Source organism: Canis aureus, chromosome X, assembly GCF_053574225.1.
Source record: "Canis aureus isolate CA01 chromosome X, VMU_Caureus_v.1.0, whole genome shotgun sequence".
In the NCBI taxonomy this organism is placed as follows: domain Eukaryota; kingdom Metazoa; phylum Chordata; class Mammalia; order Carnivora; family Canidae; genus Canis; species Canis aureus.
This window is the reverse complement of record NC_135649.1, coordinates 90,728,122-90,872,300: the sequence shown is the minus strand read 5'-3', so window position 1 is coordinate 90,872,300 and position 144,179 is coordinate 90,728,122. Positions and strand designations below refer to the sequence as shown.

General features: G+C 45.3%; 1 protein-coding gene and 1 non-coding gene across 7 annotated transcripts; both read left to right on the top strand.

Moving 5' to 3' along the window:
- Positions 1 to 5,396: 5,396 nt before the first annotated feature.
- TRNAE-CUC (transfer RNA glutamic acid (anticodon CUC)) lies at positions 5,397 to 5,469 on the top strand. The gene has a single exon. It is a non-coding gene; the product is annotated as a tRNA-Glu (tRNA).
- An 18,753-nt stretch (positions 5,470 to 24,222) lies between these two features.
- On the top strand, positions 24,223 to 136,089 carry LOC144307760 (uncharacterized). 6 transcript variants are annotated; one of them, XM_077887738.1, is made up of 5 exons: positions 24,233 to 24,357; positions 46,442 to 46,620; positions 115,388 to 115,593; positions 134,375 to 134,497; positions 135,716 to 136,089. In XM_077887738.1, exons 1-5 carry the CDS (start codon positions 24,334 to 24,336, stop codon positions 135,766 to 135,768), a joined length of 585 nt encoding a protein of 194 aa, XP_077743864.1. In that variant the 5' UTR covers positions 24,233 to 24,333; the 3' UTR covers positions 135,769 to 136,089. The 6 variants fall into 6 exon arrangements, 2 of the variants coding, with proteins under 2 accessions (XP_077743864.1, XP_077743865.1); XR_013374480.1 differs by lacking the exons at positions 115,388 to 115,593; positions 134,375 to 134,497; positions 135,716 to 136,089 and adding exons at positions 78,181 to 78,276; positions 96,967 to 98,040 and having other exon boundaries at positions 24,223 to 24,357; positions 46,473 to 46,620; XM_077887739.1 differs by lacking the exons at positions 134,375 to 134,497; positions 135,716 to 136,089 and adding an exon at positions 115,923 to 116,126.
- Positions 136,090 to 144,179: the final 8,090 nt, after the last annotated feature.

Sequence of the window (144,179 nt, the reverse complement as noted above, 5' to 3'; positions counted from 1 at the left end):
ATTTTTTATTGGTGTTCAATTTACTAACATACAGAATAACCCCCAGTGCCCGTCACCCATTCACTCCCACCCCCCGCCCTCCTCCCCTTCCACCACCCCTAGTTCGTTTCCCAGAGTTAGCAGTCTTTACGTTCTGTCTCCCTTTCTGATATTTCCCACACTTTTCTTCCCCCTTCCCTTATATTCCCTTTCACTCTGTGTTAATAGCAGAACAATCATACTATGCCAGACGGACTTTGATGCCTGATTGTGGTTCGACCTCCAAGTGTTCCTATGGCTCTACTTATACCCACGTCTCCATAGCTGGACAGATGTGTGGAAGGTTTGAGCCAGATGTGGGATAAATCTCTGAAACTTCCTGCATCTCCATTTCCTTATGTGCAAGCAAAAGAGGGACTCACACCTCAGGAAGTGGTTGGGGTAGGGTAAAGGGAAAAAAAATTTAATAAGTGATTAGGCACTTCAAAATGGTGGGTTTTACTATCTAGATCTCTATCTTGACCAGGAACTAAGATGGCCACTTTTATTCTGGCCACTTTTGCCATTTTATTTTATTGTATTTAAAGATTTTATTTATTTATTCATGAGAGACACGGAGAGAGAGGCAGAGAGAGAAGCAGGCTCCCCATAGGGAGCCCAATGTGGGACTCGAACCCAGGACCCCAGATTCACGACCTGAGCCAAAGGCAGACGCTCAACCACTGAGCCACTGAGCACCTCAAAGGAGGTGCCCCTCCTTTGCCATTTTAGAATATGACCTATCATGGGGGAGATGGTGTGGCATGGCAATTAAGAGCATGGACTTTGGAGTCAGCAAGGCCCTGGATTTAAATCTCAGCTTGACTGTTTGCCAGCTTCCTTGGATAGAAGCTGCTTTTACTTTGCAGATTTCCAGGGAGGATTTGATGAAATAACATACAGTTAAGTACCAAGCACAGTGCTTGGTGGGCCACAAGCCTACGTGATGATGAAAGTTGTTATTTGATCCCTTTTCCTCACCTACGTTCCACTGGAATGTAAGCTCCATGAAGGCAGGAATTTTGATTTCACCCATGGATGTGTCCAAGCACCTGGAATAGGTGGCTAGCATCTGGGGTGGAGAGGTGGTGGTGCTTATGAAATAGTTGTTGAATGAATGAATGAAACTGTGTGCTTTACTGTCTGCCACACACACTGTGGAAGACCCTATGGGGACAGCAAACTGTGGGCCGAAGGACACCTGTGCAATTTTTTAATATCCCAATAGTCCTGTTGCCTCAGGCAGGCAAATGATCCATTCGGGCTCCCCAGCTGTGGTGGGCTGAGGATGGCCACAAGTTTTTGACACGCTTCCCATAGAGAGATGGTGTCTGTGTCCCCTGCCCTTGAATCCAGGCAGGCTCCATAACTGCTTCGACTAATAGAATACAGCAGAAGTGAAGTTGGACCAGTTTTCAGGACCAGCCTACATGAATAGGTAGTCTCCATTTTGTGTCTCTTGAAATCTAGCTACCGTGTAAGAAGTGGGACCATCCTGTGACCACCATGCTGTGAGAAGCTAAATCCACATGGAAAGGCCTTGAAGAAGAAGATAAATGATATACCATGTGGAGGTAATAGATAACTGGAATGCCAGCCATGGAGAAAGTTCCTAGCTGTGGTGAAAGAAACTCTAAAGTGTTATGAGCCCTGGAAACTCTAAAGTTTCCATGAAACTTGGAATCATAGGAGCCACTTACCAGTTTTTGTGTTCCCCACCCCTGTGTTCCCAGAAATAAAACTGAGGACCTGCCCACTTTGAGCAGAGAAGAGAAAGAGGCAATTTGCCATGCCGATGAGTGCAAAAATCCCTCTTTGGGGTGACATTATGAAAAAAGTGAGCACACAAGCTTCCCATAAGTAAGCGTGGTAGTCAGCCACCAAGATTAACCAATGATTCTCATCTACTGGTATTTACATCCTTGTGTCGTCTTTTCCCAGGCAAAGAGGGCTGACCCAAGTGATTACTAAGATAATGTGGGAATGACGAAGTATATGATTTCTGAGCCTAGGTCATGACGTTGCAGTTGCCATGTTGATTCCATTGGACTGCTTGCACAGAGGAAGTGAGCTGTCATGTTGTGAGGATGCTCAAGCAGTCCATAGAGAGGTCTATGTGGGCAGGAGCCAAGGTTTCCTACCACCAACCAGATGCCAGTGTGGAAGTAAGCTGTGGAAGTGAGCTACCTTGGCAGCGGATCGATCCTCCATCCTTATTCAAGCCTTCATATGAATGCAGCCTGGCTGCTGACATCTCAACTGCAACTTCATAAAAGGCCATGCATGACCTGGAATAACTTAGTCAAGCTACTTCCACATTTCTAACCCACAGAAGCTGTTGGATGATAAATGTTAATTGAAAATTTTGGGGTAATGTGATGGCAATAAATAAGGTAGCCACCACCCCCATCCACACTGTATTTGTTTTTGTTTCTTTGCTATTCTGTTGCTATGTTCACTCAGGTGTAGCTTGTATTTGGAACTCAAAGCTTTACAAAGTTCTTTCCCAGCTCTGTGGTGTCTCAGGAAACTAGATCCTGCTTTACTGATACTCTGTACTTCTTTCTTTTTTTTAAGATTTTTATTTATTTTTTTGATAAACAGAGAGAGAGGCAGAAACACAGGCAGACACATGCAGGGAGTCTGACGTGGGACTCGATTCCGGGTCTCCAGGATCAGGCCCTGGGCTGAAGGCGGCGCTAAACCACTGAGCCACTCAGGCTGCGATACTCTGTACTTCTGTTAATGGTAAGTAGACCCCACCTTGTCATGTGCCTTACAAAAGCCAGGCTCTTTGAGGTGGTGGCACTTACAAACCAGTCCAAAGTTGTCTAATGGACCCATGTGTTCAGAACCATTATTACTACTACTCCTATTTTGGTCGTAGGCGACTCTTATTTAAAAACAAATCCAAACACTATTTGTATGGGGAAATCCCTGCTGAAGCCCAACTAGGCCATACCATCAGGGCTTGTACCCTCCAAGCACGTGCATGCGCAGACCTACAAAGAAAAGGGATGATGGAAGAGTGAGCAAATTAGAGGCTCTTCTCTTTAGTGACCAGTGGAAAAAACTCTTAATATTGTGACTTGGGCTCTGCTTCTCCCGCTTTCTTCCTGAATAGTAAGTTGGCAGTCACACCAGGAACTTCTCACCTACGCTTTCTTAGAAGTTACTTTTCTAGATGAGTGCTTCTCCAAGGGTTCAGAATTAATTAATCAGAGCAGGGGGTAGTTGTCTACACTGTAGGGAGGAGGCTTTTCATGTGGCCTTCCTGACTCCTCACCCATGCATCTGGATGTGCTTTCAGAGGCTGACGATTGCCTCTGTATGAAGTGATTAGGGAGTGGTGAAGAGGACCCCTGAAAAGTCCTGCCCCCGCTTTAGCAGAGGGAGACAAGAAAGAATAGACTTTGATAAGGCAGAGAATAATTTCATTGAGTCTCAAGACCTTTTGTCAACTGGGGCCAGAAAACCCAGGAATGGGTTTCTGAGCTAGGAGTGTGTTGTTATCTCTCTGGGAGAATTTTAAGAGGAGAATCAGTGATGGTCTCATGCAAATGGCTTATATTTTCTCGTCCTGTAAGTAGAACATTGAGTCATATGACCTCAAAAACAATTTGTCCAACTCTAAAACTCCATGAAGAGTGTACATGGTGTGGTTTGTTCTCCACAGAACATACTGCTTTCTCATTTGGATGAGCACCCAGGAACCTTACTAGCTGCCATCTTCATTTTTATTTTTGTCTTGTGCCAATGTTGTCATGGTCGCGCAAGTTGACTCTGCTGTTATTTTTTTTAATTTATTTATTCATCTAAGACAGAGAGATACTGAGTGAGAGAACATGAGCAGGGAAAGGGGCAGAGGGAGAGGGAGAAGCAGATTCCCCACTGAGCAGGGAGCCCGAGACCCCAGAATCATGATCTGAGCTGAAGGCAGACCCTTAACCATCTGAGCGACCCAGGCACCCCTTGACTCTGTTGTTCTACATCTTTTTTCTCTTTGTACAATTTCATAAAGCAGGTTTATCCTCAGTTTGAATACCTCATGAATATATAGGGGGGAAAGTAGTTGATTATGTTTGCATCAAAATAAGTTCAATAAAGCTGAGTGGGAACAGCAGTAGAGGTTCTAAGTTACACCAATTCATGGACTAGGAACAGGATGAGAAGGGAGATAATTTATAACCAACCAGCAGCTGGGGGGATAGTGAATTGATAAGGCCACAGTCACAGACCTCTAACTGATGGCTCTACCATCTGTATAGAATCTGTAGTAACTAAGAATGCATTGTTTGGACATGGGTCTCAGTGTGACTCTGTGATCAAGTCACAGAAAAAGCGATGGCCAGAAAAAGATCAAATTAATCCCCATAGTTTATGTTGCACAGTCTCCGACCAGTTGAGAATGTTTTCTCGGCCATGGCTTAATGAACCTTAGTTTAATGATTCCACTGGAGAAGCTTCTACAACAACATGATAACAACAGGACCACAAACCTTTACCTAACAATTGTCCTTTGCGGGCATGTTCTGGTCAAGTTTTGCAAGCAAGCAAGGAAACAACAACCATAAAAATGATCTGTATGCATGTGTATGAACTTGGCTTCTGCCTTGTGTCCACATTTCTCTAGCTCAGGTTGTGTTCAGGGTACACGTGCAAAGGCCCTGTATTTCCAGGAGGCTCCCATGTGGTGCGTCTGCAGTGATTCAGACTGGGGATTGTGGTCTGCTTGATTTGGCCCCGTTGGTCAGGTCACCATGTGGATCTCTGACACATGATGATCACAGAGGTTTGAGCATCTTCACAAGTATCTGCAGGTGTGTGACACCTGCTAGTTTGAAGAAATGGAGCAGAGGCAGTTGATTGCCTCTTGCAATCTGTGCAGCAAGGCAGGGTTATATAGAAAATCCACCTCGATCCATCCATCTGATGCAGAGCTCATAGAGGTAGAGAAATGAAAACAAAGAAACCTGCATTAGTGTGGGACCCCAACAAAATGTGTATGGGGGTGCTCCTATGACCAGACTCCAGAGCAAGTGAGGGTCTTCACTATTGTGTCAACCTATGTTTATCTGTGGGACATGGATTCCTCTCACAATTGTGTTTTTTCTTAAGAACATTCCTTAAAAAAAAAAAAAAAAAAGAACATTCCTGCTTTTCTCCTTTAAAAAGGAACTTATTTATCGTAGTAGAAAAGTAGGAGATATATCTAAATTATAAAGTAGAAAACAACAGTTCCTCATAGAACATCTCTTTGGAAACAACTTCTGTTAATATTTGGTACATTTCATGGAAACTTTTTCCCAACGTGGGCATGTGCGTGTGTGTGTGTGTTTGTGTGTATCGCAAAATTAAGATTAAATATGTATAGAGGTGCCTGGCTGGTTCAGTTGGTAGAGCACAAGACTCTCAATCTCAGGGTTGTGAGTTCAAGCCCCACGTTGGGCACGGAGCCTACTTTAAAAAAAAGATTAAATATGTACAATTTTCTATCCCGTCTTCACTCAACATTAAATTTTTACCGTCTCATTAAAATTTAATTTGAATGCATAAAGTTCTCTAGTAAAGAGACACTGTATAAGTGCTATGGAGTCAAACAGATCCCAATTCTGGTCCTGATTCCTTCAGCATCTGGGTCTGTCAATGGGCAAATGACCTCAGTTTCACCATTTGTAAAATGGGGATAATATCAGCTACTTCATGTGGCTTCTGAAAGGATTAAATAGGGTAATATCCACAAATCCCTGACATAGTCTGCAGATAATAAGTGTGAAATATCCGTCAGCTAGTCTGATTCATCGCTCTGCTGTTGGAAATGGAGTCAGTGCTCAATGTTTTTGCTCTTTATCGTGTTGCCATGTTTGCCTCCATCCCAAATGATTTCCTTCGGTTAAATTTCTAGCCGTGGAATAAAGGGCAGAAACATTTTAAAGGCTTGATTTGAATGCGCTTCTAGATCAGTTGTATCTAATTGCACCCACACTGATGTTGCCTAACACTGGTCATTTGGCTCCACCCTTGAGAGCATTATATACTATCTTTTGTAACTGTGCTAATGTAATAGGCAAATAATGATACTTCATTTAAATATGAATTTTGTTGGTTGCCTAGTGGCATTTAATATTTTTCATACATTTATCTTCCTTTGTGAATTTTCTGCCCATCAATCGATACCTATTATCATGTGCCACTTTTGTGCCAGACACTGCCAGATGTGTCACAGGGACACATTTGTGTCCAAACAGACATGATCCAAGCTCTGATAACACAGCATTTGCTGAAGGTGCTCCTCTCGGCAGGCACTGGACTACATGCTTACCTTGATGATAATGTGAAGCACTCTGCATTTTCCTGGTTAATAATTAGTCTCCTCTGGCTAATCCAAAGTCTGTTCGGCCACTTCCTTATTTCGGCCACGTTCTTCAGAATTGAAGATGCTATGTTTATCTATTCTGGATAAGTACACTGCTGTGGTATGAATGTAAATTTCATACACACACATGAAACAGACGTGGGTGGATGGACTCACTACAGAAGGCATCGAGAAGAGACGTGTGGTGATGGGTTAATAATATTTGGCTGGCCGGAAGAAGCTGAAGAATATGTGAACGATATAAACCACACTAAACAATTTTAGAACGTGTAAAGCTGGTACACTTGATCAATTTAAGGTGGCGTGCTTTGAATCTTCAGGTTGAAGAGCCTGTCCTGCATTTGGCAACTCAAGTAGAGGCACTCTGTGGGAGCCACCCACTGACCTGCACAGCCACTGTCCAGTTGTATCCTAGATTAGAAGATCAGCTTCGGTTGACAGCTGTACGGTGGCAGCTGTCTTGCCTTTGGAGGTGCACTAGAACAGTCCAATGGTAGGTACAGGTGAGAAAGTTTCTCCTTACTTTCAGTGGTAGGGTAGGAGTCCCCAGCATCGTATGACACTTTCAGAGAGTTGTCGTTCCCAGGGATGTTTATATCCCCCTCTGGTGTACTGTCACCTTCTAATTTAGCAGGATATTATTTATTGCCCTCTGCCTATGGTCATTCTGCCAACTTGTATTTTCATCACAATCCACAGCATTCAAAGAATTCTCACATATATTATCACAATGATTCTGAGAGGTGTCAAAAGCTGGCTCCCCAAATATCACCAACACATGATAAGACAAAGCTGACCTTTTCGCTTTGGCACTCTCTCAGAGGGATGAGGGTAAGGTCAGAGTTCATTGAGAATTGGAAGTTTGGCTTAAGGCACATCTTTCACTGCGGGAGGCTCAGTGAGGAGTGGGTGAGCCTCACCATATACATCTCGGACTGGTGAAAATAGCAAGATGAGGATTTTGAGGTGAGGGATTCAAAGACTATGAGGGTGCAAATCGTCTGTCGATGCTTTCCATTGAAGAGTCCATGGTTCCGCTGGCAAGGTCCTATAATAAACAATCAAACTATTTACTTGGGCAGGGCAGTCCTGGAGAGACAAAGTAATACTGATGAAGACAGTGGAATAGTAAAGTCATGTTAGCATAGCCAGGAAGGTGTGGTTTGGGTTCTCAGTGTCCAGGCTGAATGTGGGGTAGACTATTTTGACTCTTAGAGGAAAAATACTCACATATCCATTTTAGAGGTGAGGAAACATGAGGCTCAGGAAGACCAAGTGGCTTCCCAGGGTCATGCATCTAATTAGCTGTGGAGCGAGAACTAGCCCTGTGCTTTTTTCCATCTTGTCCATTAAGCACTGTCCCTCAAGCTGTTCGTCTTGCCCTTTGTCTCAAGTCTCTCTGGGCATTGATCAGTTGCTATAGCAAAAGGAAGTTTCAAATTGATTTTAGGGTTTAAGTCACGCAGTCTTACTTGAACAAATGATAAAATGCTTTGCTGAGAACGGGTGCGTCCAATGAGTCTAAATGCACTCCGCTCTCCGTGTTTCAAAGATAATTCATGGATAAAGAATAGGGAATTGTGTCCTTACTAGAAATTTGATGTGACATATTAATCATTAACATGGCACTGGTGGCTGTAGCAATCGTATGCAGGAGGCAGAAATCTTGGATTATTTCTTCATAGGGTGTCTTTAAGTGGGAGCAAAGGAAGGAGAGAAAGAGGGAAGCATTCAGAGTGGGTCCCATTCTCTCTCTTACTATGTACATTGAGTCCCTTCAGTTAATTTCACCTCCCTGGCTCCTCTGTCCTCCCAACCCTCACCCACCTCACCCTCACCTCCTATGTGGTTCAGCTGCTTCTGTGTATATATTCCACGAAGGAAAAATGTCCCCAAAGGAAAATGACTAGGGAGAGAGATACGATACAGTGCTAAGGGAAAGCTCAGTAGCAGGAATTCAAGTCTTGGTGGGGTAAATGAGACACAGATTGTCTTTTTGTATATCCACTAAAATGGAAGATTCATATGTGCAGCGGTAAAATCACTTACAGATTGGATCACCAGGGCTAAAAGCATTCAATGGGCACTTGAAAACATTTGTTGAAAGAACGAATGTACCAACAAGTGGCCACTTATGACCATTTTGCTTCTGAGCAAAAATCACGATGCAATTCAAGATGACATGGTTTTTTTTGAACTCTGGTTCTGGACACGACAGTGAGGATTTATCCTAATGTCAGTGGTGTGTGAGTCAGATCACAGGTAGGCAGACAGTGTTAGGGTTTGGTCGTATGTTTGCCTGCTGCTGCTGCCAGGTCCTTATCCAGGTGTGGAGATGGGATGAGAGAGACAGATGCTCAGAAGAGAGGAATGGTTGATGAGCCCTAGACTGAATACTTTAGCTAAGGCTGGGGGGACATGCGTAAAGAGGTGGGGTGACATCGGGGAAGCAGAGCTAGTTGGATTGGAAACCAAATGGATTTTTGATAGGTTAGCTGGTTCTAAGGTTTTCTGTGAATCATGCTCTAATGTTATTCTCCATGAAATAACTTAGAAGAAATCCCTGAAATCCCAGAGAAGACTCAAGCACCAGGGGTCTTCCAACAGCAGATCATATCTGGAGAGGGGACTTTGGCTCTTGGGAAAGTGTGTGATTAACTAACTATGGTAGAACATTTTGAATTATTTTCTGTAATTTTTACAACTCAAACTGGGTTGGCTGGTAGACAAATTTCTCACTAGAGGGAAGAAAGATCCTAACCCTTCAAGCCATAGGAAGCTCAGTGGTAAGCACAGGACAGCCAAAGCTTCTTGTTTTAAAAACTCATCTGAAGATGCTTATAGAAATACTGTAGATCTCATAAAAAATGATTAGCCCCTCAAGTGATCTAACATATTTTAAAATTTCACAAATAGGATGTTATCTATTTTAATATATGTCCTTTGATACCCTTACCTGTATATATATGTTGTACTAAAGACCATTGCTCTTACTGTCTGCTACACAAAACAATTTTCCAGTTGATCGTAAATTCTATTTATCTGTTCAATTAATTATTTATTAATTTAAGGGCACATCACTCAGAGCGTTAGTAAGTGAAAGTATCTGTTGAGTCTAGTTAATTTGAATAGTTATGGGGCACCAAATTAAATATGAAATGCAAATATACGCAAAATACAAATACATGAACAAACTGATAAAATTGCTAATTGCTCTGCCTTTTTATAGAAGCTTCTGTGTGGCAAGCACATGGAAGAAAAGATTGCTCCTAGCTATACCATTTCTTTGTCTCCGGCTTGATGCAAGCAAATTAGGGATATAATCTGTCACATATACACAGGAAAAGTTGAATTTGGGGATGATGAGCGTTTTTTTTTTTTTAACCAGTCTCTCTTGTATTGTGTTTATGTATAATTAAAAAACAAACTCTATTCATTTCCTTTGTAAAAACAGAGTCTCAAAATTGGCAGGATAATGGAAGGGACAGTAGAATAGCATGAATTAAAACCACTATTTGGTGGTCATGATGTCTTCTGGGGCAAAGTAGACAAGGCAATGCCAAATGAGTCTTTGGTTAGGGTGTTTCAACATAACTTGAACACAAACAAAATTAGATCAACTTAGAATGAGGTTTTTGGTTGTGGGTTCCAGACCCTTAACCGTGACATTTTCTGTTTTTCCCTTTTATCAGATGTTTGAATGTTAGATGATGACATGGATTAGGAAACAAAAAGCAAGAAGAGTAAAATTAACAGAGACAAATGTAAATTTCTCATTAAGCGTTCATACTTTACTTCCATGGGTATAAAATGGAGGAGGTCTCAGAAGTTCTTATGAAAAGGGCCAAACAGATTTAATTGGCTTCAAGTTTAATACGAGCCAGTAGGTCCAGGAAGCTGTCCAAAAGCTCTGGTTCCTTTGGCTGTGTAAGTTAATGAAGGAGCAAGATCCTGTTTGCCCTCCTCCCTTCAATCTACATCTGGGGAGGAGGAGTATTGTTTGGATTCATCAGATTCTGGGACATGATTATGCCATATTTCCAGGGGGCACTGTCACTATGTGTTAACAGCTTAGCACTAGGGTGTGGCCTTCTTGCTCCTCTCTGCTAGGGTCAAGGGGTCAGGGCTACCCCTTCTGGGAGACTCTCTTCCTTTCTCCTTGTTCTCTGCCATCCATATGGCAAAAGTGATAAGCTGACGCAGTGCCTACTGCCTTGGAGCCTAGCCAACCAACTAGCTCATTTTTCCTTTTTCTTTACATAGCACTGGGGCATGGCAGGATCCAAAACTTGGGTGCAGGTGAAACATTAGGAGGCCTCACTCACAACCTGCTTTGGGCTAAAGGTGTTTAGGCTAAGTAACTTAGGATTAGTTTGCATGCCACAAGGGCACATATTCCATATAGCCCATGTGCCACATGGCCCAGTCTAAACATGGACCAGAATATCTTTTGGGGCACCTGGGTTCTAAGTCCAGAAAGTGCTAAGGATTTAATTTTTTCCTCTCTCTCTCTCTCTCTCTGTATGTGTGTGTGTGTCTTTCATGAATCTTTCAAGGGAGGATGGCAGTGTCTAGAGTGGGATATACACATTTTTTTCCTTCTCTGATTATAATATCTTTCAAGAACACAACACCCTAACCCCTCCACTGTCTCTAGCAGCTGGATTAAGAGGACAGTGGAGGGGTTAATATGTCTCTACACCCCAGATAGATGTTTCTGACTCTACACTGGTATATCCCTATCGAGTGTCCTATAGGCATCTCAAAAATGTATTTTCAAAATCTGACTTACCTTTTTGCAACCTCTTCTCCTGGTTCCCTGCCACTACCACTAATTTGCAAATGTACTTCTGTGGCTATTGGATCATTTCTTGGTTCATTGAAGATATCACCACTTACCTTGTTGCCTGACTCCTTGACCCTCACCAAATTTAAAAACAAAAAAAGGCTTTTGAACATGTGTACCCGTGCCTTCATCTACTTTACCTTCACTATCTGTCACTTGGATTATTTTAAGTCATGACCTACGTTTTCATTCCTGTTACAATGCTCGGCACATAGTTCATGAGTGTGGAAAATAAAGGTTTTCTGTTCATCTTCAAACATTTAATGGAACATGATATTTGAGAGACAATACACTTATTTTGGTTTGCTCCAGACGTGAGGGAGGTAAACTTTTGTTAATATAAGATAGAACTTAAAAACAGAATGACTCCAGCTATGGACTAAACTATTTCATAACACTTTGAGCTCTTCATTATGGAAACTCTTCAGGGAGAAGCAGGGTAGGTAGACATCAATGTGGTGTGCTGTGGAAAGGGTTTAATTTTAGAGGTTTGTGTAAAATCCAAAGTGTGAATAGTATTTGTTCTGATTTATAGAATTAGAGATAAGTGTAATTTTCTTCTTACTACTTTTCTGTATTTTAAAGATTTTCCAAAATAGAGAGGTATTACTTTTATAATCAGAAAAAAATATCTATCATGAGTAAGTACAAAAACTTATTTTTTTATTTTTAGTTTTTTTTTTATTGGAGTTCAATTTGCCAACATATAGCATATCACCCAGAGCACAAAAACTTTCAAAAAGAATGTTTGATCTTTTTCAAATATGAGGATAACCTTTTGTTATGGGTATCAAAGAGATGTTGTTGTGGTATATATGTCACTTATTAGTGTGTTCTTGGTTTGGCTGCCTGTAGCAGAAAATAAAATAATCTAGAAGTCTGGTTCTCTCTTTCTTTAAAAAAGATTTATTTTATTTATTTATTTTAAAGAGAGAGTGAGAGCATGAGTGGGGGTGGGTGGGAAGGGCAGAGGGAGAGAGAATCCCAAGTAGACTCCCTGCTGAACATGGAGCCTGACGCTGGGCTCAATCCCATAACCCTGAGATCATGACCTGAGCTGAAATCAAGAGTAAGACATTTAACTAAATGAGCCACTCAGATGCCCTTGGTTCTCTTTTTTAAATTAAGTTTTTAACTTTAATTCCAGTATAGTTAATACACAGTGTTATATCAATTTCAAGTGTACAATAGAGTGATTCAATAATTCGTTACTTGTTCACACTTATTACTGCTCATAATGATAAGTGTACTCTTTCATCCCCATTACCTAGTTCTCTTTTATGTAAAAGTAGTTACAATGTAGGCAGCCAGATGTGCTATGGTGGTTTCATGGTGTTGGGTACCAGCACCTCTTCCTCTTGTTCAGCTGTGTGTGGCTTCAATTCCCAAGGTCACCTCATGGTCCAAAGTGGCTGCTGAATATCAGCATTACATGTGTGTTCTGAATAGTAGGAAAGAGGAAGGAGAAGTAAATGGGCCTGCCTCCCTCATTTTAAAGATCTTTCAAGAAATACCGTACAACACTTATGTGTAAATTTCATTAGTGAGAACTTAGCCATAAGGCCATACCTAGCTGCAAAGAATTCTGGGCAAGAAAATCGGGCTTTGTTTTTTAATGAAGAAGAAGAGAATGGATATCAGGAAGCTAATAGCTCTCTCTGTTACACCAAATGACTAAGGGCAATCGTTTTCTAAAATGTCACTGGCTACAGCTTCTTTACTGATCATTTCAAGAACGTTCTGTTGGCCTCCATTTGTTTAGATCAGTCAACAATCATTTACTAAAAACTTTATTTGCCTCATTCTTTTTTCATTTGTAAAATGGATCTGTACCTTCCCCATGGGATTGTAGTAAGTAGTGATTAAGATGATATGTGTAAAGCACTCGGAATAGCATCTTGGAGCAGATCTATCTATATTTTATTTTTAAAAATTTTTATAAGATTTTATTTATTTATTTATTTATTTATTTATTTATTTATTTGAGAGAGAGAGATAGAGATAGAGCACAAGCAGGGTGAAGGGCAGATGGAGAAACAAACTCCCTGCTGAGCAGAGAGCCTGATGTGAGGCCCGATTCCAGGACTCCAGGATCATGACCTGAGCTGAAGGCCAGATGCTTAACTGACTGAGCCATGCAGGTGCCCCCTATTTGCATTTTAAATGTCTATACTACCCAAAGAAATCTACAGATTTTTAAAAAAGATTTTATTTATTTACTTGGAGAGAGAGAGAGAAGGGGCAGAGGCAGAGGGAGAGAGAGATTCTCAAGCAGACTCCGGCTGAGCATAGAGTCATGTGCAGGGCTCCATCGCACGACCCTGAGATCATGACTTGAGCCCAAATCAAGAGTCAGTCACTTAACCAACTGAGCCACCCAGGTGCCTCATATCTTTCTAATTTTTCAAAGTTCTATGGGAGAGGCCGCAGGCTCCCCCATTTCCTTTTATGTCCAATTGCGAAACTATTGAATTGAAGTTTCATTATTTTGAATTAAAGGCAAAAACTCATAAGTTAAAGTAAGATTTTTTTTCTTAATTTAAGAATATGCTACCTACTAAAAAATTGCATCAGTTGAGTGAACAACAACATAGGTATGGGTAAGAATGGAAAACCTATTAGAACAGATATTGCCTGCTTTTTTTTTTTTTTTTTTGAGAAGGGAAGTCTTTCCTAGCATTGCATTCTATTTTATGCAGTACATTTGCTAAGAGAATTCAAAAGAAGAGACCGGGCCCATTGTCCTTCATTCCTACAGTATTGAAGGCCCAATTTCATCTTTTGAGGCTCTTAAGGAGCATACTACATAAAAAGGAATGGACTGCTTGCTATTCAACCATAGCTGGAATAGCAATACCAATCATTATACTGTTATCTATTTGAAAAATGTGGATTTTACTTGGAGATGGTATTTATTGAAGCTTGCAAGAAATCCATTTTCTGTCTACCTGGCAAGAGCAATTTGAAATGGAAAATTCAAGCTCAGAGATCAGTTGAAATTTGACCTTCTCTATATAGCCTGGATTTTGGTATGATGATGTATGCAGGGGTGGGGGTGAGGGGTGTCCATTGGCTCCGAATCCTGTGCTGGGTTCGTCTCCTGCTGTACAATAGGGCAATCTAAGAGAAACCTTCTCCAGCTGTATTAAAATGGGGGAGGGCGTGGGATGCTGGGCTGATGCACTTAAAATGCACTTTGAAGCCTCATGGAAATTTTGCAAAAGACTTTCTGTAGCAATAATTCTATTGATGGAGTCAATGAGAGTTTTGTCTGTGGAAGAACTGCAGGATAGGACCCCAAGTCACATGCTTTCAAAATTATTCTCCCTTTGTTGGATATCACAAAGGATATTTTCCCATGAAAACAAGATCTTTTGTTTCTTATGAATTCATTCTAATTTTGAAGCCGGCTGACAGGGTTACTGCATGCTCTTCTCGAACTGGCAGGTGGCCCGAGGGAGCTGGTGAAATGGGCTCCATCCTCTATTAAGGCTTTTCCTGGTCGTAATGTCATTCACTTCTCATCTAAAACCATAGTCCTTGATGTTCACATCCAAAGAAGATAACAGTGAGGTCATGGATAGTGATTTGTTCCTCTTTGGATTTTAAAGGCAGCGGGCAAGATACCTCTGCCTTCCTGGTTTCCCTACCTTTTTTGTAAATGCGTATGCCTGGCAAAAACAAAACACAACATAGCACAGCACAACAATGCACAGAAAACACAGACAGGTAGTGAAAGTTTGGACAAGTCAGAGCATCCATTTTTAAAGGCACTTATTAAACTGCATGTGTGAAGGTCCGTGCAGAAAATAAAGCAGCTACGGTTCCTCGTCCTGAGGACTCACGCTTGATCCAGACTGTGTGCAGTGGGAAAACATTTAACAACGGTTTGGCAAACATTTATGTAAACGATCTGTAGATCAGTGCTAACTACTGAGGATTCAAGACAGGGAGGGCCTAGGCTGGGCCCTCGAGAAAGCCCTGCAGAAAATGCTGTGTAATATGTGGCAGGACTACAGCGGAGAGATGAATTTGAAAGTGCTACAGGAACTCAGATGAAAGGGAATTCAGCATATGCACGCAGGAGACTGCAGTCAAAAGTTCACAACAGAGTAAGCTGATAGAGGAGAGATATATTTTGAAATTTCCTATGTAACCTTATTGTGGACAGCCATGGCTGGGCCTTTGCACTGAATTCTTTAGTAAGCTCGATGCTATGGGGAGAAATGGTGGGAGGAGGCAGTGCTGTGTTACAAGATGGGGGTGCAGCGGCTGGACACGTCTAAAGAGTACTGGTAAGTCCACGGACTGTGCCTACGCACATGCGCACACATGGCTTTGCCACCACCAAGCTTCTGGAGATCTCTGCGGAGCAAGGGAAGTGGAATGAAGGAGGCTCAGCCATTCATTTTGTATCTTTGATCTCGATGACATGGATTGTACGTTTTGTGTGCTGGCTCCTTACCGGGCACAAGTTATTCTTTCCATCAATCTTGAAATGTGCGCTGGCCTTTGACACCCAAAACAGCTTATCTAGGGTGGCTTTTAGGGAATGGAGTAGGACAAGATATGAACGGATGGTAAAGATGTCTTAGGAATGTCCTACATGGACAATACATGGTGTCACTTTGGGAACGAGAAAAGAGGACTTTGCAGCGGGTGGGATGTGAGTTGTTGGGTTGGTTGTTTGAAGGAGAGATTGTGTCCCTTTCTGGTGGAGGTGAGGAAGGAACCCCTGGTTAACAGGAATGAGTGGGGGAAGGGGAAGAAAGTGTTCTTGACCCAAGCAGGGAGGTCAGGTAGAGTGCAGTTAAAGGTGGCAGGAGCATTTGCACTGTCCTGGAGCCTGGTCTGACTGCAGGTTTTGCAAAGACAAGGGTGCAGTATTGAGAAAGGAGGCAAAGGGGTGCCGAGCTGAGCCCAGATGCAGTGGTGTGATGATCATCATCTTGAACCAGAAATGGGGACACATGGTCTGATGGGAGACCGTATCCAAAGAGGCACAGAAAAGAAGCCAGCAGGGGTGCCAGGTGGCACAGTCAGTTAAGCTACCGACTCGTGATTTCAGCTCAGGGTGGTGGGATCCAGCCCCATGATGGGCTCCGCGCTCAGTCTGGAGCCTGTGTGGGATTCTCTCTCTCCCTCCCCCTCTGCTCCCCGACACTTGCAGGTGCACGCTCTCACTCTCTCAAATAAATAAATAAATAAATCTTAAGGGAAAAAAAGAAACAGGTGGCATAGGCAGGGCATGTGATTTTAATAATGATGGTAATGAAATAACCAGAGAGGGATTGTATTAAAAATCAGGCTTCTTGTGAAGTCTGGATTGCGGAGAGAGAAAAGCACTGCTTTATATCCATCAAGCAGCATCTACATGAGATGTTCAAGGTCTTTGGATTGTGTTAGCTGCTGCTTATCATGCGGCTTCATCAGACTTCAGAAGGCCTTGGTCACACACTAACCTAAAAATACACAAAAGCCAAATTCAGTGATTGGTGTGGGGGGGCGGTGGGAAAGAAGCTTTTCTTTTTCACGAGAGCGTTGTTTTGAAGAGGGTGTTAATGAACTCAAATGGGTCTCACACAGCCACTCAGTATAAAGGGGCTTCCACCTGGAGGTCAGCCCTGAGCAGGATCTTTAAGAATTCTCTTTCTGTATTCCCGTTCCATCCCTCTTCCTGACCCTAACTCTAAACATTTTTAAGAAAAGCACTTAGAAAAAGAGAAAAACAGCCGAGGAGGAGGAGGGTAGGGAAGGAGGGGGAAGCCTGCCTTGGATGTTCTTTGTTGAAGCTACAGGCACTAAATGAGCCAAGGCCACACGGAAAGAGCGCTTGCATGCTCAAGTACCTGAGGACTTCGCTCCAGACTACCATTTCTTTAAAAGTCTCCTTGACCTGACCGTAATGGGTCTCCTTTCTATTAGATGATATACAGCTGTACCCAAACCTCATTTTGTAGCTTGACAGAGGCTGGCAGTTGCATTTTCCTAATTCCGGCTGCTTGGATCTGTGTCAATATAATGGACTAAAATGGGTTTCATAAAAAAAAAACAACAAAAAACAAAACAAAACAAAAAAAAAACAAAAACAAAAAAAAACAGAATGCTGCAGACTTATGGCCAAAATTTCACTGGGCTAAATCGACCCTAATTCCTTATGATATCCCCACCGAGGCCAAAGCGGGACCCTCTATGGCCTAGATGCCAAAGAGGCAAAGGACAGCCGACCTTTCATGCATCTAAGTGGTGGTCGATACAAAAGAGGCCCTCGGTGTTTGACCCACTGGAGACGCTGTTCTCAGGAGCCTTTTTAGACGTACGATCTTGCAAACCACTGCAAGTCACTACAGCACCGCAGAAGATAACTCAATAAGTGCTTGGCTGATTTGTTGGTAGACCACCACTGAAGGAAGCTTCTAGCTTCTGCTCTCAGTGCTGTGTTGGAGCCCACTCACACCAGACCGCAAGAGCCAAATAGGAAATTTTTGGAAGTGTCTTAAAATTGGCAACATTGGGCGTATTTACACCACAAAAATTAGTAAATGCTAAAAATCAGGGCTTTTTTTTTTTTTCCAGAGAACTGGTTGTTAAATGTTTACTAGCACACCGCTGGCTTGACTCCATTCCTGGAAACTACTAAATGAATTACAAGGCTGGAGAAACAGCATGGATGAATCTCACAGACATTATTCTGAGTGAGAGAAGCCAGACACAGATGACATACTGTATGATTCCATTTATGTGAAGTTCTAGAACAGCAAACTGATCTGTGGTGAAAAATATCAGGACTGAGTTACCTCTAGAGGGGGAGGTTACTGTGAAGGAGCATGAGGAATTTTCTGGGGGATTAAAAATATTCTATATCTAGATATGAGTCTGGGTTACACAGGTATATGCACTTTTCAAACACCCATCAAATTGTCCACTTAATATCTGTGCAGTTCATTGTATGTCAATTTTACCCCAAAGGAAAAAAAACACAAATATTAAACTCTACTTAATAGGTTTGCTTGGTACAATTGTAAGGATTCACAATTTTGAAACTCTTTGTGCACTTTAGTTTTGGGCAAATGGAGTAAATACATTGAGGATAATGAGAGTCAGATTTCTCACTGTTGGAGGAAAAAGGTCCCCAGGTAGGGATCTCAGGATAGCATGCAGACTGTGATAAAAAGAATTTAACTATATTGCAAATGGGGGCACCTGGGTGGCTCAGTGGTTGAGTGTCTGCCTTCGATTCAGGTGGTGATCCCGGGGTCCTGGGACCGAGTCCCCTATCGAGCTCTCAAGGGGAGCCTGCTTCTCCCTCTGCCTATGTCTCTGCCTCTCTTGCTGTGTCTCTCATGAAGAAATAAATAAAATATTTATATTACAAATGTAGGAAACCACATCATGGGAAGGGGAGGGGAGAGGAGGTGCTGACATAAGTAACTTAGGAAATGACTGGATTCTCTGATGAAAGGCAACAGAAACTGTGCCTAAGCACCATAGCCCCAGGGGTCTATATTGACAAGTCTGATTCTGGTACACAGGTATACTGGGAGTGAACAATTTAGGATGTGGCAGTGCATGGTGGGAACCAGGTTTCTCACTGTTGGAGGGAGAATTTACAGGGTAGCAAGGGAAGAAACCTAAAATGACCCATGTGGTAATGAATTAGAGTCAGAGACATAGGTATGAACCCATGTGTAGCTTCAATATAGATACAGAAGTTACATACAAAAGTATCTGGAGACGTGTGTATATATTCAAGTTAGTGTACACTTATATTTCTTTGTTCTGTCAACTGAGAAGGGCTAGAAGTGGTGACAGCCTGCTAGCAAAAAACGCATCCAGTGCCAAGATCTTGATTTCTGATACAATATTTCGATAAAAGAAAATGGGGCAAATGATTAATTCTGGGACTGGGACAGGTAAAATGCAAGATGAGCCTGGAGGATCTTGTAGTGTCAAAAAGTAAAAAAAAAAAAAAAAATGTTAAAAAAATCCATTGATATGAGTATGTCAAGCTGACTAAAAGAGTTCCCAGTGACTGAAGCCAGAAAAATTTGAGCAACAAATAGAGCAATATTGAATTAGAACCCAATGCATAAAATAGATATCCACGAGTCTGCACTGTTACAAATAAGTTATTGAGCAAATCAATAAACGGGGGAGAAGAAACAAGTCTCCATTGCAGGAGAATTCCGAATAATTCATGTAGACACTCTACCCAAAGGATGTGGTGCATGATTTCCCGCACCTTAAGCATGGGCTGCACACAGTCATGTCCTCCCAAAGAGTGGAGTGATGGAAAGGAGGAAAAAGAGTAGCTTTACAGTACAGAAGCTGGACAAACACTACAGCAGCCAGATGATCAAGGTCAGCATCAATAGTGAGAAATCATGCTGATGGTATACTTGTACCCTGGATACGAAGTGATGGGAGAGGTCCTTCCCTTTGTAGTCTTCCTCCCCGAAACCCATTCTCCCAGTCCAACCATGAGAAAAACACCAGACAAGTTCCCTTTGAGGGGACTTTCTACAAAACATATGGTCAGTACTCCCCAAAAGTGTCAAGGTCATTAGAAATAAGGAAAGCCGGAGGCACTGTCACAGAGGAGGAGTCTAAGAAGTCATGATGACTATAAATGGAATGTGGTACCCTGGGTGCTATCTTGGAACAGAGGAGGGATATTAGGTAAAAACCGAGGAAATACACATAAAGCAGGGATGCTTGTTAATAATGGTGGGTCGATACTGGCTCATTAAGTGTAACCACACACTTGTAGCACACTGACGCAGGATGTTAACAATAGAGGGAACAGGTATGGGATATGTGGAAATTCTGTGTACTATCTGTGACCCAATAACCACAATTTTTTTCCTGTAAATCCAAAATAGTTCTAAAAAATAAAATCTGTTAAGAAAAACAAAAGCCTGAGGTGCCTGGGTGGCTCAGTTGATTGATTAAGCGTCTGCCTTTGGCTCAGGTCATGATCCCGGGGTCCTGGGATCAAGCTCTGCATCCTACTCCCTCCCTGCTCAGTGGGGAGCCTGCTTCTCCCTCTCCCTCTGCCCCCCACCTCCCTGCCACTTGTGCTCTCTCTTGCCTGCTCTCACTCACTATCTCAAATAAATAAATAAAATCTTTTAAAAAAAAAAAAGCCCTCAGTTACAGATGGCTGGCAATCAGCAGCTTGGGTGTATAGAAGAGACCATGGCCTGAATGTGCACAGAGACTGCTGCCATCTGTGCCACCTGATACCTGCAGCAAAGACCACTGGGACAGTCCTATGGTGCCCCTCTGGGGGATTTTGAAAGTTCCCCTCTCCCTGTAGGGTCTTTTCTTTTTGCACTGTACTCCTAATCTAGCAGCTGAAAATGGGCTCTGGTTAGAACCCACAGAGGCCTCGGGGGGTGGGAAGTTGGAGCAGAACCCCCAAGTCAGCAGAGGCAGAGCCTGGGATGCTTCCCTGCATGAGTTCTGCAGATCCAGCGGGCAGGGCAGCCTGCCTGTGTATGGGGGGTACAATCTCATTCCTGGGGGATGTAATGATGCAGTTCTCTGGGCTGTTTTCTTCGGGCTTCATACAGATCTAATTTGCATGAGCCAAGAGGCTCTGTTTTGAGGGTTTCATTGTCTTCTCTCTGGACGACATGATCTGGCAAGCCCAGCCAAGAAAGTGCCCCAACTACAGAACAGAGGGAAACACCTCAGTTCTGCAGCTCCTCATCAGACTTGCTGCTGTTTGTGGAATTGGAACATCAAAACAGGAGCTAAAGGTGCTGATGTCTTAATTTCTGGAAGAATCATGAATGAACAAGGCTTTGCACTGCACAGGTAGCCAACAACAATAGACTTTTCAGCTCATACCTATCTGGTGTGCTTCAGGCAAGACTGAATGGTTAGGCAAGCTAACTGACCTCAGGCTGATTATCACACTTCAAAGTAGCCACGTGAAGCCCAAGGTCAAGTCCACGGTCCATGGTACCAGCCACATATGGTCACTAGCCGACACTCTGAGAGTGACCTTTGCTTCCTGCTTTTTCCAATTTCCCTCTTGAATTTTAAAGTTGGGAGCCTCTTATCTCACTGCCGGAGGGTAAGATATTCAATGGCAATTAATATAAGCCAAGGGTTCCGTCCCATTTCCATATTAACTGTGGGAAAAATGCTATTGGATTCTGCGTTGGGCCTACATCAGACAGGCATAAAAGCAGAGTAATTAAGATGGAAGCAAAACTTGAACAAAGAACATTAGTACCTTCTGTCTTGCCCAACAAGGAATCCCTTCACCACCAGAACTGGAGGGAGGGGCGTTGGAAAAAAGTTTCTCTGCCTTTTTGTCCAGCCCATCATTGTAAGCGGATGTCATCAATAAAACTCCATTCCTAACTGACCGGGAGGCACAGGGCTTTCGTATACGCGGAAGCAAGCCCAGAAGAGTTGATAAGGGTTGCCCGGCTCTATACATATTGATCTATGATTGGGATTTACTGCTGCCTCAAAAGTTCTACCCAATTTCAGCTTCCACACTGTATAGAGGCAGAGGCAATGATAAATACCACTGTGCCATTGCGGCTGTCACTTTGGAGAGTGGCATGAATGATGATAAAAGACAAACACAAATTCCAGAAAAACTTGGATTGGCTTTCCTGTCAACATTACTGAAATGCGAGATGGGAAACTATTGATAGAAAGCACCGAGTGTCCCTGATAAAATGTTACATAACAATGACTGTGCTGTGCAAAAGGCAGGTTTCACCGTCTCTGGAAAAAACAGGAATATGTCCTCCAGAGAAGCCTGCTTTTAGAAAGGACTCTCGTGTTTCCTTCCAAGGGAAACCAAAGCAGAGAGAGAATGAAATGTGAAGAGTTGCAGAGACAGTTCAGGAACCCATCAGAAGTTGCAAGGTTATGTTTTAAGAAATCCTCTGACTACTGTCTTTCTCACTACTCAAAAGAAATGACTTCACTTAGGCTTTGGAAAAGCATCTTGGGCTACCTCGACCCAGGTAATAGGTGGCTTGAGTACTTGTTTCCTCTGTTGTCTGATAAGGGCCAACAAAACTGAATTGTCCTTGGGTGTCTGGGGGGGGGCTCAGGTGGTTAAGCGTCTGCCTTCAGCTCAGGTTATAATCCCAGGGTCCTGGGATAGAGCCCCACATCGGGCTCCTCGCTCAGCTGGGAGCCTGCTTCTCCTTCTCCCTCTGCCTGCTAAGTGCTGCTGCATGCACGCTTTTTCTCCCTGTTAAATAAGTAAATAAATAAAATCTTAAAAAAAAAAAAAGACTGAATTGTCTTCAAGGAAGCTAAGGAGCAATTTTAAGTGACAAAGTCAAAGGAGCTTGGAGATGTGGTCCTGACTTCTTCACTTTATTAAACTAGCAAATATATGTAAAAAAGAACAGTGCCTGGAGCATAGTAAGTGCTCAATAAATGGTGGTTCTTGTAGTAGACACTGTTGATATCCTGCCCCATGTTCCCTTGGCCAACCTCTGAGGGCTGGTCTTCCTTGGTTTCTCTGCCCAAGGGCTTCCTTGGGCACCCTTCCCCACCCCCCAGAGCTTGTTTACTTCTTGGCAGGAAAGCCTAGAAATGCCAGGAGATTTAAGGGCCCCAGAAAAAAACCATCAACCACTAAGAAATGGGATTGGTGCAAAAGCACTCCAGCTTCCTCATCCTCAGGGGAGACCAATTCTGAGGCATGTTCTAAAACATTTCTTAGAGGGTCCCCAGCAGCATCGAGTTCTAGTTGTCCACAGCAGAAACCCACTCATTAAAGCACCCTTTTTCTTATCTTCTCTCCCTTTCCCCACCACCTCAATTGTGTTTCCTGGGATCACCTTCCAAACAAATTGCATGAACCTGTAGGTCCTTTCTGAGTCTATTTTTTTGGGTAGCCAGAACTAAGAAAAGTCTAGTTCGCCTTAACCACTGCGGAGCATGGGAAGCAGGGCCCTAAAAGATCATGGCACAAAAGTCATTATTTGCAGCTACAACATGATTTTGTCATGTGAATACAAGTAGATGCATGCTGATTTGAGGATTTGTAGAAAATGACCACAAATTACCAGAGCGGGAAGAAACAGGCTTTTGGGATAGGGCTGTGGTTCAAAACCAAAGAAATTGCCCATGTCTACTAAAATGTAAGAAGTGGTGGCTGCATCGTAACATGTTAGTAACTCCTGTGCTCATGGGCCATAAACTTCATAATTTCCAGCATGTTCCAACATGGATAGCAAGCAGAACATGTACAGTGTGCACTATAATGGTCTGCGAAACTGCATTTGCTGCATGGGAAAAAAAAAAACAAGCAAAAAAAAAAAAAGCTATTCAAGGCTTTTAGTTCAGTATAAATTCATTCCTCTAAAGGAAAATGCCATCCTAAACATTTTTTACTTGCAAAACAATCTTCAAGCTATAGAGCAATTTATTTCACATGACATTTACAGAAACTCAACAGAAGTAGCTTTTATAACGTGTAGATCCACAAATCACGTTTCCTCACTATGGTTATGCATTGAAATCTCTCGAGGTCTCCTCTGGTGCTGCCCCTGGGAGAGGGCCTTTAGAGATGATTGTTTCTGTTCACATAAGTATCCTTTCCTCATTGGAAAATTTATATTATTCCCTACTCAGGGCACCGCTGCTTTTTCCATTCCCAGGCCCACAAAGACAGCCATTGACAAGTGTTGCTTCATTGTGCCTTAATGCACCCATTGTCTCCAACATTTCATACCATGCTTTATTTGAAACAAACAAACACAAATCTGAAAAGGAAATTTGAAAAAGGCAAACTGAGCAAGTGGACTCCCTATTAACTGAATGCTATTTAACAGATATAAAAAATAATTTAAACATGGACATTTGGGTGGGTTCAATGAGTATAATTATACCAAAATCCAATAAGATTTGGAGACAGCGTTGGTTCCCAGCCTCAGCATGTTGTTATTCCAAATGACCTTTCCTCCCTTCCCATTCACCCCCTTCAGACTTGGAGGGTGGCTTTCATAACGCCAGCTGAGCTCAGGGTGGAGTGGGCTCTCACTTGGGGCTGTGTAACCACAGCGTCTACTCTCCAGCCTGGGTTATTGCTAGTTACCATTTAATGCTGGTCAACAGAAGACAGATGGTAAGCAATTACTTTCTGATGACTTGTTCAGAAATAATCATTATATTTAAAATTTTAATCTATTATGGATTTTTTTTTCTAATTAAGCCTAGATCCTTGATCAGAAGGATTTACAGATTTTGATCAAGGACGTGATAGTGGCCAAAACAAAGGTACATTAAAATATAATACTGGGCAAGCTTTCGAATGAATAAGGTGGTGTCAGACAGCATAGGAGGCGCTGTTAATGAAATGCAGATGAGCGCAGGGTTTGGTTGTGTTCTGTATAGTTTGTATGCAGTATTCAAGGCGTCTGAATAATGGTCATTGGGAAAGCAAGCCCCTGTCTTAGTCTGTTTGGGCTGCTATAACAAAATGCCTTCGAGTGTGTGTGGGGGGGGGTGGGGGTGGGGAGGCTTCAAAGCAGGCATTTCTTTCTCACAGTTCTGGAGTCTGGAGAAAGGGATCTGGTCTCTTTCTCCTCTTGTAAGAGCATGAATGTCATCATGAGGGTTCCACTCCCACAACCTCGTCTAAACCTAATTTTCCCCCAACGTCCCCCCGCCCCCGCTCCAAATACCATCGTGTTGGGGATTAGGGTTGCAATAGGCAGATTTGGGGAGACACAAACATTCAGTCTTTAACACCCTCAAAGGCAGGTCTTTATTGAGTGTCCACTAGCCCAAAGAAGGCAAGGGTCTTGCCAGATTCCTGCCCACCAGCTAACTTCTCTGGTGCTGTGAACAGCCTTGAGCACACAAAGCCACTCTGTGCAAGTGAACCCAGACTGCCTCATATTCCTCTGGAAGAATTGTGTGGAAACTTCCAAACTCAAGTTACAGAACAAAAAAATGTCTATTGATAACAACAGTGGCCTTCTTAGGAGGGTGGGTCTCACTGAACCAGAACCAGGGCTGCTGTGGTGGCTTCTTACTTTTCTTTTATTGTAGTAAAATTTACATAAAATTCTCCATTTTGAACCCGGGTTTCTTCATCTTTTTTGTGCCACGGTTCCCATGGGCAGTCTAGTAAAATCTGTGAACCCCTTCTCAGAGCCATGTTTTTATTTATTTTTATTTTTTAAGATATTTATTTATTTGTGAGAGACAAACAGAGAGAGGCAGAGACAGACAGAGGGAGAAGCAGGCTCCATGCAGGGAGCCCGACATGGGACTTGATCCTGGGACTCCAGGATCACAGCCTGGGCCGAAGGCAGGCACTAAATCGCTGAGCCCCCAGGCTGCCCAGAACCATGTTTTTAAATGTTTGAAATAAAATACGCTTGACCCCTGAACAATGTGGGGGTTGGGAGACCGACTCCACAGGCAGTTGAAAATCCATGTACAACTTTTGAGTCTCCAAAAATGTAACTACTAAGAGCCTACGTTGACTGGACGCCTTTCTGATAGCATAAACAAATGATGAACACCTATTTTGTATTTTATTTTATTTTAGTTCTTAAAGATTTTATTTATTCATGAGAGACACAGAGAGAGAGGCAGAGACACAGGCAGAGGGAGAAGCCGGCTCCCCGCGGGGAGCCTGATGCGGGGCTCGATCCCAGGGCCCCGGGATCATGCCCTGAGCCGAAGGCAGATGCTCAACAACTGAGCCACCCAGGTGCACCCCCCCATTTTGTATTTTATATTTATCATACACTGTATTCTTATAAGAAAGTAAGCTAGAGAAGAGAAATGTTAAAAGAGAAAATACATTTCCAGACCTGTACTATATTTGTAAAAAAAAAAAAATCTGTCTAGAAGTGGGCCTACACAGTTCAAACACGGGTTTTTCAAGTTAACTATATGTAGACTCTCAAAGAAAGCCGGTTCCTTTGAATTTTTATTGTGAAATGTTTAAGGATCAAATATGCAGTCCAGTAATATATGTGTTTCTTAATTAATGCATGAATAGCAAGACCTAGCAGGCAGGACTGTAACTGGTATAATTCCTCTCGGGGGCAACGGTCTCAGGTACAGATTGATAACAGAAGCAAATCCTGACTGTTAGCTAGAAGGTAGTGAAAGTAAAGAGGTAACATTTTTCTCTCCATGCTCACCAGCAGGGCAAAAATAAGTGGCCTTGGGCCTTCGGGGAAGTTTTGGACTTCAGCTGCACATGCAGCTTAGCTTTACCTAGACTCCCAAGGAACAGAGGGGGTGTCAGCTAAAATCCAGGTATCCTTGGTTTCTACAGCACAGTCAGAACTACAGGAGGCAGGAGTCTGGCCGATGGGATCCAGCACCCTCTCTCCCTCTTCAGCTGACTGCTGAAGCCTGGAGGTGCCCTGCTTTGTCATGGAGCCAACGGGTAGCAAGGAGGATTCTGACCGAGTAGCAGCACCTCATCTGTGCTGATCTTATGCTGGAGTTACCACTGGCCCTGCTATTTGCATCACTCTGATGACATTTGCTTGCCATCCCCTGTCACCGTATCGCAGACATGCCTGCAGATGAGAAAGATGGCGAAGCCACAAGTGCAGCTTTGCCATGGTTGGAGGGCCTGAGTGAGGTGCTGTGGGGGCAGTGGGCAAGCATTTGAACCCTCGTTCTGCTACTAACCTTGGGCAAGCCTGCTCACCCCTGCAAGCAACAATGCTCTTACCTTAAGTGAGGAAATCAGCCATATGTGATTCATGTGGCTTGGGCGAAGGTTCAATCCAAGAAGGTGTGTAATATTTTTAGCGTGGTCTCTGAGATATTAATAATGTAGTTATCATCATCATTATTATCGCTATTATTATATCAAGCTTCTCTTCATAAGGGAGGTCAGTCCTAGTTTTTAAAAAGAAATTTAGTAAACAATGAAGAAAGTCTTTCCATAAAGGCTTTAAATATTCACAACGATGCCATCTCTATTACCTATACGTATCGGCTCCATCATTTCACCTGACTTTCTACTCTTTGGTTTCCTTTGAGATAATACAGGTTAATTTTTTTTTCAGAAGAATGGAAGATTCCTTGAGAAAGTATCCTCACCCTTTGCCCTCTACTTGTACCACTGTAAACACACACACACACACACACACACACGCTCAGTCCTCTCTTTCTTCCTGCAGTAAGAGAATCAAATCCAGGCCTCCTGCCTGGAACTGTGGAACATTACCATCAGGCTGGTCCATTAAATATCATTTGAAAGTCAATTTTATCCCAGAGTGGTAAGTAGTATGCGTGCTTATGTCTTCATCTACCTTAATTAGGAAAAGCAATTTGCTGCACATTTCTTAAAAAAAGAAAAAAAAAAGCTGATCAAATTTGAGCTCCTGATAGATTGAAACACATCGTATGTTGTGGTGGTGGTAAGAAGATGTGAAACCACTTCCCACATCTAAATTATGGCTTGGGTCTAAAAACAGTCCAGCCTTATGACTCGCATGTTTCCTAAGTAACTTGTACAATTGCCCGTAATTATGGAAATAGGGGCTGTCTCCTGAAAGGCAGCCCCTCCTCATTTTGTTTCTCGACCCAGAATAGAAAACTCCATTTTGAGTCTATCTGGAGATGTTTCCATCCCATCATATTTTCTGTGATTCTGTATCATTAACAATCTCAAGACCATTTTCGCACATCTCCTTTTGCCAAAATGGTTGGAGCGTCTGAGAAACTACAGCTCTGTTGAATGTAGGTGTCTGCTTTTCTAATTTCTTTTAACTAGGCCAGACCAATTTTAACTCTCATGGGTGCCTCCGAGTTGAGTCCTCCTGATACACCGGTGGGGTGCCAATGACATCCGAGCTAGCACTCAGATACCCTGGGAGTGTCTGGAGGGATGCAGAGATCAGCCCTTCAGAAGTCGTTGTGTTTGAGGAACTAAGGAGCCTCCTAAGAGAGCACAAGCCCTAAGAGAAGGATGAGCCAGGGAAGAAGTAGCCAGGCCTAAGAAGCTTGATCTAAGAGAAGGATGAGCCAGGGAAGAAGCAGCCAGGCCTAAGAAGCTTGATCCAGTAAGAGAGCTCTGCACTTTAGAAGACAGCGTGACTATAAGTATCTGCCCTGTGGTCGTTGGCACTCAAAGCTGACCACTTGTGTACCTCTAAACTCATGTCTGGGTCTTGGCAAGAGGTGAGCTATCATTCTTGCCACTCCTCACCCTTGAATATTCCATTTGCCACACAGCAGCCAGACAAGTATTTTCAAATCATCTATCAGATCATGCCCTCCTCTGCTTGAAAATCTTCCATGGTTTTCCAGTCTGCAGAGTGGTAAATAAAAATCTCCTTCTGAGAACCTGCAGGATCCTACCCGAGCAACTTCTGCCTGCTTCTCCTATCTCATCTTGTAATTCTCTCCCTTTTGTCTATTTCAACAACAGGGCCGTCTTTCTCACCCTGAGCCTGGTCCAATCTCGCTCTACTGCCTTTATATCTGCTATTCCTCTGTTCCAAATACTCTTTCCTGGAGGACATCTTGTCGTCCTCCAGCTCTCAATTTAAATATCACCTCCTTAAATCATCCTTTTCTGATCCCCCTGTCTAAAGTGGATACTCTTCTCATGCCCCATAAAACGCTCTCATATCACCATATTTTGTTTTATTCCTAGAACTTATCCCAGGCTGACATGATCCTGTTTGGTTGCTAGTTTATTGTCTCTTTCCCTCTTAAGGACAGGGTCTGTCTTAGTGTGGCTTCTCTTTTGAAGGCAGAGCCTGAGACAAGGGTTTAGTGCAAATAATTTATGTTGGAAGACAGAGCTCTTCCAAGTATTATAGTGATGAAGAGGTTTAAAATAAGAATCAGAGCTTGCACAAATATGAGAAGATGTAAGAGAATGAAGGTCAAGAAGATTGATGCTGGAAGATCAGAGAATCACTGATGATCTCAGCCTGGAGCAAAGTGCTGGAATGGCTGGTTCTTAAAAGTTCACTGGGAAATTGTATCATGTCTAGCTCCTATAAATTCCCATAAGTAATCGTCTCTTCTAATTTCTTCCTTTCCAATCTCACATAAATTCTTCTCCTTGGCAAATTCTAGCCTGTACCCAGGCAGGTAAAATGGGATGAAGCCTGTGTGGAACTGTTCACTGTAGCCATGGCTGGGATCAACAATGAGGCTGAATGGATAAAAGGTGCCTGACACTGGAAAGCTCCGTGTCTTTTTATTTCTTTGTCTCAGACCCTGGAATATGCCTGGTATATCAAAGGTGCTCAATAAGAGCTTCTTGAGTGAGTGCATTGCAAAAGGGCTGTAAGAAAAAACTAACAGAGTTGTGACACTCAATTTGGGAACCCAGCAGCACATAAACCACATTGTTATGGGATCAAACTAGTAGAGGGTACCTCAGAAATCTGAGTGCATTCTCCATCGATTGGTCAGAACAGCTGGGCTCCACCAGCATCTCAAGTTTCCAGGCTTTAATGATGGTGCTCAGTGGGAAGTAATAGAAAAACAATAAGGCTCCCACCAAGGACTAGTGGATAGACACAGGGATATCTGAGCAAACCTGCCCAGGAGCATGTGTGAGACACCCCTGGGGCCTCCTAAGACTACTACAGATAAGGGCAGGGGTGAGCGAAACCTTTGCTATTATTTGTGATATAAATCCATTAGTACCACTGACTTGGCTGGGGGGGATGCACATAATATCTGCAAGGAAACGTGTCATGAACAAAGCACCCAAGGATGGGGCACATCACTTAAATGTTCAGAAGCTCCTAGAATAGGTTGGCTACCCATGGGATTCCATTAGCCAGTGAGAAATTGTACTGGCCAGGAGGAGGAAGGAGGATATGAATTTGTTTTAATAGTGTCATTCCTGTGTCTGTTGATAACACGGCCATAGAAGTCAGCATGAGTCCGTAGGCCTAGGGACTGGAAGAAATTAAGTGGTGGAGAGATGAATTAGAATTTAAATCAAACAAGCAAACCAAAGCACGGGTGGTGTACAGGGCAGTGCATTAAAAACCCCTATACCTCTACTCAGTCAGTATGAGCCTGCTGAGGTCTGGGGATTAGTTGATGAGGTAGATGAGTGCTGGTCCATGAATTCAATAATGGAAATAGATGCTGTCCCAGAAGGCATTCAGATAAGATTTTTTTATAAACATCTATGTAGCATATAGATAGTCTAATTCACAGCTTTCATTTGAGTCTTTCCAGGCATGAAGACCGGTCTTTATGGCTTTGAATAGGCTGCTTTTATGTTCATTCATTCAACAAGTATTTATTGAGATCTTACCGTGTGCCAAGCAATGAGCTAAGTGCTAAGAATATAAGCAAACAAAACAAAACACATTACACATTTATCCAAAGGAAACGAAGGTGTACATCCACACAAAGACCAGTATGCAAATGTTCATTGTGGCTTTATCCATAATGGACAAAAACGACCCAAATGTGGATCAACTGGAGAAGGAATCAACGAACACTCTGCATGTGAAGTGATACTCAGCAATAAAAAGGAACAAACTATCAATACACACACCTCATGGATGTATCTTAGGAGGTTTGATGTTAAGAGAAAGGAGGCATCCACAAAAGTTTACACCCTGTATGACTTCATTTGCAGCATATCATCCTGGAATAGGCATATCATAGGCACAGAAAGCGGATAGGTGGCTGCCAGAGTCTATAGGGCTCCATCTGCAAAGAGGCGCAAAGAGACTTTTAGGGGTATCAGAATGTTTTATATTTTCACTGTAGTGGTAGCTATCTGACTGAATACTGTGGCCAAAACCATTGAGTTCTACCCTTGAAAAGGCTAGATATTACTAAATAGTATCTTTAAAAACTTGATTTAAAAAATAACAACAGCTTGGGGCACCTGGGTGGCTCAGTTAGGCATCTGCCTTCAGCTCAGGTCATGATCTCAGGGTCCTGGGATTAAGCCCCACATTGGGCTCCCTGCCAGACAGGGAGTCTGCTTCTCTCTCTCCCTCTGCCACTCCTCCCTGCTCATTCTCTCTCTCTTTGTCTCTCTGTCTCTGTCTCTCTCTCTCTTTCAAATAAATAAATAAAATCTTAAAACAAAACAATCCCAGCTCATATCCTAGCGGGGCAGCAGATATTAGTGAATAAATATAGAAAATAGAGCAGCCCCTTTTGGTACCCTACATTTCCTGTCAGCCCCCCTCTGATTTCACCTGCTGCTTCAGGGGACAGTTCCTTGTAAACTCATTTTTTCCCCCATGACACAGCGTCTCTTCTCAAGTGTGCACTCTACACTTTTATTATTTTTGTTTTTTATTTTCTTCTCAAGTTTCTCCAATACCTTAGAACTTTTCAGCCCTCAAGTATGTCCCCTGGCTGTGTAGGGAAGTTAATTCTCAGGGGCACACTCAGTGCCTTGAGCCAAAAATTCTGGGAGGCATTCTGTATACTTCTCAGGGGGTCTCAATGAAACCGAGACCAAATGACCCCAGACCACAGTGGCCTGGATGGCAACCTTGATAGAGCACCTTTACATTGATTTTTCCTTCTCTTCTATGTCTTGTTGTCCCTGTCATCTCACTCCTGCCTTGTGGGATGATCTCCTAAATAAACTACTTGTGCTGGATCCTTTGTCTCAGGCTCTGCTTTTGAGGGAACCAAAGTGAGACAGAATATAATGTCAGATGATATGAAGCAAAATAAAGCAAATAAGGGGGTGAGGAGATGGGATTGTGACTGTGGATAAGGTTAGGAGAGATTTCTATGATGTGAGGACCTCTGAGTAGACATCTGGACTCAGCAAAGGAATGAGCCATGTGGCTATTTAGGGGAAGAGAATTTGGGGCTGGAGAAACAGTAAGCCTAAATATGGAATATTCTAGAAATGGCAAAGGGTTCAGTGTAGCTGGAGCTGAGTGAGGAAAGATAAGGGCCTAGAGGTAGTAGGGCAGGCCACGTAGGATCATGTAGGCTACAGACAGGACCATGAGTTTCATTCCAAATTAAAGAGACCACTGGAGGATTTTGAGCAGAGGAATGAAATGATCTGAATTATGTGTTTAAAAGGACAAGTCTGGCTTTGTGTTGAGATCAGAGTATAAGGATCAGTGATGGAAATAGGGAGAACAACCAGGAGCCTGTTGAACCATGCAGCCAAAAAAAAAATGATGGCAAATGGATTCCTTGTGGTAGTGGTGATTTATGCTGAGGAGTGGTTAGATTTTGAATCTGTTTTGCAGATATAACTAACAGGATTTACAGGTGGATTGAATGTAGGATATAAGAAAAAGGAGAAGATTTAGGGTTGACATCAAGAATTTTGTCCTGAGCTATTTGAAGAATGGTCTTACTGCCCTGGGGAAGACCCCAGGAGGAGCAAGGTTGGGTGAAGGGAATAGAGATTCTGGTTTAAGCTATGTTAAATCTGAGAAGCCTAATCGACATTCAAATTAGAGATGTTGAGAAAGCAATGGGACATATGAGCCTACTGTGTACAGGAGTACACAAGGCTAAAGATTTAAATTTGGGAGTGGTCAGCAAGAGGATGATGCTTATGGTCCTGAGATCCAAGATGGGAGCACCTAGAGAGTCAGTGTAGATGGAGAAGAGAAGTCCAAGCACTGAATGCCAGTTTACCCCAACATTTAGAGGTCAGGAAGACGAAGAGCAACCAGCCGAAGAGACAGAAAGAACATCAAGAAAGGTAGGAAGAGATCCAAGAAGGTGTAGTATCTGTGAGGTCTAGAGAAGAAACTGTTTCCAGAAGGAGAATGGTACTGATGGGTCAAGTTAGGCTGAGGTCTGAGAATTGGTCTTGGACTTACTTGCAGGGGTCACTGGTGACCCTTTAAAAGATCAGTTTCAGGAGATGGTGAGGATGAATGCCTTGCTATAACAAGCTTGAGAGAGAGAGAAGAGAAAGTAAACAAGTAGAAATAACTCAAGTTTTGCTATAGGGAGGAGTGTAGAAATGGGGCAGTACCTGGAAAGGGATGTAGGGTTCTGGGTTTTGTTTAGATTCCTGACATCTGAGGAGGTTTGTGTGCAGATGCGGATGCTCTAGTTGGATGGGCTAGCTTAATAATGCAGGAAAGGGCAGGAGGCAAGTCTTGAGTAGGCTGTAGCTGGGGTATCCAGTGCACATAGGTGCTGTTTTGGCTTCAGACAAGAGCATGGATAGCTCCTCTACTGTGGCAGGAGAGAAATTAGAGGATCTGATCACAGTTGCAGAGAAGCTGGGAAAATCGGCACGGGTTCTGGAAGTTGACTTCGGATTACTTCTATTTTCTCTGTGAAGTAAGCAAGACCATCAGCCGAGAGTGAAGATGAAAAAGGGAGTGTTAAAAAAAAGAAAAGAAAAGAAAAGAAAAGAAAAGAAAAGAAAAGGGGAGTGTTGCAGATTTGAGGAGTGATGAAAAAGAGCGGCATCATTGTTGCAGAAGACTAGAAGAGACTAAGTAGGAAAATGTCAAAAGGTGCTAGCAGCCTTACAGACCTACTCGGAATTCATGGTCATGAATTGAACTCAAGACCAGTCATCATGGAGCTGCCTCAGCTCCTCATGTGCGGGCGCCAGGCAAGTGGAGAGGTGGAATTACCCAGCACCAAGATGTGAAGGCAGGACAGATGGGTGAGGGACTGGGGTGGTTGAAGTGGTGAGAAAGGGAGTAAGAGTTATGATAGGATCAAAGCAGGTGAGGAGAGGAGTGAGGCTACAGGGTACTGATGGGAGTGAAGAGCTGGTAGGATCAGTGGATAAGAATTCCCAGGGAGATCCAAAAATTGCTTCACTCGAGCGATTCGAGAGGGTGATGTGGAAGAGTAGGAGGTAGCAGTTAGAGAACAGAACACTTAAAATTGGGGTTATGTTGGGGACACAGCCATTGGTAATGACCAGGTCTAGGGTGTGACAAGTCTAGGCATCTGAGACAGGACAGAGACACAATTGGCCAAGGAGAAAAAGTCCAAGATCTGAGAAGCTAGAGTTGGAAGGATTATCTATGTTGGACATTGAAATCACCAAGAGTGACACTCATTGCAGTGGTGGAGACGTGAGCCAGGTGATAAAATATTCAGGAAATGAGAAGAGGGTGATGAGGTAACGTGCAACTTGGCGACAGCCAAAAGGCGTTTTTTACATTCTACGTGTGCCGCTCACTCTTTTGTGCACTCTTCTCATTCAACCTTTCCCTGCCCTCTTCCCAACTAAGGATGGAAAGGGAAAACCCATGTTGTTATTGGTTTCGTGGCTAAGCTGGTGCTTAGCCTAAAGATCCTGCTCACTTGATTGACAGAGAGAGCAAGATCTGTTTTCCCCAGTCCTGTTCTAGAATTTCTGAGATGCCAGATGGATGTCCAGATGCGTTGCAGCCTCGGTAGTAACTGCACTTGGAAGGACAGTACAAGCAAGTCCACATCCTGCTACTGGTCACGCTTGGGGCTCAGTCAGGGTCGGTGTCCAGGTTGAGGACATGGCTTCTTCAACTCTACGCATGCCTGGACCAATGGCTGGGCCTGAGGGAAAGTGGGAAGCAGTCAACGCTGTTTCTGATGCATCTTCATTTCAATGTGAATCGTCGCACCTGGGTCCCCACGCTGGGGATCTGACCACTGCGTCACCTTCTTTAATTCCCGCTCAAGCAGTGCGTTTCGCACTGAGCTGGATCACGATCACACTGGGGAAGCACGAAAACCATTAAGTCCCGGTCCTTGCCCTAACGAATGGAGCCAGAGGCAAGGCCCAGGAATCAGCCTTTCCAATATTTGTCAGGTGCTTCCAGCGGCTCCAGTGGTGCTCGGCAAGTCGGACCTTTCCCAGGTGTTGTCAGCAGGTGACCTCTTTAATGGGAGACCCCTCTGCAGCCCAAAGGAGCAGAATGCTAACGGGCGAATCTGGGGTGCCTGTCAGGATCCTAGTAAGAAGCAGAGGGCTCGTCTGCGGGGGTCTCATTTGGCCAGTCAAGCTAAAGAAGGTGATGCTACCAGGTGCAGTCAGGTTTTCCTAGTCTAATGGTTCTCAAAATCATGTGATCTCCAGAGCAGCTGCAGGAGTATCACCTGGAAACGTGTGAGAAATTCAGATTCTCAGGCCTCTCTCCATGCCTATTGAATTGGAAACTCGGGGAGGGGTGAGGCAGGGTTCCGTGTGTTCACAAACCCAACAGATGACTCTGATGCCCACTCACATTGGAGCACCACGCTTCTTCCAACCTGTGAGCCCAAGCCATTGGAGTGCCACTTCCCACGTGACCCGACTCAACGTAGGCTCCACTCATTCACTCTATGGATCCAATGGCTCCCTATGTCTGGTGCTCTGGGGTGTTCCGAGTATGGGAGGTGCTTTGCTCAGATGACCTATGCTAAGGCATGTGGCAGCAAGGACGTCTGTGTATTCTCTGATACCACCCTGAGTATTGTGGGATAAAGATCTTTGCATAGGGGACAGGTCTTCCTCTCCTGCAAACACCCTAAACTCTCCTCAAGGGGTGGTCACACCATGTTTGTTCTCAAAGCAGGTCTCGGGTAACACCTTCTGCTGTGTCTATGCAGCAAACCGTTTGTTTCTTCAAGGGTGGAAGTTTGCATTCTGATGAGCTTTGCGAATGCTTACCTCTCGGTTTGGATTTCCATGCTAAAGGCCAGTGGCTAACACCTCCCAGGTATCGCCCTGGCTCTCCTGCCACAGCCATCCTTTGCTTAAAGGAAGTCAGTACTTGAAACAGACTCTTTAAGGAACACAGAAGTAGGAGTGTCCACCTTATGCAAAGTCACATACAAATGAGGTGGAATCACCTCTCTCACTGCCTCCTTCATTAGCCCAGAAAATAAGGGTTCGATTGAATTATACAGGAGCCTTACATTGGCTGTTGATTATTTTTAAACTTGTTCTATTATTTAAGAGTAATAGAGATTGTACAGTTTTATATGATCTGATTATTATTCAGATTTGAAAGTCATTCACGTCAAATTAAAATTCCTTTGGGCCCTTTAAAATGCCTTAAATTAAAGTTTATGATTTAATAACTAAAGGGTACAGAGGGAATGCGAACTGACTTTCTGAATCTTCAGTGATATGGAAATTTCCAGAAGATTCACAGTCTCTCCAAATTAACGTTTCCTGCGTTTAGCAGACGTGGTGGCGATGGGGGAGGATCTGGGACTGTGAGCCAAGATACCTGGGTGTCAGGCGAGGCTTTGCTGAAAGTGAGTTTAGTGCAGAGAAAAGAGCTAGAACACTTGGTCACTGTCTTTGAAGGACTTGGAAAAACCAGAAGGCAAACACTTCGGGAAAGGGGAAAGAAATCGATATAGAAAAGGCTGGTAGTATCAAGCAAGTCACGGTGAACACAAACACAGTAACACAAATGATGCCTAATTCTAGGGGAAAGAGATTCCTATTTTTCTTTCCTGATCCTCTCCTTCCTTTCCTTCTCCCTCTCTCCACCCTTTCACATTCCTTCCTCTTCCGCTCTTTTATCGAGCAACCCATATAACAGAGCGAGTTCATTAAACATCTCTTGGTCCCAGATGTATAGGAATTACCATCCACCCTTAGACCAGCGCCAGAGGGATGCCTGCCCTGGGTCCTCGGGCTTTAGACCCCTGCTACTCAGAGTGTGGTCCACAGACCAGCAGCAGCACCTGGGTGCTTGTTAAAAGTGAGAACTTTTGGGGGTCTGGATGGCTCAGTGGTTGAGCGTCTGCCTTTGGCTCATGCCATGATCCCCAGTTGTTAGGATGGAGTCCCTGTAGGGCTCCCTGCTCAGCAGGAATCTGCTTCTCCCTTTCCCTCCACCTCTCCTCCTCGTTCATGTTCTCTCTCTCAAATAAATACATAAAATCTTAAAAAGAAAAAAAGAAAAAGAAGTGAGATCTCTTGGGCACTGCTCCAGACTTAAGGAACTAGGATCTGCATTTTCACCAACTCCCCAGGGGATGCGGGTGGGCATTAAAGTTTAAGAAACCCTGTTTAAGAGATTCTCTCCTCTGGCTCCTCCCCTCTCCCCCAAGCAAGATTCCGAAGGGCAAAGGGGATGTGCCCACTCAGGACTTGCCCTCCTAGAACACTCTCCGGATTCCTGGACTCCGGAATTCCCTGCTCAAAAGTCCTGAGGCTGCTTCCAGGGCCCACACAGGGCTGACCGCACAGCCAGTATGCGTTGCTCTAGGCTGGAGGGGTGGCCAGGTGTGGCTGTTTAGAAGGTGGAAACAAGGAGGTCTGTAGAAGAAGCTTGGCGAGGTGGCTGAAACATCCACATCCATGTACCCACACTGTGGGTGGGGAAAGCAGGTGGGTGGCTGAGCTCCAGCTGTCTCGCTCTACCCCCACCAAATTCCAGTGTAGAAGTCTAACGAGCCCCAGATTCTGAATTCACAGCTGGCCTTCCAAGTTGTTATGCGAGTTTGTCAAGATAGGAGGAAAGAAGCTTTTCAGTGTAAACATTTGTTAGCTTGGTATATAACTTTCAAACATTCAGGCATATGGTATGTGGACCTCCATTTGTATGCTTGGCTCAGTCGTGTAGATGTTAGGGGCGAGCCTCCTGGCGACAGGGTGAAGGGGCATCTGAGCTTTTCCAGAGCAGCGTGCCCTCCTTGCCATCCGGGGATAAAGTCAGAGCACTACATTTGCGTAGCTCTCTCCCTAAAGCTGCACTCCGTTGTGCACTTCCAGACTCTTCCTAAACCTGGAGGCCTTCTAGCTAGGGGATTTCCTTGGGAGCTCTGTGCCTGTCATTTAATCAAGCTTTCCTCTGGCCTCTCTTCAATCTCTCTCTCTCGGTCTCTCTCCCTCTCTTTAAAAAAAGTAAATACAACGCCTTTGTTTGGCATTGGGTATCTCGACATTGGTTCATTACAGTTCCTTAGAAAACAACCCCTCAAAATCAGAACGAATTAATGAAAAATAAAGATCAAATGGTCCTATTTACTAGAATAGAGATAACCCAGGCTTCTCCCATGAGTGCACGCCCCCTGGGAGACAGGTAAGGGGTTACTAAACTTTGGGGAGTACAGGGGACAGGTTCCACATTCCAGCAATTTTAAAAACCACCCCCTCATGAAGTAAGGATGTCTCATATGGACAGTGGGTCAGCGAGAGTGTGGTTGGCAGCTTTATTTTTCTTCTCGGGATGTTTCAGAAAATAACCCTGCATTTGGGAATGGACAGTGTCTTAGGTTCAATGAGATGTGCACTTTTTAGGTTCAAGCTTGTAACAGAAGTAGCATTTTCTCAAAAGTACCTGCCCAGGGCAGTGTAAAGAGTATAGGTCTTCTTATTTAGCACCCACTATGAGAGGCTCTATCCCCTAAATTCTTATTTCCTAAGGGTGGAGGCACAGGGATCTGATTTTTAGCAAATGCCCTGGTAATTCTGATGCAGTGGTTGGCAGGCCATACTTTGAGAAATCTTGGTATGGAAAGAAGGCGGCCTTACAGTCCCTATGTGGCCTAGTTCCATTTATATCCTGGGTCAGGCCTGTCAATTAGCTGTGTGGACGCTGGTGACTCACGAGTGGCTTGGAGCTCATGAAATCCCTGCATTCAATTTAACAAACATTTATTAGGGCAGCAGCTCTGCACGGAGGAATATAATGGGCCCTGGGAACCCACCAAACTATAGGACACAGCTCCAATCATGAGGAGCTTGGACTCCTCTCTATTTGCATCAAGTCAAGACTATCATTAGTATAACCTAGGAATATCTTTCGTTTAGTGGGTAGAGTCCTGCATCAGATTGGAAATAGGCACAGAACAGAATGCAAATGAATGACACAGCATGTTTTTATTTTAATTTTTTAAAGATTTTATTTGTTTGACAGACAGAGAGAGAGAGAGAGAGCATGAGCAGGGGGAGGGCGGGAGGCAGAGGGAGAAGCAGTCTCTTCCCTGGGTGGGGAGCCCGACTTGGGGCTCAATCCCAGGTCCCTGGGATCATAGCCGAAGGCAGATGCTTAACCAACTGAGCTACCCAGGCACCCCTGGGTTAAACAACATCTATTTGGTTAAGCACAGTGTATTGAATGTATCTATAATTACAAAAGAAAGCATTGGAACCATCCCAACTACAATGACAATAGATCTTGTCTTAATCCAAACCCATCAGTTTAAAGCCTATGGGGTGGGGGGGTGGGAATTAAGCCACCGAATATGAAGTTTGGAGCTCATGTGGAAGAATTTTTTTTCATGTGTAAGAATTTATAAAAGGCACTGAAAGAGTCTGTATTGCTACAATGATGGCAAATGGAAAACTATCCATTTAGGCTGTATTTATTTGGATAAAAGAGGAAAGCCGTTTCTCTTTTTTTAGCCTAGAACTACCCAACTCAATTATCTGCATGGTCTCCAAGATTCAGGGTAATCGTTTGGCCTTGGCTTTCTTTGATCTAGTTGGGTATGGATTACAGGTGTAAAATCCACATGAGGCTCGGAGGTCTAGTACGCTGGCTGACATCCCTGGATGGAGCAGAGCGATAAACCCACCAGGACACTGTGGTCAAGGATTCTCTGACAGTTCACTGTGGAAGCTGTGAGCCTCTGAGGAAGGATTTGTGAATTAAAAATCTTTCAGTCATGGGACACCTGGGTGGCTCAGTTGGTTAAGTGTCTAACTCTTGGTTTCAGCTCAGGTCATGATCTCAGGGTTGTGGGATCCAGCCCTGCATCCGGCTCTGCACTCAGCACAGAGTCCGCTTCAGATTCTCCCTTTTCCTCTGCCCCTCCCCCAGCTCTCTCTCTCTCTCTCTCTCTCAAATACATAAAATCTTTAAAAATAATAAATGCCTTTTAGTCATAAGGTTTAATAAGACCACTTTTAAGATGTATTTAGGAATTAATAGAATATCTATCTTGTTTTCAAACTCTCCCCCGACACACACACACACACACACACACCAGTCCCTAACTTCTATCTCAGAAAACACAAAGCTGTGTTTGTGATTTATTATCAACCTGAAGCTAATGATTAAAAACCCCTCCCAGGGTGAAGTCTGGGGAGGAGGGACTCCGCCCTTGCTCACTAGGAGGGGAGGATGAATTTCTCATTTACAGAAATGTGCCTCAATTGTGGAAGATCTTTCACCCTTGACTGACACTCCCTACCTCCTGTCCTGCTGCTTTCCTCACCTCTATTCACCACCCACAGGAGACTCAGGTGACCTCAAGTTGAAATTCAGGGCCGCCAAAGCGATTCCAGAAAACGCACCATCTTGTTTTGGAGATTTCAAGATAAAACTACCCTCGGCCCCTCCCACACAGGGGGCCTCTCTCTTGAACTCTCTGGAATTCAGGCCCTCATCACACCCAGCAGATTCTGTGGGACTTCAAGGGTGTGGAGTGAAGGCAGTCCCAGGGCTGGTGTTTTTCTGCTCTTTCCTTGACAGGGATCACCGTTGGGCCCTCGCTCTCCAGCCAGGAAGCCCCATCCTCAGGCTTCCAGGCTTGGCACATGAACTCCCTGCACACGGCCTGGGCCTGACTCAGGGACTCGGTGAGGCTGGTCTTCCCTTGGCACCGCAGGTGGCCTTTTCTGGTTCACACCTGCCAACAAGGCAGCCAAGGGGGTGGTTTAGGAAGTAGAGAAAAGGTGAAAAAGCAGCAGTAAGCCAGCTGTCCTTTTTTTTTCCTGCCCTTGATGACTTGCATTTTCTCCCAGACAGCTGCCATTTTGGTCTACCTACCACTCTTGAGATTAGAAGTGCAGCTTTGGCTTTGGCTAGGGCAACTTCTCTGGCATGTCAGAGGTGAGGGGAGTGAAAGGAGTGCTGGGGCCAAGTGCTGCCTCTCTAAGCAGTCATTCAACCCTGTGGTGTGAGTGGGGAGGGGTGTGGGGTTTGGGGGAAAGGTCCCATCAAAATGACCCAAAGTCAACAAAAACCCTATTTTTCTTCCCTCGACTTTATACTCCTTTTCTTAGGCTGTGTATTATCTGTGTGCACACACATGCACACACACGTATACACACCACCATCACCCCCACACACACACACACACTTTCCAGTGGAGGAATTCTCTCCACAATTCCATGATGCCCCTTGGCTATGGCCATTCAGACCCTGCCTTAAACGCTTCCAGTAATGGATATCTCGTTCCCTTGCACACTTGCCTGTTACGGTGCACTCTGCAGTAACTCAGGGATATTTGTAGACTTGTAGCGAATACGTTTAGTCGTGAGCTCAGCCATCCTGGCCCCTGTGAGGACCACAGGCTTGGGCCAGAAAGCCTTTGGCCTTTAAGATGAAATAAATGGTGAGCCCACTTGTCCTCCTGGTCTGCCTCTCTCTGGCCTCTGATAGCTGTTCATTCTCAGGGGGCCTGAGGCTAGGACCTCTGTGTGTGTAACGCCAGCGACTCTATTGCACTTCAAGTTCTATTACAACCACATTTGGTTCTTATCTTTGCTCAAAGTTGTGTTCTCCTGGTCTTTTTGGGGGTCCAACTAGCCAAGGTGGGAAACATTTAAGTACCTCTGAACAAGAAGGCTCATTTTCTTTTTTCTTGTTTTTTTTAAGATTGTATTTATTTATTTATTTATTTATTTATTTATTTATTTATTATATTTTATTTATTCATGAGAAACACACACACACACACAGAGGCAGAGACACAGGCAGAGGGAGAAGCAGGCTCCATGCAGGGAGACCGATGTGGGACTCGATCCTGGGTCTCCAGGATCACGCCCTGGGCCGAAGGCGGCGCTAAACCACTGAGCCACCCGGGCTGCCCCAAAATTGTATTTATTTATTCATGAGACACACACACACACACACACACACACACACACACACACAGAGGCAGAGACATAGGCAGAGGGAGAAGCAGGCTCCATGCAAGGAGCTCGATGCGGGACTCGATCCCAGGACCCCGGGATCATGACCTGAGCCAAAGGCAGATGCTCAACCACTGAGCCACCCAGGTGCCCCAAGGAGGCACATTTTCAAAGGAAGGCATGTGGAAGCTGCAGTCATAGGAAGGACATTTAAATTGGATTTTCCTGGAGAGTCTTGGAGACAGTAACATCATGTTCCATGATTTCTGGTGAATTTTCCTCAGGCATTTGGTCTGCTCTGTTCTTGCCTAGGTTTTCTCAGCTATTTTTCACTAATGGTTCCAAGGACATTTCTGTTGCAAGCATTTAGGGGCTAGGACTCTTTCCAAGTGTCAAAAACCCCAACTTCTACTGTCTTAAGGGACAATTAGAGAAAGTGTGCTGGTTCACATCACAGGGTAATTCAGGGTCCGGGCTGGCTTTGCGGGAGGCTTGATTTCAGAGAGACTCTGGTGCATCACGAGACTCATTTCTCTCCCACTGGAGACTCTGGCCAGCTCTTCTCCAACCTCTGGCTTGATCCTCAGATCTCACATGGGGGGTAGGATACTGGCAGTGGCTTCTCATTATTTCCTCACTTCCAAATCTTGCTACTCCACTCAGGGGAAAGCTTGAGACTTTTACAGGAACTACCAGAAGGTGACCCCTTCTCTCTTTCTGTTTTCTACAGCCTGGTGTAGGGCGTGTAGCCTCACCTAGACCATTTGTGCTTAGGCTGGAGGGAGGGATCCCCGCCTGAGCAGAAATCTGGGGAGTTGCTGGAAGAGGGGGGCTAACAGCTACTGGGAGGCAAAACCAGACGTGTCTATAATGTGGATCCCTATCAATTTTCTTCTTGGAGGCTTCCACCCCATCAGTGGGACTCATATGTCCATATACTCAGGAAACAGCCAGCCATTGGCAGCTGCAGCCTCAAACACAAGAGGGATAAAACAGGAGCTCTCTTGGAATAGAACACCGAGTAGAGTTTTGCAATCAGGGCCAATATAAGGAGGGTGACAGGGAATTCCACTCTGTGTGGTGGGAGAGGAGGGAAATAAGGGGACTCGGAGGGCACAGTGTGAAAGCAGTTTGGCCACAGGATCCTCTAAAACCATATAATAATAATAATACTTTGCAATAATGTATATTGAGTATAATGCCAGACATTATCTAGGCACTTTACAGGATAGCAGAGCTAGTAAGTGGCAGATGGAGAATTTAGACTCTAAAAGCACTTAACCCCCATATAGTGTCTCCAAGTGAATACACAGAAAGGGTGACACCCTTATGGCTCTAGAGACAGGAATGCGGCCGAGGGAGCGGCTAAGCCATTCCCTAGTGCTGGCAGCCTGGAGGCCATAGGGGAAGGACAGACGAAGGAGAGATGGACAACCTCATGTCTTCAGGACAGAGGTGCGAGGGAGTAACTGTGCCCGGCACGGTGCAAGGAAGCACCAGGGGTGCTGTACCTGAGGGGAAGTGCAGGGAGCAGAGGAGCTCTGGGCTTTTGCCAGGCGAACCACTAACTCGCAGTGTGACTGGGTACAGGTCACTTCACCTCTCCGTGCTTCAGTTTCCTCTTCTGTGAAATAAAGATGACTGCACCTTGTGTCCCCTGTAGTACCATTACGGAGATTAGACCAAACAATGTGAGATGAAACACTTTGTATAGAGAACTCTCAGCCATAATTATGCTTTCTATAGGCACTTAAAAGCTTATTTGCAATAATTTACAGCATTGTCGCTGAGGTACTGTTATTAGAGGAGAGCCTGTTTTTCTAAAGAGTATCAGGCAGTCCCTTCTAGAAATAACTTCCATTTAAAAAATTACACGTTCAATGTAGATAATTTACAAAACAAAAATGAATCTGGGAAGAACACAATAAAATCTCCCAGAAAAATCTACTAGGTATTTTCATTAATATTTTTTTTCAGTTGGTTTTCTATGCCCCTCTGTGCTTTCTTTTGAGCTAATAATGTTTCGATTTAATATTTTATCTTACATACACACACCGTCTTTACTCTCACAACCCACTTCTTTCCATTTAATTTATTATGAGCCTATTTCCTAGTCATTAATCTTGTACAACAGTGATTTCCAATTTTTTTACTCCGATCCATAGTAAAAAATTTATTTACATCGCTACTGAGTAAACACATATACACACATACATACAACTGCCCAATATTGTCCTTACTATATATTGTGCACTCTGATATTTTGTAGTCCACGTTATAATGAAATAGCACATAATAGAATACACTATTTCATGATTCAATAGTTGATTACGCAATCCACATAAAGATCACAATTTGTAGTTTGAAAAACACTAAGCCATGACATCAGTGTTAGTGGATAGACGGCAGCCCATTTGTAGAGATATACCATAATTTTTTCACATATCTTCAATGGTTGGAATTCTATATTATTCCTAATATTTTGCCATTTATTCTTCTGTTTATTAAAATTTTCAAGAAATATGTATCGAGTGTGTACTAGGAATATGGCAGTGACCTAGAAAGATGAGGTGCCCACGTTATTGCTCTTATATTCTGTGGGGCCAGGGAAACAGGCAATCCACATATCTATAGAGCAGGAAATATCGAGATAATGTGATGGGGAGGGATGGTGTGGGAGCTCTCTTAAGCTATGGTCAGGAAAGTTCTCTCTGAGGGTTGGCATCTCAGCTGGTATTTCAACAACAAGAAGATATTGTTGAACTACTTCCCGACAAGACTTGGGGTAAGAGAATCTGGGTTGGGAAGACAGTTAACAGAAAGGTCCTAAGGTGGTCAAGAGCTTGGCAAATTTGTGGGACACCTGGGTGGCTCAGTAATTGAGTGTCTGCCTTCAGCTCAGGTCATGATCCCGGGGTCCTGGGATCGAGTCCCACATTGGGTTCCCTGTAGGGAGTCTGCTTCTCCCTCTGCCCATGTCCCTACTTCTCTCTGTGTGTCTCTCATGAATAAATAAATAAAATCTTTAAAACAAAAAAGAGCTTGGCACATTTGAAGATCAGAAAGATGCCCAGTGTGACCCTAGTACAATGAGCAAGGTAGAAGGGTGAAAGTCATAAGAGATGAGGTTAAAGAGGTTGAAGGGGTTCAGATCATCTAGAACCTTCTATCACAAACATGCTCCATCTTTGCTTACACCTCCAGGTATGTCTCAAGGGAAAATCTTGAGAAGCGTTCTTGAGCAGCAGCAGCTGTGACCTTGGAACCCTGAGTTGGGGGGGAGATTAAGAAGTGGCATATTTTTTTGAAAGAAGGCTTCTGTGCTAAAGAAGATCCAAGTTTTGTTGGAGGAGCATGGCCCTGGCACAGCACCTGGTTGTGTTGCAAATAGATCTTTCGTAAGGGACTTCAAGGTCCCAGAAGATAGGATCTTTGTCTAATTCACTGCCATCTCCTCAGCATCTAGCACAATGCTTGACTCAAAGGAGATGTTCAAGAGATGTTTGCAAAGCAAACGACTAATAAGTGGACATCAACCCTAGCCTGTAGGCAAAGGAGAGATGTAATTTGTAACAAATCATTAGCGTACATTTACGTTTTCTTAAATGTGACCCTCTATCCCCATGCTAACAGAGAGAAAGGCCTTCCGTGTACTGAAGGGAGAGTATTTCTTTAGTAGCTTCTCTCTAGTGAAGTCGTAAATAATCTCTCAGAAGGCATTACTTATTTTACTCGGTCTTTTTTTTTTTTTTTTTTTAAATGAAATGGCATGACAACTCACCAGCTGCTTTTTGCAATGAAAAAAGATAACACATCACGATTGCCAGAAACAGATGTTGAAGAGGCCTAGAAATCTGATTTTTCCACATCAGGGACCCTGTTGTGTACTGAAATAAATTGACAGGGTTATTGGAAGCTAGACTGTTGGTTTCTTTGTGGTTACTCGCTCATTGTATGGAAGAAGGGGTGGTAGAGAACATCACTGGAATGGGCTGGCCCTGGAGGGGGCACCAGAGGTGGCCCTCGTCCACCAGAAGCTCTTGCTGCTTTGGTGCTGACGGGCTCCATGTAACGCAGCCTTCTCCTGCCTGCTGATTTGTCACCACCATCAACCCATGCCCTGGCTGATCATGGATGGGCCCAGACATTTCATTCTAGTGGTTACTGAATGCCTCTATGGACTGCTTTCTGGTTCCTGAGTAAATGAGCTCCTAGGCTCAGTGCTTTGCAATACAGAGAACATTCTAGAAATCAATGTGGGGCAGAATATGAAGAGTAAGGAGAGATCTCTGAAGAGTAACTTAAATGCTCCCTCCAGAATTTGAACTTATAAGTGTGATCACTGGGTAGGAAAACTGCTTTAGTCCTCATTGAAATAATTCTTCTGGAAAAAAAAAAAACAGCCCATCTATGGGAATTGAGCAGGCGGAGGCTTTCTCTCTCTTAACAAAATTGTCTTTTTTCATGTTCTTAGCTTTTTACTGAGATATATAGTATTCCTCCAGGAAGTACACAAGTCGCCCGTGTACAGTTTGGTGGATTTGCATCCAGTCAACACACAAATGAAACCAGCACCCAGATGGTGAAACAGAACGTGACCGGCACTCCAGAAGACACCCTCATGCCCCCTTCTGGGCACCTCCCCCACCAAAGGTAACTACTACTTTGTCTTCTAGCACAATAGATCAGTTTCACCTGTTGTTTTTCTTTTTTTTAAGATTTTATTTATTCATGAGAGACACACAGAAAGCAGCAGAGACGTAGGCAGGCTCCCTACGGGAAGCCGCATGTAGGACTCGATCCCACGACCCCAGCATCACGCCCTGAGCCAAAGGCAGATGCTCAACCACTGAGCCACCCCAGCGTCCCAGGTTTGGTCTGGTTTTGAGCTTCATGTAAATGGAATCTTGCAGTATCTGCTCTTGTGGCTTCTGTTGTTCAATGTCACATGTGTGAGGGTCTTCCGTATTTGTCTCTGTAGCTAGAGTTCTATGGGTCCCACTGCCACAGAGCTGTCCATTGTGCGCATCGACCCCAATTCATTTTTCCTTTCTACTTTCAATGTGCACTTGGGTAGTTTGCAGGGTTTGGCTATCACAGCAATGCTGCTTTGTTAAACATGTCTTTTGGGGGATCTCCCTTCTATTGCTGCAGCCCCACCCTATCCCCCCACTTTAGGTAACTCTCCGCAGCCAGCCACCACGGCGATTATGTGAAAGTGTGCTTTGACAGAATTTCACTTAGAAAGGGCTGTGCTCTGGAGCTTCTTTCCTACTCTCCCTTAAGTAGGATACTTTCTGTAGCCACAGCGGTGCAGACCGCTCAGCATCTGCTCAAGTATGAAATTAATCTTTACATAATGCTGGCTGGGATCGGAAGGCAGGGTGGGCGGTAGGTAGTAACTAGAGGAAACCACTCGGGTTATTGAGATTTGTTTTTCAGGATGATAGTTTCACAATGTCCCCGATTCCCTGGATATTAAAGCTTACAGAAGGAAAGAGGGAAAGCTGAACTTGCTTTCTGAACAGGAACACGAGCGGGTGTTAAAGAGAGGTATGAGAGTCAGCGTGGATTGCAATCGTGGTTGGACCAGCTGGGTTCGAATCTGACTCCATCGCTTACAGTGTGATGACACTGGGCAAACTGCATGACACCTCTGTGCCTCAGTTGTCTCAGCTGCCAAGTGGAGATGTTGGTCACCTCGGCCTCACAGGGGTAGACTTGTAAGGACTCAATGGGATAATACACATGAAGCACTTAGAACTCCTGGCACGTGGCACGTGCCATGTGTGCGGTGGCTGTATTAGTGCCTCTAGAGGCAGTGCCTGAGACAGAGGTTCTTCCTCAAGTTCATTGGGAGAGTATTCTCCAGAGATGGAGAGGGCAGGAAGCTAGACAAGGCAGGAGGAGCTGAGCGAGGACGTGGTCCAGCTGGAGTCCAGCGTTAGCCTACTTCCAAAGTGACTCTTGGAGTAGAAACGACACCAGAGCTGTCCCGCCTTGAAGCAAGGGGGTCAGCTTTTTATGCCCCCATTTTCAGTTGGTTATTGACTGTGGGCTGCCCGGGGTGGGGCCGGTGCTCCAGTTGGCTGGAGCCAATCCTCCCAGCCCACAGCAGGGGATCCGAGTGGGGACACCTCTACTGTGTAGCATTCCTAACCAGCTTGCGTTTGTAATCATGTCAGAAGAGCCACAAAAGCAGCGGGGAAGAAAGCCTTTCAGAGGTAAGGGAGGTAGCTTCCTGAACATTCTTTGGCAGGAACAGGATGCCCATGTACCTGGGAGCTCTAGAAGTCTGTGCCTGCATGAGTGATGAGTGTGTGTATGTGTGTGTGTGTGTGTGTGTGTGTGCACTCCCACACCAGCAGTTGCCTGGGTACAGGCTTGAAGCATTAAGGCTGCCCTTGGAATCTGCCCCCGGGGGTCAGCCGGCCCCCTCCCTCAGCCCCGCTTCTTGGGACACTTACCATTCTAGACCACCACTTTTCATCTGAGTTTTTCCCTGCCTTCTGGCCATCTCTATCCCTGTGGGAGGAATGAAAAGAAAGGTACAGAATGAAAAGAAATGTCATCTCTTTGAGGCTCCCTGGATCTGTGGAGCTTCAGAGTGAAATGTCGCCATACCAACAGCTCATGACTTCATCAGCATTTAGATAATCTGCCCCTCTCCGTGGGAGACGGGAACAAGTGAGCTCTGCCAGATGTGTGTTTGGTTTCTAGGAGGCGGCTCTGCCAGCCGAGGCTCTCGCAGCCAGATTTCCACTCGCACGGGACGAGGCAACATTAAGGGGAGATGAATCACCGTGTGGACGGATAGGAGGCCGCTTGCCTCCCTGACTCCGCACCCGGGGAATTGCAAGGGGAGCCCGTGAACACCCCTGGGCGGATGGGGTGGGGCGTGAGGTCCCCGAGGGACCCCGCCTCACACTAACACTGGCATTTCGTAACCTCAGTCCAGCGGACCAGGGACGTACGTCTCAGCCTGCCGGGGAGGTGAGGTCTAGGAAAGGGAAAGAGAAGTGGAAAGAGAGATTGCACTAAACTGGAATCTGTAACACCTCCCAGCTCCAAGCACTGGTCTGTGAGGGAGTACGTGGTTCATTCATTCTCCATTCATTCATTCGTTCAGCTGGTGTTCATCAAGTATCCTCTGTGTGCCAGTTTCTGTGCCCTGTGATGGACCAGTCAAGGAACTCGGCCACCAAATTGAATAGTCATAGTCGTGATGAGTGTAAAAGGGCCAAGGCCAGCACAGACTCGGAGTTCTAGCACAGACTGCGAGCTCCAGCACCTTGCTCACCCACCACTACCAGGAGCAGAGCTGGGAAGTCTCTCCAGCATGGGGCCTGCTGCTTCTGACACACGGGAAGCCCACGGGCCAAGCAGAAGGCCAAAGCTGAGAATAAATTAGATTTTGCATCCCAATGCTGCGGAGGCAATGAACAGCTGCACGGATTCCTACCAGTCCATTCACACATTCATCCGACAGACACCCGAACCTCTCCAGTACACGGCCACTGGACTCATTTCTGACCCTTCGAGATTATTTCCATAATCTGTGTAGGGGCCATTCTGTACAAATCTACCAGAAGACCAGCTGGGCCGGTGAGAAGTTAAAAGGAAAGCCTGAGGGGCACTTGGGTGGCTCAGTGGCTCAGTGGTTGAGCATCTCTGCCTTCTGCTCAGTTGTGATCCTGGGGTCCCGGGATCGAGTCCCGCATCAGGATCCCCACTGGGAACCTGCCTCTCCCTCTGCCTATGTCTCTGCCTCTCTCTGTGTGTCTCTCATGAAGGAAAGCCTGATGGAAAAATCCCATCAAGAAAAATTGCTAATTGCGGTTCCTAAGCCTTCCCTCCACCTCAACCCCCCCTCCCCGAGGAGATTTTAAAGCAGGTTGTGAATTTTCATGGGCTGCACAGGAGCTTTTGTTGATAGCTTTACCCCCGAGGAACAGCAGGGGAGCCTGCCAATGTTCCGTGTGATCGTTGGAAACTCTGTGACTCAGTGGTCAAAACAAAACCCACGGGGCCTGACTGCTGAGGCCCTAGCTTCACCACCAGCTGTAACTTCCTCATTTCTTCTTGTGGCTGGCGAGTTGGGCTCTTTTAGAACGGCAGCCGGTGAAGCTGGTGCAGCCATCGGGTCAGCCCCGGGGACAGACAGAGGCGCCTAAGGCAGCGCGATAACCATAGAAACCGAGAGGGGAGGAAGAGGAGCGGGCCCGCTAATCGGAGGCACCAGCCCTGCGTCGAGCACTTGTCTGATCAACCCATTCCATCGTCCCAGCAGCTCCCAGTTGGAGGTTCTGGCATTGGGCTCCGCCAGGCCCGCTCACTTGCCCGGGGTCACGGCCGTTTAAGTGGGAGACCCCATCCGGCGGGAATCAAGGTCGAACTCTGCACCACCCATTCTCTTAAATATTTTGCTTACCTGTCTCTCAAGAAAGGGAGCTTTGGCATAAGAGAAAAATAAAGCTGCCAGTTAAAGCTCCCTGACCGTTGGCAGGGGCCTGCTTGACCACTTTGCCCTTTGACTTTCTTCTCGGGAAGATGTGCCCAGCCCAGAGGGGCTGTTGCCAGGATTAAGTGGGATTAATTGATTTCAAGTCTCTGGCACACAGTAGGCACTCAATAAATGAGAATTCCCTTTCTGCGAAAGCCACTTGGATTCCTTGGCTGGATGAAAATCGGGGGAGCATGAACTCCAGGGGAAGCTTCCCAGAGGCCTGCAACTAACACTGCCTGAGTTTCCCAACCCCGGGAGGGAGGCATCTCCGAGCCCTCAGCCCGGTGCCACTCCTGACCCCTGATGGGACGTGGTGGCAGGGGACCACTGTTGTTAAATGGAGTAACCTGTGTGAAAATCCAAGCTGGTAGAGAGCCATGAAGATTTTATTCCACAACCATCTGATACTGTAGTTACTTTCAGAGAAGGGAGCTAAAAAAAAAAAAAAAAAAAAAAGCTTTTTGAAAAAGAGCCCCTGGCAGTTGGAGGGACTCCTTCCCTGATTGTTGAAGCTTCCAGAAAGTGAGCCCGGTGACCTCTGGGGTGCTGTGTTATTATTGGGCACCAAGTCACACTGCCACCCCCACCCCTGGCCCCCTATGGCACTCCCCAAGTGGCCTTCCCACCTGCTGGTCACATCCCCACGGAGCTGCCAAGGGTGAGCTGCACACAGTAGCAGAGGCCCCTGAAGGAGGCTGAGGTCAAAGCCTGGGTTTAGGTCCAGACTCTGCCGCCCCCCACCCTTCTCTTCAAAGAACTGCCTTGGGCTTTGTAGAGAGTTTCTCCATTGTATGCAAATGTTCTTTTTGATTGTCTTTACAATTTCCTTCCTTTGACTGGGACTTTAATTTGCTGTGTTTTCCCATCTTGAGATGAATTACCGACTTTCAGTTTTAATTTTTAGTTTATGAATTTGAAGCTATGAATTTCCACATAAAGCCTGGCTCTCGCTGTGTCCTCCAACTTTTGCTATGAAATATCTTCATTCATTGTCACTTGGGTCAAAGTATTTTCAAATTTTTACTGTGATTTCTCCTTTTTACGTAAGCTTTAGAAGTCTAATATTTAATTTCCAAGTATTTGATGATTTTCTAGTTATACATATTTTTATTTTTGTAAAGATTTATTTATTTGAGAGAGAGAGAGAGGGAAGAGGGGTGAAGGGAGAGAATTTTTCTTTTCTTTTTTTTGGGGGGGGGGAGAGACTTTTTCAAGCAGACTCCCTACTAAGTGTAGAGCCCAACCAGCCAGATCCTACAACCCACGAGCCGGATGGGCCAAAACCAAGAGCCGGATGCCTAACTGATTGAACAACTCAGCTGCAGGGTGTGATCCTGGAGTCCCGGGATCGAGTCCCACATCGGGCTCCCTGCATGGAGCCTGGCTTCTCCCTCTGCCTGTGTCTCTGCCTCTCTCTCTCACTCTCTGTGTCTCTCATGAATAAATAAAATAAAATCTTTAAAAAAATTCATTTCTAGCTTAATTGAACTATGATCAGGGAACATATTCTAAGTGATTTCAATTGTTTGAAATTTGTATTGATGTGCTTTATGGCCCAGAATATATTTAATTTTGATAAATATCTCATGTACACTTATAGTGTATATGTGTGTATGTGTTACTTTTGTTGTTTGTGTGGTTCAAATCTGCTATATTGTGCCTCATTCTTTTTGCCTGTTTTTTTTCTATCAGTTATGGAGGAAAGTAACTAACAACACAGAAATTATAAAAATGACTTAAGTTTCCAAATGAACCACTCATGCCCATGTTTTTCATTCCTGGGAATCCCCTTGGATATGATCCCTGCTTGCCAGAACATATGTATTTGGGAAAGGGTGGTCCAGAGGCTTGCTGGTGGCCTTGGATCTTTAAAAATGAGGAAATCAGGTTAAAAGTCCTCACCAAGATTATGCATTTGTCTGTTTCCTCTTTTTTTTTTTTTGTCATTGTTTTGCTTGGTATTTTGAGCTGTGTTATTATATACATGTAGAGTTCTCTTACTTTCCCAGTAGACCGGCCCTTTTTGTCAAATGTCCTTTGTCTTTCATAAGGCTTCTTAGCCTTGAGTCCACTTTATCTGCTATTGTGGTAGCTACGCCAGCTTCTTTTGGTTAATAACGGTTGCATGGTATACCTTTTCCATCCTTTTGCTTTCAACCTTGCTGTATCTTTACACAGAGAGGAAGGGCACTGTGTCAAATGCCTCAAAGAATGTCGGGCTCACTTTAGTATGTTTCCATTCTCTCTGAAATCTTGCCCCTCAAGTTCTGGCCTTGTAGGTAGCCCTGAACAGTTAAGTGCTGTCTCCCCAGGATGTGAGACTTCCAGAAGCTTCCTGGGCTCTCCGGTGTCTTAGTACTTTGTACTTGGCTTCTTAGACTCTTGGCCTCAAGGGTCTTAGGAGTAAGCAGATGCCTCAAGGGGAGGACTGGGTACAGAATGCCAGATCCTCCTTCGTGTCCTTCCCTTCTCTCTGGGATCCTGGCTGCTACAGATTGTTTGTGTCCCCCCTCCCCCCCCCCTCCCGCCCCACCACCAAATCCATATGCTGAAATCCTAATCCCCGATGTGATGACATTAGGAGGTTGGGGCCTTTGGAGATGATTAAGTCTTAAGGGCAAAACCTTTGGGAATGGGATTAGTGTCTTTATAAAAAGAGACCTCAGTGAGAACCCTCCCTTTTCACTATGGGAGGTTGCAGTGAGAAGATGGCCGTCCACGAACAGGAAGTAGGTCGGACACCTCACCAGACACCAAATCTGTTGTTGCCCTGATGTTAGAATTCCCAGTCTCCAGGACTGTGAGAAAGAAACGTTTGTTGTTTAAACCACCTACCACTGGTTTTTGCTATGGTAGTCCAAGAGGACTAAGGTACTGGCCTTTCTTTTTTCTTTTTTTATTATTTATTTTTGGGAGAGAGAGAGCACACACGAGGGAGAGAGAGAGAGAGAGAAAGAGAGGGAGAGAGAGAGAGAGAGAGACAGCAGGAGCAGGTACAGAGGAAGAGGGAGAAGCAGACTCCCCACTGAGCAGGGAGCTGAATGCAGGCACTTGATCCCAGGACCCTGAGATCATGACCTGAGCCAAAGGCAGATGCTCAACCAACTAAGCCACCCAGGCTCCCCGATACTGGCCTTTCAAGACCTCATTGCTCTGGAAGCTCTCTGAGGCCTTCAATCACATTCTTTGTTTTTCTGTCCCACTCATGCCCTGTGGAAAGGCTGGTCTGCAAACAAACAAACAAACAAAAACAAAAAAACAAAACCTCCTCCAACATTGTCAGAAGTAGATGCCTAGGTGAACATTTTGAATGGTCATTTAACCTGGGTAAGCCTCAGTTTCCTCCTGAGTAAAATGAGGGCATATGAGACATACCTCATGGGATTGTTTTGAGGCTTAAATATATATTAAATAGACTTTGTAAGCCTAAAAAATTATTTGAGCACAAGCTGCTATTATTAAGTCTTCACATGATTGAGGTTGCTGATGAAGAATGGTGGGGGGTATCCATAACGGGGCAGTTTGTTGACGTGGCCAAATCTATCTGGGGGTGTGACTAGAAGTTACTTCTGCTGGGAACTTGAGTTGCTACAACTGCTGAATTTATCATTGTTTGGTGGAACAAGTTACCTCCTTGTGGTAAAATGCCCCAGAATTCCATTCCAAGTACTTTCTTTGTAAAACCTCAAGGCCATCAACAAGGCTTCTGGAACACTCTTTCCCAAGTATGCATCTTTTTGGTAAGCAGGGGTTTGTCTAAAAGGACTCAAAGGATTGTGTGTTAACTATTCTTTGATTAAAAAAAAAAAAGAATTCAAAGGAGTGGAAACTACAAATATACGTGCTTCCTTCTGAGATTTCGGCCCCTATGATTGTTTCTGCCCTGTTCGTTACAATCTTAGGGTTTATCCACCTTCTCCCCTGAGCCAGTTGGGCTCAGCTCAGGTGGTTTAAGAGACTTGCACAACTTGTTGGTCTGTTCTGAGTAAATATTTGCATCGGCTGCAATCCATTCTCTTGGTGGCCTGCCAGTTCTACATTTGCCCACGGTCATGGAACTCTGGCCTTTTCTCCCCACTCAAGGTAAGAAGAAGCCTGGCAGCATAAAGATGCATGTGTCCATCACTTTTTGAGAAGACCGCTTCACCTCTTTCCTGCTGAGTGCTGGATCATAAGACCGGCTTCCAGTTCATTCTGCTTGACATTTGAAATATCATCTTTTCATACCCATTATCATGTCCCAGGATCCTGATGTCTTTTTTGTCTACAGGAACCTCACTGTACCTTGAATCTGGCATTAAGGGATGCACTGATCAGGCCTCAAACACACTTGGCCTACAAATGTTGGCTCACAGGGCTATCAGTGGGATTCAGAAAAAATCACCTATTCAAACCTGAGCTCCAACCCACCTTTTGAATTGGCTAACATGTTCCTTGCCTGCCCTGATGGAACAGAGCACCAGATACAATGGGGATGAGAGAGAGAAGGAAAGTTCTAGATGCTAAAGCCATGGTTCTTACTTGGGAGGTAGGCACAGCACTTTCAAAATGCAAATTCCATGGGATGCCTGGGTGGCTCAGTGGTTGAGCATCTGCCTTTGGATCTCAGGTCATGATCCTGAGGTCCTGGGATCGAGTCCCACATTGGGCTCTCCACAGGGAGCCTGCTTCTCCCTCTGTCTGTGTCTCTGCCTCTCTCTGTGTCTCTCATGAATAAATCAATAAAATCTTTAAAAAAGATACAAATTCCAGGCTACACCTTAGGTCCACTGAATCAGAACCCAGAGTGGAGGTAACCCTTCCCCTCTCCTCCTTTCTCTACCCAAATAAAAGGCATGGTGTCGAAGCACAGAGGGTTTGAGGGCACTGGCATCTGTGGGTTGTGAGTTGGGTACCATTTTGGTTGTTCCATGGTTCAACAGACAGCCGAGAGTAAAATTAATGGACAACCAAAATCTTACGTACAAGAGGCCTGGCTCATCTACACTATTTATTCACTCTGCATCTGGAAGCAATCGACTTGATCTCTTAAACAACAATTTTTCAAATAGAAAATGAGCTAATGAGAATAGGTGCTTGATAAAAGTTTAGTGCTTGACTGGTTGGTTTTTGTTGTTGATGCCATCGATGCTATCAATGAAATGATGAAGAATTAGGTGTTATTATCTGCAGTACCTTTGGAGGTTCCAGAGGAATACGGGCAGGCTAGTTTAAGGTTGATTTATACCGAACACTTCCTCATTATGCTATGAATCTCATGGCCAAGTTGGTGCCGCTTTTCCCCATGCTCAAAATTCTAGGAATATATGTTTACAATTTTTTAACTCTCTTAGAAAGAAGTTGGGTAATAGGTGCAAACAGGCTTCAAATTCCTGGATCAAGGAAATTTTTAGATAGCTATTCTAAAGAAATAAACTTCTAAATTTTTTTTCTGTATCTGGGATAGTTGTCAACACTATAATATTATATAGATGAGGTCAGGGGTCTTTTTTTGCTCACCATTAAATTCTCAGGATCGCACACAATGCCTGGCGCACAGAAGGTACTCAATAAATATTTGTTAAATGAATGGATTGATAATTAAATGCTACCTGCATGGCTGTGGATAAGTCATTAACTTGTCTTGCCCTCAATTTTCTCACCTATAAAATAACCCTCGGAATGTCAGAAAGAAAAGAGTTAGAGTGGGCGCTGTGATTTGCCCCTCGATCTCCCTTATAGAATGAAGAACCCATTCTTTTAGCAGTTGGAAGTGTTGATAGCTGGCAGCCTTAAGCTGAGCCCCACTTTATGATTGGTCTTAGCTGCACAGAGCCATCCCACTCACCTCACCCAAGCCCATGCTCTATCTGCAGAGCTTCCCATATCCAACCACTATCTGGCACAAGATATAAGGGCTCGGCCTCCTTGCTCCAGCTCAGAACAACTATGATGAGCCATTTTAGCTCTAGAGCTTTCCAGTGGGGATCAATTGAGGCCTTCACTGGAACTGGACTGTAGTTCAAATTCTTAGTCTGGCTGCCCCTGTTTCTTGCCCCTCCTTTCCCCACGTGTCAATCCCAAGAGCAAGGCCTACTGCATCTTCTGCCTCCTGATCTCTGAGTCTGGCTCCCCAGGAATCCAACCAGAGACAGTAAAACATAGTATATGCTAAATAAAACAGTGGGTCTGGCAGTCAAAGTGAGGCAAGGATCCACTGCAATGTGTGGCTATTTCTCTAGAAATAGGCTCTTTTTGAGTTCTAATTAAAGTCCTAAATAAACTCTTGTGGATAACGTCAGGGAAGGAGTTGCAGGAGTGGCCCATACACCTGCATCCGTTCCAGTCAGCATTCCATTATTCTGCTCCCCCACCCCGGCTTTCCAAAGTTTTGCCATAGGCCACTTCACTTTTAGGAAATACCTACATTAGGGCCCATTTTTGCTAACTGAAAGAAATCTGAACAGGACTTTTGTCTTTGCAAAAAAAGGTGAAAGGAAAAATTGTTTTGCAGTGAGCCCTCAAAGAGCTGGTGTGCACCCCTAGAGCAGTGAGAGCGGCCCCATCAAGCTCCTTCCCCCAGAACTACACTCGGCATCTCAGCATCAAGCTGCAGAGCTTTGAACTATGTCTGTGAGCATCTGTGCTTTGTCTCAATTATTTTGTGCATCCGTTTGCAAGATGTGACCTAAAGTATCAGACAAGCCTAAGGGGTCTGGGAACACCCAACAACGTCTCCATGTAAAAGAACGGTTGGGACGCCTGGGTGGCTCAGTGGTTGAGCATCTGCCTTCGGCCCAGGGCATGATCCTGGGGTCCCGGATAGAGTCCCACATTGGGCTCCCTGCATGGGACCTGCTTCACCCTCTGCCTGTGTGTCTGCCTCTCTCTCTGGGTCTCTCATGAATAAATAAATAACAAAATTTTTAAATAAATAAATAAAAGAATGACAATTGCTTCTTTGCCTTATGCCATTGTGGTCCTAGGAGGTTTCACAGAGAACACCCTACTCGCAGGTAGGGGGCAAACCCACCATGTCATAGTTTAGAGAGCGGACTTTGGATTCAGACAGCCCTGAGTGCAGATGCCAACCGCCATTCATCAGTGATATGTCCTTCGATGGGCCATCCTTCTTGCCCTCAGTTTCTTCATCTACAAAATGGGGATTTACAGAATCTCTACCTCTTAGGGTTGTGAGGAGAATTAACAGAGAGTTAACTGAGCTGTAGGTACAGCTTGTAGCATGGGGCTGATTAGTGCCTAATAAGAGGAATTGTTATTAGGCTGTGCTCAATGGAAATTCATAACCCGATCTGGGCTGGGGAGTGACCGCAGGGAGGCGGGGCTGGGCTGTGATCATGTGGGGGATTGCAGATCTCTGGTAGACTGAGAGACCCGTGGCCCAGATCCCCCTCCAAGGAAGGACTTCCTGCTGCAGCCTCAGATGCAGGGAGCTCCCTCAGCCCAAGAGCACGCCCTCGACTTTGCAAAGACCCAGTGGAAGGGACAATATATTCCTGACCATTTCGGCCCAACGCAGGAGCACTCTGAGCTCTGCGGGGGAGGAGGGCTGCCTGGGACTCTGTCCAGCCTGCATCAGGGCTCAGCTTCTCCCTCTGCCCAGTCCCCGCATGCCCCCCCCCAGCCCCGCCTCCTGCCTTCTGCAGCTGAGGGTCCAGCCCTCAGAAATAGCCTTCACCCTAAACCCCATTTCAGGGTCTGCTCCAGAGACTCCAGCCTGTGACAAAGTCTGAAAGCACAATGAAAGGGGCCGTCTTCAGGCCCCACCCCACAGGCCCCCCTCCACACTTCCTTTGTTCATCCTTTTATCTTTCAATCTTATCCCTTTGTCTGTGTTTTGTACTCTCCCTATTCAGAGCATTTCGTTTTAATGGCCTGTTGTACACAGCTTGTCCACGAGCTGTCAGGTCGTGGCAGAAGCCTATTTAGACAAGTTGTCAGGTTGAACGGGAGAGGAAAAAAAAAATCCCAAATCAATGTGTTTTCGCATGCAATCACACGTGAGCTAATTTATCTGCAGCCACGTTCTACCCCGCCAGTTTGGCATAAGGGTCCTCAGACAAGGGGGCTGCGTGTTGGCTGATTAACAGAGCGATTTTTATTGGGAGAAGGACAACACAATTGTTTTATGGTAATTATCACCATTTGAACCTGCGCACACGCTCCTGGGGGAAGATTAAAGAAAAGGCTCTGTACGGATGATGAAGCAACTCGAAACATGTGCAGGCTAGAGAGGGCTAGAACTATTTAGAATATTAACGTTCTCTACCTCCTGAAAAAGCCCCTGGGAGGCGCCAGATTGGCTAACTTTTTAAACAGCCCTCGTGCCTTATCTGTAGGACTGAACGCAAGTACGTTCCGTTTCTGGAGCTGGGAAAACATGAGGGGAGCTTGCTAGGATGACTCCCCCAGGCTCAGCAGCCAAGTCCACTTCAAGGCTAAGTAAGGGCAGAGCCCGTCTTTCTGAAGGCCAGACCTGGGCCACGAAACATCCTCACGTTTACGCTTCACGAGGACAAAAAAAAAAAAGCCAAAAAACTGAAAGAGAACACACACACATACACACACACCCTCACGCTCGCACTCACACACAGATTTTTTTTTTTTTTTTAGTGACTGTCGTGGCCGTGGTGGTTTGAAACTTGAAACACACCACCAACTACAAAACACTTCCCAGGTGGATTGAAACCTCCGACTGGGAAAAACACAGACTTCGGCATTTTCTTCTTTGATATTTGATAATTCTCTTTGCATTTTTTTTTTTTTTTTTGTCCATCCGCACTGTCTTATCTGAGTTTAGGACAAGGACAGAGTGAGATAAGTCTGTCACCGCAAGGCAAAACAGACAAGCAGAGAGCTGTAAAAATGGTTTGCTAACCAGAATGGGGCTGTTTTAAAGGTTTGTGGCATGTGATTAGCTTAAAAGACTTTTGCTTAAATCGTGAAGAACAGACCCTTTTGGGTCTGCATCTGTATCGGTGGCTAGAATTCGAAACCTGTGGTCCTGGAGGCTGACTTTTGGAAGATCTTCCCAAAAGTCAGCCTCCATTTCTTCTGCTTTTTATTTTTATTCCCTTTTGCAGGTAAGAATCATTAACTGGTTACCTCTCTCCTTGTGGCTAGAGCAGGAGAGTGGAAGGGCAGGAGCGTTTCTGACAATCATTTTGTTAAGAAAACTCAGGCTCAGGAATCAATACAGCTCTCTTCCCCCGCCTCACGAACGAAGAAGACAGATGAAAAGTCTGGAAACTCCCACCCAATTAAGAAATGCTTGCCCCAGAATGGAACATTAGAAAGTTGAGCTGCTAAGAGCAATTTAGAGCCCGCAGCCAGGCTTCTATTCTGCTGCCATTTCTGGAATGTCTTAGAAAGACAGATTTTTATAATTGTAAATTAAAACATTTGACATGCAAATGTAAGAGTTAATTTTTCCCCTTTGTAAGGCCACTGAAAATTTTTGCTAAGGGAGAGAAAATCAATTCTCCATTAAAAGAAGATGCTCAAATGAAACAAGGCATTACCATTTGTTTTGTAATTATGGACTTGGAGGGATGAGCCTGGCAACGGGATATGAAACGAGACATCTCTCAGCTGTGGCTTCACACCTGAGCTCTCTGTGTGTGTGTGTGTGTGCACGCGAGCCTGTGCACTCACTCACACGCGTGTGTTTAATCATCAGCTGATTGCTCTCAATTTGACGTGGTTTTCTAGAAAAACAGATTTTGGCCTCCGCTTGGTTTCTCTCCAAATCATAAAAGATCATTTCCTTATTCACCAAGTTATATGGGGGATAGCCAGCTAGTGTCAGGCACCACGCTAGACACGAGAAGCAGAGCTACAGCCACAGCCTTTACTCTCAAATTGCAAGCAGTCTCATGGGGGAGCAGACAAAATGGTCGTTGCTGGGCAGTGTGAGGGTAATGAGACCAAATACGTTGACAGAGCTTATTGTCTGCCCGCTGGTAGTCTAAGTACTTACCCATATGAAGTCATTTTATCCTTACAACAACCCGGTGAGGTCGGTAACATTGCGAATCCCAGTTTTCACATGAGGATACGTAGGAGTTACAGAGAGGTCATTTGCCAAAAAGCATGCAGTGAAGTGGCAGAGCCAGAATTTGAAGCCAGCGGGGTAGATTCAAAGTGTATGCTCTTCACCTTGACACTGGGGATGTGGCACCCAACTGGGGTTGGGTGGGATCGAGGTAGACTTGGGATGGGAAGAGGTGTTTCAGAAAACATGATATAAGGGCCTTAAAAATACTTCTGTTGGCCATTGGCCACTGACTTTTCTGGACTTTTATGGAGTCGGGAAGAATATGCATGGAAATCTAAACAGTGTGCAAGTCGGAAAGCTGACCATAGGGAGAGAGAGCTTCTAAGACATGGCTCCATGGCCATGACTCTACGATGGCAGTGCTGTGGGGGTAGTGTTTCTCTGCCTCTTGTCTTGGAACCTTAGTGCTCTCTGAGATGACAATGGGTGGTCTGCCAACAGGGTGCCAGGATCCAGTACGTTTGGGAAATAAGTTTGGTTCAACAAGGGTGGATGGGTGTCTTCACCTCACATTTGCAAGACCCTTTAGCATGCTCACATATACTGTGAAACTCCAAGAGGAGACTAGAATTTCCACACATTTTCTTTCTTCATAGAAAGCCATGAAGATCTCATGGAACAGGAAGGTTCCAGAGAACACAGTCTAGGAAATGATGTCCTCCAGGAGGCACTGGGCTGAAGCTGGGTGGAACACCGAGGTCTGTTCTGACCCCCTGGCAGCATGAAAAGAGAAGTCCTACATTGGGTGGTGGGTGGTGGGCTTGATGTTTGGTTCCTTTCCCTCTGTCAGTGACCCAGCCCATGTCTGATCACTTGAGTCCTTTCCCTGGCTCCCTGCTCACTGGGTCTCTGGTGGTCTCCTCAAGGTTATGACCTCCTGCCTTACTTCATCTTCTAGGACCTGTGAAGTCAGCATGTTATGGCAGCAGGAGCCAACTTTTCTGGACTTGGCCTTTGAACATGGGGAAACTGTTATCTTGACGTTCAGTTAGCTTAGCTTCTCCTGCTCGTTTCTCCTAACTAAATCCACCCCTCCCTTCCTCCTTTGCTTTCTCCCTCCCTCCCTTAAACCCTTTCCTCCTTTGACATTTATTATGCACATTCTATGGCAGCCACAGAGCTACAGGTTATAGGGCAGTCGCTCATGACTTCTGGTTCATTTCAAAGTCCTTAACCAACTGGCCAAACTCCAGGCACACGTCTGCCCTCTAACTGGTGGGTTGAGGGGACATAGTTATTGTAAGGGGCATGAGTGAGGGGCCTTGTGAAAGCCCAGATAGGTAACACGTCCTTCACATATGCTTTACAAATCATGGGCATCTTGTGATTAAAGGCATTCTGTGTAGGTACAATTGAAATTCATAAAATAGATCTTAATTTATATAGAATTAACATTGCTTTCATCATTATGGATATTTAAAAGTTTTTCAAAGATTTTATTTGAAAAAAATAAAAAATACCTGGGTAGCTCAGTCGGTGAAGCATCTGCCTTCAGCCTAGGGTCCTGGGATCAGGCCCTGCATCAGGCTGTCTGCTCAACAGGGAGGCTGCTTCTCCCTCCCCCTCTGCTGCTCCCCCTGCTTGTGCTCCCTGGCTCTCTCTCTCTCTCTGTCAAATAAATAAATAAAATCTTTAAAAAATATTATCTTTTTTTAAAGATTTACTTATTTATTTTAGAGAGAGAGAAAGGCAGAGAGAGAGAGAGAGAGAGAACTAGTGGGAGGGGCAGAGAGAATCTCAAGCAGACTGAGCATGGAGCCAGATGAAGAGCTTGATCTCAGGACTCTGAGATCATGACTTGAGCTGAAACCAATAGTTGGAGCTCAACTGACTTTGCCACTCAGGTGCCTCTGAAGATTTTATTTTCAAGTAATCTCTATACCCAATGTGGGGCTCAAACTTACAACCCTAAGATCAAGAATTTCATGCTCCACTGACTGAGCCAGCTGGGTGCTCCCTGTCACTACGTATTTTTAATCAATACAGACTGTGAGTACTATTATCTTATTGGTGCTATGTTTTTTTTTTTTTTTTTTAACATCGAGAGGGAGTCCTTTATCCCACCTAAACCTCAGGCTTCGAAGTCAGCCAAACACTGACTCAAATCCCACTTCGGTCATACATTAGCTGGCTGACTTTGGGGAAGTTGCTTAACTTTTTTTTTTTTTAAGTTGCTTAACTTTTAAAACCTTAATTGCTTTACCTGAAAATGGGAATCATCGTATGTGCTCCGTGGGTTTCCGTGGAGATGAAATGTTGAGTATAAACGGTCTACCAAACTGCACAGTTGCTCAACAAATGATTATAGATGTGGTTATGACAAAAGAGAAATGAGAAAAAGGAGGAGGGAGAGGAGGGTGACAGAAAGACACTAGCCAGGACCTGGGCAGAAATAACAGGACCAGAAATACCGAGGGAGATTAAAAACCAGGTTCTCTGCCATTACAAATCTCCCGCTGTATCTTTGACTCTTCCGGTTAAGTATAAACCCATTAACCGAAAGAACAGCCCACATACTGCCAAGCGTGCTGCCTGCTGCTGGGGAACACTTGTAATATTTTGGCTACTCCATAGCTGAGCTTCCTTTCTGCGTTCCTAGATGGAGACTGACGGAAGACAAAGAGGTGGACGGCACCCACTGATCAGCGGGGATCTCCAGGGGTGGTGACGTTCAGAGGTGGCGGTGGGTGGGGTACTCTCACCGGGCTGGTCTTGCAGCATGACCCTATCTTTGCTGGTGGTCACCAGCTTCTTTTTCTCATCCCCTTACATTTTTGTCAAGTCTGCAAGCTCACCGATACCCTGCCAACGAATTCTCCTTCAACTTTAATTATCTGGGGTCAGTTTCTGGTGTCTGCAACCAAGAGAGCCGCCTGGCACACCCATGATGTGGACTCCACCTCATCTGGCTGGTCTTAGCTGGGCAGGCTCCCAATCTGATGACCAAACCGGATGCTTTCGACACAGCCCCATTCACACTGCAGAGACTTCGCGAATGACGTCCTCGCCTGGTTTCACAGTCTGTCTGCCAGGGCGGTTGGTGGCCGAAGACCCATCATGCCTCACTTCTCTGTCCCTCCGTGTCCGACTGTTTCCAGCTATCCTGTCCCACGGCTGAGTCACCTTTGCGGGCCGCTTCATCACAGAGACGATGACAGCAGTTCAACCCGCGCAGGGGTGGGCGGGTGGAGGGTTGGAGGGTAACTCTCCTTCTTCTGTCCTCTCCTCCCTCCCCACACATACTGCACCCCGGGGATCAGCTCTCCAGGGTGACCTACGGATGTGCCACCCCCAGCACACACTGTTGTTTATTGTGCAAAAGGACTGCCCTAAAATCCCAGTCTCCCTGAAAGTGCTCCACGGATCCCAGACGCCTGCAAAACGCTCTCGTTTTGTTTTCGCATTTCAGATGTTAATTATAAGGAAGAGAATTAGGCATATAAAACAAATTACATTGGCAGCATTTGCTTCACTTGTGCACCACGGGGCCCAGGCGCCCCTAATGAGATGTGACTACAGATCATCGTGCTTCCTGCAAACAGCCAATTGCTTCTAATGTGGCAGAGTCTTCCTTATGTTGCCTGAGAATTAGCCACAGGTGTAGCACTTGACTCGTGGGAGCATCGCCCGCCCAGGGAAGTGTGGTTAGGTCAAGAGCAGCAAGAAGAAGGCGGGGAGGGAGAAGGAGAGAGAGAGGCAGAGCCCCAAGGCTCTCAGAGCCTGCTCATAGTCTCCACTAGGGCTCCTCCTCCCACCACCACAGCCGCCCTAAATAAATGCACAGTCCAAGAGCAACCAGTGTTATCTCTGTCCTTTCCAGAGCAAGCAGTTCTGCAGCTGCCACGAGACGCAGGCAACAAATACTGTGTTTTATCAATGCTTAATAATATTAATGTCCGCAGCGAAGAACAAACAGGCGTTCTACCATGGGTCGAAAGCTGTTTGTGGGCTTAATTGGAAAACATTACTTAATGTTTCCCTTAATTAGAATTAATTACAAGACCCTAGTGAAGAAATAACTCCATATGTGAAATTCGAAGACCTCACACTGTGATGTGAAATTTCCCTTCGAGAGTTCACCCCACCAGAAGTACCTCGAGCAACCTGCGGGATATGTACACCTAAATATCCACACTCCTTGTGCGTGCTGATCTTCAGCACAAATGACACTGGCTTATTCATAAACCAAAGCGAGAACCATGACGCTGAGTCTCAGGAGCCAGGGTAGGGAAGTGGTGTGGCTGCCTGGGCCCTTAGTGACGGGGAGAGCTTGGAGTCTTCTCAAGTTCTCCAAGCTTGAGCGCTCTGGGTTTCTCATTTCCCAGCTCCCAGATTCTGTCTTGAGATTGAGAACTGTGAGACACGGAATTGAAACTAATGGCAGACTTTCATTTATTTATTTATTTAAAGAAGGGAAGGGGCAGAGAGAGAGAGAGAGAGAATCTTAAGCAGACTCCATGCCCAGCAAGGAATGAGTCCCAGAGAAATGATGTTCATTGGATTTCCAGCTTTGCTTAGGGATAGTCAGTGCATCTCTCTGCAAAAACAGATTTTTTTTTTTAAAGAAGCAACGAAGTAATTATTGAGCTAAGTCAAAGGTGCAGTTTCTTTGAAGACAACTATTTGGCAACTCATGACTACATACTAGTTTGGATGAATCAAACCATATTTTTGCAAAACCGTGTGCACATGTAGATACAGCCACTGTATGCTTTAAGAGTCTCTTGAACCGGGATCCCTGGGTGGCGCAGCGGTTTGGCGCCTGCCTTTGGCCCAAGGCGCGATCCTGGAGACCCGGGATCGAATCCCACGTCGGGCTCCCGGTGCATGGAGCCTGCTTCTCCCTCTGCCTGTGTCTCTGCCTCTCTGTCTCTCTCTGTGTGACTATCATGAATAAATAAATAAAATCTTTAAAAAAAAAAAAAAAGAGTCTCTTGAACCATGTTCTGAAGACTGTAAGTGTCCTGTGATCCGTGAGCATGAGTACAGTAGAGAAGAGGGGAGGTCAATGATTAAATAAGCTTTGGAAATGCTAAAATCAAATAAAGTTATATAGGTTTCTTTATAACAGGATCCTCAGAGCATTGGTCATGCCAACGGCCTTTGTGACTTTCCTGGGACACACTGTTTGCAGTGTGATCTTATTTGATTTTGGAACTCCTTTTCATTGGCATGTCAACAATTCATGAAAGACCAGTGTTCTGGAGAATTAATTTAATATATTTTAGAACACTTTATTTTAATATTTCAGCCGAAAGTCCAAGAAAAACAATCTTAGAAGAAAGAATAAGCTAGGAAAATACGGAAAACTGTGGACTTGGATACATTTCCTGAGTGATAGGATTCAAATTGGCATATGAAAGAATTCGCCATTAAGAATCAGAATAATTGTTAAGTCAGATGAAGTACAATCAAATGATTTCTTATAAGTGGTGAATATAAAACCCAATGATATGTTAAATTTGCTCTCTTTAAAAGAGGTACAATTCCATTTTGCTCTTAGATGATTTTCAAGTTGTATGATTTAAAGGGTTATAGCAAAGATGGATGATTAACAGTGATTTTGTTTTCCCACTTTAATAGCTAGTGAATCTTAATCTATTAACATAAACAGGGATTCTAGTTTCTTTGGGCTAAGAAAAGAATAGTGGGTGAATTTCTAAGTGCATTAGGTACTTGTGGCTGTAGCATTCTTGTTATTATTAACATGAGTTGAGTATGATTTATCCAAGGAAAGTCTGTTTTGTAAGTGACCGTTACATAAGGCTTCCTCTAGAGAACAAAGACGAGCCTTGGAATATAGTTAGCAAGACACCAAACAGAGGTGTACGAATCAGAAGTTCCCAGAATAAGGATATTTCTTACGTGAGTGGTAGATCATTTTCCCCCCACAAGTCATGAGCTCATGTATGCCCATCAACCGAATAGATGCCCTAGGAAGACATCTTAAAGTGAGGACAGGATTTCATTGTGAGCATAAAGCGTTTTTGTACGTATTGTTAGTAATACCCTCCAAAACTCCATTTCTTATTTGCAATTTGGGTTAACAATAAGGTCTTTGTTCCTCTCTCTTCTTTCCTACGTTGCTGAGTGCACGTTGGCAGGGATGGCAAAAATGGCAGGAGGGGAAAAAAAGGGGGGATTGCAAAATCGGATGGAACAATTAATCGGAAGAGGTACTTCCTGAATGCACTGTAATTTTGTTCTCCAGTAGGAATTTTAAATCTTTATTCTGTGAGTCTTTGCCTCCTGGGAAAAGGAGGTCTCCCTTCCTGTGTTGGTCAGAGCTCCAGTCTGCCTCGTGCCAGCCCATCCCTCATCGTAACGGCGACCGTTATGCTTCTAGTTGAAAAGACACCGGATTTATGCTGTACGGCATGTGCAAATGGGACATGAGACTGCAAAAGCTGATGGATGGAATTCGCAGTAGGCTGTAGGAGTGCTCCATGAGGTGCATGGCAGGTGCTCCCTGGTGGTGCTCACACCAGCCGTGGGGCTGGGGATGGGCTGGGCCACTCCGGGCAGCCCGCACTGCTCAACCTCACTCGGCTTAGCCGTGCTGACACAGGCCAGGGGCAGCTCAAGCTGTTTGGGGCTGTGTGCTAACCACGTCTGACAGACACCTTTGCGACTAGCTCCTGTTTCCTAGCAGTGAAATCTTCACTAGAAAACTGCTCTTCTCTTCCAGAGGAGCCCACATAGGTAAGGCCAGCCTTGTATTTCATATTATAATGAAAGGAGGGTTACATGGCAGCAGGATATTAAAACCATAAATACTATAAAAGATGAGTGTGCAAACACCGATACCTCGGAGAAATCTTTTCTTCTGCCCCAGACTAGGTGAGGACCCTCTGTAATATAATGCCCTGAATTCCTCCTCTGTGGCACTCGCTGGTGTCGTCATGAATTAATGTACTCTTTGAGGAATTCTTTCGTATTGGTCCTCAAAATTTTAATGTTAATTCTATAAGGACAGAGCCCCCTCTGTCTTTCTCCCCAGCACCCAAGGCAAAATGGATTCTAGGCTTGCCCTTGCCCTCCTTCCCCCTCCCCATCCCTTCCCTTCGATTCATGAATAATTTAGTCCCCAAGCCATTAGGTTGGGCAGAACAGGGTAGGTGTCCAGGGTGGAAAGAGGAGGGGGTGTGGAAGCCTAGATTTGGATGTGCTCATTTCGCTTGTGTCCCAGTGTAGGAAACTCTTGGCCTACTCAGCCACTTTGGGAAGGGGGGAGACGGCCATCAAATTATGAGTGCAATTAGACAAAACATCTGTTAGATTGATTTTTTTTTCATTGTTTCAACCAGTTCTTGTGGCATTGTAGAGACAGATCACTAGTTAATTTAGTTTGATGGCCAGTAGTGTCTGTGCTAATTGAATTTTTGACTGGATGTTTGGGAGTCATAAAAAGATATGTATATTTGTGTGTGTGTGCATGCGTGCACACATGCGTATGATGTAGTAGAAAGATCATCACCTTTGAAATCAGGCAGATTCTGCTCTCATCCTCGGTTTCCTCATTTCTAATGTAGGATCAATGAGACATTTGCTTGTGGGGTTGTAGTGATTGTATAAAATAAGCTGTCCGTACTCATTCATTAAGACTCTTGACATCGGATGTTCAGAGACAGGGGTGCTTCATACTTTTTTGTGCCATGGATCCCCTTGGCAGGCTTGTGAAGCCAATGCATTCCTTCTCAAAAGAGAGTTTTTAAGATGCATCAAAAATACATCAGATTAAGAAAGGGAGCCAATTATATTGAAATATAGTTATCAAAATATTAGTAAACACATTTGTGATACAGTAATTGATGTGTTTTATTGATATATTCAACAGCAAGTTCCAGTGACAGGTCTAATAGCTGGCATAATTTTGAAGCACAGATGAGCAGAAGAGATAAATTGAGATATTCTGAACAACCACAACAATACAAACGGATGTGACATTTATCGGTGACAAAGACACAGTCACCGCTCATAAACCGGTGGTCTGTTTCCTACCTCCACGACCAAAGAAAATGCTAAATTTCATTTTTTCCCCCCTCTTCAAATTTGTATTTAAATTCTAGTTAGTTACCACACAGGGCAATGTTGGCTCCGGGAGTAGAATTCAGTGATTCATCACTTCCAGACAGCACCCAGTGCTCCTGAAAAAGCTAAATTTTAATTAGAGGTCAGGGAGCCTAAAGATGGGAACCTTTCCCATCTCAATCCACAGACCTCTGAGTTTGAGGTCCTCCTTGGGTCCCAGGTGCAAACCCCTAGTCTACTAAGGCTGACTCACGCCAGTCTTTCTCCACCTCTCCTCTTCTCCGAGAGTTGGCAAATCAAATCTCCACGTGATGGCTGTGGCCCTTCCTGCCCTCCGGCTGCTGTCACGGGCTTGTCCTCGCCCGGGGATCCTGGAGGCGATGCCGATGGCCCCCTGCAGCCCCCTCAGTATAGGTTAGATGTGCCAGCGTGTGGCCCGGAGGAGCCCGTGTGCGCTCACACAAGGGGAGACCTCTGCAGTGTCCCGAGTGCGTTTCCTCGAGAAGGAAGCAGAGGAGAGCGTGGGCCCGGTGTCCTGGGCACCTTCTAATTCCCATCACGGGCCATGGTGGCCAGGCTTGCTTCTGGGGGAACCCCAGCATTGCCGGGGCCGGCCACTTGCGTTTGGAAACGATCTCCCTGGCCTCCTCCGGCCAGCCATTTGTCCCCTGAACTGTATGCATAATCCGCCCCGAGGAGAAGGCACCTGTTGGCTCAGGCCAATGTCACGGGCGCCTGCCTGTCTTCCCACTGGTCCCCGGAGAGGGCTGCGACCCTGGGTCGTGGGCCAGCCGGGAGAAGCAGGTAGTGCAGGTGGTGCCAGGCCACAGCCCCCACCCCAGGGAGTGGGCGGATGGAAATACGTGCAGGGTACGGGGTGGGGGGCACCATCTCCTGAACCCACGTCCCAAAAGCCAGCCGGGCGTGGTCGTGCCTCTGCTCAAGCATCCCAGAATCCGGGAAGCAAAGAAAAGCCCAGTTTCTATGGAGTTGGGGAATGGAGTGGGGGAGGTGGGCGGCCAAGGAGGGGCGCAGCGTCTTCTTGCTTTTATCACGGGCAGGGGCCGCGTCACACGCTACTGGCGTCCCACGGAGCCCGGGAGGAGAGATCCTGGAGAAGCAGCGCGGACCTTGCCACTTCGCCGCTGCGTTGCTGATTCTGTTCCCTTCTGTGTCCACTTGCTGAGCTTTTCACAAACTCCCTCCCGAAGTGTGGGAGGAAACTAGGTCGCTTGGAGTTGAAAACAAAGACAGGCGCCGGGAGTTTTGTGCTGACTTCTGAGGTGAGCGGCCGTCACCAATGAACCGCCGGGAACGGCCTCCCCGAGGTGGCTCGTTGCCGTGTCACGTAACAGCTCAAAGTGTCCCCTGAGACAGAGCGGGGCTGTTCACAGGCACCAGAGCAATAGGATGGGGTGCTGGGCTTCGCTCTCTGCGAGTTCCCCGCTCAGGCAGCACGAGCTGGTGGCAGTTGCAGGCCTCGGGGTTAGCAGGGAGCAGAGGATGAGAGGATGATGGACTAAAAACCCAGCTTGAGGGACGCCTGGGTGGCTCAGCGGTTGAGCGTCTGCCTTTGGCTTGGGTCGTGATCCCGGGGTCCTGGGATCGAGTCCCGCAACAGGCCCCCCGCAGGGAGCCTGCTTCTCCCTCCGCCTCTGTCTCTGCCTCTCTCTCTCTGGGTGTCTCTCATGAATACATAAATATAATCCTTAAAAAGAAAAAAACAACAACCCCAGGTTGACCCTCAAACGCGTAAATGAGTAATAATGAAGCCCATCAGCCTCCCTGGCAGAAAAGGAATTACACTAAACGCTTAGAATCAGCATGAGGGCTCCTCTCAGGCTGGTTTCCTGATTTTCCTAGTTAGGCCGTAATCTTCCGCCTGATTTTCACTACACGGCGTGGTCAAACTGTGGGCCTCTGGGAACGCCAGTGTGTTTATCTGTGAGATAAACTTGCCCTGACGATAAGTTATAGCTCCACTGGGTCAAGGGCATGTTATGCAACAGACGTGTGGGTCTTCTGTGCTAGAGGAATGGAGAAGGACATTCTGTCCCCCTGATTCTGGGATCCTGCTTCTACTGTTGCCTTTGATCACGTTGTCCTGCTTCTCTCTGTGGGTTGTTAGGTACATACAGAAAGGACAAAGGGATATTTGGCCTGCAGTTTTACCACCCAGAAATTCCCACCTGATGTTCTGTATTTCTTCTCTTTTCTTGGTCTTAGTTGCATCTGTGAAATGATAGATTAGACGCAATTTATTTAATAGCCTTTTGTTGAAGGGTATTAGAGAGGCTGATGGAGACCAAGCCTTTGGCTCCTAGTAGCTCGCTGCTCAGTGGATCACTCGGTATGGTCAGTTGGTCGCTTGCCTGTCCTTCCCCACTGGACAATGAGCAACTTGATTGCCCCTGGCAGTTGGGCCCACTTGCTTGGCATTGCCTCCCTGCTTTGGATGACCTTCTCTTATCACACTGCCAATTCCCTAAGCTGAGCACTCAGCACGATGCTTTTCAATGATAATTCTTTTAACCAACAGTTTCAAATCCCTACTTTGCATCGGGCCCAAGGCTGGGCTTTAACATACATTTCCCTCTGTTCTATTCATGAGTATATTGTGAGGGCATGGCCAGTGGCTGGCACACAGGTTGGACAGCAAAAAGGGATTTGGGGCAGGGCGGGACGGGGGTGGGGGGGGAGGCGGGGAGGGTGCTGGATTTAGACTGGGTCTGGGTCCCAGCCCTCTTGTCCAGCTGTGTGGCCTTGGGCCAGGGATTTAACCTCGTTAAGCCTCAATGCCCTCATTTGTAAGATGGATGTAGTAAAAGGCTTGTGATGAAGTGAAATGCTACATCGAAAATTCTGGCATATACTCTGCGTCCCACATATACAGAATGACTGAGTGATTAGAGTCCCTGAAACCAATGATGAATCAAGACTGAATCTTTGGGTCACAGGCCTTCATGCTCTCCCTTCAAATGTGGTCTCAGGAGAGCTTCTGACACGAGCCACTGACTTTCAGGTGTGAGTATAGGTTGACATACTCGCTCCCTCCTTGAGAAACATTTGCATCCTAAATCAAATTTCTAATCATCTGGTTTAAGTAATGTTTCCTATTATTTCAGATGGTTCGCAGTTTCCCCTGGAGCCCATCTGTGAACCCTGAGCCACCCATTAAGAGCCCCTTATGTTTCCACAAGTATTGATTGGGAGGTCACGGAGAAGTAGATAAGAGACTTGTCGGGTAGGATGCATTTTAATTGGAAGCAAATCAGGATACGATTTTAGTAATTGAGGCATGAAGCAATAATCGCCTGAACGCCGGCGGTGCCAGTATGAGTGGAAAGGAAAAACAGATTCCAGAGACCTTAAGTGGTGAGAATTGAGCATCGTGAGGCCCAAGCAGATGTGAAGAGAGAGGAAGAAAGAACAGTGAGTGCAGAGAGCTCCAAGCCTCAAACTTGCATGGGGAAGGTGATGGCATCTCCCTCGGGGGCCATAAGGTGGCAGAGAAGGGAGCTGGCTCTCCACGGGACATATGCTAAACCTGGCCTTAGCCAGAGTGAATTTGGGGTGGTTAAGAAGCAGCCAGGGTGGGGGTGGGGGTGCCTGGATGTCTACCAGGCAGTTGGAGATACAGAGTCCCCCAGGAAGATGGTTCCCTTCAACACCAACATGGTGATTATGTGATGATCAGGGGGAAAGACTGGGGCCAATACTTGGATTGGGGGATCTTCACCTTTGCTGTAAAGTTAGGGGAACAAGGAAGGTAGATAAAAATGTCTAAGGGAAATTATGCAGAAAAAAATGCTATAGGACCAAGTCCTGGATCTTGAAAACAGCCTAGATTTAGACTAAAAGGAGTTCGGGGGGGGGGGGGCGTGGAGGGGGGAGAGGGAGAGAGAGAGAAGGTATTATGCCAGAGAGGTGAGCATTTCAGCAGAGAATGGGCCATCCAACCAGGGAAGAACGAGGACACAGGCACATCTCAAAAGACGTGGACAGGTGGAGACCGCGAGGAGGGCCCCTCTTCCTGCTGCTCTTCAGACAACATTTGGGGACTACCGGAGCTGAGCGCCCGCCCAGGAGGAGGGGAGGCCACGCAGGGAATTGTGAGTTGGTTTGAGTTTCAATCTGGATGACTGAGAAAATCGCTGGAGTGTCTGACAGCCTATTAGTGATCACGCTATGTTTTCTGCAACAGACAGATGGGAGCCCGGGATAGAATTGAAGTCCGGTTTATGGGAGAGTTTTGAGAGTTACCACTTTGTATATTTGAGTTAGTGACTATAAAATTCATACCATCCAAGCCATAATAGCTTGAATGCACAAAGGCATTTATTGTCTTCTCTCTTGATGGGTGTATTGATGAGTCCTCCATTACCTTATTTGATTCTACTCACGAGGCGGGTGAGGCAAGTGTCAAAGTTCCCATTTTACAGATGAAGCAACAGGCTTGGAGAGATAAAGGAATATTTCCAAAGTTGCAGAGCTAGTAAGTGGCCTTGTAAGAACCCTAACCTAGGATTTTGGACTCCTGATTCAATACTTCTTCTACACCAGTCCTTCCTCTAAGGGATAGACTTACTATCCCCTTAGGAATCTGTTTTGGTTTATATCTTCCACATTATATAACCCAAGTCCATGGGTTAATGTGCTGTTAATTTTGCTTCTTAATTGTAACGATATAGGAATGTGTTCTGTGCGTGTGTGTGTGAGCGCATGCCCCTATGCACACACTTTGGGCAGGGGACAATTCAAAGAGAATTTTGAAACACAGGCCTTTCAGCATTCTCAAAGTACAGGATCATGTGGCAACCAAAGCATGGACATAGGCAAGTTGGCTCCCTTCCTGTCACCTCAGCTCCTTACCCCTAAAATGAAGGTGATACTATCTTTTTGTAGGGAGGCTGAAAAGATTAAATGGGGTCATTTGTGTCAAGTGCCTGGCTCTCTAATCTTCCTTTTGTAAATCTATGACACAACGTGGCCACAGTCACCAACCCCAGCAGTACTCTATGGAGGGTGGCCCAAGATAATGTCAGGGACACTCGAGCTGCCCAGGTATATCCACTGTGGCCTGGGGCCTAGCTGTCCTCTCAGTCCCTTCTGCAGTCTTGAGGAAAAGCCAGTGAGGGCCAAACTGGGAAAGGCTGATGAAAAAGTGAGGCTTGTTACCTGGCACACCTGAAACTAATGTAACATCGTGTGTCAAATAAGGATTTAAAAAACCCCAGGGCTTGGGAAAGTTATGTGACATGCTCTGAGGGAGAACCTTGTCTCACAAAAGAAGGATTGTTTTAGAAAAATCAGTTACTGTCGCCTAAGAAAAACAGTCAGCAGTGAGGGCTGGGAGCTCCACCCTTTTAGACAAGCGCTATCCAAGGAGCGCCCAGGATTCTGCTCACACAGTGAGTCTGCAAGGCCAGAGAGCACAGGGAGGCTCAGGAAGAGATAAAGAGATAAAGAAGGAACCTGGATGCTGACAACCAGGCCAATGGGCAGGGAGCTGCCCCAGCCCTGGAGAGATAGGATAGACTCCAGAAGGGCCGTCCAAGAACTTCAGGCATTCATAGAAGGGCTGGAAGGAGAGGTGTGTGGGAGGGAAGGATGAGGGGAGCAGAGGCATATGGGAGGCAGAAGGAAGTGGTAATATTTCCATCAGCGCTAGGTAAAATATAACAGATATTCCTGCATGACCTTAAATCTGGATCTGGGAGGCAGTGTTCAAAAGATGAACTCGGAAAACAGTTTGAGTAAAGCAAAGGGTGACCTTCCAAGAAGATATACAGAGAAAGGTCAGCTCCTGAACCTCAGTCAAAACAGCATCCTCATCACATCCTGGTTCATGGCAGGGGCCCAATAATACTTGTTGAAGGAACCAATGAATTATTTTATTTATTCATTTATTCAGGAGACACAGAGAGAGACAGAGACATAGGCAGGGGGAGAAGCTCCCCTTTGGGGAACCCAATGTGGGACTCGATCCCAGGACCCCAGGATCATGACCTGAGCCAAAGGCAGACGCTCAACCACTGAGCCACCCAGACGCCCCAAGAACCAATGAATTATGTACACACCTCACACTGGCCACCAGCAGAGAAAGCCTCAGTTTGGTTCACAGGCAGGGTGAAGGGCTGGGCCAGCCCTGCCAATTCTGCTTGAGCCAAATGTAACCATGTGCCAAGAAAGAAATGACTTAGAGAAACTGAAATGAGCACCATGCCCTTCATATCACTCATCTTCGAGTGAATTAAGTCTCCCGGCTATGGTGGTCTTGACAGAGGTGGGAAATACACGAGGTAGGGTGGAGTGGGGTGGAGAACAGGATAGTCCCCTTCTCCTATCAAAATTCTCCTTTGCAGAGTGACCGATCAAATATGGTGTCAGTTTACATCTGTGATTCTTCTGGGGGCGTCTGCATTTGGGGTATCTTGCCATGAAAAGAAAAGTGTGTCCCCTGCTAAAGAAGTTTCTGACATCAGGAGGCAGGTTGGGAAGGTTTTTGTGAAGAGCATAGGAGCTTCTGGAGTCTTGGAGGATGGCCGTTGTCACCCACTGTACCCTCGTTACAGCTGGGCCTGGTTAGCACCCCTGTGATATTCTCTACACCCTAGCAGCCCTGAGCACAGCACATGGATCTTTCTATCGCCAGCTGTGGCTAGAGAAAGACAGTTCATCTGTCTCCTAACTGGTTAGCTGGGTGAGAATAACCAACTAGAATATAATTGAGAAGGTGCTGAGTCCCCCAGACCAGTCACAGAGTACCTGGGTGCCCTTAGGAGACATAGTGCCTGTCCTGTGATCCGCTCAGTGCCATTCACCCTTCAGAAAGCAGAAACTGTGTGCCTTCTAGTTTCTCCTCAACCTCTGGCTTGCCCCGCTCCTTGTGAAGATCTCCTGTCTTTCATTTTAATGGTGTCTAGAGCCTGTATCAGCAATTTTCAAGCCTGGTTATACACCAGAATCAATCAAGAAACTTATACAGGGCAGGTAATAGTAGTTCACGCTGATTACGTGCTGGGCACTGTTCTAAGGAATTTCTATATATTAATTCATTAATTATCACAACAAGCCTAGGAAAGGAGGACAATTATTATCACCACATTGCAGATTAGCAAACTGAGGCTTACAGTGTTGTAGTCATCTACTCACGGTCCTACAGCTATGATGGGGTCAAGATTCTGAACAAAGAATATGGCTCCAGGGTCCATGCTCTACTACATAACTACTCTACTCTGCTCCCCAGACTTTGCTTTTCAGAGACCCAACACTGACCTCCCTAATCAGGAACTCCCTGGGGGTAAAGCTGGACATTTGTATTTTTTTTAAGCTCCACGAGAGACACTGATATGAACCAACCAAGGAGGCCAGAGTAGCTGGAGCCCAATAGTGAGAGGGGAATTGATAGGAAAGGAGTTCTTAGAAGAAGCCAAGGCAGGGTCATGCAGGGCTTTGTGGGTCTAGGTACAGATTTGTATTTTAGTGTTTGTGAGATGGGACAAGTTGAGATTCTTGAGTAGAGAAGCAACTTGATCTGACTTGCCTTCTCAAAGGACCAGTTTGAAAGAGAATAGACCAGTGGGATGAGGGTGGAACCTATTGCAGTAGTTTAGGCAAGAGACGAAGAGGGCTTGGAGCAGAATCGTAGCAGTGAGGGTGGGCAGAAATGGTTGGTTCTGGAGAGTTTTTGATCTCCTAGTGGATATTTTAAAGCTGAGGGACTGGATGAGCTCACTTAGGAATGTGTGAATAGCTAGAGTGGGCGAGGGACTCAGAGTGTTCCGAAAACTCCGAAGTTTAGGACAGGGAGAGGTGAGGGGACTCAGGGAGGAGACAGAGAAGGAGTGGCAAACGAGATGAGAGCTGTGCCAGAGGTTGCTGAGACGCAGGGCCAGAGAGCTCAAGTGCGGGTCACCGGGTTTGACAACATGGAAATCCCTGGTGACCCGGAGGAGGAAAATTTTGGTGGAGTAGGTGAGGCCTGATTGGAAAGGGATCTGGAAAGACAGGAGCAGAGAATGTAGAGACAGCAAGCTTAGACTTATTTCATGTTCGTTTAACTATGAAATGGAGCAGGGAAGCAGATTGGCAGCTGGTGGTGGCCACCGGGTCAAGAGAGACCATTAAGGGTGGGCCACAGTTCCAAACATTTATATGCAGAGGGTGCTACCCAGTCGAGAGGGGTAATTGATGGGCGTAGGAGAAGCATCTTTGGAACCTCGAGAGCTGATGGGATTCCAGGGCACCAGGGGAGGACGTGGCCCTATGGCATTGTGGGAAGGTCCTGCACAAGGGAATGCGAAGCGGAGGGGAGGGAGGCAGGGAGGCAGGGGTAGTTGGTGGTAGGCTCATGTGGGATTTCACTTTTGATGACTTCAATTTTCTCAGTAAATAAGATGGAAGGCCGTGAGCTGAGAGCAAGGAAGGAGCCTTCTCCTTTATTCTACTATACTGAACAGCCAAGAATTTTAATTTAAAAGCTGTCCTTGCAGGTTTTTCTTTTAGAAACATCAGTTTTCTTTTATAACATATTTATGTGACTTTTTAAGCACAAGCTTTGGGGGGACTCGGCAATTTCAGGCATGCGTGGTCTTTGGGGATGTTCTCTTCATAATCAAAACACCATGCACTGGTCCCAACTGACTACAGACAGTTTTTCTGCTGAAAATCCACCTCCTCTCCCCCAAGGAAACATCAAATAGGGCCTTGTTAACATTAGAACATTAATTCGGAAAAGTAATTCTGTTTTTTCCTCTGGTCTACGGCCATTTTGCTTTTTTATTTTTTTTAGCTATCGATAGCGTTCGTTTCAGAAATCACATAAGAAGTGACTATGAATCCTGCTGTTTCTATCTTTTTCTCTTACACACTTGAAAGATTCTCCTTCAGTTGACCCTCCAGATATCCCTACCTTGTTTTTCTTAATCTAGTGGTTCTCAAACTTGGGTGTGCATCCAAATCCCGGGAGGGCAAGTTCAAACACAGAGTGCTGGGCCTCATCCCAGAGTTTCTGACTCGGTAGGGCTGGGTGGGGCCTGAGAATCTGCATTTCTGACAAGTTCTCAAGTGCTGCTGCTGCCAGCCTGTGGACCACATTTTGAGAACCACTGTCCTAATCAATTTACTCTTTTCTGATAGTTTTTGAGGGAGGGCCAGGCAGCTGTGTGGCCTCTCCCCGGACCCGCAGGAGTGATGGGGTGGATGATGTAAAGGAGGATGGCTGGCCAGCTTGCTCCACCCTTCTCTCTTTCCCATAGAAGCACCTGAGCCACCCCTGACAGAGGAGACCCCGGGCTGGGTGGACCTTTGGTCTCCCCTACAAGCATCTCAGATAATTCTCGTGTCTGTCCTTGCCCAAAAGCAGTCATGACTGCAACATCCCTAGGGTGCTTTCATCTTTCAAGTCCTGATCCCTAAGTGCCCCTTCCCACCCTCGGCTCACACACATCGCCTTCCCCTGCTCAGATCCCTGATCTCTGACTTTCCCCTGTCTGCTGCCACTTGCTCCCAGCGAGCTCTTGGTATAGGATGGATGGGCCTTCATAATAACCCTGGCAGGCAGCTGTGGGGCCAGGGCCTCCCCTTTGAGGCTGGTGTCTCTTTGATTTCTTGACAGATTAGCAGCACATAGAAGCAAAGCCCGCGTGAGAGGCCGGAGTGAAAGGACCAGCTCTCCGCATGACATATGCCTGTAGTACACGGTGACTGGCAGGTACGAGGAAAAGCTATTTGCAGCGCCCAGCAAGCTAGATGCTTGTTCTGAAGAGCCTGCATGGCCTAAAAATACCACAAAGGGTGGGAGGGAGAGAAAGGAGACTTTAGCATGGAATATTTTCAAAAAATTAAAAATAGAAAGGCCTTTGGGAAACGAGAGTCGCCAGTTGCTGTCCCGCTCACCTCCTACAGGGCTTTTAGGATTCCCAGCAGACAGCCAGTAGCCGGCATGACAGGAACAGTGAAATGATTTCGGGGAACAGAGTCAGGCCACCAAGAGACAGATGGCAGAAGCCGGGGCAGAAAGACGCAAGTGCCACGTGGTGAACGGCACTGATTGGCATTGACAATAAGGCGGTCTGGGAATTAATGAGATCCAATAGATGCGGGGTTCACCTCCAATTTGATGAACCACTTTGTCAGGCTTGCTTAACCTCGGTCTCAAATCAGTGAGATTGTAGAGTGTGCAACGAGAGTCTGTCTGATTTTACTCCTCTTCTCGTTAGGCTGCTAGGATGCGCCTTAGTTCTCTTGTGTGGCCTCCTCCCCCCGCCCCCCTCCCTGGAGCCTCTTCATTCATTCTAAGCTCTGGCAGATAAATGATTCGGTTTAGTTTCATTCTTATTGTCTCTCTTAGGAAATGTCTGGATTGCTGAGGTAAACAAATGTCCTCCCCATGAATGAGTTGCCCTGATCAAGGACCTCATATGGAGATAGATCTGGCCCAGCACTAGCAAGATCCCGGGGGGAGGGAAGCTGCAGCATGTTAGCAGGATCTAGAAGGTTTACCTTGCACTTCTGTCTAGTTTTAGGAGGAAAAAGAAATGGCACCTGAGAGGAGACCAGATGTATGCAGAGGAGGAAACTGATTTCTGCCCTCTAAGCAGCATAGCAATTCAGCCCATCAGGATGGACCCAGTTGGGATATGCGGGAAATTGGGCACATGTTCTTGAAAATACACTGTCCTGGGAATACCCAGGGCAGAAGCGTAGGCTGCGGACACTGGAGGCAATCGGACTCGTTTTCCAGTTCCCCTGTAACAGATGAAGCAGAGGGAACTCTAGATCGATGTTTGCTGATTTCAAACAAATGGGTGATGGCCTAGGTTGGCATTCATGCCAAACTATGAGACTTACTACCAAGGCTGTTGCATTTAGCTGGCATCATTTCAGTGAGGAGTACAGCGAATGTCTTGAGGTACTCTGAGGACTGGCTGGTTATTGCCCCAACAGTGTCCAGGCCATACATTCCCAGCTGTCAAGTTAGCAACTGCATGTGAGGAGTCAGGGCTGGTTCCACCCAGAGAGACAGTTGGCAGGCTACTGTGTCAGCAACGTCACGTACAGAGCATGACCTTAGGCTGCTCTCACAGTCCAGCCCCACCCTGCTCAGCTCTTGGGCTCTGTTATCAGGCCTGTATGTACTCGAAAACCCTTCCTCTCAGAGGTGAATTGTATAGATAAGTTTTAGAGGTTGCTGAATTTCTGTGGAACTTCAACATTTCAGCATGCCCCATATCACGGATATTCTTAAGATGTCAAATGTTGGACCATAGAAGATGCATCAAAAACCACTAGGGGTATATGGAGGGACTTAGATAAACAGATGATCTGGGCAAAAAAACAAAACAAAACAAAACAAAACAAAAACGCTGCCTCTTATGGAGTTGACTTGGAGATGAAAGTCTTGGGGGGAAATTCTAATGTCCTTTGAATGGCTTTGTTGGCAGGGATTCAGGAAGATGGTATCTTGGCTCTAAGTTTTTTAAAGGTATCCCTAAGACTAGGGAAGCATCTAATTTAATATGTTTCAATATTGAAGATTCAGAGAAGCTAACTGACTTTCTCAAGGATCATCACTAGTTTAAGGCCCCATGGTATTAAAATTAGCACCATGGGCTTAGAATGGAAGACAATCTCATAGGTGTTTCCATGGTCCCATACTGCAGTTCCTTTTCATGACTGGATGTCCCTGATTTTAAATGCAGCTATGGGAGCAAGATTAGGGAAGAGAGTGCCATTGAGCACCTTTAGTGCATGGTGCCATGTGCTTCATATACGTTAGTGTGTCTAATTTTTTGACATTCTTTTGGGGTGGATATTAAGATGTGGATTCTGCAATAAATGAAACCAAGATGCAAAGGAGTGGCTAGCCTAACACACTGATTTTTTGGCATATTAATTTTTCTACAAAGACCATGCTTAGTCTACATTACCACACACCAGACTGCCAACCAGATTAGCCCAGAGGGTTCAGTAGATCGGCCAGATCGTGCTCTGGTTTACTGCCAAAGTACAAGAGTTATGAGAAGGGAGATGTCACTGTGGCCTTGATACATAATAGAAGGCTGCACATTCCTTCTTTGCTAATCAGTGAAGCCATAGCAAGATTAAAAATAGAAAGGTTACTAGTATAGAGTAACTGTGACATTAAACCATGTTTGCCTTGTCCTAAGGCCCTAGCTGCTGCTTTCACCCTTCTTAAGTTCACCTGCTGAACGACAGCTTTCTTGAATATTGAAAGGGTTCCTCTAAATATTTGCGGAATGGCTGAATGGAAAAACAAATTCATTTTCAAGGTCCTCAGAGTGCAAAAAAGGGACCAATAGATGGAAATGAAAAGAAGGCAGCTTCAAGCTGAAAGGAAGAACTTTCTAGAAAGTGGTTCCAAGTGGCTATGGGATGGGTTGCTTTAGTATGAGCTAAGTTTTCTCCCTCAGACGTGCTTAAACAGAGGTTTGGAAATATTTTGGGGATTTGGCACTGAGTAAATGTTGGATTGGATGATCTCCAGGGGATGTTAAGGATCTGAAAGTCCGGGATCCCTGGGTGGCACAGCGGTTTGGCGCATGCCTTTGGCCCAGGGCGCGATCCTGGAGACCCGGGATCGAATCCCACGTCGGGCTCCCAGTGCATGGAGCCTGCTTCTCTCTCTGCCTGTGTCTCTGACTCTCTTTCTCTCTCTCTCTCTCTCTCTCTCTGTGTGACTATCATAAATAAATAAAAATGAAAAAAAAAAAGGATCTGAAAGTCCATGTCATGTGGCACCAAGAGTGAGATGATCAATAGTCAACCAGACCTTTTGACTTTTCTAACTGGTCATTGTGCAACACCTCTGCTTAGTTTGCTCATCATCACCATCAATACTGATGGAAGCTGTAGTGAACCTTAATCCATTTTGAATTGGAAACAGATTTCACTCCTCTCTGAGCCAACTCTGGTCCAGTGTTCAGTGCCAAAGAAGGATTTGGGAGTTGCAACCCAAGCCAAAGGAGTATGTATGGCTCTACTTGAGGCATGTGGGATTTAAAGGGATGAGTGGGTGGAAGCCACAGGAGGCAGAAGTGTCCAAGTCCTTTGGAGATAGTGACTTCTGCTTACTGAAAGTGGCCCAGCTCAGGTCAGCTATAACTGGAACTAGGGAAGGACTCGGATGTGGCATGGGAGGCCAGGTCATCGTCTCTTTCGGTTCTTTTCCAAAGACTCTGGTTTTTAATGAGGAGCCATTTAGAAACAGAAACTTTGCTCCCTGACAGCCTTTCCAGGTGAAGGAAACCCTTCTCTTTTTCACTAAGGTAATGTATCTATTAAAATGAAAGATGTGCTAATCCTATGACCTAGTGATCTACTTCCGCATATGTACCAAATAGAAATTGGGGTTTTATTTTCCAAAAGACACAATTAAAAATGTTTAGGGGCACCTGACTGGCTCAGTCAGAAGAGCACGTGACTCTTGATCTTTGGGTTGTGAGTCCAAGCCCCACACTGGGGGGTAGAGACTTCTAAATAAATAAAAGCTTAAAAAAAAAAGACTATTTATGGCAGCTTTATTCATAATAGCTGCAAGCTGCAAATAACCTATAATGTCCATAACAGTAGAATGGGTAAGAGAGTTGTGATGTATTTATACAATGAAATGTCATGCATGGAGGAAAAAGGAGTGGCTGCTGATACATGCAACCTTGATGTGTTTCTCATAGACATAATACTGAGTGAAAGACGTTAGATGTCAAAAAATATGTATTTGTATGATTCCATATATATGAAGTTCCAAAATGGGCAAAAAGTAACCTATGGCATGAAAAGCACAAACAGTAATTCTCTTTGGTGGGATTCAGGCTGGGGATATTTGACTGAGATGAGTCGCAAAGACAATTCGGGACTAGGTAGAAATGTCCCATCTCTTAATCTGATGGTGAAAAAATGTTAAAATCCAGGTAAGTGTGATCTTTCCATTTCACCATATCTACGTCACATCTCAATTAAAAAAAAAAACTGGAAAAGAAAGAAAAAGAGAGAGTTTCTTTCCCATGGACACTGGGTTATATTCTAGATTCTGCTGACATTCCATGTCATGGGAAAATATCCCATCCTGTTGCTCTGGTGAACTGGTCCTTGGACAAATCAAAGTACTGGACGGCTACTATTGCAACCAGTTATCACCCCAGAGAACATAACACTGCTGAACGGATTTCAAAATGCGCTGAGTCAAATTGGGGCTTCTAGACCTGGGTTCTACTTCCAGGTCTACCACTAATTAGCTGTGGGTACTGGATCTCTTATCTCTTGGGGCTCCAGTATTCTCATCAATACAATGGTGAGTCATTCATTCATTTGATGTTTATTGAATGCCTCCTATGTGTAAGGCCCTGAGCTAGGTGCGTGGGGAGCAGAGGTGAATTAGACTGTCACAGAGTTGGGAGACTCACCTGCCTGATTCAGTGCAGTTAAGGTAATCCTTTACTCCAGGAAATGCATACTTTTGCTAAAGTATAATTCTCAGTCTTCTGTGTACACAAACATTTGCACCTCCTTGGAAAACGGACTCTGTGCTGGGATTTTTTTCAAGTTCAAAAGCACCTGTGGGTGTTAACGTGATATGAATTGAGAAAGATATAACCTAGAGGTCACAAGTCAGACACAACACAGTGGCCCACAGTTTGGGAACTGACTGTGTCTTGTGCCTGGTTACTTTTCCACGTGCCAGAAAGCTACAAAATGACTAAGTCACAAATGCAAAAAGCAAGTTTAGTATGAGGTCCTTTATAGGGAGGTTTAAAACGTGCGAGAGAATGCATTGTCTGTGGGTGCATGCAAGCATATACTAGTGAATGGAACCACCCCTTCCTATAAGTAATATAAAATTGCAGGAGAGCCACGTCTCAGATTGGGTCCCCACCCCCAGCAGAGCCTGAGACCGGGACTTCTGGCCAGGGCATTCATTGAGGGGCGGCTCCAAGGAGTAGGCGGGAAGAAGCAGAAAGAATAAGACAAAGGGAAAAGCCAGGAAAGGGTGCATTCTTGAGGTTGCTGCCTTAGGGTAAAGGGTCTCTAGGGCATTTTTTTTTTTTTTCCCAAGGCTCTGTCGCCTTTGGTCGATGTTTCTTCTGCAGGTGCTCACTGTCCCATATTTGGGTGATGTGCCTGTGAGGTTTGGGGACATGCTTGACGGTTTTGAAGAAAGCTTTCGAGTAAAGAAGCAGAGACCTGAGGGTGGGGGGACGCCTAAGGGTAGGACCCTGCCATATAGCCCAGGGCTAAAACCACAGGTGGGCTGGGGGCATGAGACAATTCAGGGCTGTTTCAAGTTGCCCCTAGGAGAAGAGAGAATGGAAGGGGAGAAAGGGTTACACAGGGAGCTTCAGCTGGGCCTCTAATGTGTTATTTCTGAAGAGAATGGCTAAAGAAAATAAGGCACTATGTGAATCTTCAAAACAGCTGGATGGCATTTGTATGGGTGTTCATTATATTATTCTTGTTACTCCTCTGTATTCTTGAACTATTTCAAAATAAAAAAAAAATTAGGCTGCATCAGCATTAATTTGTTTCAGGGGAGCTCTGATTGAATAATTATGCAGAGCAGTAATGTGTCAAATAGTAATACAATTTGCCACTAGTTCTTAAATTAAGTTAATGTACCTAAGTATAATTTCGATGGAATTTGACTAACAAAATACTGAGTTTTATCCAAAATGTCATGGTTTAATTTTTCTTCTAGTTGAGAGATCTCACTTGATAAACTTTCGATTATATTTCCAGTTGTCTTACCAGAGCACTTTGTAAACAGGGGGCGATTTCTCCATTTTCTGGTTGGGAAAGCTGTAACTCAGAAGAATTTTAGTAATTCATTCAAGATCACTCAGCAGTAGAAAAGCAGGAAAACAATGCAGGAGTTGTGCCCTTTTATTTTAATCTGTCGTGCCATCCCTGTTTGACCCGAATCTTTGCAAAATGAGCACCAGAAGCATCTGAGGAGCACACAGTGGGAGTGGGGAGGACTGTGTAGTTGTCTAGAGCACACACCCATGGGATTCGGTCAACCTAGGGGCTTGAGGTGGGAGGGGCGGGAGATTACAGTCTCTGCATTCAAGGGGTTTAGAATCTAGCGAAGATATGAATAAACACATCAGTTGTATCTGTGCGTCCGGCTCTCCTGAATGTGAGGAGGGACCCCAGTGGGTTTATGCCTACAGAGCATCAACAGGACATGACCGTGTACCGAATGGCTGTCTGCTGTGGACAGGGACCGTTGTTGGTGGTGTTCATTTCCAGACTAGACTAAGGTTACCTAGCTCCACTCAACCTTTCCTCTGGTTTCTATGCACTGTGCTTTGTTCCCTGGGGTTGACAGCCCCTTGTCCTAGGGCAATTTGTTTGCAGGAGATGTTTTGAAGGAGTGACCAAACTCAAACCAGACAACCGCAATCACAACCACAAAAACCACTACAGTCCCACCTTGAGTGAACTCCCCCTTTGTAAGGTTGCTTTTGAGACTTCATGGCTCCACTAAAGTCAAACATTTCAAGTGCTTGAACTTGGAACTTGGACTCAGAACCTTGTTTTCCGGAAGGAACTCGATCGGCTGTTTAAATGGTCACCCGGTAATACTGCAGAATAACAGCTGCAGACCTCTGGGCTTTTGACACTTATGACTGATGGAAAATGCCATTTGCACCCCTTGATTTACATTAAAAAAGCTCAGCGCAAAATTACAGCTGAAGGGTTTGTTTTTCTTTCTGCCTTTTCTAACTGAATGGCATTTTAATTGAGGCATTCTTGTGGCACAAAGGCGAGTGGCTTGGCCTCCTCTATATTCTTTCCAGACCCGTCACCCAACTCCTGAATGTTTAAATATCCCCTTCAGTCCTGCCCTCCCACCCCACCCCAGGAGCTACACCCGAATTGCCCAAACTGCTCTCCAACAGTTGGCAAACCCAGCCTTCCATTTGGTCTTTGAGTCCTCAGAGCGGGCGGGGTCAGCCCTGGGGAGCTGGGGAGGGTTGCCACAAGACAGCCCAGTTCACCGACAGCACTAAGTCCTCAGTGACTGCTCAGCAGCTCTGGGGGGGACCCTCGGAAGGAAGCTTGGTCCCCTGGGCGGCTGGGTCTTGATCATTTCCCAGTGTTGACGTGGCGTCATTGTGTTTTGATTGTTTGCCTACTTCTTTGGCTACATTCTCTGGCATCTTGGTGTTCCTTAGCTCTCTTGGGCAAAAATAAAAAATTGTTAACCAGGAAAGTACAAGTTCTGTGGCAGATGCAGGTAGTGGTGCCCTGGGGGGTGTCTTCTGGGCTCTCACTATCTGAGCCAATCAGATGGGTTCTTAGTGTATGTTTCTGCCTGAGGGTGTTCTCTGGCCACTGAACCGTGCGTGCGTGCATGCGTGCGTGCTGTTCCTGAGCCTGCAGAAGTTAGAGACAGGGCAGAGAGTGGGTTGTAATGATCAGACAGGCCAGAGAGTTAATGCCTCCAGGGCAACGCTGAGCCAGTGAGGGATGAGAAACCGTAGAAGAACCCCCCAGCTTCCTTGCTGGGTGGGTGGGACAAATATAGGGTGTACGCCACAGGTTTTCTCTGGGGCTGGTGGCAGCAAGATTGGGCCCCAGTTGCCTACTTGCTCACACTGATGTAGCTTTATTGGCTTTTCTCCCTTCCCTGCTCATTTCTCCCTCCCTCTCCATGTTTTCTGAGATCACCTCCCAGATTAACCTCTTGGCATTCAAATCTTTGTTCCAGGGTTTGCTTTGGGAGGAACTCATACCAAGACAAGTTTCTGAAATGTCATGCAAATTTGGGTGTAGAGTTGTGAGTGTAAAGAGCTTTCATCAACTTTTCAGAAGCGTCGACAACCCCAGAGACCAAGAACCTGTACCTAACACCTTTTCCCAGGGTTAGGGAATCTCATCTGCTCCTGACAGCCAGACATCCAGACATGGAGAGCTTTCTGTGTGCCCCTCACTGCATGCTGCACAGCATCTCACAGTTAAATGTTTACTGCAGATGCCGTCCTGTGCCAGCCAGAACCCGCATGATGACATGAGGGCCTACTCTCTGAGTTTCTGGAAAGCTTGTTGCCTGACGGCACTTCCAAGAAGTGCCTTCAGATGAAGGGAGCCATATCACCCAAGTTCAACGCTGTCCCCCAAGGAAATCTATGACCAATGGTTGGATGATATGGATGAAGTGAGGCCTGGGCCCCTCGCCCCTAGTCAGAGCAACTCACGCGGGGACTTGCTGGTTCCAAAGCTCCCTGTGAGGTGGGCTGAAGCCTCCATTGAGCTATATCACAGCCCAACTTCGCTGCATCCCCCCCCCCCACACACACACAAAAAGAGTCAATCCTGAGAATGCTTTGCAATAAACTCCCTGCACTCTAATTTCCAAACAAAAGTCTGCTTCCTGGGGACCCGGATCTGTGACCATCCAGGAACCTCTCCTCTTCCTTAGCCATTCCCACACAGTGAAGCCCTTAATCAATCAAAACTTGAGTCTTAGGGATCGTGACTTTGGAATGTGACTTGAATGTGCCCATGTCCCCCTACTCCATCCTGATGAGCTCTTCTCAAGGATGGCCTGAATGTCTAAGACAGCCTCCTCACTGCTCCCAGACTCTCCTGCCTGTCTCAAACGCATTCCTCCCATTGAAAACAGAGTGATATTTTTAAGCATAAAACTGGTCTCATCAGTACTGGGCTTATAACCACCCCCCCAATGGCTCACTATTGTCCTGATGATCAAGTTCTTGAAGTGACTTAGCCGTTCAAGACCTCCACCCCTTTGACACCCCTCCAGCCTCACGTCTCCCCACATCCTGGTGTGTATGCATTGTGTACCAGCCGAAGTGCACTGCTTGCCATCTCTCAAATTTACCACAACTTGGGGCCTTGGGGCCAGCTCCTACCCCACTTACAATTGGCTTTTCCACCTCCACCTAACACACATGTGCATGCACAGGCACGTAACAATGTTGCTCCTATTTAAAAGATTTCCCCCAGGGGTGCCTGGGTGGCTTAGTCAGTGGTTAAGTGGCAGCCTTCTTGGGTTATGATCCCAGGGTCCTGGGATTGAGCCTGGCTCAATCAGGCTCCCTGCTCAGCGGGGAGTCTTGCCTCTCCCCATGTTTGTTCTCTCTCTCTCTCTCTGTCAAATAAATAAAGTCTTTTTTTTGAAGAAGAAGAAGATTCCTCCCACCCCAGTGTCCCTGACAGGGGCCTCCACAGCCCCACCTTGGTGTTCCATAATCAGAGCATGCCCTAGGTCAGATTTCCCAGAAGCAGACCCTAAGGTGAGAATTTCTGGGGAAGGCAATTTCCTAGGAAGGATTTCCAGGAATAACCAGCAGGGAACGGGGACACAGGAGATGAAGGGAAGGAAGCTGGGCCAAGATGAAGTATTAAACCAAATCCCCCAGAAGGTAGGTAAAATGATTCTAGTACCAATTTCAACACGTGGGGTTTTCCCTCACGCCAAGCAATTCTCTGCCACCAGCTGGGTGTCCTATAATTCAACTCAATTCTGGCACGGTCTACCTAGAGAGAGCATCAGATCCCACAGGCTGAGGGCTCTTACTGCTCACCCCATCACCCCCCAACTTCAGACACCAGTTGCAAGTCCAGGTTGTCACCTGTGCTTCTGACCTCAGGGGTTTCCAGGGCCCCCTTCCTAGATTTGGTGAATTTGCTAGAGCAGCTCACGGAACTCAGAGAAACATTTTACGATCTAGATCATTGGTTTATTACAAAAGGGGAGAACTTGGGAACAGCCGGATGGCAGAGATGCTTAGGGCCAGGTAGGGGGAGAGGATGAGGAGCTCCCCCGCCGTCTCCAGGCCCACCACTCCCCCCACATCTGCACCTGTTCCCCCACCCGGAAACTCTCCCAATCCCACCTTTGTGAGTTTCAGTGGGAGGCGGCTTTACACGGGCTGATTGATTAAATCATGAGCCATTGGAGACTGAGACAACCTCCAGCCCCTCGCCCCGCCCCCAGGGACGGAAACTTCCAGCCCTTCCACTGAGGGTTCGTTCCCCTGGCAACAGCCCCCAGCCTCAGGAGCTTTCTAGTCGCCTCATTAACATAACAAGAGACAAATTCTAAGGGATTTAGGAGTTCTCTGCCGGGAATGCGGACAACGACCAAATGTAAATTTCTTATTGTAAATCACAGTGTCACTGAGTCCCGGAGCTGGGCTCTGGAGACAGTGAAGGCCACTCTTCAGAACTGTCCCAAACAGGAGACGAGGGAGCTGGAGCCCTTGTACTTTTTTTTTTTTTTTAAGATTTTATTTATTTATTTATTTATTCATGAGAGATATACAGAGAGAGAGAGAGAGAGGCACAGGCAGAGGGAGAAGCTGGCTCCATGCAGGGCCGACGTGGGACTCGATCCCAGGTCCCCAGGATCACGCGCTACACCGCTGAGCCCCCTGGGCTGCCCACCCTTATACTTTAATGTACGTCATACTTCAGGAGCATTTGTACTTGAATGAGTTACTGGGGAAGGGGAAAGGGAAGGGGAGGGGAGAGGGAAGGGGAAGGGGAAGGATAGCCCCCAGGCACTTTTGGCTGTCCCTGATGCAGGTGAATCAGGCTCCTTCAGCCTGGGGACAGTGCACTGACAAAAGGACACAGGTGATCCCTGTGGGAGTGAAGGCCTTGGAGGGCAGGTAGGTGTGTGGTGAAGAGGTCCAAGGGGACGTGGGCAGAGACTAGGGGTGTCTGCTACGGGGCTCCCACCACACTGGGCTGTACGCCTGCTCCACCCCCACGAGGCAGTGAGCTCTTGCTGTCCGGGCCCTCGTGTTCATCAAGGTCAGCCCAGCCCATAGCAGGTGCTCACTAGATGTTTGTGAAATGTTTGTGAGTGAATGGGTGGGCGGATGGATGAATGAATGAATGAAGAACAAATGAGTGGGTGGCTGAATAACATCTACATCCAACAGCTTTGAAACAGGGAACTTCTGTAGTGAGAGCTCCCGCGGATAGGTACCAATTTCCCACATTGGAAAATAATTTGTCTTTCTTGTGAGAGAGGTGTGGCAACATACTTAGAAAAAGAGGATCTTCTTTCACAGGGGCCCAGGAGGAGCGGGGCTTATGCTTCATGCCAACCACATGCTTTACAGGAGTCTCCGCTTTCCCAGCTAGAGAGGCCTGGTGCCCACAGGCAGCAAGAACATTAGGCCTCACAATGAGAAAATAGATAGTTCTGGATGTCTTCAGGTGTGAGGGCAGCCAGGACCCACGGTCTGTTAGCCCTGGAAGGGACTGTGGGAAGTAAACCCGCCACCCTCCTCGTGGCCCTTAAGACCCTGAGTAAATGCATATGAAATATTTTCACCTCCTTTGTGGCTTGTTTTCCCACATCTTTTTTTATAAGTAAATTTTTTGTTGTTTTTTTTTTTATTTAAAGATTTTATTTATTTATGAGAGACAGAGAGAGAGAGAGAGAGAGGCAGAGACAGAGACATAGGCAGAGGGAGAAGCAGGCTCCATGCAGGGAGCCCGACGTGGGACTCGACCCCGGGTCTCCAGGATCAGGCCCTGGGCTGAAGGCGGCGCTAAACCAATGAGCCACCAGGGCTGCCCATGTTTTCCCACATCTTAAAGCTGTCCTTTGAGGGCCAAAGTTTTACATTGCGATGACGTCCATTACTTATTTTTCTTTATGCTCTTGCTTTTCTATTGTCATTGGTAGCTAGGAATTTTTGCTCACCCCGATGTCACAAAGATGGTTTTATTTTTGTCTAGTGCTTGTATTTAGTTTAGCTTTTATATTTAGGTGTGTGATCCATTGCTGAAGCCCTTGACCTCCCCTGAGGGGATTTCCATGCTGATGGCTGGGGGCGGTGTGCACACACCGTCCGGGGTCCCCTGGGCACCTGGGGGAACCCTCCAGTAGCATGAAGCACCGTGCGCTTGCAAACGCAGAGTGGCACTTCCGAGCCTAGGTGCTCTCAGAAGTTATGTGACTGCTCAGCGGCCATTGGATGGTCCCAAGACTGCGCTTGCATCTGTAAAATGGGCAGAATGAAACCTCTCGTGTGGGTCAGTCGCCAGCAGAAAGAGAGACAAGCATATATAAGAAAGCTCTTGGCTGGTCTGACCCATGGAGGCTGTCACTGAGCAAGGGTTACTGTCACTTCTGTCGCTGCGGCTCATGGTTATGTTGCCTCAGCACTATTTGAATGCCATGCCAATGGCCTGGCCGGAGTTTTTTTGTTTTGTTTTTTGTTTTTTATAAAACTGTGCTGATGGTATGTGTTGATGGCTCTCTGCAAGCTCATTTGAACCTTTTTAAAAATAGGGCCTCTGCTATATTTGGCAGGTCACTGCTCTGGTATGAAGGGACTTTTAGGGCCATGCTGATGAAGCATGGCTCAGGAGTGGCCACCAGTGAGTGATGAGTCAGGACACCTTTGGCATGCTTCTTGGCAATATTTTAAAAATGAGTCCATGCGGGAACTTTCCACTTATTCTTGGGAACAGGCACAGATGGGAATTATGGGAAGGTCTTAGTCTTTGCTCTGACAGATCGTGTGGTTGACATCATCTCCTCTGCAGCCCTCCACAAAATCAGATTGTACCCCTAAGTGTAATGAAATAGAGATAACTGGACAGAAGTGCTAATGGGTGTATTTTAAGACTTATAGTTTTTTTTAAGATTTTATGTATTTATTTGAGAGAGAGAGAGAGAGATACAGAGCTCTAGCATGCATACTTTGAGCTGGGGGTAGCTGGGGGAGGGAGAAGAGAGAGAGAGTCCCGAGCAGGGTTGATCTCATGACCCTGAGATCATGACCTGAGTCAAAATCAAGAGCCGGCCACTCAACCAACTGTGCCACCCAGGTGCCCCAAGACTTAGTTTTACACTTTGGATTTACTTTCCTCCTAAACTTTATCTGTGCAGCTGAATACACTTTCTTTCCAGAACAGCTGAAAGTGATGTTTTACGAGTAGGAATTCTGATTGGGTGCCTGATTTGGTTAGTCATGTGTACACAGGGACAACACACAAACCCATTAGTCAAGTTATGCCCCCTTCTGAGCCTCCATGTTCTCATCTGTAAAATGGGGATAATAATAATGCCTTATATATTTGTATGAGGATTAAAGTGGTTACTACAGATACTTTGGAGAGCACCAGGCACATGGTAATAAGCACTCTAAGTGCTATCTACTATTATTGTTTTCACTTGAACTTGCTTTCTTCCTCCCTCTGTAAGTATGTGTACACACACACGTTGAGTATCTGGGTGAGTGTTTGGGAAGGTCTTATCTGTACTTTAATTTTTTCTTTGATCGACTGAGTGTCTATTTCGGAAGTCCTTAAGTAGTAAGCAACTACCAATTAACAATAGCCAAGATTCCTCTTAATCTTTGTTTTATGTACTAAAATTTTCCTTGTTTCAATGACATTTTGTGGCTTTCCTTCTCCACCCCAAGCAGTTTCTGGAGGGCTTTCGGAAATTTCTGTTGAGTGTTATCATAGGAACGGTAATTCCTGTCACATCCTGGTAAAAAGTACCTCTTCAGCGATCTCAGTACTGTGTGTCCTCCTAGCCTGGCCCCATTCTCTTCATCTGGTCATCCAAGCCTAGCCCTCCTCCGCTCTGAATGCTATGCAAGTGATCGGCCCATGCAAGGAATTGAGGAAGTGGGAAAAGTTTAATTGTGCCCTAGAGATTGGGAGGGGGAGGAGGTCAGTGGTTTGACTCTGAAGTGTTGGAGGAGAGTAAGAGTTCTTACTCCATGCTATGTTCAGGAGAACATGCCCACGGCACTCTGAGCTTCAACTAGGGTCCTCTTACCCTGCCACCCCACCCTGGTTCAGAAGCCACAGATCTCACCAAACACAGAGATGTCCAGCAGGGCTGGCTTCACGGGCCAGTTAGCACACAGCTCCCTGCTCAGAAGTGCCTCGCACTTGGAGTTTAATGCTCCGTGGTGGCCACCTTGGAATTCTTAATAATTTTATCCCTGAATTTGTACTTTGTGAATGCAGTCCAATGGCACCATGGATGACAATGGTGTTGGGTGCCTGGAGTATCAGTTCACTGTGGTCCTGCCTCCTGCTGCCTTGCTACTTTCCAAGGACAGATTCCTGGCTGATTGCCGCCCTGCCTCTACCCTGCGACCACTGCCACCTTCTGCCCTCTGCCCTTGTAGGGGGCCTGGGCACAGGCACAGGAGGAGTTGGGGCTGAGGGTGTGTGCCCTGCCCATGTTGGTGTGGGACATGGCTGTGGCCACTTCTGCCCTGGGCTTGCAGTGCCATGGCTCATTTGGAGGACCCCTAGGTAGGGATAGGCTATGGGTCAGGGTGACCAGTTAAATCATCTCTGGCTGCTTTGGGGGCTTGCTTTTCCCCAAGTCTCATCTGATGCAGAGGGCAAGGAAAGTACCATAAGGTCCCCTCAGTGTGTGAAGCTGCCAGCTGGGCCTGGATGCCTATTGTTTCTATTCATAGTTCATTGGCCAGAACTCAATCCCAAGGACACTGCAAGAAGGAAAAGAAGATGTAGTCAGGTGGGATGTGGAGGCAGGAGAGGTGGGTGCCAGTGGCAGGGAGCACTGCTTATCTCTGCTACATTCCCCAGACACTGTTCTCCTGTTGGTCATGACACCATCCTCCACCTGATCACAAAGGCCGGTGGTCTCACAGGCCCTTGGCCCTTGTCGCTTTATGGCCAATGCCTTCCCAAGCCCTGACGGTTTTATCTTTGCGTTTTGCTTTGACCTGTCCACTTCTCTCCATTCCTGCCCCCACCATCCTGGCCGAAGCTTCCTATTTCTCAAGGATTTCGAACACTTTGACCATGTAGTACTGTAATTCACCAATTTGGAGCACAGGCCCCAAATATGGGTACCTTCTGTTTAGAAATAACATCCATACGCTCTGGTTTCTCTGAATGGTAGGTATGAGCAAAGCTTGATTTCTTTCTATGTCTTTAGAACAATCTAGGTTTGCATTTTTCCTCATGCCTCAATAGATGACCATCATTTCCTGGGATATGGGCCCCTCACACTGATGATCACTGGCCTTGAAACCTGTGAGAGATTTTGAGCTGTCCTTTTGCTTTTACCTTTAGCCATCCCCCTCACCGAACTACCTCCCTGAAACCATACATTCATCCATTCCCAAATAGTTATTGAGACCATTGTGTACCCGCTGCTGTTCCCTGCGATGAGATACATGAGACTGACAAAGTCCCAGCTCAACTTGGAGTTTATTTTGATGACAGTGGTTGGGAGACAGAAATCAACCAAATAAATCTGTTGGGTACTGGTGAGTGCTTTGAAGAAAAACGAAACAGGGAAAGGGAATAGGGAGTGACTAAGGATGGGAATGGCATGGCGCTATTTTAGAAAAGGCTTTGCGGTTGAGGTGACATTTGAGTCCCAAATGAATAGAGGTAGAGAGCCACACAGCAATCTGGGAAGGCAGAGGACCCCGTAAGTGCAAATACTCTGCAGTGGGAACACACACAGCTTGGGCAGGGGACAGCGAGGAGACCCAAGGCTGGAGCGCAGTGAGCAAAGGAGAAGTGGCAGGAGAGGAGGCTGGGGAGCCGCACAAGGGTCAGTTCCTGCAGAACCTTGTAGACCATGGTACAGACTTTTTAATTGTGTTCTGAGGATGGTGGGAAGACACTGGGTGGTATTGAGTAGAGGGAGAGCATAGTCAATTTTACACTTTTGAAGGATCACTATGGCCATTGTATGAACAACAGACTATTGGGGTAGGTAGGGGCAGGGATAGAAACAGGGGGGCCACTTGGAAAGTGATTTCAGAGATCAGGTGAGAAATGATAGTAGGGTTGCAATAGGCTGGTGGGAGTGGGGAGGTGGTCAGATTTGAATGTTTTCGAGGGTGAGGGTTAATTCTGATAATGTCTCCTTCATATTCAAAACACTTCCATGGTGCCCTTGCTCTTAAGAGAAAGTCTCAAATCACTAACCAGGTCTATAGAGCCCCGTCAGGGCCCAGCCTACCTACCTCTCTACCAAGTACAGCACTGCCTCTCAATTCTCTATTCTAGACCTGATTTTTATTGCTCAACCCACATACTGGTCTCTCCACCTGGGAAGTTCTCCCCCTCCCCCTACTTACATCTTACTCTCTTTTCATTTTTTTTATTTATTTATTTATTTTTTTTTTATTTTTTTTTACTCTCTTTTCAGACCCCTTCGCCATCATCAGTGCCTCGGGGGACAGTCCTATGACCTTCCGTACTGCTGGATGGCATCTTGAGCCTTTCCGTTCCTTTGTGTGATTGTGGGACCATCTGTCTGCCCTAGCAGACTGCAAGCTCCAAGAAGGCCAGGGCTCTATTGCTCTGGTTATTGTACCTCTTGCCCCAGTGCAGGGCCCAGGCATTGATTGTAAACTCAACAACTGTTGTTGAATAGATATGCAAATGAGGCAGTGGAGATGGAAAAACAGAGATGGTTCTCCCGGAGCAGGAGGGCACACATGAGTCCTTGCCAGGGGGAACCCACCGCAATAGCTCGGGAGAGAGGCAGCACTTTCAAGGGCACCCATTCTTGCAATTGGATTGGTACGGTCTGTGCCCTGTAGTGAATATAAGGCAGGGCGGCGATCCCCTTTGAAGTCACAAGCACTCATAACTTACATTTGACTTGTACCTCGACTTGTGTAGGAACACAGGTGCAATCTAATTTCACTACATAAAATGTCCCATCCTGTCTGGCCTGGAAAACTTGAATCTTTTATTCAATTTCAAGCAGCCTGTTCCCTGCCTGTCACGAGCTCCAGCCTGCCTCAGACTGGGATGTGTGCAGCGGGGAGGGAAAGGCACGGTGATGTCATCTGCCCTCCCTTTTTGTCCTCCCACTGTCTCCTCTGGTCTCTAGCCGCCCTGTTCAGTCCTTCCAGAGTCGATGCACAGGAAGGGGTAGAGGACGAGGATGGAGCCCCTCACTAGACTCGTGAAGCTGCTACTGGCCGAGGAACTTCCGGGATGTGGAGGATGTTCAAAGCTGACTCTTAGTTTGGCAGCTCTTCTGGTCCCTCAGGAACTTTGCATTGCTGGGAATCTCTCACCTAAGAGGCTGCTCAGAAGAGTCAGCATCCTCTGGCTGGCTCCTCCTCAGCCCCTGGCTTGGGTACAGTCTATACCTTGATGGGATTGGCTGCCCTCCCCTGGGTCTTCTGGGTAGAGTCATCTTGGGACCACTCAATCCAGGTCCCTTCCAGGGTCCACATGAGGCTTGTGGAAATGCACACGCAGCCCAGACCCTTCCAACAGTGGTTCTGTGGGCAGTCACCTCTCTTTATGCTGCGTCCAGCTGCTTGGCCACAGGCTCACACCTTTGTGCTTTCCCATGAGGGAGTCAGATGGCTGCCTTCATGTCCCTGAAGTGATCTCCGTGGTTCTCATAAAGCCCTGACCAGCTGGTGTAAGGTGAAGGGAAAGCACCCCACTGCTCCCCTCTCAGTGCTGGGGACACCAGCACTCCAACCCACTCCCCCACAACCTTCAACTTTGAATTAAGTTGTCTTCACTTGGCTTCTCTTACATGGCAGGGAGTTAGGCAATGTCAGGGGGACCTTATAATTGGTTATCCAGAAAGGGTCACCTTTCTTTGGTGTGTAGTTGTTTTTCTCACCTTGTGCAAACTTTTTTGTGAAGTAGAACATTCATTCCACAACAGGGACAAATCACAAGTGTCTGGCCTGATGAGTTTTCACCAAGTGAACATACCTGAACATTCCTTGCACCTAGTAGTGCCTTCATGTTTCTGCCAGTCATCACTCTTCCCTCAGGGGTAGGCACTGTCCTGCCTTTTTGAACTACAGATTTATTTTGCAAACTGGGAACATTTTGAGAGGGAAAGGGGCCACGTGGTACCCGCTTGTCCACAATGGCTGCCATCAGTTCCTTCTCTTTGTGTCTCCATTAAGAGGAGGTAAGCATTTCTTACCCTGTCCTCCCCCACTTGGATCTGGGCTCATCTGTGACTACTTTGACCCATAGAATATTGCAGGTAGGATGCTTTCCCAGTTCTGGGCCTAGACTTTAAGAGGACTGGTAGTTTCTAATTCCAGCCTTGACCCTGAGTGTCCATTAAAAAAAGTTCTGGAGATAGAGGCCGTGCAGAGGAGCAATGGGATGTCAGACATGTGAGTGCAGGAGCCAACCTCAAATGCTCAGTCCAGGAAAACCTTCAGATGACTCCTTCCCCAGCTGCCATCTGACTATAAATGCCGAGATTCTCACCCTTGGATCTTTAAACAGAAAGTCTCTTTGGTCATCAGCTCCTATAACCCAGCCATGTGTAGACAATATGACTCCCTAGAGCAAAACTAGTCACCACATCCCTTTGCCTTTCCTCCAGGTGTCTTCTGCTTCCCCAAGTAATCCTTGACTCCCATTTTATCTACAGATCTTTGGCCTGGAGACCATTCTGTTTTTCTCCCATAAATCAGCGGCAAGTCTTGTTGGCTGGTGGCAATTAAGATAATGAGGATGCCTCGATTGTAATATGGACACCGAACATAGGATAGAATCTGCTGAGAAACAGACAAAAGTCATCCAAATGACAGACCGTGGTATGAGGCTCAGTGATGCCAGACTTCAGCACGGAGACTCAGGGGCAGCTTTTATGAGGTTAAGTGTCATGTCATGGGAGAAGGGCAAATAAAGAGCGCCTGCTGGCTCTACTCTGGCTCTACACTACTTTCCCTCCACCGTCCCTGCCTGGCTGCCAGGCAGCTGCCCCCAGAGTCCTCAAGGGCAGAGGAAACTAAGGAAGACTTAGCCAAGGCTGGATGGGAACCAATGGTAGAATCATTTGTACTCATCCCTTGGAGAAGAGCCATTTTTCTTTTCTGCAAACTAAGGGTGTGGCTTTTCCTTTTTTTTTTTTTTTTTAAGGCTCTGATGTGAAGTCATAACATCTCTAGGTTTTTACTGTCAGTCTTCCTCTTGGAATTGAGACTTCTTGTGTAACTTTTCTCCCCCCACCCCCCTGCCAAAATGTGTAAAAACTGCAGGTTAACTGTAAGAGAAATTTGCAAAAAGAGACAAAGTATTATTGGTAGTTATGGGGCTCCATCCTTCCATACTTTCAGGCATAAGATGTCATATCAATCCCTATTCACTTGTACTATTGACATTCTGAATCTGTGACCATGTCACTTGGAACTTTCTTTTATTTGAACTATAGGACTTATCATTTATCAATATTTACATGCCTGCAGAATGTGGCTGTAACAGGTCATATCCTAGTAGGGGAGCAATTCACATCCAAAGTTCATTTGGCATTTTATCACTGGTTACTCTTTCTACAGGGCAAATAAATACTTTGCCCACACTGCATCAATGATTTGAAGTATTGTGATTGCTAAAGGTGCCTGTTGTATCATGTATATTTGTGCTCTAGGATATGTTTCACCTATTTTCCCATTATCTGAAATAATTCCTTCTGAACCTTATCTAAAAGACATGCCAAAAATGTGAACATGGAATAAAGAAAGGGAGAATGAATAAATTGTGTTTCAATGATCTATTGCTATGTAGTAAACTGCTATGAAATTTAGTGCCTTAAAACAACAACGATTTATTATGTTTTATGATCCGTGGGTTGGTGGGACTTAGATGGGTAGTTCTTCTGGTATGTGGTATTGGCCAGAGTCACCCATGTGGCTGCATTCAGCTAATGGCACGGACGGAGCTGGCAATTTGGATGCCTTTGTTCTTCTCCCTGTGGCCTCCTCATGCTATTAACTTGGACTTTCTTACAGCAAAGCGGTCTCAGGGGCTCTAGAGCAGGGAAGTAGAAGGGGCTAGCTTCCTAAGGTCTCAGGCCAGTGCTGTGAAATGAAACTGTATCAATTCTATAGCAAATTATTGGTCAAAACAAGACACAAGGCCAGCATACAATTCAAAGAAACAAGAAATAGGTTTCTCTTCTAAATGAAAGGAACAGCATGTACATGAAAGATGGGAGGAATTGTTGATACCATCTCTAGTAGGAGTTTACCAATAGCAATACAGGGAAAATGTAAGGAAATGGTGAAGGAAATTTAAAAAAAACAAAGCCCCAGAGACTGAGAAAGAAAATATAAGAATATAATAGGGATATTCTTTAAATACTCTTTCCATGTATATTCCCAACATTTTGCATCGTGTCTGGCATATAGAAGGCCCTTAGTTAATGTTTATTAAACAAATGATTTTGATGAAGCTTCTGTGGCAGAGACTGGCTAATTATTCACCAAACCAATTCCTCTTCTTCCTGGGCACATAAACAGACTTTACTTCCCAGCCTGCCTTGTGGTTAGGAGTGGCCTGTCAGTTCTACCTGATGGAAATGGAGAGGAAGCACCATTTTCATGTCTGACCCATAGACATCTCTCAGATGGTATCCTTCATGCTCTCTCCCCCTTCTGGATGGTAACCTCCAGGGTGACCTTGGAAGCCATTTTGAAGATAGGTAAGCAACAAGATGGAAGGAGCCTGGTCCCTGAATCACCACTTTGAAGAGAACCATCTGATCAGGAACAACATTACATGGCTATATATGGGCACTAAATAACCTAGTTTGTGTTAAGCCAGTGACATTTTAGGGTTTATTGGTAACAACAGCCAGTGGTATCTGAACGAACACATCTCTATCTCTCAGGCCTTCTACCGTTTCAAGGGCTACAATCAAGTTCAAATTCCTTAAAACTGATGTTGTTAAGCTCCAGTTGGTATAGTGAAAAGTATATTTGGAACCACAATGGGGTAGGCAGACTTCTAAAAGGCCCCCAATAATTCCTGCCTCCTATAATTCATATCTTCATATAGTTCTCTTCCCTTGAATGTGGACAGACCTAATGACTTGCTTCTAACCAAGAGAATATGGCAAAGATGATGGGAGGCCACTTCCATGATTAGGTTACAAGAGATCATGACTTCCCCTTTGCTAGCAGACTCTCTTGGTGGTGCTAATGAAGCAAACTGCCATATTGGAGAGGCAGGCAAGGCATTGAAGATGGCCTCCATCCAACAGCCAATGAAGAACTGAGGCCCTCAGTCCAACAGTCCTCAAAGAACTAGAGCTTCCCAAGAACTATGTAGATGAGTTTGAAAATAGATCCCTCTGCAGTTGAACCTTGAGGTGAGACCACAACCTAGGCCAATATCTTAATTGCAGCCTTGTGAGAGACTGTGAGACAGAGGACTCAACCAAGCTGTGGCCAGAAATACAACTAATACACTCATATACTGGGCTTTACTATAATCTATTGACACTGCTGATAACCTTCTAATTTCAAGCAGATCATCTTAGAGATAAACTCATCTTGAATTGTTTTTAGCTCCCACTTGCATTTTTAAAACACGAACTTCTGGAAAGATTGCCCGATTGCACCACTCTGGTTCCCTAATCCATTATTTACTATGAAGGAACTGCTACATGATTGTTTAAAATCTGTTTGGTTTGGTGTTTGAAATTGTTGTAGGAAAATGTCTGTAAGAAGAGAAACAGAGATAGGCAGACAGAACTGAAACATGAGTGTTGAGTTCCAAATGACCTAGGCTAGAGACATCTGGAACATTCTACATCCATCTGAAACACAGAAAAACACCAGATGCTCAAAAAATAACAGGGTAACTCTAGGAAAGTTATTTGTGTGTTCAGCTTGATCAACAGCCTAGTTTTAGGAGATGAATTAAGGTCTGTGGAAAAAGCGTGGAGCAGCCTAGAGGTGAAAGAAAGACAAGTAAGTAAATACATTTGGAAGGTCTGGCAGCAATGGGTTCATAGTCCTTCGAGACACCTGGTGACTGAAGCTGAGGAGAAACTGACCCTACAGATGGAACATGTCCAGTTAGTTCCTGGACATGGGAACCATATCCGTTCCCCTCTTTATAATGGTTCTTTTTTCTGTAGTTCGAAATATTGTTTTGTTTCCCTGTCTCTGTTGAATGTGCTCGGGGGAGGGGAGCTAGAAATGAGGGCCGCATGATTTCAAGAAAAACAAAGGGGGGGGTGGGATGCCTGGGTGGCTCAGTGGTTGAGCATCTGCCTTCAGCTCAGGGCATGATCCTGGAGTCCCAGGATCGAGTCCCACATCAGGCTTCCTGCATGGAGCCTGCTTCTCCCTCTGCCTATGTCTCTGCCTATGTCCTGATGCCAGAAGGCGTTTGATTGAAAGCCCTTGAATTAACCTTTCTGCCCTTAACTATCCTCATCTAAATAAAGGGATTAAGCTAGTTGAACCTTACAGTCTGTGGTGTTCCTTAAGTTTTATGACTCAATGACTCTTCTGGTGGAGATTTCAGGCCAGGAAAAAAAAAACCACTTAGAATCTTTTCTTTAAAAGGAGAAAGATGCCTCATTGGAGAAAAAGTTTATGATTAACTTGAACGATGATGCTGTAGGGCAAGTTGAAATGACGCTAGATGGTGAGGATTCAACTTAACTGTGCTTTTAATACAATCTTGATATCATTCTTGTTTGGCTAAGCAAAAGGGAACTTTCCCTGTTCTGACAGCTGAGTCTCATCCTAAGAAAAGATCAACTGGAACCAGTCTCTTCCCCAGTGACTTGGCGTTTCTCAAGCGCTGAGTCACTTGGAAGAGACTCAGGGTGCTGAAAATATCCAGTCCACCAGGCTTTGAAATATCAAAGTATCTCTTTAATTGACAGTCATCTGTGAGCAGATCCCAGCATGAGTTCTTCTTCCAAAGAGATTTTGTTGAAGTGTTTGTTGGACCTCTTTATATTACATTACCCATACTCCTTTTAAAACCAAAGTCAAGTTCACGCTCTTTTAATTTTCCCTCAATTTTTGTTTTGACCTCCCCAAACAGCCCACAGTCATCTGATATTTAGATGTATGAAGTCTTTTAGTGTCTATATTCAATTGGTTACCAAGTATTGAACTATTGGCCATACTCGAGGATTTGTTCTTGCTCCTCTTCTTTTTCACTTGGCATACTTCCCATACTTCACTTGGCATGCTTGTTCTACCCCTCAGTTCCTTTTACAATCTATATGCAAGTATCTTCTAGATGTGTCTCTCCTGTCACTTATGTTAAACTGCACCTCTGCTTCAATCGCCTGCAGGACTCTCAAACTCAACAGGCCTCAGAGCAGAATTCATCATCTCCCATTCAAGCTCCTCCTTCAGACTTTGGTATTTTGGTGGAAGGCACCCTCATTCACCAGGATTTCACTCAAGACTCTACACCCAATTACTACACTCTGGAAGTTTTCCTTCTCACCATTTCTCATATCTGTCACCTCTCCTTAGCTCCCACTCTTCCTTTTCTATTTCAACCCTTCTAATCTCTGGACTAACATACTGTTACTGTGGACTCTTGGACTTCCCCAGGCCACATATCCCCAGGATAGATGTAAAAATCAGAGCCAGAAAACCTGCCACAAGACTGCCTTTCTCTTGCTTTGCCCCTGACCATCTACTGGAATTCCATATCTCCTCAAATAGGTTCTAAATGGTATCAGTATTCTCCAGAGAGTGTTTCATGCACAGTCTGGAAGCCAGTCTTCTTGGCTCCTCCAAAAGAGTTGCCATTTTCTTATTGTCCTCCTGTAGGTTGCTCTAGTGATTTGCATTGTCACTACTGCAGATATGTCACTGCTGCTCATGACTGCCAATGCCCAAGGCCTTGTCCACTGAGGCCACTGAGGTGTGGCCATTGCTGCTGGTGCCAGAACCCAATTGTTACCCATCCCTGTGGAGGTTGTGGACATCCATGCTGCTGAAGGCCAAGTTCTTGCTGCCCCATGGGTAGTCATGTTCATGAACTGTATACTTTTTAAGATTTTGTTTTATCCTTATTGCTTTCCTCCCTCCCTAGAACTTGAGTATGAATCCATTGAGGTCTACAGAAGGCAATCTGAATGACAAACTGATCTTTCTGTAGAATCATTGCCTTTTCCTTACAATTTTATCCTATTGCACTTGAAAAAAGATGGCACTCCTATTATGTTTGCCCTTAAGGATAGTTATTTTCTAGGATATACTTCAATCTCTCAGATGTACTGTAGCTTGAGCAGCTTCACTCCCTCCCCTAGCTCTCTGAGAAAGCAGGACTAAACCATAGGAAGAACATAGTGTGTGCTCAAGAGTAGGCTGCTGAGAGTTAATAAATCAAACCACAATTTTCTATGTAGATTTTTCAGATGAAGACAGTAAACTTATTGACCAAGCAGCCAAAAAAATTCTTCAGAAGGCTTTGGGACACCAGTCCATGCTTCACACTCTTGCCAGTGTCATTGTTCTACTAAGCAATGCAGCCCATGTTTAAAATTTCTCTGATTAACATCCCCCCTGACTAAAACCTCCAGTGGTTTCCCAGTGCCTAAAGAATAGCCTAAAGTCTTCAACAAAGTATGTAAAACTCTTTAGAATCTGGTCATAGCCTCCCTCCCCAGCATTGCTCATGGAACCAGAAAAAAGTTCCTGAAACTCAGTGTGTTCCTGATCACTGCGTGTTTGTCCATGAACCACCTATATTATAGCCTAGAGATTAAATACAGCGAACAAAGTGGTGGTTGCCAGAGGGGAAGAGGATGGGGGAATGGGCCAAATAGGCAATAGGGATTAAGAGATCCAAATTCTAGTTATAAGACAAATAAGTCACAGAGATGAAAAGCACAGCATAGGGAATATAGTCACTAACATTGTGATAACATTGTATGGTGACAGATGGTAACTAACTACCATGACCACGGTGAGCATTGCATACTGTATAGAATTGTTGAGTCACTCTTATGCACCTGAAAATAGTATAACATTGTATGTCAACTCTACTTCAATAAAATTTTTCTTTTTTAAAAATAGAGCATGGGCTACAGGTTTGACAGGTCAAGATTCAAGTCCTGCTTCTGCCTTCACCAGCTGTGTGATTTTAAGGAAGTTCCTTAACTGCTCTAAGCCTCAATTGACATATCTGTAAAATGGGGATAATAATTGTGTCCATCTTGTGGAATTGTGATCAGGAATAAATAAATTATAAGTATTTTCAATTTGCTTCCCCTAGTGTCTCCTAGTCGAGAAATCTCCATTGCTTTTTAAAAAAAATTTTTAAAGATTTTTAATTTATTTATTCATGAGAGAGAGATAGAGATAGAGATAGAGAGAGAGAGAGAGAGAGAGAGAGAGGCAGAGACACAGGCAGAGGGAGAAGCAGGCCCCATGCAGGGAGCCCAATGTAGGACTCGATCCAGGGTCTCCAGGGTCACACCCTGGGCTGAAGGCGGTGCTAAACTGCTGAGCCACCCGGGGTTGCCCCAAATCTCCATTGCTTACTTGGCTGGTGAGGTCTTTGCTGGCTATTCAGGATCAGAAGGGTCAGAGAGGAGAACAATAGAACTATCTGTAAGCTCAGGGGAGGTAGGAATTGGGGGGAGAAAGAGAGTAAGACAGCCAGCATGAGGTTAGGGGCCAGAAGGCTGGGGAAGAGGAAAAAGATAAGAAGACAGATTTTGGAAAGAGTGGTATGTGAATGAGATTATAATTAGTCTTCCTGTGTGTTTCATGGTAAAAGTTCCTCCTCACCAACATCTCAAGAGAACTTTGGTGCTTTTAAAGGCTTTTTGGTAATGATTTTACCAAAATCATTGGTAAAATGATTTTTGTTTCTTTTGGATATGCAGAGACGGGTACTGGCCTCAAGGCAATCCAATTTTATTTGCGTTATGCCTGAAACAATCAGGTTACTCAGGGCTATGGGGTAAATGACCAGTTTCTCTCCAGGGGAGCCAAAGTATGATGGAGTTGAATATAATTCATATGGTTTTCTCAATCAGCAATTTGAGAATTGTCTTTATCTTTCTTTTAAAGATTTTATTTATTTACTTGAGAGAGGGCGAGCATGAGTGGGGGGCGGGGGAGGAACAGAGGGAGAGAGAGAAGCAGGCTCCTCACTGAGCAGGGAGCCCCAGGTGGGGCTCGATACCAGGCCTTTGGGATCATGTATGACCTGAGCCTAAAGTAGACACTCAACTGATTGAGCCCTCAGGCACCCCGCATTGTCTTTATCTTTTAACTGAAGAATTCAGAATTAGAGCCAGACTGCCTGTGTTCAGATCCTTACTCTTCTACTTAGTGGCTGTGAAAACTTGAACAAAGTATTCAAATATCTGTGTCTTAACTTCATCTTTAGAATGGAAAAATAAGAGCTACCCCACAAAAGGTTACTGTGGAAATTGAATGAGCTGAAACATTTAAAGAGCTTGGAGGAGTTCTTGGTACATAATGAGCAGGCCACCGAAGTTAGCTCTTATGGTATTTCTAGTTATTTTTACAAAATAGATAACTCAGTTCAGAGCATAAATATAGGCATTAAATACTAGTATTTACATATTTTTGCTTATATTTATGTATATTGATGTTCATATATTTGTCAATATGTATATTAATGTATACACACATCTGTACATACATATATGCATACACTCACACATACACATACATTCACAGAGAGAGAGAGAAAGTTGGGCGATACTTTGGTAATTAACCCCAAGAGAGATTTCGAACATTTATTTATTCATTCATTCGACAGATATTTGCAGCATCCCTGCGATGATCCCAGACTCTAAACATGTGCATATCAAGTGTTGCAGTTGCTGAGACCGGCACCATCTCAGACCCTAGAAAACACTCAATGTTAACAGAAAAACAGGGAAAGATCTGGGGAGAGGATGAAGTGAGATGATTTGCCCAGAGCCTTATTTTACTGGCATAGTTTTGAATACAGCAGGTCAATCCACTAGCCCTTCATTCTCTCTGCTTCTCCACCTGTGTGATGGAAATGATCACAGCAGCTTCATAAAGGGATTGGGAGGATTTGTGAGTTAAGTATGAACTCTTGCTGGTTCAAGGATCATCCTCTACCTTCCATAAAACAACCTTGATTTTCAGGAAGAGAGATAACGAGAGGGCACATTTTCTATGTGCCTTGCGTAGGTGCTACAGTCACGTCTTGTTTCCCGTTGGTACTCGTTGAGGAGTGCCCTTGGAGCTCCTCTGGCTAGGTCTGTAGTCGAGGTGGGCTCTGTTAGGGGACAAGAAGCTACAATTAAATCTCAAGGGTGAGGATGGAAAAGCAGGGCTGAGAGCCCTGCAAGCTATCCATGTGTTGAGGGCCAGCCCTGCTATTAATGTATATATGCAAGAAGCCCAGTCCCATAGTCCTCTGGCACAGGAGCCCTTTCTTTATCAGCTGATAGCCTGTCTCTTGGTGTGTCTGGTAAAGTAGATTGGAGAGCCCTGTGTACATAGAATTCTTGCTTCTGCACAGTGAGATCTCTGTCACCTTCCAGCCCTGTTTCATTGGGAATCGGGTTCAGCTCTGTGATAGCAAACATGAGAGCTATCTTCGCAGAAACGTGACCGTGGCATCCTCCTGGAAAGATTGCATCCAGGGCAGCACAACCAATGCAATTTCACACCTGTGACGGGTGTGTTATATGGGAAAAGGTGGTCTAGGTAGCATTTGCTTTCTAGTCGTATTAATAGTAAAATAAAGTCGTGGTCTCTCCTCACCGTCAATCAACCCTCCCGCTGTTGCCACTTGTCTGCCTAAAATGAGAATCTCGTCGGTGTTACTGCCTGGCACACGAACCTTCAACAGCTCCCTTTTGTTTTGGAGTTAGAGTTTCTTCATATGGCTCAGCACAGCCTGCCTTTCCCATGTCACCTCCTGCTGTGCCCCCGGTACACTCTAATCTCAGCAACCAGGACAACTTGGGAATTAAGCGAAGCAGTCCCCATGGGGTTCAGACAGTACTTTCGGACTCTTGATTTGAATCCACTGAGCTCTTTGTGCATATTTCTCCCACCTGCAAAATACGGGAAGAATAGTATCATAGGCTACTGGGGAGTAAACAAATTCATGAAAATTAAGTGTTTAGACTAGTACCTGACACACAGCAAGATTAGGTGGCATTGTTATTATTTGCAACAATCCGAATGTGGCATTCTCTTTGAAACCTCTGTGCCTCCACCTGGGTGGCTTCTGCAGCCTGTGATGCCCTCTCTGCCTCCTGTGCCTGGCCTCACTTGGAACACCTCCCTCAGATGGCATATCTTCTTTGCCTCTCTCTGCACATCCCACACTGTCTGACACTTAGCACAGCAGATTATTGCAGCTTTTCAAAAAAAAAAAAAAAAACCACTAAAAACAAAAAACAAATGTTTTGTCCCCCACAAGACAGTGTCTTCTTTGAGGGCAATGGTTACATTCATTTTTGTATGTCTAAGTGTCAGAAGTTTAAGTGTGAAGCAGGCCTCAAAAATTACTGGTGGATTCATGAATTGAACTTGTATAAAAATGTTCAGAGCAGTGGCACCTGGGTGGCTCAGTGGGTTGAGTGTCCGACTCTTGATGTCACCATCTCAGGGTCATGAGATCGAGCCCCATGTCAGGCTCTATGCTGGGCATGGAGCCGGTTTAAGAGTCTCTCCTTCTTCCTCTGCCTCCTCACTCTCCCTCTCTAAAAAAAAAAAAAAATGTTCACAGCAGCATTATGCACAACGGTGCCAAAGTGGGAACAACCCAAATGTCCATCAACCAATGAACAGATAAACAAATGAGGTCTATCCATACACTAAATATGACTCATATAAACAGGAACGAACTTCTGAAACCTGCTCCAGCATGGATGGACCTTGAAGATATGAGGCTGAGTGAAAGAAGCCAGACACAAAAGACCACATGTTATATGATTCCACTCACATATTGTATGAAATGTCGAGAGTAGGCAAATCTAGAGAGACAGAAAGTAGATTAGTGGTTGCTTAGGGCTGGGGGAGGGGATGAGGGGACTGGGAGGGGTACAGCTGCAGGGTATGCAGTTTCTTTTGGGGGTGATGAAAATGTTCTAAAATTGACTGTGATGGTTGTGCAGCTCTCACTATATGAAAAACCATTGAATTGTGCATTTTAATTGGGTGCAGTGTATGGTATGTGGATTATATCTCAATAAAGCTGTTACCAAAAGAGAAAGAAACAAAAAAAGAAAAGAAAAAGAAAAAAGAAAAAAATTGAACAAATGGGCAAATGAGGGGGAGCACTTTTGGATTTGTGCTGAATGTAGACACATCCAAGAGCAAAAAATTCTTGAGTCACCACCTGCCTGAGCTGGGGGGGCTAGGGTCAAGGTTCCCGGCCTTACAGCCTGTGGCCACATCCCCCTTCTCAAGCACTTATTCCCTCCTTGCCCCTCTAGGCTCTGTACCCACCCCCCCCTCCACTGTTAGTCTCCCCTCTTGTTTCCTACTTAGATTTTCTTTTCCTCAGGACAGATGATGAGGGACCATTAAGGGATGCTGGGCCATTTGTGGGGAAATGAACATGAGAGCCCAAAGGGACCCTGGAAACATCCTTTTGTGGAAACACGGCTTTACAAGGTAAGGAAGTGGAGGCGCAGAGGGGTCAAGGGCATTGCTGTATCTACCTATCTCCAGGCCAGAATGATCTGGAAGCCAAAACAGGTGGAACCAAATCTCATATTGAATGGCTCACTGCGTATCTGGCGATTTCTGTTTATTCTTTCCCCAGAATGTTTTGGATAGAGATAACATCCCATCTTGTTGCATTCCAATAGATCTTTAAAATGTCCCTTTTTTATGCTTTCATTTTGTTAGTATGGAACACATGATGTAGTAGAGAGACCACAGGATTGGGAGTTTGGAGATCTAGACCCCAGTTCCACTCTGTCACTGCTAGCTGTATGACTTGAGTGAGGCAAATGCCTCCTTGGGGCTCCCTTCCTTCCCTATAATATTAGGGGCTGGATTGCATTACTTCTTTGCTTACGCCCCCGCGTCTCTGTCTATGGTTCTATAATTTGATAACTATAGGTTGAAGTAAAGAGACTGTCAGCTAAGACTGAGAGCTCTTTTCAAGGTAGAGATTTTCTTCTGAAGATACTTGGTGGCTATTGAATCTGACCAGTATGAACAGTTCTCCCGCAGCATGTGAGCACAGGAATAATTGAAGAAGTATGTGTTGTTCAAGCTGAGTATCATTATGCTATTTTAGGACATGACTACTATGATAATAAGGAAATAAGAACCAAGATACACTGAAATGAAGACCAGAAATATTCCAGGTGCTGTCGCTTCTCATTTTAACTCCCACAGCATCCTTAGAAGGAAAGTAATGTTCACCCACTGCACAGATGTGAAAACTGACGATTGGAGAGATAGCTTAACTTTCCCAGGGTCACGGTGAATTATGGGTACTATGGGGGGTGTGTGGCATCAAGTCGGCCTGACTCTCTGAGTTGTTTTTCTCCACCCTGTTGGCTTCTGAGAACAGGGCTTTCTAAATAATGGGTCAGGGATGGAAGAGACTTCTTTTTTGGGGTCAAGGTCCCTGCCACTGTCATTACCTCTAATGCTATAGTCCTCTTATGTGATACTTGATCGATTAGGTATGTTCCTTGGTCTCAGCTAATTTCTAATTTGAGATAACTTCTCTGTGGCATTGATTGACCTAGTTTGGCTAGGCAGAGCTTGTGGTTTGCATGGGAGCTGGAAAAAACCCTACCAGATCTCATCATGAATTATCATCTGGAATCCTCCCTTCCGTCACTTGAGGTTACTGGCAATTGTAGACCTAATGTGAGAGCTGCCAGCAGGAGACAGGTAATTTTAATAAGAAGAGACTGTTTCCTGGGGAATTTTCTAGAATTTGAAAGTTTTTTTTCTGAAAGTACCCCAAATCACAACTTTGAGTACACTTTGAGTAGTTCCTGTCACCTGTAGCTTAATCCAGGACTCAGGGATTTCAGGTGACTGTGAGGTTTTTAACATAAACACACGCTATTTTGTGCATACAAGTGTGGTTTTTGGGAAGGGAAAGAATCCATGGTTTTTATCATTCTTAAAGGGATCCATCAACCGAGAAAAGCTAGAACCCCTGGCTGGTTCCCTGAAGCCTTCTCTGACTCCTATTCCTTAGGCCCATTACTCTTGCAGAATTTGTGATTTCTTTCCCCTTTGGGAAAGTAAATCTGGGCCTGCATCAGCCATAGCTCTCCCTCCCACCAGAGGCAGCCTGGTGGTGAAGGATGTTTGAGTCGGCAGATTGTGCGCCAATCCCCACAGCACCACTTTCTTGTGTGTCTGTGGGTAGTTTGTTTAACTCAGGGCTGAAGGTCAGCAGATAAACACAGGTACAGCCTTCCTAGCTGTGAAAACATTAAAATCCTCAGGCTCTGGTTGTAAATGGCTGCTTTCCCATCCTCCTGCACTCCCTTGACTCCCTGTAGGACTCTCTCCTCTTCCAGAAACTAAGAAGTTTTTGTAACTAAAGTCTGATTCTAAGTGTGATTCAAAAGAGCACTGTCGGGGGCGCCCAGGTGGCTCAGTCGGTTGAGCATCCAATTCTTGATTTGGACTCAGGTCACGATCTCAGGGTCCTGGGATTGAGCCCTTGCATCGGGCTTGGTGCTCAGCGGGGACTCTGCTTGAGATTCACTCTCTCCCTCTCCCTTTGCCGCTTCCCCTGCTTGCATACATGAGCTCTCTCTAAATAAATAAATAAATCTATTAAAAAAGAGAGTATACTGGTGGGCTAGGCAAGTGAATATCTTTATAAGATCTAACTTAATGTATAAGTCTTCTTATTGACATATAAAATATGCATTTTATATAGCACATGCTAGCCTATGACATCCAGTGACATCGTACACATGTCCTAGAGGGTCTCCACTTGAAGGTTCTCTCTCAGGCCCTGCTGATGGGGCAGACTGGAAGTGCTGGTGTGTTAGCCCCCTTGGTAGCATCCTTCAGCCAATATTGGATGGGACTTAATTATGATATTATGGCTTCCCTTCTCTTGGGTAGGACAATTATCCATATCATCTCCCAGAGGCCCCTAACAGGGTTGAGCCCTGACTTCCCACTGTGATCATTAATGATCCCTGTATCAACTCTTTTCCCCGATCTGTCTGACTCCCCCACTTCCTAACCAGTGCTTCCTGGGGTCACCTCCCAAATAAACAACGTGCACCCAAATGCTTGCCTTAGGGTTGGTTGGCTTCTGGGGGATCCCAGCCAAAGACACACTTAAAAATAAATATTTACACATATGTTAATGCATACATAATATTTTATAAATGTTGGGAGAAGAAAATTTTTCATATACAATCTCCTCCCCTACATCAATAAAAAGGCAAATTGAGAAATGTGAGATTTAATATTCCACAGTGGGCTGTCAGCAGTTTCAAAGCCCAAAGATGTCTGATAAAACATGTAATTTATTCAACCTCATTTCCTATGATCCTCCAATATTTGCTTAACTGTATTAATACTGTGGGACTCATCTGCCTTAGTTGGAAACCCTCTCCTTAAATTCTTTTTTAAATTAACTAACAAAAACTTCTAACAAAAACCTCTGCCTCTAAAATGTGTATCATCCTATATTGTTTTGTGTTCTGGAAGGGATGGATGGAAGGAATAGCCTCACATTTCTCACAGCATGAGATAGATTTTCCTTGTTACTTTTCTCACCACCCTGTCCACCCTTGATGAACCCACCCTAGCCTTTCCTTAACATCTATCTACTTGCCAGGGAAAGAGATAGTAGTTAACATTTTTCATCCGTGACTGAAGTTCTGCAGTACCCATGGTTGCAGGATACTTTTCAAAATTTGGCCACAGCTACCCAAACCAGCTCATTCCTCCTAGGAAATCCACCTCTAGCTTTTTCTGGCTCATGGGCTGCTATGACATGCATCATACCTGTGCTTTTCTGAAGGAGCCACCAATTTTAAGAAAGAACAACAAGAAAGGGAGCTATGGATTAGATGAGGCTGGGGACTCTACTCTGCATTTTTTTTTACCCTGGAGGTATTCAGGACTGGTTAACACATGGCCCTGCATTGCCCTGACACAATCCAAATGAAAGTCTTGTTTATAGGCTCAGCAATGGCAAGAGTTCTTATAGCTCTGTTTTGGGATACATGCTTATGTGTTTCACAGAGGGAGCATGGGGAGAGAGATGGGTAGTGTGTTGGCAGAGAAGAGCCACAATAAATCTCTATTCCTGTCCATCCCTGTCTTATCTCCCATGGTCTATCTCAGACAGCTCTTGCCACATGCTGTGTAACAAATCATCCTAAAACTCAATGGCTTAAAACAATAATTTACTTCTTACATTAAGTGTCTGTGTGTTGGCTAGAGGTTAGCTGATACAGGCTGGGTTCAGCTGGGTTTAGCTCCAGGCTGCCGGCTGGATCCAGCTCTGTTCCTCTTATCTCTCGTCCTCCTTGGGTCTACAGAGTATGCATGGTGTGTTCTCTTCATGGTGATGAGAAGTACAAGAGGGAAGGCTCACGTCAAGCCTCTGCTCTTGTCACATCTGCTCATCTCATTGGTCCAAGTCAGTCATGTAGTGAAGCCCATAGTCAAGGGACAGGGAAGTATTCCACCCACCATGAGTTCATAGCAAGGTTGTATACATAGGTGTATAATAACAGAGTAGGAAAAAAATGGGGCCAATGGTTCGATCTATCAAATGTCCTTACTTGGGCACTCCAGAGCTTTAGACAGGTCATCTAATGGCACCACTGCAGTGCCCTGGCATTATGTGTTCCCATTTCCTAATTGGCCACTAGCCTGAGAGGCCAAGGCTAGGCCTTTTTTTTTTAAACTTTGGATCCCCAAGACCTAGCAAAGTACTTAGTACACAGGACCAAAGCAGCCCAACATGAGCACATAGATGCTCAATAAATGGGCTCTTTGGAATAGAATTGAATTGAATTGAAATGACTTGATGAAAGCTTTACAAAATGTGCCTTTTATCCACCCATTAGACATTTTCTCTTTAATACAGTGTGCATAATGTACCTATGAGCTTCATTTGAATCTTCTTTACACTCACAGTAAGATGCAATTTTAAATCATCTATCAGCTAATCTTTCTTTTAAACACGAAATATTTGAATGGCAACATAAAAGAGTAATTGTGAATGTTGACTTTCCCAGTGTAATCTCATTGTTCAGTTTGGCCCCAAATTCTCTCTTGGTTCCCCTTTGGTAAGAACTATCATTCCTCACTCCTTACTAGTCAAAATTCTTCAGCTCATCCTTTTTGTTGTTGTTAAATTCTTTCATTGTGTTAATTCTTTTTTTTTCTAAACCATTATCCTGGTACCTGGTACAAGGATTACATATAATCCATCCACTCCCATCAACTTTGGTTTGCATAATCTGTATACCATTACAAGCAAAACAGCTACATTTGATGAGAGTAGACTATGTGCCAGGCACGCAGCTCCATCCAGATGTGTGATCTCACTGTGTGACAAAGCTGAGGATTGGGTATACCAGGTACCTCCCAAAGCCAGGCTGTCTGACTCTGAGCTCACACAGTTAACTGCTGGCCAGTATTGCTTACAGATCTTTGATCTTCAGAATATTGGCAAGAACATGGACCACGGGCAAGAGGCTTCATCACAAGATCTCTCTGACTTTCTCTGAAACCACGGGAAAAGCATTAGACTCTTGTGAGCCTCGGTTTCTTCTTTTGTAAGGGGGAGCTCTTGCAATTACCTCATTAAGGGAGTTGTATGTGGAAATACTTCAGAAAAGTAGCATCCTGCTCAAATTCTAAGGGATCTTTATTGTCTTCTCTTCAAGTGTTCCTTAAACTCTGGCACCGACCACCCTTCCATCAGAAGTGATTTTGCTTCTTTGTTTCCTCACCACATTTGCTGACAAGGCACATTTGGTCTTCTGTCCTGAGAAATTTCATTTCCCTTGAGCCTACCTATTTGTTTGTTGAACAAATGACACATCACTAGCTATGTCATATTCCCAGGCTTTCTCGATATTTCTTGATTAATTTCCCTCTTGTCCTCATGGCTCTACTGTTTGCCCAGGCTGGCCCCTCAGAAGAGCTGAGGATTGTGTCTGATTGTGTCTGTGCTTGCCAAAACCCAAATGGGAATTTGAAGGTTTTGGGTTGTTTTTTTTTTTTTTTAAAGTTAATATTTAATCTAATTGGCTCCAAATATTTATAATTTTGGAAAGATAGCAGCCTCATTAAAAAAATTTCTTTGACCTAATTATTCAGTCTTATAGTTTCTGTTTGGGGCTTTCATCCCCCAGTTCCTGGGGATATGATGGTGAGACCAAACAACACCATCCTCACCTCCTATGGTTTACAGTCTTACAGCAGGTGTGTGTGTGTGTGTGTGTGTGTGTGTGTGTGTGTATGATTGAACTGGTGCTAAGTAGTTCCACTTAACTTGTGTTGGCCTAATAAGAAAACCACAACGGCAGACCTTATATGTTAATGAAGCATTTGTGCCGAATGCACATTGCTTGAGCAAAGGTTTCCTAGTAATTGGAAAATAATTTGCAAAGCACTAGGAAAATGTAGCCATTGTTTGACCTGCGGTTGTGTGGGCATAATGTCCCCTCTCATACTTAGTGCTGGTTGCAGCGGAGTTGCAGGAAAACAATATTATCCATTATTTTAAATCAATGTTGTTAATTGGAATTGCTCTGCTGTTATAGTTCTAGCTCCACTAATTTGTAAATGTTTAAGGGCTTCCAGGATGCAGACAAGCTAAAATATGAGGAATCTGTGGTCTTATGTTTGCATGTAATGAGCACTATTTTAATTAAATACTTTTATTCAAGGGAAAAACTTTTCTTCAAAAAGGTCTGTGTGTTACTCAAACTTGAAGAACACTAAAGTTTCAGATTCTCCTCTGAATCATCACCAATAATGATGATGGCGAAGACATAGCCCTTCTCCAGCTCTGCCATCTTTACCTTTTACTGTATAGAATTATATTGTGCATAGTATAGTTACTTATTACTATAAATAATGGAACTACGTGTGCATGTTACTGTATATACATACTGTATTTATGTGCATCCTCACATTTTACAGTATAGAATTACAAACCCCAAAATAGGTGTATGGTACTTTAGGGGAATGTCTTAAGTGATTTTTCATGGAAAATTGACTATGGCTTATACACTGGATTTAGAACCTCCATATATCATGTGGCTCAAGTCCATTTGCCTTTGTTTTAATATAAATTCTTTCTAGTGGGAATGTAAAACGGTGGAATCACTTTGGAAAAGCTTGGCAGTTTCTTATAAAATTAAACATAGCCTTAACTTGAGACCTGGAAACACACAAAGACTTGCTCACAAATGTTCAAGATGGCTTTATTCATAATGGTCCAAACATGAAACAACTTAAATGTTCATTAGTAAGAGAATGTTCTTAAGAATTCTGCTACAAAAAAAAAAAAAAAAAAAGAATTCTGCTACATTTCGGGTGCCTGAGTGGCTCAGTCAGTTAAGCATCCACTCTTGATTTCGGCTCAGGTCATGATCTCAGGGTTGTGAGATCAAGCCCACATTGAGTTCCCACACCGGGCATGGAGCCTGCTTAAGATTCTCTTTCCCTCTCCCTCTGCCCCTTCACCCCCTCTCCAAAAATTCTGCTATGTTTATACAATGAAATACTATCTAACAATGAGAAGGGATAAACTGATGCATAAAACAACATGGATGAATCTTAAGCCATTTTGCTAAGCAAGAGAAGCCAGACACAAAAAGGAAATACTCTATGATTCCATTTATATGAACCCCTGAAAAAAGACAAATCTAACTTGTAGTGACAGAAAGCAGATCAGTGGTTTCCTAGGGCTAGAACGAGTATTAACTGTGAAAGGACATAAGGAAAATATGGAAGATGATGAAAATGTTCTATTTCTTGATTGTGGTGGTGTTTATATAGGTGTATACATTTGCTAAAACTCGTGAACTGTGTGCTTAAATTTTTTTTTACATTGCTTCTATCTCACAGGTCGGTTGTAAAGCTGGAAAGCAGTTTCCAAATTAAAAATACACAATATTTAAAGTACTTGCCATCAAGACTGATGCCTTTGAAAGATATGCTATGCTTATCCCCGTGGCCCACACGCTGCTGGCATCCCACAGCCTTTCCCTGTTTCAGAAACACGGACCTGGTGCTTACCTGTCTTTTCTCAAGTGATAAAACCAATGGCCAAGGTGAGTCTAGGACCCCTGCCATTTTGCCTCCAGCCTGGTTCCTGGATTTCTTAGCACCACCTTTGTAGATGGCTCTTGTGCTTCCCCAACTAATATCAACTCAGACCTTCAGTTGGCTGCCCTTGGGTCTAAGGTTGAAATGTCCCCCACTTCAATTCAGAGCTGGCACTCAAAGGGTGCTTGTATATGTGCATATGTTTAAGCCTAGATTTTTCATTAGACTAATAGCTAATCTTAATTAATTTCTTACAATTGCCATCCCATACTTGTTTTGTTTTGCGGGAGTCCTTGCACCCAGCATAACTTACTCCACCGTTCCTTGCTGCTAGGCTTGTCTGTGAGCCCAGCTGTAATGGAGGCCGTTCTGATGTTCATGTCCCTTGGTATGGGAAGGTAAACTGCTCTGAGCGTCGTGGGCCATCTTTTTCCTTGCTTGCTGTCTTCTTCAGCAAGGAGGGCTGCTGACAGCTGAGCAGGCTGCCTCATTAGAATTCACTGGGTAAGCTGATTCTCCGTTTAACTGATGAGGGAATTCTTGCACCAAGGGGGTGGGGGAGAGGTTCATTCTGTCAGCTGCTTTCTTCTGGCATTGCTGTCGGGGGAAGGGATGGCTGGTCTACAATCTAAAATGGCCTGTACGGGAGATACCAGGAAACACCAAACCACTCTTCCACCAAGAAACAGTGAAAATCATTTCCAAAGGTCTGCTCATTTCAGCATGTCACAGACACATCGTGTCTTCCCTTTGAAGAGTGGCAACTACACTTTGTTTCCCTCAGAGAATAGAAAGTCTATGCCAAGTTGACACTCTTATTCCTAACAGTTCTTTCTGCGCGGGAATTTGGGTCCTTCCCTAAGGGGATGGTGAGAGAATGAAGGTCCCAGTAGGTCACACTGAAGCTTTAGCATTCTGTCTGTGATGAGGCCATGGAAGGCTTCTTTCCAGCACTGATTTGTCTGGCATGTTGCAGAGCAAGACCCAGGCTTCTGCTTTAACTTCAAGTATTAAGCTCTAGAGGTCTTCAAGACCATCACGTGAGGGATGCCTGGCTGGCTCAGTCAGTAGAGCATGTGAGTCTTGATCTCGGGGTTGCGAGTTCAAGCCCCACATTGGGTGTAGGGCTTACTTAAAAGAAATAATAAATAAATACAAATTTTAAAAAACACCATCCAGGCAAACCCCTTTGTTTGATGAAGGCAGAAGCCAAGAGTGACATGAATACCCTTCCCCCCACCCCAGTTGCAGAACAGAAGACTCTCTGAGGTCCCTTCTGATCTGAGATCCTAAAGACCACATTCTTAATAAGGAAGGTTGACCCTCTCCAAAGTCACACCACGATGATTCCAGGTTAGACTCTAAAGCAGTTGCTCCTTTGTTCTTAGCTAGGTTTGAGCTGAGTCAGTTTACTCTGATGGTATGGCAAACTGAAGAGCATAAGGACACATGCAAAATGATTCATCCATCCCAAAGGAGATTGAGCTCTTGTCTCTGCATCTCTGAAGGGCTTTGCCCTGTGCTTACAGCTCTTTAGAACAGGATCTATTTTCTCTGAGATGACAGGAGGCATCAAATGGTGGTTTCCTTCAGAAGAGGGAGCTGACTAGCCTATGACAATCCAAGTTGAATCCAGCGTTAAGAGAAGGTTGTTGGAGAGGCTAGTGAAAGAAAAAGAGTATAGGAGATTGCCTTTCTCTTTTTTAAAAAGCCTTTCTTTTCCTTTAACGTTCTCTTTCATTTTTTCCCTTTTATTTTCAAGCTGGAAAAAAGAAACACATGTTGGTTGTAAAAAATTCAGACAATAAAAGAATGCGTTTTCTACCGGTTATGTATTGCTATGTAACAAACCACCGCAGACCTTAGTGGCCTAGAGAAACAGCATGTATTTTGCTTTTGAATCTGCAATTTAGGCAGCCACAACCTGGCTCTGCACCTCCAGATGCCAGGGACCTCAGCGGGGAATGGCTGGAAGGCCTAGGGGCTGGCTGCACATTTCTCTCTCTTTCTTCATGCGGTCTCAAGGCCTCTCCGTGTGGTCATTGCATGTGTGCTTTCCAGCATGACAGCCTCAGGACAAACAGATTCCTTACATGGAAACCAGCTTCCTTGCAGCAAGCTTCCAAAGATATCTGGCAGAAGCTGCATGGCTTCTCATGACTTAGCCTTGGAAGCTCCAGACCATCACCTCCGCTGCCTGCTGCCAAGTAAGTCACAAAGGTGAGCCCAGATGCAACAGACGGACATGGATACCACCTCTTGATGGGAGGAGTAGCAAAGAAAGTCTGACCATCTTCCATCTACCACTCGATCCTACTTACAAATGCTTAATTACATGCCCTAGAGGTAACTTCCATGAACACTAGGCGTGCACTTGAGCATGAGTAGTCGTTAAAAGTATGGATACTACTATTCCAACATGTGGGAATCTATGCATGAGGATCTGGGTTAGATTTTATTTTTTGTTTGTTAGGATGTGGTAAGTAGTGGGAGGGGGCCTGTGCCATACATTCTGTAATTCTGCTCTGGGCTTTTGCTTCTCTCAATCCTACAGCCCTACTTCAACAGGATGGTTCTGGAGTTTTATCCATGGCTGAGCACACACACACACACAAAAATCCACGACGAGTGTTCTCAGTATTCTTCATAAGACATTGACTATCTCAGAGTTATAATCACACATGTCATCACTGTGCTTTGTCCTCCCAGCTGCCCTACCAGGTCGGTACAGTGGAAGTGCATTGTACCTAATATTATCAACTGATAATACTTCAAGCCCCACTTTTCAGATGAGTTCGGAGAAGTTAAATAACTCATTGATGTCTCTTAACTAGTGCCTGCCAAAGCCCAGCTTCAAACTTTAGTCTGTCTGATACCCAAACCCATGCCCCAAACCCCTTACATTCATTCTAATTGTATAAAAGGAAAAACTAAAGGTCAGGAAGTCATCTGGCCTGATTCATTTCCCAGAGTGGGTGCAACAGGCACAGAAATATGACCGTCCGATTCCGATACTCTAGAGTATTAACCTCTCCTGAGATGTGTTTTGCATTGCCTACAGCGGCAGTCTATTGCTGCTTTCACTTGTGGGAACTACTTCTATAGGCTTAGCATCTTGAGTTATCTAAGTGCAATGGGAACATTACTGAGTGGAGAGAGGACTGGAAAAAAATCCAGTGGAATTTCTAGCAAACTAAAAGAAAAACTGAGAACACCTGGATCCTAAATTTGGAGTGGAACATATATCGTTTAGGAAATAGTTAAATAGCATAGACAGCAACATGATTTCAAGCCACCATGAAGGGTGTTGGTTTTCTTTTGATGGTTTTGAGTTTGAGGCCACTACTTGCTCCATCCTTCCCATTACAAGCTATGAGAAATCTATGGATGCAGCATTGGGCTGATTCTGGAACAAGTCTCCTTTATCTTTTGTCACCTGTTTCTTTGTCATGCTTTGACTTGATTTCTACATTCACGTGCTACCAGTTCCCCTCAGATAAAAGCTGGACTGGTTGAATCTCTACTGACAAGTTGAGCCATTGAGATCAGGGAGCTTTCTGGCCCTCTGTTAGCAACTGTGCCATGTTCAGGCCAGGGACCTTTTGCTTTGTTCTGTGTGGACTTCCCCGGCTGTGTTTCCGTTGCCCTTGCTCTTTCCGTCCCTCTGCACTTTTGCTTCAGTCCATGCCGGGCTGGAATAAAGCTCTCAGTGCAGCCACAGTCGATAAAGTCATGAGCTCAGCTAGGCCCTGCTGTGAAATGCTTTCGAAAAAAAAAAAAAAAAGTCTCCTGCCTCTGGATGGGCTACTCATGGCCTTGGCCCATGAATGTCTGCCATTGCTTAAGATGGAATGTGTTTGGGGAGGTACTTTGGACTTTAAGAGAGAAGAAAAACTGTAGTCCAGAATACTGCCAGAAGATTTTCCTCCATTATTCATCAATCCTTTCACCTATAGCTTGTTCATTTATTACTGCATTCATTCAGCAAGCATTTGGTGAGATCCTGTCCTGAGCCAGGGACTAGCTGAATAGGTATTGGGCACACAGGTTCAAATAGGAAATGGTCCCTGGATCCACTTGGGAGCTCAAAGTGCAGTGGTGAGGCTTCTGTATTCCTGCTCTTACATGTTCCTTATTCCTCACTCTTTTTCTCTCCTTCTCTATTCCTGTTGGCTGTTTTATAGAAGTCACCTTGGTCCGGTTCTGCCATTAAATTATCAAATTCATTCTAAATTGCCATTACTGTTTATAAGATGTTATTGTTATTTCAAACCCAGTTACTCCTTATTCATATTATCTTTCCCTTTCATTACCATGTCTGTTTGTTCTTTGTATCTTTCAATCATTTTCAGGATTTTTATTTTATATTCTTCTTCAGACTTTTCTATTATTTCCAGTGGTTGGGCTGTATTCTTCCTCTTTGTTGCATCTGCCAACTATCGCTTATGGTAATTCATTTCCTTGTGTGGCTAGTCATTGTTATTGTTGTTTTTTTAAATGTTATGAATCTATCACTAGCGTTTGTTTCCTTCTGTGGAGGTCCTTGTAGTGTTCAAAGTGATTTCACACTTACCTTTGCCAAGACCATAGGGTCCAGGTCTCCCTGGACCTCTCAGCTTGGGCTTTCTATAACTCAAACATCACATCTACAAGGAATAGAGGCTTAGGTTCTTGACTTTTTCATAGATGGCTCTCTCTCTCTCTTTTAAAAATTTATTTACCTGTGTAAAGGCCAAACAGACAGCAAGTATCTTTATTGCCCTAATGAGCCAGCGGCCAGTGTGATTGTGTTAATATTAGTGGATGGGAAAGATTTCTGAGGCTTTAAGCTTCTGTGTGTGGGAGAGTGTCAGGGCCCCCATCTCAGTCTCTAGGGGCCTATATCTGGGCTGCAGATTCTGGGGGATTCCACAGCACCAGTGTGAATTTACTGCTCTGGCTTTCATTTCCCCTAACTAATGGGGAATTTGGGGGTTTCTCATTCTTTCAAAGAAGCTTTGTGCTTTTTTCTTTCTTAAGACTGGGGAAAGATAGTGTCATTTTTAATCTAGACTTTCTATGAGACTTTCTTTTTTAATCTAGACTTTCTCTGAGACTTTCTTTTTACCAGGAAAGTTTTTCTTTTATTTAGTTCACAATATTTTAAAACATATTTTGAGTACCTATAACATTTCAGGCACCATGCCTGTTTGTATATCATCATCACTTGGAGCCTATGTCCTTTTTCCAACATGTTTCATTAGAAACAACAAATTAGAAGATGGAGGGGCCAGTGCTGAGGGAGACAGGTACAATGATACCAGCAGATGGAACTTATTGCCGACAGTAGCAAAGAGGTGAGAAAGGAAGCTATGAAAAACAAGCCCAGAAAGAGAAACAAGGATTTTCTAGAACCAAGTAGCATGAACAAGTGAAGCAACACACCTGTATCACACAATTGCATCATCTTCTTACATCACAACACAATCGCTGATGTGCCCAGATGTCCCTGTTGAGGGATCTTCCCTTACTAGAAAGCCTAGCTGCTCTTGCCGCCATATGTTTAAAGCATCTTGGTATCCTATATCAGCTACATAAGGACTGTGAGAATAGGCACGACTAGGGGTGTGGGGATGGGGATTGTGTGCAGCAGTGGTAGAGAAACTTGTCTGGGTCACTAGGGAGAAGATGGGTGCCATATGATCCACTGAGGACCTTTCGGTGGACATGGGTTGTGTTAATCATGTCTGCTCCCCAAATGAACGAGCCCCAGATGTTTCCCATTATCTGGAAACTGGAATTGAATGGGAGACTCATTAGGGGCACTTAGGGTTTTAAAATGAGAAGAGATGAAATTAGGAATGAATATGGATAGTGATATGAAAAGGAGCCCAGGGCAGCCTCGTGGATTCCAAGGAATATGGCAAAGCTGCCATTAAAGTCTCAGGCTGCCAGCAAAGCCTGGGCTGGCAGCTTAAAATAATAGACGAGAGGCCCAGCTTCACCTGAGACCAGAAGCAGCCTTGGCAATTTGCAAATGAACTCTCTTCAGGCAACTGGAACAGGACAGACAGAAGGGGTCAGTGGGGAAAGGAAGAATTCCAGGGGCCAGAGAGTCATTGATCTCAGGGGAGCAAAGATGATACCAGCCAGTGCATTGGCAGCCAGCTAAGATAGTGCTTTCCTTGGCTGGGGGAAGGAGCAGAGAAGGACACTCCAGCTCCAGGTTGCTGCAGAAGACACGGGTGGTGCTATTCTGAGACTGAGTGTCTGGAGACAGTGCTGAGGTTCTTACCCAGACAGAAGTGAAGAGAAAGGGGCCCTGAGACAGTTGGCGACCAGAGTAGGTCGGGTCTAGAGGAAAGTTGAAAGTGAGTGAAGATTATTTCTAGAAATTTCCTTTTATGCATTAGCTTCTGTCTCACAAGGTCCTCTCTTCTCCTTAGCTCTGTCCTCTCAGTTTCTCGCTGGCTGTGTTAAATTCCTCCACATCCCCACCACTTGATGCTAACTGTCCTCTCTGAGATTGCCGATGGATGCCAAATCTGGTGGAAATTTCTCAGTGCTCATCTTAGTTGACACTGTGCTGAGATCGGCAGTGGAACTGTAGTTAGTTGAGTAGAGAATGCGAGGTGAAGGTGTGGAAGAGATAAAGGTGTTTTCTGTATTTTCTTCTGAGAGGACACGAGATTTTTTTTTTTTAAGATTTTATTTATTTATTTGACAGAGAAAGAAAGAGCGTATAGGCAGGGGGAAGTGCAGGCAGAGGGAGAGGGAGAAGTAGGGTCCTCATTGAGCACGGAGCTGGATGCGAGACTCAATCCCAGGATCCTGGGATCATACCTGAGCCAAAGGCAGATGCTTTATTTTTTTTTATTTTTTATTTTTTATTTATTTATGATAGTCACACACATACAGAGAGAGGCAGAGACATAGGCAGAGGGAGAAGCAGGCTCCATGCACCGGGAGCCCGACGTGGGACTCGATCCCGGGTCTCCAGGATCGCGCCCTGGGCCAAAGGCAGGCGCTAAACCGCTGCGCCACCCAGGGATCCCCAGCAGATGCTTTATTGACAGAGCCACCCAAGCGGCCCCTACAAGAGATTTCTTCTATCAGCATTTGGAGAATTGAGACCTCATGGACACTGGGATCTTGAGTTTAGCTTGACTTAGGTGGGGCTGCTTCCTTCCTGAAAACCTTGTCCTGGTGGGAGATGTGAGAAATATAGGGATTCATAATTATCCTTTCTGTGAGGACAGGACTCAGAGACCACGAGGATAAGTTTCCTCCATCTTCTCAGACCCCAGTAGATATGAAATAGTACTGATTCTTTCTATTGATGCAAATTACTTCTCATTTTTGTCTCTTACCTTATGAGGCAATAAAATTGATATAAATCATTGAACGTAAGTCAGATTAAGTGATAAGTTATTTTGACTTTCAACTCTAAACTCTGACACTTAACAGGGTAAGCCACAAGGTTAACTGCAGGACAGTTGAAAGTTGAACATGTGAGTTGACAGGCCTATGACACTGAGACCTTTCAACTTATATATGTCCATCAATCCAAAATGATTCCTAATAGCCAGAAAACCTGAAAACAATCAATATAGCCATCCACAGGTAGATGGATAAGCAAAACGTGATCATTCGTACAATGGAATTCTACTAAACAATAAAAAGGAATGAGCAACTGATAAAACAGCATAGATGGATTCTAAAAACATTATCTTGACTGAGAGAAACCTTGCACAAGAGTGAATATGGTATGATTCCATTTATGAGACTTTTTTAGAATATACAAAACTAATCTCTGGTGCTTAAAGAAAGTCAGAGCAATGGTTGCCTCAGATAGTTAGAGGCAGGGATTTACTGGGAAAGGATAGGAGGGAACTTTCTGGATGGTGGCCATGTTATTTATCTTGATCGGGGTTTGGGTGGCACTGCTTTATTATTGGAATTCATCAAGTGGTAACTGAAGATGCGTATGTGTGTTTCATTATATATAAATTAATCTCAAGAGGGAAAAACACCAAATATTGAACAACCATTAATGACACACATGTGGATGTATCTGGGAAGAAGTGAAGTGACATCTGCAACTCACTTGTTTTAAAATTTAAATTCAATTCATTACCACATAGTGTATCATTGGTTTCAGAGGTCAAGTTCAATGATTCATCAGTCTTATATAATACCCAGTGCTCATTACATCATGTGCCCTCCTTAATGTAAAAATGAGATGGCCAGACAGATGGATGAAGGGATAGATATGGAATCAACCAATTGTAGCAAAACGTTAATCGTAGACCCTGGGTGTTGGGTATATGGATGTTCACTGTGGAATTCCTTCTGCTTTTCTCTTTTTGAAAACGATTTCATGTTAAAGAGAAACAAGTCAACCAACTGCAAACGAGCCTCCCCTGGGGGGCAACTTGTGTCTGGAATTCTGAGCCCCCTCTTGGCCGAGTTGCTATCATTGCCAGGTTCAGGGCTGTATCTTCTGCCCCTATTCTTCCCCTCTGCCATCTTTATAGTCTACGTGATCCTTTTTTTTTTTTTAAGTTTTTATTTAGTTATTCATGAAAGGCAGAGACAGAGGCAGAGAGAGAAGCAGGCTCCATGCAGGGAGCCTGATCAGGACCCAGGAGCCTGGGATCAGGACCTGAGCTGAAGACAAATGCTCAACCACTGAGCCACCCAGGTGCCCCTAATCTAGGTGTTTCTTTGAACCACCCCAGGACACCTCCTTAAGCCAATTTTTATCATCAAGCCTGCCTCCGGGCCATCTGTCCTGCCTATCCTTCTAGCGGTGTTGTACATAACTTACAAAGGTATAATTGTTCCACTGAAAATATCGGGACTGTGAGATTTCTCTGGAAGCTGCCTATGATCACTCTTGATTGTGTGAAGAGCGATATGGAGACTTAGAGCCTGACAAATTGGCAAACATTACTCCCACCCCCCTCCTTCGTTGCCCTCTGCCCTGAACTCTATTGAATTTGTAATGACACGATCTTTCACCTCCCCAAATTGTATTGTAAAACCAGAAAACATACATTCTCTAGAATTGACATTCCCATCCCATGACCTCATTTGGCCAGGGGTTCAGCTCCGATAGGCCTTGAGGTTCTCATCCCCCTGCGTGGGCTGAGCTGACACCGCACGACCCGTGACCTTCCCACCAGTGCAATCTCTAGCACATGGACATTACACAGAATGCCAAGTATAGGTCAAAAGAGGCTGCCAGGAAAACATTAAAAAAAAAAAAAAGCTTCCTTCTTCTCCAGGCTTGTCAGCTTGAAAACAGAATGCTGCATTTGATATTTTTCCATTGCCGTCTTAAACCTTTTGTGCAGGGAGATGAGGCATAAATAAGTAAACACGTAAGTAAATCTTTATTTGGAGGCAGGGAATTGGAAGTTAACCCCTACCTTAACGTGTAAAGTTGTTTCCATCGAGCGATGTAGTTGAGATGGAGGACGTTAATTTATTTGATCTAATCTGCACCAAAGTCGCTAGAAGAGGAAGCCGATGGCCCCCATCTCAGTTTCCACAGTAATCAGGAGGCATCTGTGCTGGCAGTTAAGATGTGGCCCGGAGAACCTCTCATTCCGAGGGTCAGAGGTGGCCTCGTGAGCAGAGGCAGGTTCGGGCAAGGAGGGCAAATGCATTTGCAGTAAGATCGGAGAACAGACGGGAGCCCTGCTGCCGCAGCCGGGCCGATGCGTATGCGTTCCTTCCACGAGTATTTGCTGGGCACCTACGATGTGCCCGGTGGGCTCCTCGGGCTCGGGTCCTTGTGCATGGTCCACTATGTGGCTCTGCCATGGCCGTGCAGTTGGCAGTTCTCCCAGTGCTCCCAGGCTTCCCCACGTCGGGTTGCAGTTTGTTCTGTTCATCCTAGCAGTTTTTTCACCTCCGTTGCCTCACTGGGTGAGTTAGCAGGCCCCTCACGGTTGGTTAATTGCAGATGTTCTGTGACTGCAACCAGAGCATAGAAATGGCCCAAGTGACAGACCATGGAAGGTGGCAAGAACAGCAGCTGCGGGCTCAGGCTCCTGCCAGTTGGCAGCTGCTAACTCTCCCTTGAAAAGCCAGGCAGGACCTGACGGTGCCAATCCAAGAGATGCCAGGCTCTGGAAAGACATGAACTTTCTTTGTTGCGACCTTGGATTTTGAATAACTACCCACAGTTGGCCAGTCAGCTGACATCTCCATGCCCAGGAGTTGCTGGCTTACTCAGGTGGTGGGCGGTGTCTGTTATGCCCAGTCGCTTGGGTCAAACGCCTCAAGCTGACTTGTTGATAGCAGTTTGTTGGCAGGGGGTGGGAGTCTGTGGCCCTGTGACCAAGCCTGAACTCTACTAATGGCCAGACTCCTCAGGTGAGAACTTTTCTCCTCCTTCTTACTTTCCTATCTCCTCTTTCTGTGTCTCTACTCCAGACTTTCCTGCAAAAGCCAGTCGACGGTGAGGCAAATGGCAACCATGAGCCGGCTGCAGATTACAGCCAGAGTAGTGCTTGACATTCTTTCTTGGATGCCCAGCTGCCCTGCACGCCAATTTCATGTGCTTGAATGAAGTTTTATAAAATCTGGTGCCCTTTCCTTTCCCTGAGTTTATTAAGTCTAAGGATGCATAAGCATCGGTGTGCATTTGTGTGTGTTCTAGTGTGTGTATATGGGTTTGGATGAGGAATAACTTCAAGGTTGTGTGAAAAAGAAGGGTAGATCTGCATAAAATAATAGTCACCATGAAACATCAGAAGCCCCGAGGGTGGAAGGATGCTATTTGTATCAGTTGGCTTTTGGTATGTAACAAATCAACCCCAAATTTAGTGGCTTAAAGCAGCAATCATTTTTCTGCTTACGATTTTGTGGCTTCTGCTTTGAGTTGGTTCAGCTGGGACTGAATGGTCTAAGATAGTCTCATTTAAATGTCTGGAGCTTCAGAGGGGATGGCTGAGACAGAATTGCTCAAGCCTCTCCGTCCATGTGGTCTCTCATTTTCCAGTGGGCTATCCTGGGCTTCTTCTCATGACAAGGGAAGTATTCCCAGCAGTAAGAAAGAGCAAACCTCAATATGCAAGTATTTCTTAAGGCTTTGCTTGCATCATATTTGCCAATATCCCACTGGCCAAAGCAAGTCAAGGGACCAAGCTTGGAATTCAGTGGGTGGATAAAAGGACTCAATTTCTTGATGGGAGAAGCTGCAAAGAATTCATGGTCATTTCTCAATAACCTATCGCACTGTGGATGATGACATGGGGAACCAAGCCCAGGTTTTAGAGATGGAAGACAGAGTCAAATCATAGCTCATCTTAATAGCTAAGTGACCTTAGGTAATCAGCTACCTCTTCTGAATCTCAGTTTTCTCATCTGAGCATGAGGAAAATAAGCACACCTACCTCACTGGATGAGATGAGATCTTTCATTGACTCATTTTTTACAATAAGCACATGCTAAGCCTATGTGCCAGGCCCAGGCTATGCCAGGCATGGGATATGTAGTAAATGTCATGGTCTCACCCTCATAACGATGCCAATACAATGGATCTTATTTGTAAAAATATCTTGAAAACTACAAGTCATGGTATACATTGTCAGTAGAGTGTCACGCTCTGGCGATTAGTCTTCCTTTCCCCCCTTTCTTCCTTCATGACATTTCTTCTGCCATCACTCCTGGTACACTGTGGAACCAGAAAGGCCCACCTTGCCTCAGCAGGCAGTAGCTCAATATTATAAGGTCATGGACAGGGTGTAGACTGGCTCCACACTGCTACTATAAGTTGATTCATCCATCATTATTATGTAGGGGAGGTGACCAGTTTGTTGAGCTTGACTGGGGAAAGCACCATAGATCATCGAAAGTTGAGAAGACACCAGGCATGATGTAGTCGGTTTGTTCATTTAATAGGTGAGGAAACTGAGGCCTCAAGAGGCAACATGACTTATGCAAGGTCACACAGCTAATTGGTGCTCATATCCAGATTCCTAAAGACGTTGATTCCAGTGGTTTTCTACTTGTGTCTGTGTCTCCCTCTTATACTTCTGGCCTCTTTTCTTTTCCAAATCACCACACATGCATGTGTGCACACACACGTGTATGTGCGCAAACACACACACAGAGGCTTTTTAAAAGTTATTTTATTTTATTTATTTTAGAGAGAAAGAAAGAGAGTGAGTGTGACTGGGGAGGGGGAGGGGGAGATCAGCAGATTCCATGCTCATTGGGAAGCCTGACTCAGGTTCAATCCCGTGACCCTGAGATCATGACCTGAGATGAAATCAAGAGTCAGATGCTCAACCGACTGTGCCACCCAGGCACCCACACACAGGCTTTTAGTAGAAAGGGATAATGAATGGAATCTGCTCTCTTCATCTTCCACATGAGTGAGAATAATAACGTTCATTTACCTCTCCACATCTGAACAACATAAAAGAAGTAAAACTAATATTAGTTGACCAAAATTTAAATATGATTTGGCTTAGAATTTGTGAATTACTTCCATCCACTCTTCACTATAAGAGGAGGAGGGTGAGGGCATCGAGCCAGCTATCTAAATGATTGATTATGTTAAAGCTATGGCAACCAAGGAAGGTCCAGATAGGTTGAGTGAGTTGTGTGAGGTCACAGGGTAGTCCTAGTGGTCCAGAGTAGACCCAGGACTGTGTTTTCTCCACATCATGGGTTCAGTTGAGGATAGCTGGCCACTTACTGCACATCAGTTGCTTCTATATATTATGAGGGGGGTATCTGGTAGCCAAAATGAACAAAAATTTGCTTAAGAATTGTATCCAAGATCTATAAAGAACTTATTAAACTCAACAGCAAAGAAGCAAACAATCCAATCATGAAATGAGCAAAATATATGAACAGAAATTTCACCAAAAAAGACATAGACATGGCCAACACGCACATGAGAAAATGCTCTGCATCACTTGCCATCAGGGAAATACAAATCAAAACCACAATGAGATCCCACCTCACACCAGTGAGAATGGTGAAAATTAGTAAGACAGGAAACCACAAGTGTTGGAGAGGATGCGGAGAAAGGGGAACATTCCTCTTGCACTGTTGGTGGGCATGTGAACTGGTACAGCCACTCTGGAAAACTGTGTGGAGGTTCCTCAAAGAGTTAAAAATAGAGCTGCCCTGAGACCCAGCAATTGCACTACTGAGGATTTACCCCAAAGATACAGATGCAGTGAAACGGCAGGACACCTGCACCCCAATGTTTATAGCAGCAATGTCCACAATAGCCAAGCTGTGGAAGGAGCCTCGGTGTCCATCGACAGATGAATGGATAAAGAAGCTGTGGTCTATGTATACAATGGAATATTCCTCAGCCATCAGAAAGGAGGAATACCCAACATTTGCTCCAACGTGGATGAAACTGGAGGGTATTAAGCTGAGTGAAGTAAGTCAATCAGAGGAGGACCATTATATGGTCTCATTCATTCGGGGAATATAAAAAAAATAGTGAAACGGAATAAAGAGGAAAGGAGAGAAAATGAGTGGGAAATATCAGAGAGGGTGACAGAACATGAGAGACTCCTAACTCTGGGAAATGAACAAGGGGTGGTGGAAGGAGAGGTGGGTGGGGAGTTGGAGTGACTGGATGATGGGTACTAAGGGGGACACTTGACGGGATGAGCACCGGGTGTTATGCTATATGTTGGCAAATCGAACTCCAATAAAAAATATACAAAAAAAGAGAGATTCGTATCAATTAGGTGAAATAATTCTGGAATGGGTATGTATGAACTGCAGTTGAAATCTACCTGGCTAAATTTAAATGACTCTAGACGTAATGGTATGTGTAAAGATAAACAGAAAAAGAAAAGTGTTTAGGGTCACCAAAAGCTCCTTTTTTTTTTTTTTGTTTTTATTGGCTACACACTCTGGATCTCTGTCCCTTCTTATCTAAACTTATCGTTGACATATATTTTGAGAAAAACCCTGGTTATTTTACAGAATTTTCATCAATAGTATGCAAAATAACTTAATGTACTAACTTTATGAGTTGCCCTCCAGAAAGAATAGGAGGAAACAATACACGGGAAAATAATTAAATTGACCCCGAGTCACCTGGAAGATAGAACTGCTCCTAAGTTCTTCTTCCAAAGTGAAGATGTTTGTACTTCAGTATTTGGTGATTTTTTTTTTTTGACCTAGCCAGAGATGGGGAGGGGATCTCTGACATCCATTTTTTTGGTAACAACTCAAACAAATTATTCATTCTGTTTTGAGATTTAGGCGCACGTAGCAAATTCCAGAGCACCCAGAACAATTTGAGTTGAAATTATAAACCTGAGCTAGAATTGTCTACGACCACCCTTCGTCACGATCAAGTTTGTGCTGAGTATTGACTATGTGTTCACAGTACTGAGTGTTTCACGTGGACTATTGTATTTAATCTTCATGACCGCCATACAGGCTATTCCCATATTATGCATATCTCTATCTTGCACGGGAAGAAACTGAGGCTAAGACAGGCTAATGACTTGTCTGACTATATGACAATGTGGGATATGAAGTAAAAAGGGGGCCAACTGATTTTGGAGTCTCATTCTTAACTGCTGTTGCTGTAGAGCCATGGGAGAGAGAAGTGGAAACTGATCAAACATTTTTATATACCAAATTCATAAGCTCTTCCCTTTGGGAGATAATGATTTTTTATTTTTTTACAATAGGAAGTTCTGGCCACCCTAACCTGACATTTTGCCTTTGGGAATGGCAGATACCACTTCTAGAACATAGAAAGGAAGAATTTAGTTCAGCAGGTACTTGCCTGACTTAGCACTGGGGGAGGCAACCATCTCTTGAAACAAAAGGCCACTGATGATGGGGGCTGAGTAAAACCTTGTTGCCACACTAATCCAGCCTTTCTCAGACTCTAATGTGTGAATATCCCCTGGGGGGGGTTATTAAAATGGGAGCTCTGAGTCAGTGGTCCTGGGTGGGGCCCAAGAGTCTGCATTTCTAGGAAGTTCCCAGGTGAGGCCAATGCTGCTGGTCAATGGGCCACACTGGGCATTAGTATACCTTGACATGCTTCAGTTAAAGTTTCTTCCTCTGCAAAGCAGAATTAATAATAACATTGGTTTCAAAGGACTGTAGTGTATTAATGCAGGTGAAATACTTAAAACAGGCTTGGCATATGGTAAGCACTCCATAAATGCTAGTTATCACTATCATTTTGCCCTACGCCCTCCCATTTGTCTTTCTGAATTTCATACCAGCTTATCCCCACAGGCCATATATTAACAGTAACTCAGATTTCAAACTGTATTATCCTTCCCCTTCCCCTCTAATATGGGGACATCACTGAAGCAGTGAATCAAGGCAGCCCTCCGACCTCTCCCCTCACTACAGCTCCTCCCCGTGTGTCCACAGGACTGGCCAACCTTAGAGTCCGAGTGGGTTTGGGGGTCAGTGACTTCCACCAAACAGGAGGGTTTTCATGCCATGCCTCCACCTAAGTCAGAGATCTGGGCACAGGGAGGAGGAAGATGATGAAGTCCTCCATGGAGATAGACACAGATTGGTTCAGAGTTAGCTCCTCCCTGCTCTCTGCCCATTTCTGCCCAACGTACTGGGACTTCTCTGGGAAATCGTGCCCCAGGAACCCCTTGCTTCCAGCTCAGAAAACTGCCTCCCCACTGGGGAGCTCTCAGAGCTATGGGGCATAAAAATGCCATGGGGTGCCAAGACAGGTCATTGGGGTGGAAGCAGAAAATAATGAAACTTATTTTAGTATATATTTCTTTACCTAAAAAAAATAAAGCAATCAATCAAACCAAAAATCTAATACATATACTGGCTTAAGTACATGTATATAATTTCTGTATAAGCCTACACCTAGTAGTGTATGGGCCTGAAGTATTTTACCAGGGCGCCTGGGTGGCTCAGTCGGTTGGGTGTCTGCCTTCGGCTCAGGTCATGATCCTGGGGTCCTGGGATAGAGCCCTGCATTGGACTCCTGGCTCAGTGGGGAGTTTGCTCTCCCTCTGCCCCTCCCCCTGCTCATGCTTTTTCTCTGTCTCTCTTAAATAAATAAATACATAAAAATCTTAAAAAAAATAAAAGGGATCCCTGGGTGGCTCAGTGGTTTAGCACCTGCCTTCGGCCCAGGGCGTGATCCTGGAGACCTGGGATAGAGTCCCACATCGGGCTCCCTGCATGGAGCCTGCTTCTCCCTCTGCCTGTGTCTCTGCCTCTCGCTCTCTCTGGGTGTCTCTCATGAATAAATAAATAAAATCTTTTTTAAAAAAGTAAAGCGTTTTGCCATCCAAACAGTTTAGAGATTGTGTCTAGAGATGACCAGGTCCGCCCTTTCATGGATGAGAATAAAAAATCTCTCTGTGGTAGTGACAATTCTGGTGCTGACCAGCCTTTCATTGTCTTCCCAGGCATCCAGGAGGAACGTTTTGCCAGCTCCTTTGCATGGGTGAGGGGTCATGTAACTAGTTCTGGCCAGTACAATGTGGGGGAGGTAATCCACTTGGCTCCCAGGCTTGGCCCTTCTAATAACTTGTGAGGTCCTTCCCTTGCTCCCAGTCTTCTCCTGTCAGCTGGTAGGGTGCAGACAGTCCACCAGGGCTGCAGGGGAGGATGGAGCCAACAGTGGAAGGTGCCTGGGTCTGACCTAGGTGGGAGGAGTGCTCCCAGGAAAGCAGCCCACCTACAAACATCTGTGATGAACTTTTTAGAAGGCAGGAGAAAAGCATTCATTAGGGCACAGAAATGTCGGGGGGAGGGTTGTTGCTGTCATACATCCTAGCCCACCCTGGCCAAATCAGTTTTCTTCATAGCTCACCCTCCTCCCCCCACCTTCACTGCTCAGGCATTTCATTGGCCCCAGCCAAAGGCCTTCTGGATCCTGAACATTTAACATTTAACCACTTAGCATCTTCAGTGCCAGGGAGGTTGTAGGAGCACAGAGTCGAAGTCATGAGATCAAACTCTGAAGCCAGACTACCTGGGTTCAAATCCCAGCTCTGGCCCTTATTAACAGCATGATCTTTCGAGAAGGCATTTTGCCTCTTTCTCCCTTCATTTCCTCATCTCAGATAAGAGATAATATTCATGATTTTTATAGGGTTCTTGGAAGAATCAAATGAGAAAATCCTCGCCAAGCAAGTTAGTGTGCCTGACATAGAGTAAATACTTGATAAATGTTAGCTTTTGGTTATTTCTATTATTGCAACTGTGAGCTTCCCTTCTTTCTGCAATCACAAAGCCTTTCTCAAATTAAAAAGACAAATATAGATGCCCTCCTTCTGCCTGTGTCACTTTTGCCCCATTGACTCCCCCATCTCTCAGGCTCCAGGCAGGTGAGGAAGTGGAACCCGTCTGGCTGGAGTGTCCCCTTCAACCATCCCTGGCCCCTGATCCTGCAAGCCAGAGATCAGTAGGAAATTTCTGAAAGGCTTTCATTACTCCAGTCTCTTGTCTCCTGGCTAGATCGACAATATCATAATCAAGGCATAAAATCCCAACAGAGGCCTGACAGGAGGTTATCTTGCCTTTCTGTAGGGCTACAGGGAATTTAACGAGGCAGCCTCTGCCATTACTGGGTAGACTCATAGAAGAATTTTCTGTGCATTAAATGGAAAACTGCCTCCGTCTTAACCCAGAATATGCTTACCACTAGCCCAAGGCTTCTCAAACTGCAGCATGCACCACAGTCCCCTGGAGGGCTTTTTAAAGCATCACCAGGTCCCATCCTGATTTGGTGGGTCTGGGGTGGGACCCGAATAAGAGCATGTCTGACGAGTTCCCAGGCGATGCAGATGCTGCCAGTCTGTGGACCATACTTCTAGTAGCTTTAGATTAGTCCATTTGACAGTCTTTCAGATATTTAAAGACAGCAAGTAGGTCCCTCTTCGGCCGGCTTCTTTCCCCAGTTAACTCTTCTCCATGTTAAACACGTTAGGACCCCCACTTTTCCTTCCCAGGTCAGACTTTGTCCCTAGTCCAGAGTATCCAAAGATGGAAAATACCTAAACACTGTCCCCTGGGAGCTTACAGTTAGGTGGAAAATTGAAAAGGAATCCACTATAATGTGACCCCAGTAAATATTGACTCTGTGCCTGCTGTGTGTTGTAACAGGTCTCAAAGGCTGGTGATTCACTAGTGAGCAGGATGGCAGGGTCCCTACCTCCTAGAGCCCTCTTACCAGTGGGAGACTGAGCAGTGAACAGGACATTACAGCCCAGTGTTGTGAGAGCATGGAGAGGGAAAGCCATGTGGCTGAAATGTAGGGGGAGGCTTCCTGGGGGAACAGATGGCTAAAGGACACAGTGAAATAGGAATGACGCAGGTACAGGATGGGGCGGGTGATTCAGGCGGAGGGGAGGGACGCACCAGAGCCTGGTCCAATTCAAGACTGGTGAGAAGCACTGTGTGGTCAAAAAGAGGCTGCGCATAGGGCCCTGTGGGGTGAGGGTGGGCTGGAGCAAGGATGGCAAGAAGTGGGGTGAAGCAAGGAAAGACTGCTATTTCCTAGGTGAGAGAGGTGGAAAGAGGAAGAAGCAATATTCCCAGAGGAAGGCAGGCTGAAGATCTGTGGGTGATGGTTAGAGAAACGAATACTTCACTAAGGTTTGAAACAGAAATATATATAAATATATATATTTATATATATTTTTCATAGGAAGTGATCCAGAGGATCGGGAGAATCTGGTAGAAGGAAAGTAGGACATGAATGCCACATGCCAACAGACCTGGCTTTGAGTCCCATTTCTGACCCTGACTTTCTGCATGACCTTGGGCAAATTACTTCAATTCTCTGTATCTCAGGAACCTCCTGGATGAGAAGAAATCATAAAACCCAATTCACAGAACTGTCGGGAAAGGCAAATGTTCGGATGTGTAGCTCCCGGCACATAGTCGGCACTCAGGAAACCCATGTTTCTGTGCCAGGTACGTCCTTCCCTGGAAGCAAAAGAGAAAGTGGCTCCCAGAGGCCAGGAGGGCCAGCTTGAACAAGCAAAATCCCAAAGCTGAAGACGCATGGATGGCAGAGACTGTTTCCTGCTTTAAACTTCTGCCAAGCCGAGTGTGGAGCTGTTCTGTTGTTTGTGAGCTGACTTTGTGCCTTGGCTCAAAGAGGGCACTGGGCGGGCGATGGGAGAAGAAAGGCTGGCATTCAGAGGAATGATTTTTGATGGAGAAAGTGTCCTCCTTTGCAGAGCAAAGGGCAAAGCTAAGATTCACAATAGGAAGATAGCACCCTGAGCCTTGTACTCGGCAAGAATATAAAAGGATTTATTTCTATTGTTATCTTTCGCCAGTTCTGACTTAAAGATTGAGTATGGTACAATACATCATAGATTAGAAATAATCACGGGTGCATCATTTTGCAGTTTTAAATTACTTTCATTGACATCATTTATTCATTCAACAAACACGTATTGAGTGCCCAGATTGTGCCAGACACTGATCGTCTTGGGTGTCCACCCACAGTACTTTGACATTGACTCCCTTTCGGCATCTTCCTTGCCTTCTATTGATGTGAATAATCAGAAGTGATCCTAATTTCCTTTCCATTTCAGCCAGGCCTGGGGAAACTTCCATTTGCATTCCTTCCCCTTTGGTGATGCCTGAGTGGTTAGCTAGCTGTGGTTAGTCAATCCTGTTGGTTAATGAACTAAGCAAAGAGATTAAGGTCACAGTTTTGATCCCCAGGGGCTGATTTAGCTCTGCACCTGTGTACACCATCCTGCTCTCTCTACCTCCAACATATACGCTTCCTGTCACCTCAAGGCCTTTGTATATATTTTTTTTATTCTACCAGAAGGTATCTCACTCTGGCCCCCTAGTCACTGAGATTCAAGGTCATTTCCTCCACAAAGCCTTACTCGCCTCTCAGAGTTGATCAGATGCCTCAGGTTACATTCCCACTGTGCCCTGTACTTCCCTAGTGTGGCATTTATTTTTTATATTGATTAATGTCTGGCTCTTTGCACCAGTTAGGGTAGTGTTCAGCTGCAAGTAATAGAAAACTTGGCTGATGGTGGTTTAAAAACATGAGGGTTTATTTACCTCCCCCCAATAAGATAGGCTATCTAGTACCAGTCTAGTGGCTCACTAATGCCACACGGGACTCAGACTCCTTTTCTCTTCTTTCTCTGTCTACAGCAAGTATGGTTAATCCTCATGTTTACAAGATGACTGCTGCTACTCAGGCATAGTATCTGTATTCCAGACAGAAAGAAAGGAGAAGGAGAATAGTGAGTATCCATTGACTACTGTTTATGTCTCATGGGCAGAACTGGGTCCCATGGCAACTTCTAGCTGCAGAAGAGTCTAAAGGGTTAAGTTGTTGCTGTTGAGCTTTTACAACTTACAGAATAGAGGCAAACCAGAGAGGAAGAGTAAGCCAACCGAAGTGGACAGACCTATCTCTTGCCTTCTGCACTTTCTTACTGAGCTTCAAGAATGAGGAGGGCAAGGACCGTGTTTCCTTTGTTCACCATTGCAGGCCTACCTTATACAATATCTGTCACATTGGAGGCACCTGGTAAGCATTTTGTTAAATGTCAATAAATGAATCCTGGCAGAGCGAATCTCCCATTTTAGGTCTTAAGAGTGAACAGAAGAAGATAGATAGATCAATGCCATCTTGCTCCTACGGGTAAAAGAATTTAAAATAGACAACATCAGGGGCCCCACTAGCCTCTACATTGCCTTTGCATGAATTAGGAAGAGGCACCCACCCCTTCCTCAAGACACATTACTGCCATCTACTGGAAAATTATCTTACTAAAATGGTAAGTTTACCACATCTACAATGTAAGCGGTGCCTCCACAGACAGGGTGAGGCCATTTGCTGAACAACCCACATGGCCATGAGTGGCCATCTTGCAGGAAATGTAAGCAGTGAATCACCAGTAGGGTGGATGTGGTCCATGAAGAAGCCATCATACCTGTCACCCGAAGCAGAGGAGGGGAGCCTTCCTGGGGAACAGGGCTGTAGATTTTACCAGGGCTGATGGAAACGTGCCATATGTAAATACGTACTATTCTGAAGCATCAGGGATATGGTGAGAAGACCAGAAGGTGTGTTTGATTTCTGCTCTTCTTTGTCCACCTCTATAATATTGTGAGGACCACTTAATCCTTCTACGTTTCAGTTTCCTCATCTCTAAATTGGGGGCAAGCACTCCTGCCTCAAGAGATGTGTTTGCATATCCAGTGAGATAATGTACATGAAAGGGTCTGGGAATCTGCTCAGCATCAGAAAAATGTCAGCTATTGCTAGCATGCAGAGCTGACAGGAAGTAAATACTAGTGACTGACTGTTCAAATCTCATTTCTACCTCTCTTCAGACACATGACCTTGGGCATGTTACTTCATTTCTCTGGGGCTCGGTCTTCTCATCTGTAAAATTGGTATAATGTTATTAGAACCCACTGCCCAGGAAAGTTGTGAGGATGAAAATTAGTAATATGTGTTCCCTGAATGCCAGCTAACTAACGTTAAGCCTTGCTTTAGGCTCTGCATTTTGCATTTAGTATTTCATTGAAATTCCTAAATAAGTCACCTTTGACTTTTTGAAAACAACAACAAAAAGAAACGAAAGGGTTCCTAGGCCTTTTTGCAGAAAGAGCTGAGCCTGCGGGCATGGAATGATTCAGCACATTTCTACGACTCTGGATCTGTTGTGATGTCTCTGATGTGTGAAAAGGAAACCTCCTGTTCACAGACCTTCTCCGTCTCCATCCCATGCCACCCCTCTCACTCTTGGCCAAATCCGGATGCCGGCCCTCCTAGGTTGTAGCTGGGATTTCTCACTAAGTGGTTAGTGAGACTCATTTCATGGCCAGTTCATGATTTACAAAGCACAAAAGGAACTGAAGGGGGAGGGAAAGGCCAGCCAGGCAGACAGGGTGGGTCAGGCCAGCCAGGCAGAATTCTGGTTCCCATATGCTCTGGTTCTTCCCTCCATACACCTTCTCCCTGCGGCTCCTATGGGATGAGGCCCTGTGACCGCTGGGAAAATCCACGCAGACACTAGCACCCTGAGACAGAAGGGCAGAGCAAAGCAAGCCAGCAACAACGTTGCTAATTGGGCTGCTGTCTAATGGCTGATTCCCTTATATACAGCCTCCCAGAGCTGGGCTGGCCTGTGGAGTAACAATATTTCATCCTGCCCTGTTTTGCACTTGTCTCCTCTTCACCACTGCAGATGCACCTCCTGCAAATCTTGTCAGGGTATAGAGTTTTGGAGGAAACAAGATGTTTTCCCTGCATTTCTCACATCACATTTCACTGGAGTCAACAGTCTTCCTTCCTTTTCTTTCCTTCTGCCCCAGAGAAGGAAAACTGCTGTGCACCCGGTTTCTGGGCTTAGTTGCTATGTGACCTGAAGCTGACATCTTTTGTGCGTGTCATGGTTTATAGCAGAGTGGTTAAAAATCAGCTCCCATTCTGGTGACTAAATTTTATTGACTTTTCTAAGGCCTGTGGTGGGACTGACATGTCCCCCATTTAATTACTTCCTTCTTTTTGACAGCAGATTGAGTTAACCAGAGGACACGCAGGTGGCTCTGGGGCCAGGGAACTTGGAGTGGCCATGGTGAGGCAGCTGAGAGGGGCCGGGGTGAGCACAGGCTGGAGATGGAACAACCTGCTGGCAGTTGTGAGCTGTGGTTTTATGGTTGCGCTGGGGGCAATAACCAAACAGTGGGGCTTTTGGACTAATTTGAAGAATGCTTTGCATAAATCCCAGCTGCTAGCCATATGTCCGACCCTTGTAGAGGGGAGGGTGTGTTTCCCTGAGCTCTTGTTTCCTTCCCCAGAAGTCAAGACTAACCAAGCCTCTAAATGCCCAGCCCGGCTCTTTAGGGGAGGAGAGTTGGCCACAAAAGCTAGAGCTGATTTAATCACAACCTAAATTTATATTATGCTTTACCAGATTTTCCCTTCCAATAACATTGTGTCATTTTGTCCTCATAAAACCCCAAAATATAGGCCAGGTAGGAATCCTCCATTTACAGCTAGGAAGGCGAAGGCCCAGGGAGACTGTGACCGGTGAGAAAAGCAAACATGTTGAAGCTGACTAGGTGTCAGGCACTCTTCTGAACCCTTGAGAGCTCCTAATTCATTTCATGCTTGTACCGGTCCTCCAAGGCAGGAACCATTATCATCCCTGCTTCTTGGAGGAGGGAAGTGAGCCCAGAGAGGTTACTTGACTTGCCCACGGTCACACAGCTAGTAAGTGGCAGAGCTGGGATTTAAACCCAGGCAGTCTGGCCCCAGAGTCAGTTTTTATGTCCACGGCACATGATGCCAGATGGCTTGGCAAGTGACAGAGTTGGAATTCTCATGCAGGTATTCACACACCAAGTTCAGGTTTTCCCTCGTGCCATACCATCTTCTGAATTTTCTCCTTAAAGATCCTTTATTCCAGGAAGCATTAGCTCCAGCAACTTAGATTTGGACTCTTCTCATCTGGTATCGCAAAATCTTTCACTTAAATCCATTTAATTAGTCCCTCCAACCCACTTACCATGACGTCTGAGGTAGACCCAGTCCAAAGGTGCTGTAATGTGTTAGGAAATGACTCCCAAACCAAGGCTTTGGAAAAATACAGGTATCTAGGTGTTGGGAGTTGTAAAGCCTGGCAGCCCGACGCCTGGCAAAGCACAAGGTGCCGTTCCCAGGGAAGAATGGGCGTGGCCCTCACCTGCGGGCTGGGTTTGTGAGCTGGGGCACTGGCACCCTGAGCTCCCAGGGGAGTCGGCCTCTGCCTCTCCTGTTGGGATAAAGGTCATTCCAGCCCAGACTTCCCTGACAATTATGGGTTTCTTGGCGAAGGTGTCTCCAATGGCCTGCAGTAAGTGTGAGCAATCCAGGTGGAAGGGAGGGAGCCGTTTTAATGGAATAGTATCTCCAGCCATCCAGGCTGACTTTCTCCCCAGAGAAAACTAGTAAAACCTTTGCTCTGCATTCACTGGTGTCCCAAAGAAAACCTATGGGTGCATGCAGATTTTTATATTTTGTAGCCCAAACCAAACAGGGAAAATCCAAATCAGATTTTGTGGTTATGGCCATAAAAGCAGAGTGTGACTCCCACTTTCTGCTCCCAAGGGCGATGTTTCCCCTTCATTTGCACACTAACTCTGCCGCCAGGCCTTAGGTAACCTGAAACAAGCAACACAACTCAACTGGGGCTGAAAAACCACAAAAGGAGACGATTAGAAAGACAGGAAAAAAATGGGTTGGGTTGTACTAATCATTAGTCATATTTACATCATTTCTTGGCAACAGTCTATTTCTCTAGGTTGGATTTCCCCAAAAGCTGGCCTTGCAACATGGATTTGGGTGCAGGTAGTTTATTTGGGAGGTGATTGCAGGAGGTGTCTTTAGGGAGTGGAGAAGCGAGACAGGGAAGACATGGAAGCTGATTCAGAGTATCAAAACAGGTTTCCACTGTTGGCAACCAGGGCTTGGCTCTGCTGGGGATCTCAGGGAAATGGTGTGGAATGTGCCTCATAGTCCTACCCAGGGAGCAGGGGAGCTGGGGTATTTATCTACCATCTCCCGTTGTTCATTGGCTTGGAGCCGCTCCTGTATGTGTTAACTCCTCTGGCCTCTCCCACAAGTGGCCTGACAGTATTTCATTTGCTTACAGTAAGAAGCCATCGAGCTACATGAGGACACCGAGTGCCAAGGGGGTATGAGCAGGTCCCTGACATCATCTGCTGCTCTCTGGAGGAAGAGGGTGTGAAGGAAGTGAAGATTATATATTGTAATTAGGATTCTTCTGGTTGCCAGTGACAAAATCCCCTATCAACATAGCTTCAACCAAAAAAAAAAAAAAGATAATAAAAATAAAATAAGGTAACATAGCTCCAGGTGCACAGACTGCTATGAGGGCCCTGTCCTCTGTCTCTCTCTTGCTCATGTTCTCTTCTGTATTGGCCTTACTGTCTGGCTGGCTGCGAAGAGTGTGAAAAAGATGGCAGCTCTAGGCTTACATGCTTCTTATTCCTCCTGATGTCAGAGAAGAGCATTTCTCCTCATAGCTCTGGTTAAAGTCTTGAGGAAGGCTCTTATTGGCCTATCGTGGGTCACGTGCCCATTCCTGTACCAGATGATGAGGCCAAGAGGATGGGGCCTTACTGACTGACCAGACTCAGGTCATGGGTTGGGTTGGGGAGGATGGCATTGTCCTATCCTAACATGGATCAAGCAGAATTTCTGGGACCTATGGGATAGGTGGTTCTAGAAGTATGTTGATAAGCCAGCTTTTAAACAAATGAATGAAGATCCTGATTTGCATCTGATTTCCATGGTATAGATGCTCCCACCACGGCTAATTTTAAGCTACCAACATGATGCCACCAAATAGGGAGTTGAGAAGAGATGCACACAGTCAGCTCTTGGGAGCCAGTGTGAGCTGGCTCCAGCACACCACTGAGTCATTCCTGCAAAGCAGGACCCTGGGCACACTGTAGCCATGAGCGCTGTGAAATAGAAAGCTTTGGTCTTTCTTGTGGAGGCCCAGTTTTAGCCATGAAGGCCTAAATTAAGACCTGACAGGAAAGCTTGCTTTGTTTGGCATGTGTGATGCCCGGGATGAATGGGTATATTCCACAGTGTTCTTCTTCCCCCACAGTCTTCATCTTGCACACCCCTCCAGGAAGCACTTAATGGACAGGGTCTAGAAGAGAGCTCAGGAAAACACGTAGGCTCTGAGTATTTGTCCCATGAATGTACGAGTGAGTGAGTGGCCAGTCCGTGGAGTTAGACACCTTCCCCGACACCACAAATGTGCCCAGCTCATGAGCAACCAGCGCCACACTTGTGATACCTAAGCTCTGCACACCTCACGTTATACCTCTGGACTGTCACCACAGGCCCTCCAGACCTTCTCATCCTCGTCCTGGGAGGGCCCACAGCTGGCCACGGATGCTGGCTGTGCCCTTGCCACCCCACTGCCCCACGTGAGGAAAGTGCCACTTGGGCCCATTGTCCTGTCACCGTCACTGTGCTCCCCTTGCTCTTCAGCTTCTCTAAGCTGGCGTTGTCCTTGCTGTTTGAGGCCAGGAGGGGTGGCTGTCCCTGGCCTGCCTGCCTCGGTTGCCTTCCCAGGCTGGGGGCCCACGAAGATGGCTCCTCCTCATCCTGTCACATGAGCCCGCTGGGGCTTGTCTGATGAGTCTCCTTACCCATTGGCCCAGAGAACTTTATGCCTTTGCAGTTCTTTTGTTTCAAAATAAAAACCATAGCTAGGAAGCTGCAAGGTTGGAAAGTTGTTGCCACAAACACATGCGCGCGCGCACACACACACACACACACACTCTCACACCAAACCAGATTTGCTGAGAACAGGAGAATGGGAAGGCTGAAGCTCAGGGAGCGTTTCAAGGTCACAGGCAAGGAGGGGCCTGCGGTGGTGGGGATGGAAAGGATGAAGACACAACAGTCGAATGCATTATTTAGTGTGTTCCACATCGCAAAGCCAAGAATGGCTCCTTCGCACCAGAAGATTTGATGTATCAGGCTGGCTGTCTCCTCAGAGGACACCCCCCAGTCTCCTCTTGAGTTCATGGAGACATGGTTGTCTAGGTGACAACTGTCAGGCAAGAAGCTGCTAAGCTGAAGAATAAAATCGCCTTAGCTAATAGACCGGCGTGCTATTATGTACCTGAAAGTTTAACTGCTATATTACCCTGAAAGAATCATTTGGAGGGGAGGAAGGAGCTCGCTTTTCCCTGGGCTACATCAGTGAATTCAATTTCTATTGAAGAGAGACTAGCATTTTAAAAACCACGGTGTGTGGAGCTTCGAGTCCTTTTCTTCTTTCGGTGAGAAATGATTTAATAATGAACTTACAACTGCAGGGCCTCCAGTCAGCCCCCTGGAGCCCTGGGAGAGGGAAGAGGAGGCGTAACGGGGCCGCGGGCTGGCAGGCTCCGTCCTGTTGTGTCCCTGCTCGGGCCCAGGCTCTGTGACTGAGGTTACCCCAGAGCAACTTGGTTCAGACACGTGTAGAGTCTGAGCGATAATTTTCCTCCCTCACAAGATTGCCGGGTGCCTCTAATTAACGGTTGTGAATTCCTTAGATGGGGCTGTTATCAGATGGAAAGGGGCTAATTGTACCGGTCACAATAGTTAACCTCTTCCAGAAGGAATGGGGTGTGTGTGTGTGTGTGTGTGTGTGTGTGCGTGAGTGCGCGCGCGTCTGTGTGCTTGTGTGTGAGTCGGCCTTGGTTCTTTCTGCAAATGAAGCAGAAAAGCTTGAGAATCATCGAAATTCTTTGGCATCAAGATACCAGCAAATCCAAGATTGTATTCACTGAGACTTTCTCACCACGCCAATAGCGGTGGACTTGTACTGGGCTCTTTCTGTGCACCTGCCAGGGCACTAGATGCCTTTCCTGGCTTGATCACGTTTAACCCTCAGCATGCCTGAGTCTTACATAGTCTATAGGCAGGGAAACCAAGGCTTTGTGAGTTCAGGGGACTGGTCCAGGGGGCCACCTATGCTGGCAACAAGTGAGGGCCTTTTGCATTCAGAAGATCCCGCCAAAGGTAGAGAACTCAGTACGGGAACTTGAGCTTCCTTCATTAAAAGGGAAGTAGAACCTCTCCTGCAAGGATCTGGACAACTTGGCCAGGGCTTCACATATCTGGACAACCTCTTGCCTCACCTTCTGCCCCAGCGCCTGGCTCTGCCCTGTGTTTACTTTGGCCCTTTCTCTGGACTACAAACAGTATCTCTGATATATGCCCTTGTGCCCCAGGTATTTGGTCTTGAATTTGCCTATACCCTCTTACAGGCAACCCCACTGAGATACACATATGTTGGTCTCTACCACGTCCTGGTGGTGCCCAGTAGCCAAAGAGGCAAAGGTAAATGGCACTGAAGCACTGCCTTGAGGAACCTCACAGTCTGGAGAGAGAATGAAATGTGAAACCGCACAGCCAACACAGCATGATCAGTATAATAATGGTAGTAATGAAAGAATAATATTATCAACAACAATGACTATTTTTCAAGTGTTTCCAATGTGCCAGGCCTCATGCAGCCGTTATGTCCAGAGCATAAAAGGCACAGACCAGATGTTGGGCTCCTGTTGTTGGCCTTAGGGCTTGTATCTAAGGTTGTAAAACAAATCACCCCAAAGAAGATTTGTGACTTAAAATATAATCATTGCTTATTATTTTGCATGGTTTCTGTGAATCGGGGATTCAGGAGTGGCTCAACTGGATGGTTTTTCATTCAAGATCCATTTTGAGATTGTAATTAGGTGTCAGCTGGGGCTGCAGCCAACCCAGATGACTCCCTCACATGACTGGTAAGTTGGTACTGCCTGTTAGCCAGGGACCTGGGTTCTTCTCCGTGTGGCTCATTCCACAGGGCTGCTTGAGTGTCCTCAGGACATGGCAGCTGCCTTTCCTAGAGCAAGGGATTCAGCAGACCAAGGTAGAAGCTGTAATGCCTTCATAATCTACATGGAAGTCACACGCTGTCATGTCTGCATATTCTCTTGGTCATGCACACCGGCTCTGATTCAGTGTGGGAGGGGCTACAAAGGGACACACATCTTAGAAGGCAGAGATCATTGGGAACTATATTGTAGTTCACCA

Bases quoted from the DNA above. Each gene is read 5' to 3' on its own strand.
- LOC144307760 (XM_077887738.1), top strand. From the start codon at position 24,334: ATGCTGGTCAACAGAAGACAGATG. The intron at 24,358-46,441 runs GTAAGCAATTAC...TCATGTTCTTAG, and splicing joins TGGTCAACAGAAGACAGATG to CTTTTTACTGAGATATATAG. The intron at 134,498-135,715 runs GTACGTCCTTCC...CTCTGTCTACAG, and splicing joins AACCCATGTTTCTGTGCCAG to CAAGTATGGTTAATCCTCAT.